This window comes from Osmerus eperlanus, chromosome 16, assembly GCF_963692335.1.
Source record: "Osmerus eperlanus chromosome 16, fOsmEpe2.1, whole genome shotgun sequence".
Classification (NCBI taxonomy): domain Eukaryota; kingdom Metazoa; phylum Chordata; class Actinopteri; order Osmeriformes; family Osmeridae; genus Osmerus; species Osmerus eperlanus.
In genome coordinates, this window is record NC_085033.1 from 13,472,658 (window position 1) to 13,578,162 (window position 105,505).

Below are 105,505 nucleotides of genomic sequence, written 5' to 3' on the forward strand. Positions count from 1 at the left end.
CTTCATAGTCACCATCTTCATTCAAGTAGGCTATAAGCGAATTGAAGAAGCATTTTAAATCTGATCTTATGGGTAAGGAAAATAAACTGATGTGCCATTCTCCACCATCTCTCACTGAAGTGAATGTCCAGAACCACAGAACCACCATCTCCCTCTACATACAATACTCTCTCTGTTGATAACGGTTCTCACAGAATTCAGTGACTTATGGGTAATGGGTGTGCAGAAATGTAATCACAGCATAATATGAACAGTCCACAAGTTAATGTGTGTGTGTGTGTGTGTGTGTGCAAATCTAAAAATAAGGGAGTCAGGTGGCTGAGCGGTTAGAGAATCGGGCTAGTAATCAGAAGATCGCCGGTTCGATTCCCAGCCGTGCGAAATGACGTTGTGTCCCTGGGCAAGGCACTTCACCCTACTTGCCTCGGTGGGAATGTCCCTGTACTTACTGTAAGTCGCTCTGGATACGAGCGTCTGCTAAATGACTAAATGTAAATCTACATTTGCATGTCTCCAGTGTGAAAGCTAGGTTTGGGTGTATATCCTAATGTCATTCTGTGAGGACATTCAGCATGTGTGCCCTGTATGAAACATACATGAACGTGCGCACACACACACACACACACGGTTAGTAGTCCTGCCAGTATCTCCACTCATCAAAGCTGCTCTCCGGGTTGAATGAGAAACCAACAACCAAATCCAACAGGTGGTTTGATGCGTTGCCAAGGCCACAGCAGCTGTTGGAAAAATGCCAAAGAGTACACACAATTCACTGAACTTTTTGGGGGGGACTTGTATACCATACAGAAAACAGAACACTTCCTTTTATGTTTTTGTGTTGTAGAACATCCATCATTCCTTTTGATAGAACTTCACAGAAGTTAAACCTCAAGGCCATTTCAACAACTGCACTTTAAGAGATTAAAGACAAACTCAAAAAGCATTTTAATGTCGGGAGTTTCCGAGGGATTCTCTTGGTGCTAGTGAATCTTTCTTTGAGGCTAACATTCAGTTTACAGTGTAAGTATCACAGCTGTCTTCGGGATGTAAACTGTATTTGATCATTAATAAGTGGTCCAGTGAGTTTGTAAACATGTCAAGACATTTTCTTGACGCCACAAACTTTCACTTAATCCTAATGCTAGTTTTAAATTGTTCTGCGCTCTAGGATTTCGTTCCATGTATTTCACCTCATATTCAGTTGTTTTCACATGTTTCCACAGACATGCCTTGATGTCTCCAAAGTTAGATCAACCTTCATTGTTCTCTGTTACTTCAAGACTTAGTTCCACCTTCACGGTTCTCTGTCACTTCAACCTTACCCTGTGGCTTGCAGGGGTTAATAATCATATCTCTCGGCGGTTTTGAGAAGTTGATGTGTCATCATTGGCCTTGGTAATCGTAGGGAGTGGGTGTGACACCCATGAGAGCGAGTAATTACTCTCTCTCTTTCCCTCTCCCTCTTTCTCTCCATCTAATTTTCTTTGAGTTTACCTCACTCATCTCTCCATCCTTTCCACCTCCTCTGGGGGATCTTCCTTTTCCTTTTAAACTAGCCTCTTGTAGCTTTCTTTCTTGTTTTTTAAAAACTTCAGTTTATCTCATCTTTCTCCCTGTGATGAGCTGAGGAAGTCTCTCTTGGCTTCACCACTGACACACGACGGGAACCCGGCTAAGAGGCGGATGAACCCGTTATCTGGCATCTTTGGGAGAAGAAGTCTAAAATGGTTGCAGGAAATGTTTGTCTTCCTCATCCTGTTTGGGAGACGCAGAGTTAGCAAGGGGAGGCTTTAGATGTAGACTAGAGATGCATTCATCCGACGTGCTTCTGAAGTCATTTACTCTAACTATTCCAAGGGCTGAATATGTCTGCTTTGATATATTCTTTCAATTCTTTAATAGTGTCCTACAAGGACACTATTGTTACCATTGATCGTCTAACCTCAGACAGCAACTTGATGAAGTGAAGGTTCATGTAACTATGTGAGGGTATTGATTGGTGATTGGTAAATAAATACATCTGAAGATCTGTATAACTAGCTCTGAATAACTGCATCTGAGTCAGTGATTTGGGATGTGTCATTTTGAATCTGGAAAGCAAGGGTTCAGCACTGAGGTTAAGCACCCGGTTGTAGCACAGTGGTTAGAGACAAGACTGAGAAGTTGATCATTAAGTGTCTCTTCGATGGTGGGCCTCAAGGCCTTTCAGGTGGGCTCTAATCGTAAGCTGACATGCCCTCCCTGTCGACCTTGCTGAGCTTAGACACTGTCATTCATGGGAAGTTGTGTGATTTGACTTGTTGAGAGGAGGAGGGGAAGGTCAGCAGAGAAACATTGTCCAGTTCACTGACCTTTATAAAGTGGTTTTGTGTCTTGGACACCTCGGAGATAGTCCTACCCTAAAGCAAAGCAGTTAAAGTGACACTCCAACAAGGACAGAAAGTGTTTTTGAGGGCAACAAACAAAAGACAACTCAATTCCATCTGGGAACAACCCGAAAAAGGTGTCAATGTCTTCACCATCAACAACCAGGCAACAACCAATTTGCCAAGAGATGTGATTATATTTGGAGAAAAAAAGCTGGAAAGAACATTGTTCAGCCAGCCATTGATTCAAGACATAGACATTCAACAAAACAAACCAGCAGCTAAACATGCCAAACGCATTAGCAGCAATGTGGTCCAATGAACCTCAGGCTATAGTTAAATAATTGTTGCAGGCCATGGGGGGAGTTAACCTTTATTAGAAATGTGGCTCGTGGGTCAAAGGGCTCGAGACAGGCTAACAACTCTCACAGGAGTGAGGCTGGGAAGGTGATGAATGCGTGTGCTCAGTCGGCAGCCTGTGGCTAAAATAGCGGGGGTCCGAGATAGTCTTCTTTATAACAACTTGGAGAAGACGTTAAAGACACCTTGGAGAAATTCAATTAGGCCTAGATAAGACGTTTCGACAAAGTTTCTACTCTTATACTCCGTGGAAAAAAACAACAGGTTTAAGGAGAAGGCTTTGTAAGTGCATGCTATTAACTAATCATTATCTGATTTAACTTGAATGGTGCCCTTCGGGACTGCTCCTCCCCTACCCTGTAATTTGTGAAATACTCATTAGACCTATGGCATCTCATAGGTCGTAAGTGGAAGAATATTCTATTTCGGAGATCGTTTCCCAAAGGAACTCTGAGCTTTAACACCATAGAGGGACTTCTTATAGTAACACTTTTTAATGAGAAAGAAGTGGAAGAAATTCAACTACACATGATTATTAAATATTCGGATAAAAGCATGACTGTCATCAATATCCGAGTAGCCTATGAATTAGCGCGTGCTTATTTCGCTTCTTTTTTTAAAACTGGAACATCAACGTCTATTTAGCTATTTTTAATGAGGTGTTTTCTTTGAGGATGAGACGCCCTGTTGTTTCAGGGATAGGGGTTCAAATTCCTCTCGAGACAGCAGGCGGAGTAAGAGAGGCTGTCCCTGAGATTAGCCTTCCATACCACGTCAAACTGTGCCTGCTGGGTGGAGCTACGGTATCTACCGGTGGAGTCGCTCCAAACTTGGCTCGCCACTTATACTTAACTTGAGCACGTTTGACTATTTACGAACGTGTGCATGACCGGCAGACCAAGTGCCCAGCGCCCAGCAATTGGTGAGAACACAAATTGCTAGAGCGCCACTACAGTCGCGTTTTTTTTAGAGGAGAACCGAAGTCATCGCTCTCTGAAGATTCTATGGACATATGGTGTTTTGCCACAACTGTAATCCATTTAAACAAAAGGCTTGAACAGCACATTCGTCCAGCTCCTTGTCCCGAAACCTCAGCTCTTCTTCAACATGGACTAAAACTATTGTCAATTCCAGCGCTCTGAACACACACATGCATTTGATGCGCTATTTGCATACACCGATCCGTGAGGATTAACATCAAGGGCAATGGACAATTTTTTTACTGAGGTAAGTTGCATCTAAACTTAAGCTCGCAAAACAAAAAAGTAATAGCGTGCATTGTAACTGGTTAATCATTGTCAATTCGATTTTGTGAAGTGTAAAACATGTTCACACACAAACTACCTTCCCTGTTATACTATGCTCTACATTAAAAAATATATATATTTCAATACATTGACCACTGGCCATTGAGATGTGGGAAATGCAGCGGTGTTAGTGCAGTTTGGAGTCGTTCCAAGTAGAACTGTGGCATTTCCGTACCTTTTTTCAAGTTTCCTCTGAGAAGAGGTCCCCTTATATTGCTAAAAATAGCTGCAAAGTATATAGGAAACCTACATAAGTGGGGGAAGCTGTCTATGAACACGGAATTGGCTCACAATGGCAACTTGTTGATGTATAAACACCATACAGGTATATAACTGCACGTACCAAGAAGACAATGTTGATTGAGGAATGTATTATAATGACATTCTCATGTCTTTAACGTTGTAACTTTTAGAATACAGTATGTTTTAATCTAAGTGTGTTTTGTATGTTAAGCAGTACATTTGACCTGTGTTATTACTCCAACAACTGCTTTAGATGCATGTTTTTTTCTTTAAAGCAAAAACTATGACTGAAACTTATCGAAACTATGGTTTTCATCACATATTGCAAAGGAAATGCTGCTGTCTGCAACTAATTGACAAGGAAGGAATGAATGAACCAGGAACGTGAACTGTGTTGAAAGCAGACAGTTTGATCCGTGAAACCTGTATGACGTCCTCTTCCACTCCCTCCCAATGATGCGGGTGCTACACCTGAGAGAGTTGTTCCATGAGTCACACCCCAAGCCTGCCATCTCAGGCCCTGTCAGTTACCGCTTGGCAGTTGGGAAAGACCACTTTTGTCTACTTCTGGTAGCCAACCACAGTATCCTCCAGCCGGCCTGTCTTTGTTGACACAGCCAGAGTCAGACGGTTCATATCTGTCAGTGCTGTCGGTTGAACAGGCTTGTGTTTATTTGAACTAGCTGAGCTAGGGGGTGGTCTCTTCTCAAGGTAACGCAAGTCAAACCCGGCTCCACCTATCAGGAACAAGGCTCCCTGGCTCCACCTATCAGGAGCCAGGCTACCTGGCATGTCTAATCACACTAGTCTCGTTACTCAGTCTGAAGTCTGCCTCTAAACTGCCTAGGGAGTAGGTAGGTTTCACTCTCTGGAGCTGATCAGAGGTCAGTTTGGCTGGAGGACCAAGCACCTTGTCTATCACCTTAAACCACGAGGAAGTACAGAGTGAAGTAGAATTTTTGTTTCCACAAAAATGTTCAGGAGCAAGAACATTCATCCTGTGAAATACTGCATTCTTGAACGCAGCTTTATCGGTTGTTTGCTGTTCCCACAGCCCCCAAACTGTCTGCATTTGTCATTAGTAGCATTGAAAATAACAGCCCAATAATGACCATTCACAGAGATGCCACAACAAATTATGGATTAACCCCACATCATATCCAAACGTGTTTTTATATCACTCTCATAAAGACGACAGCTATTTTGGAGTTTAAGAGTTCCCCTCTTTCTCGCTTTTGGCTCGTTTTAAGAGTGAAACACAATACCTGTGAAACAGCTAGATGGAATTTCTAAACGTTGCAGGTTCGTCGTTTTGAGCTGTTCCGTCCTTGTCCTCTAACCCGCTGAGAGGGGGCAGGCCTGGTCCTGGTTCGAGCTTGCTCAGTCTGCAGTTTCTTTATGCCACGACTTCTTGAATTCATTACAAAAGGCGTAATCAGTTCATAAGAGTTTCCTTTTGTAACGGGTTGAAGGGATTGTGTGTGTGTGTGTGTGTGTGTGTGTGTGTGTGTGTGTGTGTGTGTGTGTGTGTGTGTGTGTGTGTGTGTGTGTGTGTGTGTGTGTGTGTGTGTGTGTGTGTGTGTGTGTGTGTGTGTGTGTGTGTGTGTGTGTGTGTGTGTGTGTGTGTGTGTGTGTGTGTGTGAGTGTGTGAGAGAGAGACACAAAGGGGAAAAGAGAAAGTGTGGATGTGCATGAGTTTAAATGACAGCTCTTGGTGTCGGCCATGTACTTTAGGTGATTGAATGGACAAAAAAAAACTCACTTTATGACGTGTGTATCAGATTTCATCCTTCATTAAAGAGCATGTACTTTGTACCTAAACAAGAAAAAAAGGAAAAACTTCCAGACAGCTTGGCTTCCCATGAAAAATGACTGCTGGCTCATTTAAAACCTTTTTACACCACTCCTGAAATAACACCTACTCAAGGAGGTAGACATATTGGATCTACGCCAGAACAGTCTGCAATGTATCTGAAGCCAGTTTCTTTACACTGAACCCCACAGTATGTAGGGCACCAGAGCAACTATGGCTGTGAACAAAAATTAAACCAGACCCAATCCTGCATTTCCTGTGGACTGATTGAACCGTGACTGTTTACATACCACAGGATTCGGCGCTGACGTTTTCAGATACAGCGACATGTGCTTGACCTGTAGAGACCTGCACATCCCAAACCACAACAATGGTCCTAACATTTCTGAAGTCTTTTATCTTTTTAATTTGTATGGTAATCCCTGATTATGAAATCATGATGTAAGTCTCCCTGTCACCTAGATAACGGCCCCATCACAGCTTTCCGGTGCAGCTTGGTGAACCGTGCTTCTGAGTGGTTTGCCTGTGTGTAACCCTGATTGAATCTGTTTAGGTTTGACCCTGAAAGGTCATCGTTAGGATTTAAGGACGTTAATATGACTCATGTTAGCAGCTTTTATCGAAATGGTCAGTTTCTTGGTGCGCTCTGGGAATGACTGTGGAATACAAACAACTTTCCCTCTGTGAAGAAGAAAACCCTCTTTGAAACCCCAAACTATAGGTTCCTGCCTGGCTGAACTTTAGAGAAACAGTTAGTTCGGTCTCGCTCTCGTTTTCTCCTTCCTCCTTCTGTGGGGCTTTCTGAAAAGACTCTACTTCCTGCCGGATTGCTGTTAACATTCCGCAGGGCTCTGAAACTTCTTAACCTTCTGACACTGTTGGGCTCACATCCACATATGCAGCTATACTGTATAGATTCGGCCTCCACGTCCACTTCATTGGATTGGATGATATTTTTACAGGGGTGAATTCGCATACTGGGTTTCCTTGACCCTGTTTTGCATGTTACGGTCATTGTGAAACAATAGATTACAATCTTGCAGTGTGCATCTTTTTTGTTTTCACTACAGAGGCTAATAATCAAGTCTTACTGAACACACTGGCAACACATCTCTCTATCTATACAGTACACCCGCAGTTTGACAGAAACATGAATCTAGTTGTACGTGATGTCATTTCCTCTTTTAAAACAAAATGTAGGCAATGAATCAAACTCATCAAAGGCAAGAGACGTTAGGACCACCTGACACTAATACCTCAGAGTCCTGCTGGGCTTGAGGCCCACACAGTCTTAACTGGTCAATTAAAAACAGGCATAAAAGCGTCGATCAGATTTATGATCAGTAACATGGTGTCCCCTTAGCAGCAAAGACTTTTGAGCAGAACCATGTTTTAATCTTGGTGTTTTTCTTTTAACCTTGTCTTTATTCTTAGTGGTCTCTGAACAAGTTTTAGTGTTCTTGATGTATTGCGAGGTGTTAAAGGAGAAGTAATAAAACGGTGTCTGATTCGTAGTCGGAATTGAGCTCTCTTCTGGTGCCTTTCATACATGTAGCATGACGTCGGACCCTTTCCTTCTCTTGCTAATGGTGAGTTTCTGAAGGTAGATTTTTTTTTATAGGTTACTGATTTGTTAGCTTAATGACTTTATCGTTTGCTTTTTGTTTTATACCTGTACCAGCTGTGCTAAATCTGTCTTTCAATCATACACACACACACACAAGACATACTAACACACACACACACACAAATACTGGCAGAATAGCAATGCTCTCTCTCTCTCTCTCTCTCTCTCTCTCTCTCTCTCTCTCTCTCTCTCTCACTCTCACTCTCACTCTCACTCTCACTCTCACTCTCACTCTCACTCTCACTCTCACTCTCACTCTCACTCACACTCACACTCACACACACACCTGTAGAGGGATTGTGAGATAACACCTGTTTCCTTCCCTAAGTGCAGCGTGTGAACACAGTCTCTATCCAGAACTCTGTCAGGGCTGCTAGAACCAGAACAGCGGTGTGTAACTGGACAACACTAGGAGGGACGACCCTCACTAAAAACGTTATTTTCTATCGCCGCCCCCAAAATCTAATAGGCAAAATCAATTTGACTTTCAACGTATACAAATATCCGTTGAATAGGCCTCCATCACAGATTGGTTTTGCCGGATCCCCCAGTGAGAAACTGTGCAGACAGTCACTTCCTGATGAACGCAGAGAAACACACACACACACACACACGATGCACAGCCGCACAAAGACACAACACATGTCTCGGTAGGAACAACAGAATGGTCGACAACAAAAACAAACCTCAATTTCCACTAATTATCTCTTCATCCTGTAGTCTCCTATTACTCTGCAGAGAGAGCCACTCAGATAGGAATGATGAAGCAGTGCTTTTGAGAGAAAGGTTTAACCCAGGTCATTAGGACTTATGTTAGAGGATTGGGATTAATGTGGGTACTTATCATCTCTGTTGGCCTGGACCCATGTTGGGTGTAGTTGTCCATTGGATTAAACTGGCGGGTTAGGTGGCATTTTAACTGACAGGCTTTGAGACATAGGCCAAGTGACTTACCAGTGGCTAGTTTATCTCGGAAACACTGTGTTTTCACAGTGTGCTGAGGTAAAACAAACCCACAGTGAATGAGCGATGGGTCTGTCCCCCAAAATAGAGATGGAATCACTGTATGCCTCTGTCACTTCCATGGTCCTGCTTAGGGACAACAGTCTGGGCATTCACTGTGACTTTCTGTCTGGGCACTCACACACAGTCACAGTCTGACTGCTGACTGGTCTGTGTGCTTGATTTTCATAACCGTTTGAAACGATGATGTCACTCAAAGGAAGTCTGGCACAGAAGAAATTAGATGGAAAGCACTTCCTGACTGGTGAAACCCAGTCTCTCTAAACACAAAGTGGTCCCTCAAGCATACAAGAGAGAGAGGAAGAGAAGATTGTTGTTAGATTTGACAGTCTACTTATTCCTGCTCTGATAACGTCGGTTTGAAACAAACGCCGCCAATTAGTCCTCAGTCTCGTTTCCAGGCTGTGTTTTAGCCAGGTGCGGGGATTGTAGATGGAAGAAACAACAGTTATTTTCGTCCGGTTGTTGGTCAAGGGAAATATGCAAACCGTAACCTTAATACAAAACATAGAGTAGTAGTAACTTGAAAGACATTCTGCTTAAGTTTTTGCCATGAGAGCCTGAGTCACAGTATCACTGATTTTAATGAGTTTATAGAGCGTGTCGGTTCAGATTATCTACTCTTTAAAAGGCAACACTCTCTGACATTTGCCCTCCTTGAGGATACTGTACCACAGTATTTCATTTTTATAAGGGACATTTACTAGTTGTGCTGTACTGCAGATAGAATGATGAGTCAGGACTGGTCTGGAAAATAAACCGTTTGAGTTTTTTAGTATTTGTGTGTCAGCTGGGGTAAGTCCTTTAAAATTGCACGCATACCTCTACCCATAGCTCCATTCAGCAGCCAACGTTCAAGTTACTTGACACACTTCCAAAAAAGTCATCAGATGATCTTAAAAGCTGAGAGGATTGGATCCCAGTTTACTCTTTTTCTCATCATCACCGGCACACACACAGACACAAAACAAATATCTTTATCTCTTCAACCTCAAAGCCAGGGATAGTACACCACAGGGATAGTACACCACAGGGATAGTACACCACAGGGGCGATTCTAGGATCAGACCTTTAGGGGTGCTCAGCCCCCAATGAGAATGTGACATGAATACAGTGCCTTGCAAAAGTGTTAAACCCCCTTGCTAATAAATCCCTAATTTCACTGGATAACAATTAATCATCAAAATATTGAATGAATTAAAAAACTAAGGATGTCCCTTTCTTCATGAACTACCAGCATCAAATGATAATAAACAATAATATATATCTTTTTTTTATTATTATTATAATTTGTAGGGGTGCTGAGATGAAATGTAGGGGTGCTTGAGCACCCCTAAAAAGGGTCTAAAAAATCGCCACTGGTACACCAGAAATAAAACGTTGATCAGATGTCCTCAGAGCAACAAAAAAGGTTGTTGAAAAGGTTACAACACCAAATGAACAGAGAGAATGTATATAGCACTTAAGTAGGGAAAGAATATGGAGTTTGTCTCTCCTGGGGTTTTTTTGGCAGAAAGTTTCATCCACAATCCAGTAATGGACTCATCTAAACCTTTGACCACTTAGAAACATCTGAGTATGTTCATCCCATGGTGGACTATCCCTCCCTTTATTGTGTTCTCCCAAACCCTCCTGTTCAGTTTGAGCTCCCGGTGTATAACAACCTTTGTAACAAGGATGTCTGTTGTTTCAGTTCGAAGAAAGCCAGAGAGGGAAGCCAGTATTTACTCTGCTGCCCTCCTCCTCCATTCTCTCCCTCCTCCTCTCCACCCCTCCTCTCCTCCCTCCTCCTCCTCTCCACCCCTCCTCTCCTCCCTCCTCCTCCTCTCCACCCCTCCTCTCCTCCCTCCTCCTCCTCTCCACCCCTCCTCTCCTCCCTCCTCCTCCTGTCCACCCCTCCTCTCCACACCCTCTCCTCTCCCACCCCCTCCTCCCCTCCTCCTGTGTTTGCCCTCTGCTACGGGTTGGCTAACTGTGGGCGTCCACGCCAGGGGACCACAGCTGGGCAGCACATGGTAACCCTGGCCCCAGCTGCCAGTCTGTAACATAGACACACACACACACACACATACATGCTCACAGACAAACAAACCGTACATGCACACACACACACACACACACACATACATGCTCACAGACAAACACACCGTACATGCACACACACACACACTCATACATGCTCACAGACAAACACACCGTACACACACACACACACACATACATGCTCACAGACAAACACACCGTACACACACACACACACACATACATGCTCACAGACAAACAAACCGTACACACACACACACACACATACATGCTCACAGACAAACACACCGTACACACACACACACATACATGCTCACAGACAAACACACCGTACACACACACACACACACATACATGCTCACAGACAAACAAACCGTACATGCACACACACACACACACACACACACACATGCTCACAGACAAACACACCGTACACACACACACACACACATACATGCTCACAGACAAACACACCGTACATGCACACACACACACACTCATACATGCTCACAGACAAACACACCGTACACACACACACACACATACATGCTCACAGACAAACACACTGTACATGCACACACACACACATACATGCTCACAGACAAACACACCGTACACACACACACACACACACACACATGCTCACAGACAAACACACCGTACACACACACACACACATACATGCACACACACATACAAATACTCAATTGTACACACAAATATGCACACACAGACATATCCACATTCATAGACACACACACACACACACACTAATAGACACACATACCGTCACTCGCGGGGAAAAAGTAGGTCAGGTAGCCTTTTGAGTGAGGGGCCACTGTGTTGCTCAGTGAGGGGAGTTTTGTCATCTCCTTCACAGGCTACAATGGTCTTTACTGGTGCGTCCAGACAACACTTTGTGCCGTCCAGTAGTTCACAGGACGACGAGCTACTGTTGTTCACAGGACGGCCATTAGAGACCAAGACCAGACTTTGTAGAGTCTTCGTGAAGTCTCACAAACCCAGATGAAACTCTGGCTGCTAGATTTAAACTGGGATGGGGTTCAGCATTCTTTTTCACTCCAGGGTTTTGATATTCCACACAACTGGGGGGGGGGGAACATTTGTTTCTGTTCTGCTCGACAGAACGTTACAAGGAACCGTCATCCTCTTCTGTATGTAGAACAAGCTTCTAGTTCCCATTGCAATTCTCTCTGTATCTGGAAAATAACAGACCTGGCCTAAGTCGCTTTACAAACAGGGGCAGCAAAGACAAATAGTTTACTGTAGAAACGTGTTTAAAAAACGACTATGAGACTTAAAGGAACCATTAGACGCTGCTTCACCACTTATTAACCCATACAACCATATTCATTAACCATGTATCATTGTGGATGTTGATGGATAGCTCACATGAGATCTCCACTGTGTCAATGCAGACATCCGATTCAGCAGTCTAAGCGTTAGGTAATGGTTAATACATGACTGGTCTGATGGATTATTGATCCGAATCTTAAAGACGAGGGTCAGTTCAGAAGCATACTGTACTGTCAATACAGGTCACAATCAATTGTCTGTAAACTATAAGGAGGCTGTAGAGGTGAGCGCACAATAAGAGGAGGCTCTCTCTGTTACTGCAGTCAAGCAAGAGTTATTTTGACCTTTGGCACGTACACCTACACACCTTATTCAAGATCCTGCTCACACACACACAAACGACACGCACACACCTAACAATGACCCAGACAGTCACTCACCAGTCACTTTCTGTGAACACACCCACTGTCCAAACACGTGTACACACACACACGCGTCAGGTTTAGTCACCCGTTGAAAGTGCACACCCTGGATGGACACACAATCCTACTCTGGTTTCTATGGAGGCTACACGAAGTGGCTGCCAAGAAAAAAACGCCTGACCAAAAGAAAAAAAAAAATTTGCAGAAAAAATGTGTCAGATGTGCTTGCCCCGCAAGCACATCTGAGACTGCAGCCTGGGTTTGTGGTGTTCACTGTTGTTTTGTTCCCAAAACCCCAAAACCAACTGACAACTGCTTCCTGGTTCCAAATAACTAATTGGGATGAGAGAGAAAACCAAGATGGCCACCTCTCCATGAAGGATCTCTTCTGAAGAGCATGGAGGCCATGTCTTGTGACATCAGTAAACAGAAATGCACGCAAGGGTTTTATCCTCACTTCAAAGCCATATTTGATAGGATTATTTTTCAAATCTCTCTCCAAACAAGTTGATCCTTCTCTCTCGTACAGGACGAGCATGTTTATGTTTTAGTTGGGGGTGGTAACCATGGCTGGGAACTTGTTTGTTCCCTTTTGTTTCATGTGGTAGTCAGGAATTATGAAGCCAGAAACTTCTCCACCTCCTCCCAGTGGTCTAGAAGCTTCTTCTCCAGATCAAATGTCGATGTAGAACTGACAGTTAGGAGTATCTGATAAGGTAGTGTAACACATACATTTATTATTTTCTTTGTTTTCCTGCCATAGTCATGTGTTGATCTTACACAGCTGTGAAAAGCTGAGTCATCAATACCTCGTTCAGGTTGATGTTTTGACAGAAAGGTAGCCTTGAGTCAAAACCCTGTGCTCACGCAGTGGTCTGCAGGAGGCTGTAACTGGCCCTGCTGTGAACAGACACGGTGGCACCCTGCCTTGCTCTGTCTCCTCACAGCAAGAAGGCCCTGTGATCATGTGATCAGCCCTGTGATGATGTGATCAGCCATCAGCCCTGTGATCATGTGATCAGCCCTGTGATGATGTGATCAGCCCTGTGATCTTGTGATCAGCCCTGTGATCATGTCATCAGCCATCAGCCCTGTGATCATGTGATCAGCCCAGTGATCATGTGATCAGCCCTGTGATCATGTGATCAGCCCAGTGATCATGTGATCAGCCCTGTGATCATGTGATCAGCCCTGTGATCATGTGATCAGGTAGGCCGTCTCCCTGGCCTTTCTGTGTGTGGAGATTTCAACTTCTCTCCATCCTCACAAGAGTTTCCTCCACAAAGAACCCCCTCAAAAAGCATGCAGAACAGATCGCTCTCCTGCTTATGTCGTTGGCCAGGCGTGAGGTGAGCACTTGGACTTGGCCCACGGTCGATATGCCCGATCACTGCTCCTGGCTTCCCTCGGGGGAAGGAGAACAGGAAGAGAAAGAGTTTTAGCGGTGGAAACTCGAGTGTGTGTGTGTGTGTGTAGCCACTCCCTGCATGCATGTGTGTGGCAAATGAAGGTTTCTCCTTCAAATTGCCAGGGTGTAATGATCCTTCTGAAAGCCCAAGGTTAGAAGCTAGAAGAAGCCTAAACATCTGTTTTCTCCATTACCCCTAATTCTAAAACGAGACTTTTGTCGTCTCCGAACAGTCGGGGGGATTAGCTACATGCACATTCCATGTTGTTTTAAGGACTCGCTCCATTGTTAGTTTGGACCCCTGAGTGGGGTTTTTAACGTTGAGTGTTGCTTGTGAGATTTTGAATTGTGCTTTTAAATGGAGCACTCACAACTTCCTTTCAAAAGGAGGAGGGGGGGGGGGGCGCTGTTTCCTCCATTTCGGACTCTTGAGCAAACAAGAGGAAAACATTCACATTCAACACGCTGGTTTGAACCTAAAGTACCCATAGAACCATGACACATTGAAAGAAAAAACCTCCTCATGCATTTTATAAAGAAAGACTAAATATGACCTCGATAAATCCCAGTACAACTGTGGAAAGGGGAGGCAGACCCCTTCACGTGTGCCCTGTGCAGACCATTAGACGAGAGACCATTCTGATGGTGATGAAGACCTAGGTGCTTCAAGGTCTCTTTTTTCCCCCTCTTTCTTCATGTGTACGGAGAACATGACTGACTCATGAAATCACTATCCAAGGCATTGTGAAAGTCATCAGCATGTTAAACAGTGACAGCCATTCATTCCTTCTATTTTGAATACCGAGTTCTATTGGAGCGTTAGGGATTGAGATTGTGACTCATAGAGACTCATCCTCAAAGCTCCAAACCCCAAAATTCCAGTCTTTCAACGTTCAGCTGATGATCTGGTGTTAGGAAATGTGTCCAGTGACACATTCGTTATTTGTCTCCTGCGTAGGATACAATCAGAAGAGGGACTGTATTTGTTCACTGGAGGGAATATGGTATCTAACTGTCAATAAACGTTAGAAACCACAATTTGAACGGAACGAAAACAGGGGTTTGGTAATTGTTAGGAACCAAACTGCTTTGGTGTTTTGCAGAGCGATACTGTGCCCCCCTCTGGGCAGTGAGTCAGTCACAACACTTTCAAAACCAAGCCTACTGACTGGGAGAGCTGTTCAAGTACGTTTGGACTGAAAATTATTATAAAGAAAGGGATTGCTGATTCAGCGTTTATAATCTGATAGTTGAAAGTAATTAAAAAGGGGCCAATCAAATAACTACAAGGAACCAATGATGCCTGGAGGGGGGGGGGGGGGGGTGCGGGGGGGGGGGGGGGGGGTGGCAAGATAGAAGCACTCGAACATGTTTCAACATCCCCGAAACGTAGTCTGTCCAAGTACACACGTAATTTCTCCCCGACTGGCTAAAATCCACAGTACCTGTGGCATTCCACAACTGGTTTCACACAGGGCCGATAATCGAAAGTGTCTTCGAGGTGCACGTTGACACAAGGGTGAGCCGTTGCCATGGTGTCGTCAGCAGTCGAGCATGACACGTTGGACGGTGTGATTCCAGAACTTGAGAAAGTAAACATTCTGGAAGGGTCATAATAAGGGAGAACAGTCATTCCAACTGGTGTTTGTACAAAGGAGCTGATGCTAATGCTTTTACTTAACATAAATCACATTGGGAACTATTCACTGGAACTGTGAAAACTGTGTTTTATGAGAAAAACATGTGATATAAGCTTTGGAAGCCAGGTTGTTTTCCAGTAAAACAATTATGAGGAATTGTTTTATATATCATTAATAAAAATTGTACGGACAGTTACAAAGTACAACCCCCTTGTTTAGTGCAAACATCCATAATCTCACAAAGAAAGCCTTTAACAACAGTCACAAACACCCGTTTCAGCTTTCAGAGTAGAAGCGGATGAGCATGTGCCTTTTCTCCCACAGTCGCCCTCATAAAGGAGCGAATGTTTGTGTTCCCCGTTTGCACTTTCCCCATCCAACTATCAGATGTTAGAGGTCACAAGGAAAAATCACAAGGAAACACCCTGCAGCTGCACTTCTCTGCACACAACTCCAGCACCACCAGCTCCACACACCCTCCAGCTCCACCACCAGCTCCACACACCCTCCAGCACCACCACCACCTCCACACACCCTCCAGCACCACCACCACCTCCACACACCCTCCAGCTCCACCACCAGCTCCACACACCCTCCAGCCCCACCACCTCCACACACCCTCCAGCCCCACCACCTCCACACACCCTCCAGCCCCACCACCAGCTCCACACACCCTCCAGCACCACCACCACCTCCACACACCCTCCAGCACCACCACCACCTCCACACACCCTCCAGCTCCACCACCAGCTCCACACACCCTCCAGCCCCACCACCTCCACACACCCTCCAGCCCCACCACCTCCACACACCCTCCAGCTCCACCACCAGCTCCACACACACTCCAGCTCCACCACCAGCTCCACACACCCTCCAGCCCCACCACCTCCACACACCCTCCAGCCCCACCACCTCCACACACCCTCCAGCTCCACCAGCTCCACACACCCTCCAGCTCCACCACCTCCACACACCCTCCAGCTCCACCACCAGCTCCACACACCCTCCAGCCCCACCACCTCCACACACCCTCCAGCCCCACCAGCTCCACACACACTCCAGCTCCACCACCAGCTCCACACACACTCCAGCTCCACCACCAGCTCCACACACACTCCAGCCCCACCACCTCCACACACCCTCCAGCCCCACCACCTCCACACACCCTCCAGCTCCACCACCAGCTCCACACACACTCCAGCCCCACCACCTCCACACACCCTCCAGCTCCACCACCAGCTCCACACACACTCCAGCCCCACCACCTCCACACACCCTCCAGCTCCACCACCAGCTCCACACACCCTCCAGCCCCACCACCTCCACACACCCTCCAGCTCCACCACCAGCTCCACACACCCTCCAGCCCCACCACCTCCACACACCCTCCAGCTCCACCACCAGCTCCACACACCCTCCAGCTCCACCACCAGCTCCACACACCCTCCAGCCCCACCACCTCCACACACCCTCCAGCACCACCAGCTCCACACACCCTCCAGCCCCACCACCTCCACACACCCTCCAGCTCCACCACCAGCTCCACACACCCTCCAGCTCCACCACCAGCTCCACACACCCTCCAGCCCCACCACCTCCACACACCCTCCAGCACCACCAGCTCCACACACCCTCCAGCCCCACCAGCTCCACACACCCTCCAGCCCCACCACCAGCTCCACACACCCTCCAGCCCCACCACCTCCACACACCCTCCAGCTCCACCACCAGCTCCACACACACTCCAGCTCCACCACCAGCTCCACACACCCTCCAGCCCCACCACCTCCACACACCCTCCAGCTCCACCACCTCCACACACCCTCCAGCTCCACCAGCTCCACACACCCTCCAGCTCCACCACCTCCACACACCCTCCAGCTCCACCAGCTCCACACACCCTCCAGCTCCACCACCTCCACACACCCTCCAGCCCCACCAGCTCCACACACCCTCCAGCTCCACCAGCTCCACACACCCTCCAGCTCCACCAGCTCCACACACCCTCCAGCCCCACCACCTCCACACACCCTCCAGCTCCACCAGCTCCACACACCCTCCAGCTCCACCAGCTCCACACACCCTCCAGCTCCACCAGCTCCACACACCCTCCAGCTCCACCAGCTCCACACACCCTCCAGCTCCACACACTCTCCAGCTCCACACACATCTCCAGCTTCACCACCTCTGCAACAATCCCTCTGCAAGTAGCCCTGCCACACAGCACTGCTGAGAAGAGGTGGGTGGTCTTTGGTCCTGTGTCTGTATCAAGCCAAAGGGACACACGCATGACTTCAACACCTTTAGGGACTGCTGTTTCCAAAAGGGCGTGAGCTGTTTGGAATGATCTCCTGATCAAAACAACAGAGTTAGGTCATCGGCATCTGCTTCCTGTGTTGTTGGTGGGCGGGGAGCAGAGTAGCTTCTACATGTTCATTTAGTCATTTAGCAGACGCTCTTATCCAGAGCGACTTACAGTAAGTACAGGGACATTCCCCCGAGGCAAGTAGGGTGAAGTGCCTTGCCCAAGGACACAACGTCATTTGGCACAGCCGGGGAATCGAACTGGCAACCTTCAGATTACTAGCCCGCTTCCCTAACCGCTCAGCCACCTGACTCCCTAGCTAGCTACCCCTTCATCCCTCCTCCCCGCCCTCTCTGAAACCGGAGCACGGTGAGTGACGTGACCTTTGCCCTCCCAAACCTTGACTGTGTTAATAATTCTAACTTGGCATGTGTTTCATCTGTGGATGAGCTTAGTACACAGTTCCAAAACATCTGGTACTCAAGAAAGGTTTGTTACAAAACTGTAATTTTAAACCGAGTCAAAATGTCTGTTTGTGCCTTCGCACTCCAACAGTTCAGGGCTCCGAATTATCTGTATTGATCCACTAGGGGAAACTTGTTTTTTGCAGCCAGGTTTCACATAAGGACGGAATACAAAGGATGACATCAGCAACAACTTCAACACAATAAAAATCTCAGGACAAGAGCCGGATAATAGATATTTGTGATCAAGTTGTTCCACAGCTTAAACAGGGACGGCCCTGCTCAAATTCCAGGTCCTCACCTTCTAGATCTCTACAGCCGTGCTGTTTGAGGGACGTACAGCTCCAACATAAACAGGGTTCCTGTTAAACGTTGACCGTTTCAAAGTCAAGTCCCGCGTCTAAATATACTCCGACCACAAGACTTCTGAGCAGACAAATGTAGCTCGCATTGAAGTCATCAGTTTTTAAATAAGGTACCGGATATGATGTCAATGCCAAGAACCCTGTGAACCTTAGGGGAACGGTCCTAAGGTACCCTCCCACGTGTAACATGTCTAAAGTTGTAATTGCAGAACTCTGCATGTGCTAGACACCAAATATAGATTTTAGAACATATAACTTCAACAGCTGCTTTTGTCTACAGAGACAAACAAACAAAACACATAGAAAGTGCAGCAGAAGATCAAGGATCAAAAGTGCTTTGTTCTAACAGTGTTTCGGCAGTGATGCGCATGATAATTAAAAAGGGATTGACGCAAAGTTATGCGTCAATCCCTTTTTAATTGTCTATATATATATATATATATAGCCTTACAGCCCTGACAACTTCCAATATTGGAAGTTGTCAGGGGCTGTAAGGCTTCGCGTAAATCAGGTAACAGCAGTTCCTGTATCGCCAGAAACTGGTTACTAATCCTCCTGACAAGCCTTGGGTTCCCTGAGAACTGAACAGGAGGTTGTCGGGGCAGGTTGTTCATGGTACAGTGATCTGCTGTCTGTTTTGATTTGAATCTGCTATAACCTTTGCTTCACCTCATCCACTTTCTCAATACTCTCCCTCTCTCACCTTGAAAAAAGACACCTTCGCTCTGACTGGAACCTCCCCCCGCCATGAGCCCTTCGGTGAATGTGTAGGCATGCAGCTTTCTGGTTAAACCAGTGCATTCAACTAAATAGATTTGTTATTCCTGCAATGCATAAACATTGTATGGCTCTTCAGGGTATGCATGTTTGTGTGTGTGTGTATGCCTACATCCAAATCTAATATTAAATCACCCTCATCCTTTCCTCCACTATACTCCAGCACCACCAACACTCTCTACAACATTGCCTGTACTGTCAGAAGCACATTCACCCACCACAAAACCTTTAACCAGCAACCTCCTGACTCCCACAATGCACTTCCCGACTTGTCCCCACAATGCCAGGCTGGTCAAGGTATGAAAGCCTTTTTACAGGCAGAAATACAAATATGATATTTTCTGTAGTATGAGAGCCCAAATGTGCCAATTGCCACATTTATGGATTTATTTTTTATTTTTTGGCTGAGCGGTTGGACCCAAGTAACAGAAGTTCTAAAATGCTGACACACTCACACACATGGTTTGAGTTAAAACAGGGTTATGTTCAAACTTCTGAAATACTGGAGTTTTGTGCTTCAACAACAAGCCTAAGGAACATAATTAGGATGTGATCGCCTCATGTTTGGCTTTGCCTGTGGTCTGTTACCACATCAAGGCATAAAAATAAGATTTTTCTTTTGTAAAATCACACTTTTGAGTAATTGACGAGGGTAAACGTTTAATGATTTATGTTTTTGCCACGTTTGTTGTATTTGTAGCTCTTCTTTTGCTTCAAACCAGAAAAAGTAAATTTCCCTCAAGAACACTTTTCCTGTTGTAGGTTACACCTCTGCTGTGATTGGACACTCTCTAGACCAGGACAAGACTCACAGATGTTCAGAATCATAACATATCCCTCAGCATCAAAGGTCTTAATGGTCGACTAGTAAATGCTGACGTAGCATTCTCGTTTGTCCTCGGCGATACTTGGCTCGCATCACCGCACTCCCTCGCTCTCCCTCGCACTCCCTCGCTCTCCCTCGCACTCCCTCGCTCTCCTTCGCACTCTCTCGCACTCCCTCGCTCTCCCTCGCTCTTCCTCGCTCTCCCTCGCTCTCCCTCACTCTCCGTTCATATTTCAAACAGCGATAAGGGGGGAAAAAGCGCCCAAACACTCAAGACTGAGCAAAAACACGTTCTCATAGATGTAAAAATAACCTGAAGCCCTTACTTGTTTGGCCCAGGGTGGTTAAGTGGTATCTAACATCTTATTAGGGGGCATTAGGGACTGGAAACTCCACAAGGGCAAGCGGGCATGATGCAGCAGTTGCTAGGGCAGATGGTTAATATTTATTATTGTTAGTGAGAGTTGTACTTGTGAGAATGCATGAGCTCGGCTAGAGGATGACTTTGGTAAGCTGTGTACCGTCCCTGGCCCTGGAGCCAACAGGCCGTGGAGCCAAGGTGTGGGTGGATGTGGGGAGGGAAGGCAGGTGTGTGTGTGAATGTGGGGAGGAAGGCAGGTGTGTGTGTGAATGTGGGGAGGAAGGCAGGTGTGGGTGTAGGTAGAACATAGGTGGAGTTTTTGTTCTTTCAGTAGGGTGGGGTTAGGGTTAGGACTGTCTGCAGTTACAGTAAATACTCTTGACGTTGCTTGACAAGTAGAAGAATTCAGTCTTTTTGAAGCTTGTCTTGTTTTCTCAGCTTTAGAACAGAAATGTTTTCAGAACCAGAATTCTGTAAATTGAATTTACTGTGAATTCTGTAAATGTTTTAGGATAGTATGGGGTTTTAGAGAGGTGGAAGTGGAAATACCCCATTCTGAAATACCAAATTCATGACAGAAAACGCCAACTAGATTTCTTCATGTGGACATCATGATGCTGACTGTATTATTAGTTTGTCTGTCTGTTTCCAGTGCATCTGGTTAGTATAACGCAGCAACGGGTTCCTGTGGCAGGGGTAGGTGGACTAAAGTCTTTTAAAACTAGTCATTAGCTATTTTTATGTTCCACTGGTTCTTGGTGTACCTCCATCTCCACTCACCACATAATAAGAGTGACTGTGAGAGTGTGTGGGGGATGGGGGGGTCACAGTTGTGGTAGTTCTTGTATGGTTGTGTACATCTGTGTGTGTGTGTATGCAGGCATGTTTTCCCACACATCCCACAGTCAACATACAGAGAGATAAGTTCCCATAAGCTTCAATCCATGCCCTAGTGTGTCCAATCATTCAAGTCCAAACAACCTTTGTGTGTCAGCTCCAGCTTATTGGTGCTCAACACAGGCTGTGAGAGTGGATGGGTTTGTGCTGCATGCTGGCAAAAGGTTCAAGGTCAATTTGCACCAGTATGCAGACATCCTTTAGGCTGGCTTTAGCGGCCTGTTTTTCGCTCCAGGCTTTTTGCCGTCCTGTGTTTCCATCAGACTGCCAGAAGACCATTTCTGTAAACGAACTGTACCCCGAAGGCACAAATTCCTTTGTTACTCGAAAAGTAGGCATGAAATTTGCCCTGAAACAGTTTGAGGTTTGGGGGACAGGGATGGGTGTAAATCTTTTCCTCAGAGTTTGTGAGCTCTTGTAATTTTTACCCTTCAGGGCTGATTTACGGTGCTCTGAACCTCGCACTGTCCTAGCCTCCTTCTACGGGAAGCGCCTCCAGACAAATTAGTAGTCTGTTTTTTTTAGAGGAAAAACGTTAGGAAAAAAAGTTACAAACTGGAGTCATTGGAAATATCTATAATTTGGGTATTGTAAGTAACAAGACTGGGCTTCAAAGTTTTTTAAACGAATACTTCTTCAGTTGTTTATGCGTTCTCAGACACTATTGGCTGTAGTCATCACATTCAAACACAAAGTCAAGCGGCAATCATTTCCAACGAAACCTTATGTTGAACTGTTTACTTTTGAACGCTGTTAAAAAAAAAAACGCTTCCCTTTAAATGTTAATTATTAATCCGCTGAATCTGTGGCGCTGGTCTTATCTTTAGGACGAATAAAAGGGCTCTCAATTACCTTTAATGAATTTCAGGGGGAAATAAAACATGATGAGGAAGACAGAAAGATTGTTAAGATAAATTACACAATAATAGGTAGTAGGAAAACGAATTTAAAGCGCCCGCGCATTTCAAAAGGCAGACGATATTGCGGAGTTTGGGGTGGACGTAAATATAGTTCTCGTTATAGTTCTCGCTATCGTCCTTGGTATGAACGGGTCTTAACTCAGTACTGGGAATATTCTGTCTGACGTTTCTGCTCAGACAGAAGGGCCTGTCATTGCAGTCAGACAACCGTCTGTCTTCGCCTCCATCTACAGGAAATGCTTCCAGACAAATGCTTTCGTCTTTTCGTTTTTTTCGTCCCTTGACAACATGCAAAAAGTAGACCTCTTCAGTGTAAAATACCAGTTTGCTGCTAGACTGTGGTTAAGAGGGGAGTAGGTCTTCTGACAGCATGCTTTGAGTGAGAGGACATGATTAGGTTGTGTATCTTGTACAAACAAGCAGAAGATGATCTGTTCCACACGGTTGACCACGAGGAACGTGTTTTCTGGCCGTGAGGCGAACCGTTGACCACATTTGTACACATAGATAGATGGGAGAGGGGGTATATGTATCAGTTGAAATACGATTGAATCGCCAGTTGGACTCCTATCATGCGGAGAATACTAAACACAATCTATTTTGAATAAAAGCTGACTTGCCAATGTTTTATAGAGACGTTCATTCAAGTGAAAAAGATACGGATGACAACTGAACCTCTGAGTTTTTAAGTGGTGAACAATTTGTCTTTGAAAAAATGTACTCAGAATTAACAGGAAAACGTCTTTAGAGTAAGTCGGCTACAGTAAAAAAAAAACGGTTCTCTGAGCTGCCTTAACATTGCGGTGCTTGTTACAGAGTCTTACTCAGCACTAGTTGTATATTAAATGTTTATTTGAAGACAGTGCCCACACACACACACACGTCACATAAGACACATAGTATAGAATCAAACCCGGCCAACTGGATGACTACTGTTTCAGACATTCTCACACACACACACGCTCACACACTACCAGCTGTGTCGACCAGCTATTCTGCTTAGCACAGACCAATAGCGCCAGTTGTTTCTGCTCACTGTGTTACCCAGGGGCACAGACTTTCCCATTAACTGCTATTCATTTAGACGGAGGAGACGGCCACCGTGGCACACAATACTCTGGTTGTTGCTGGGGAGGAAGTGGCAACTCTCCCCAGGACAGCTGCTCAGATCCAGACAAGGCGATGGAATCACAGCCCGCCGCGCCACCAGCATCCCCTGAAGGAGCGTCAGCCACAGACGTTGTGTGTGTGTTTGTGTATGTGGGTGTTTTTTTTGTGTGTGTGTGTGGTGTTGGGGATTGAGCCTGCAATCCAGGGGAAGGGTCAGTGGCTTGGTTTTGGCTGACTGACATGAAGACTGTGTTCTCAGAGCAGGGGGGGGGGGGGGTTGTGTTGATGTTGTGGTTTCTGACTGGGAGAGAAGTCAGGCTGGGAACAGGTCAATGCTACTCCAGGGAAGCACTCGCACGTGGCTGGACGCCACGGCTAAAGCTGTCTGTACGAGGGGGATGCGCTACAGGCCGGGAGCTGTCTGTGTGTGGCTGTACAGCATCACCGTGCAAGGATCTTAGACCTGGCTTAAAGAAAACTTCAATTGAAGTTACGCCTCTGAATCGTTCTTTTCCCAGATAGGATAACCCTTTACTTCTGCGCAATAGCTGTCTGTTTAGCATGCTGTGGGATGCATGCTGTGAGATGCGGAAAGAGTTGTTCCATTCTGCGAGGGTGGTTTACCCAGACCTTTGTGAGACACTAAGAGGCGCTGATATAGGATCTGGAATATAAGCCTCCACTGGTGCAACAGCTGGTCCTGGATTCTCCAGGACAAGGCTCTTAGTTAGTCTTCTCTCTCTTCCCCTCTCCCTCTCTCGATCCCTCTTTCTCTCTTTCTCGGTGTCTCTCTTTCTCGATCCCTCCCTCCCTCTCCACCTTTCCCTGTCTCTCTTTCTCGATCCCTCCCTCCCTCTCCACCTTTCCCTATCTCCCTTTCTCGATCCTTCTCTCTCTCTCTCTCTCTCTCTCTCTCTCTCTCTCTCTCTCTCTCTCTCTCTCTCTCTCTCTCTCACACTCTCTCTCTCTCCCTCTCTCTCTCTCACACTCTCTCTCTCTCCCTCTCTCTCCCTCTTCCTCCCTCTGTTCCACCTCCCTCTGCTAGAATACAACTCAGCTGTGTACTGATCATATTTAATGGCTTCCTCTCCTGGTCTCTCTGGTAAAACTACCGCTTCACATGGGGATCGTCCTGCTGTTACGGGTGCCGTGAGTGAGGGGAGGGGTGGGGGAGGAGGTGGAGGAAAGGAGGCGATTCGGAGCTGTGGCGTGGAGCCAAAGTTTGAGGAACGGTGGCTGGTGGGCCGTGGGATGAAGGGGTGAGGAAGGATTAAGGAGGGAGAGACAATGAGGTAGTGTGCCACCATGGGATGTGTCCTTCTCTCTCTCTCCCCAGAGTGGAGGGGGGGGGGGGGCAGTCGGCACACGCCCATCACAAAGAAAGAAGAGGGAGGACAAGAGCTAATGTGCTGTAATGGTAGCCTGCAAATGTTGTCGTTTGGACATGACTGACTTTCAAAGGGTGTTCTGGGGCCCCTGGCTCCCTGTAAGGGGGGATGGGAGGGGTGGGGGAGGGGCAAACGCCAACCCCCCACCCCCACCCTAAGACAGGCGTCAAATTATTCTGACTACGCTTTGCACATCAGGAATGCCCATATGGTCTTGGCTGCCCAGCAGCACTCGCAAATCTTTTGTTTCATCACAATAGAACATGTCCCTTTGTGATAAAACATTTATGAACATCATGGTTTTGTGTGACCATGACATCACAATACTTTTTTTTTTTCTTCTTCCTGACATTCTGACTTTGAGTTTCACTCTTTTGTGATGTCACAAAAGCCCCAGCTCCTTTATGACATTTTCAACTCAGTCCTTATTGAATAAAACATGGCATTTCCAATCTATTTTGCTACCGTTTATTATTTACACAAATATACCTTAAAGATAACATCTGGTAATTGAATGAAGCTGTCAGCATAATATTACTAAATTTTTACAAATATATATATTTTTTTCTGCGGGGCCATCTAAACAGAAGTGACATTCACTGGAAAGCAGTTTCTTTGAATGAGACGAGTAAAGGAAACTCTCAGGATTCTCAGGTCAAAAGATGAGTTCCTTTATGAGTTTCCTCTGCGAGTCAGATTGATCTCTCCCCAGGTGATCCCACGTTCTTTTGAACGTGTGTGTTTTCTCTCTTCAGCGGGAGACTGCCCTGGGTTTACAACAACACACTGTTCTCCATTGATGTACTGCTGACAAGGCAGACCTGCCTTTTAGGTGGTGTGTGTGTGTGTGTGTGTCTGTGTGTGCGTGTGTGTGTGTGTGTGTACCCAAGTGCGTATGTGTGTGTAAAAAGAGCCTTACCTTGCGCGTGCACGTCCCTCCCTTACACTGAGGGACGTGCACGCGCGTCCCTCAGTGTAAACTCTCTCTCTTAAGGACTCCCGTTATGTAGGTGCCTGTTTCAGAAAAATCTAATCTGAGTTGCTCATAATGTAGGGCAAATGGTTCAAAGGTCCAATATGTGCTCGGTTCAGAGCCCATATTGGACCCCTCCCCCCCCCCCCCCCCTCCTTACCTTAGCCAGTCCAGCCTTCAAACAGTCAGTATGTTTTCTCCATTAGCATTAGCCTGTCACGCTAATGAACGCGCGCACATATGGCTTTGTATTTAAGAGGCCCTCTTGGTTATATGGATTTGCAGCTTTTCATAGAATAAAAAAAAAAGAGGGGGGGGGGGGATAGTTCACAATTGCCCTCCAGAAGCTACTCTCTTCAAGGGCTGTTGAGATTAGCTGGTCAAGAATGAGGACCTGAGCCAAAAAATCTAGATGAAAGAAAGATATTGTGTGATTCTGACTTCCTTGCTGATAGCAGCTATGTGAGATAAGTGGACCTCCAGTAGGTTGGACTGAGGGCAGTGGACAACTCTGGCATAAGTACTGTGGCTTAGATAGATTAGTGCTCTTGCTGGTAGTATGCATAGTTCTGGCCTGAAGAGAATGTTCTTAAAACCAAATTGAGCGTTATTATTATGTAATATATATATCGTGAACATGATCGACATCGATCAATAGCCTAGTAAAAAATAATAATTCAACAAACATTTTTGGCCATCTCGCCCAGTCCTAACGTAACCCAACTTTGCTTAGCCTGAGCAAACGTGCAGCTGCAGCCAATGGGAAAGTTACAGCAACTTAACAACACTCAAACGTTCAGGTCAAGTGGAAGGATAAAGGGTTTTTCTGGAGAGAAGTTCCGTTCCAATTGTCTACGGGCACTAAAGAAGGAGTCGGGTGGCTGAGCGGTTAGAGGATCGGGCTAGTAATCCGAAGGTCGCTGGTTCGATTCCCGGCTGTGTCAAATGACGTTGTGTCCTTGGGCAAGGCACTTCACCTTACTTGCCTCGGGGGAATGTCCCTGTACTTACTGTAAGACGCTCTGGATAAGAGCGTCTGCTAAATGACTAAATGTAAATGAAGTGTAAAGAACCTCAATAAACATGGTTTACCAGCCCCTTGAGTTTGCTAAGCTAAAGCATGTCCACAGGTAGCAAATCCTTGTAACCCGACGCCGCTATACAATGGACAGCTGTGACCCTATTGGCAGTGGAGAGGTCAACACCATGGCGACACCATGGCAACTGCATGGAGGTTAATGCAGCTGTGTGTCAAAAGCTATTCTTCATCAATGGTTGTCATAGCAATGGAGTTTTAGGACAATGAGCATGGCATGTGAGTGGTTCAAGAGTTCAGGGGAACAAAACTGTCAACAAGCAATAACCTTCTCAGACTTGACTGTACATAAATAAGTATAATCTTACACTAGCTGCTTCTCATGTGATGAGAACAGAAAATACTGGGTGTACGTGACATTCTTTCACAATCTGTTTCACAGTTTGTTTTCGCCATTAGTATGTGTTTTAACCATTGAGTTGTACTTCACCAAATATTCAATTCGGCAGCTCTAATCATAGATAACGCGTTGGTATCGATGAGTTCCATAATACATTTTCAGTTTGTTTCTCCTCACAGCATGTTGAGTAAAGGTGTGTCTGTTTGCAGGGCGCCCGTGTTTGGCTTCGGGAGGATGAGCTGTACCTTCCCAGCACCGTGTCGTCCTGCACCGGAGGGGTGGTGGTGTTTGCCACGGACTACGGACAGGTAAGACTCTTCTTACATTTACATTCAGTCATTTAGCAGACGCTTTTATCCAGAGCGACTTACAGTAAGTACAGGGACATTCCCTCCCGAGGCAAGTAGGGTGAAGTGCCTTGCCCAAGGACACGTCATTTTTCTCGGCCAGGAATCGAACCGGCAACCTTCTGATTAATAGCCCGATTCCCGATACAGTCTTTAAATACGGTGGAAACAGTCAACACGTGCCTCTTCTCAAACAGTAAATAACGAACACAGCAAAACCTCAAAACTGAGAATGTTCTCGTCCCCTTTTTGGTTGTCAGAATCACGTTAGGTGTGATTTGTGATTAAAAATACTGACTTCACTCGGATAGTTCAAGATCGTTGTCCAGTGTCCCTTAGAATCCATCGCTCACTCTTTGTCAAGCCGGCTTTTCACGCTTTCCTTTTTACTGACTGAGGGTTTGGTGTTACCTTATGAAGAGGTGTAATCCTGGACCCAGCTGGTTCTACATCTTTAACACTCTTTAGGGGCATTACCAACACCTCTGTGTTTTGTCGTGTGCTTTTGGTAGCAGGGGACTTTTACACTTTCCCTTTTTCATCCATGAAATAAACACCTTTTGGTGTTTGTTTTTTTTGGAAAGTTGTTGAGCCTGACTGGTTTGAAGTTTTTTTTGTATAATTTTTTTGTTCCTAACTAATCTTGTACCTATCTAAAGTTGAAGAAACACATTTCATCATATAGATATATAGAAATCTCATCACATTACCACAGAAACGTAGCACAGATTCTTGAGACGCATTGTTGGGGGTTGAGCGAGTGACGGTGAGTCAGAGACATGGCCAAAGCCCAGCTTGTGAACACTGTAAGCGTATGAGAGATTATAATGTTTGTCTTGAGCGAGTCATTGTCCAGGAGATCTGCTAACACTCATGCACTGCAGATTAGGGTTAATGCACATTCTTATCTCTTCCTTCCCTTCAGTGTCAGAAACTACCTTTGACCTGCCGGATGCAACATGCGCTGAACCTTCTTCCCTGCTAGCACTGGCAGGACACTTACTCATGCGATGAATTGAATTCGAATTGCGGTTTGCGTTTCCTTGTTAGCTGGGATTTGAGTTCAGACAAGGGTAGAATTATTGAACAGTTTTAAAGGAGATTCTCCAAGGTTTTCTTTTGGCCTCCAGTTAAAGTTTAATTCACGCACATACTAAAATAAACGTTGTCATACGGTTTTACCTTTTAATTCAGCCTTGGATCCAAACTCCATAATAGGGTATCACTGGCTCCACCAATCCGTTGAAGAGCTTTCACTGTCTGACCCTTGTTGACAAGCAGAGAGGTTTAGTTCTTGGCTGTTCAGTAAACAGTGGCTTAAACTAAACAAGTTTACTACAACTCTCAGTTCATCTATATTCTAGTCGGGGGTGGAGGTAGTTTTATGGAGATTTAGTGATCCATATCCCCCCCCCCCCCCCCATCATCCCAGACAACAGAAAGGTGTACAGCCATAGGATCAAAGCAGCTCCCAGACTCTACTGTCAAAACCCATCTAGCCCAAAGAGGCATCAATCACACTAATCGTTCATAAAGGCTAGATTTCCAGACAGGGTGGTATTACTGTGGTAGAAAGGCGATCCAGAAGCTCATTCAGAGCCTGTAATGACATGATTGGAGTGGGGGGGGAGGGTCGAGGGGGGCAAGGGGGGACTACAGGTATTAATCCCACTGTTGTGGAAGGCCTTATCTAATCAGCGAGGGGCGGAGGGAGGAGGGGGGAGTTTAGTTGCCTGGCAGTCGCCTGTTCCTCTTGTGCTCTGCGGGTTATCTGAGAGGCCGAACACCTGTTTGCTGGTCCTGCTGGATGGAAGAAGGGCCGGCAGACAGCAGGTGATGTCCTTTGTGAGGAAAGCTGGCTGCAGTGGGGGAGGTTTGTTGTACCCCAGCACACAACCTCAGCGTGTGTCTGTGTCTTACCTTAACCTGTGGGGGGTTTTAGAGAGATGGGGGGGGCTCCCATTTGCCATGGAAACTGTCAGAGTTTGTCCAATAGCACAGTAGGATAAGTTGGTCGTGGTCTCTGATGGTATTTTGTAAGTGTGCAGCAGGTAGAGTAGACCCTTACCTTTATCAGGTTTCAGGCTCTGACAGAAGAGACGGTCTCCTATGAGGTGAGTTGACTTGTGGACAATGCAGGAGAAGCATGAATGGTAATTCAATGAGCACCTGGTGCTTTTGATCACTGAGAGAGTCAGGGTTACTTACCTGTGCACTTATCTGGCTTCTTAATCAGAAATAGGCCTAGTGAGGGCAGCAAGAACAAGTGAAACGGTGAACAACACACGGCAAAAACATTGAAAAGTTTCTCTGGTTTTCGCTAGTTCATTCAGCCAGTTGTCAGCCCCCACATTTGTCGGCTTAGGTCACAATAAAGTGTTATCTCTTATTTAATAACAAAAAGAGGGATGTTCATACTAGAATACGTCGAAATTCAGAGTAACAGGTGGGTTTTTTACAAAACAAAACTGTCTGTTGTGATCATGACGATCAGGACACAGCCCTCTCCTTTACTATGGTGTCTAATGGCTTTGTCAGAAAGAGATTTACTTACATTAGCATCTGTCGCTAGGCTTAACCCTGAACCTCATGGCTTTGTTTTGACTCAGTGAATGAGCAGGGGATCTTCCTCGTCTCCCAGGAGATGAGAGGCCCAATTAGAAGCCTAATTAAGTCAGTGCCAAGGACGAATCCCTTGCTAAGACGAACTGAGCCAGCCATGTCAGCAGTGGCTAACAATGTTTCACAATGCTAGTGGTAACCTGGAGCAAGGCTCCAGGTCAGCCACTGGTCAGGGCTAAATAGGCCTACTGTTGTCAATTCTTTGGTGAGTTATGGTCTAAGCAAGTGCTAAATCATTGGTCAAGTCAGCTGGTCGTCTAGGTGGTGCAACTGGAAGTCAGGCTAAATACTATATGCTGTAAAGAACTTCAGATCAAAGCCAAGCTTCTTTAATCTTCCTGTTATTGAAGGTTTACTGCAAGTCTCTACACAGTCATTTATGCAAGTGTACATTTTTATAGACTTATTGTGAATCTTATAAAGTATTGGTCCAATACGCTGGCCTGACACAGTTCAAGGGTCATAAAATGTATGTTTCCTACCAAAAAGCTTGACTTAGGCATTGTTTAAGACATTTTAGCGTTTTACCTTGCTATGTTAACTACGACAGAAGTCCCCACTTGTTATCTTAATGGGATATTCACACTTCAAAGACTTTGGGCTCAGCTGGGGACAGAATCATTCATCTTGTCCAAATGTTTTTTTTCCTAGTCACTGACTCAGATCAATGCAGAACTGACCCTTGTAGTTCAACAAATGGCACCAGTTCTTATCTGTAGATAAATAATCAACTGAACCCATTCCAGACATTATCTCCTGCCAGGGTCTTTGATGCCCTGTAACATCAGATAAAAGGTAACTAGAAGGATTTAGGTCGATCCACTTCTAACACTATTATGATCAGTGGGAAATTGAATTAACTTAACATGCGCAAACATAGAAATTGTATTTTCTGTGTACCTCCATCTGAGTTATAACTGTAATTGTTTACTGAAATTCAAAGCAGAAGTATACCAGGGCCACTGACGACAAGATAAGTCTCAACAGATGAGCGTAAAGTGTGTTTACATTTGTGAACCGACCAATTTAGGTACTAACCCCACATGTGTGGCTGTGGACTGGAAACAGTCCCTCAGCGGTGCCACTCTTGCAGAGATCCAGACCTCCCCTCGACAGTTCTCCATTGAAATGAGTAGGTCACCGAAGGACAGGATACACAAATAGAAACCTAAAATACATCACTTAAAAAAAAAGCCCTAAGTTGCAGTTCTGAAGCATTTACATTTAGAAGACGCTCTTATCCAGAGCGACTTACAGTAAGTACAGGGACATTCCCCCCGAGGCAAGTAGGGTGAAGTGCCTTGCCCAAGGACACGTCATATCGCACGGCCAGGAATCGAACCGGCAACCTTCTGATTAATAGCCCGATTCCCTAACCGCTTAGCCATCTGACCCCCGAACCACATACAGAGTAATAGAACTGCGGTCATCTTGGAGTTATAGCACATGACATTACAGTCTGATATAAGAAAACAAATGTGTAGTATAATTTAGTCCTAAAGTAAAGTAAGACTTGAGATGGGCTTGTAATGGGGAGGCCAACCTCAGCTCCTGTGTCGTCTGTGAGGCGCGCCTGTGACGTTCGACCCTTGTCGGAGGAGGCGTCACTAACGCAGGAATGTCAGAAATGGCCCGGACAGCATAATAGGGGTTGCAAAGAGGGGGGGGGGGGGGGGGGAGCATTTGGGGTCACATCTGATTGACTCTTCGAACAGTGGCAAGCTTTCTTCTAGACCTCTGTTGGAAATGTCACCATGAGTTTCAGGGTTACTGGGGTCTCCGACCGGACACCAAGCCCCTCTGGTGTCGGGCAACTCCCCTACTCAAACATGTGTTTGTGAGAGGGAGGGAGGAAGGGAGGGGAAGGGGGAGGAAGGGAGGAAGGAAGGGGGAGAGAGGGAGAGAGGGAGGGAGAGAAAAAGAGGAAGAGAGAGACACACACACACCCCTAGAGTGGTTGCTAGTGGTCATTCACCTTCACACACACACACACACACACATGATCAGGAACATCACAAGGGAGTAGTCCTGTAACAAAGAGGTCCTTGATCTCGTCTAGCACAGCAGACCAGATTGAGGTTAGGTACGCCTTTTATGTGTATCTGTCCTTTGTGGCTTCTGTTGGGCCCTGGATTATCCTCGGCTTTCAACTGAGAGAAACACACCACAATGTATTCTGTTGACTTGGAGGGCTAAAAGCAATGCATGCAGTTTGAAACGCCTCGTTCCCTCAATACCTGCTTTGGATGGTCATGAAGGGAGCTTTGCGTGAGCCACGGCTTTTAACACCTGTCGGCGAGAAACACAATACATCCACGTTGAAGCTGTTTGAATCAAAAGAGTTTCGGGGTCGGCGACACTTTGGCTAAGATTAAGGTGTGAAAAGATGAGCTGACACTAGTTGTATTCCTCTTCTGTTGTCATCGTAGAGCTACCGTCAGACTGGAGATACGGACGATATGAGTTGTACTCAACTGACTAATGCTACTCACGGAGTTGGAGTAACATATTGATGTTGTCTTAATGTGTTTATGTATTGAACTTGTATGTTACTGTATATGTTTTGTCTAGATAATATCCTGCTGTTGTGACAGTTCTGGAGGACAAAGGTGTGAGAGGTGAAGATGTATAATTAGTTATTGATATGGCTTGGTGTTAAACATTCTTCCAGGTCAGAGTTCATAATGACTCAGTCGTATTGACAGGACTCCTATAGTCGTCGTCTTTTCGAAAACAAGTTCTGTAGAGTGGAAAGATTGGCTTGGCCGATGGATGGATTCCTGTGAAGGGTTATGGAGATGTGATGCTTGGATCATTTAGGTGTTGTGGCACCCGCACGCACGGAATCTTTAACCCACATAGAACACACCGTTCCAACCACAGCATCCGTTCTAATCGAGATATGTCTCTGTGACATCATCACCTCTACGTGGACATGGGAAGAAGCACTAACTCTGGGTTTTGTAGCGTGTCTTAAGAAGGACTCAAGTTCCAAATGGAAGCTTTTGAACATTTCCCTGCCCCAACCGAACCTGTGGTTAGATCTGGAAGTCAAATCATCGCGATCACATGTTAGCAGTTAGCACTGCAAACATTTATTTTTTCTTATTTTTTATAGAAAAGGGAAAAGAAGTGACCCCTTTTACGAAACATCGCAAACATCACAATATATTCCAATGAGTGTGAAAACAAACCAAAACGACATATTTTGGTATTGGAAGTCAGGTTGGGAGGGTTGGACTGCAGTGCGGGCAGTGAGAGAGGCAGCTACATGAGCGAGGGAGCTATAAGAGGGCAAGGGTGGCTGCCAGGATTGTGCTTTAATGACAGGGGATGCTCGGGTGCTGGGAGGAGGTGGGGGGAGAGATGGGGGGAGAGATGGGGGGAGGGGGAGGGAGGAGGGGAGCGTCGCATGACCTCAGTGTGTTTTTAATATGAGGGGGTTCAGGCTTCTGGAGCCTATCTGAGTCCTGAGAGGGGAAACGCGAGAAAGGGAATGATTGGAAACAGACCTGTGTGTGTGTGTGTGTGTCCATGAGTATGTAAACTATCACTTGCTATGGAAATATATGATGTGTTTGCAGTCTGATTACGAAGGTGTGTGTGTGTGTGTGTGTGCGTGTGTGTGCGTGCGCACGCGAGTACTTCTGCTTTTACAGCCACGGCCACAAAGCGATGCTCCCCGCCCTGTTTACTTCACCTCCCTTTCATCCATCCATCACTCTCCTCCTTCCAACACCATGCATTCTAGACAGATACTAATCACTCCATACTTTGATCTCCTTCAGTGAAAGCAGACCGTGTTGGGCTCCCTGTTAACCTCCTGCCTGCTGTGTGTGCAGACCCCCCAGTGACAGATTACCAGTCTCTGTAGACTCACCCCACCCCCCCTCCCCCCCATCCCTCCTTGCCTCTGGTGCCTGCCTTTGTCTTGCGGACCCCCCATGTGTTGGGGATACTGTGAGGCCTGTCGTTGATTGCCCCCCCGCTTTAACCGTCTATGAAAGTGCCTGCATATGTGCACGTCGTGCACCCTTAATTAAGATCCTCCCTCCCTCTCTCTCTCTGCCTCTTGGGGTCAACCCGTGACTATAATGACTAGGTCGGTGTGCATGTCTGAGTGGTGTGTTCTCCTCTGGGTTCCAGCCTACACAAGGACGTCTCATATTCACCACATCTTGTCCTCAGTCTGTCCAGGTCTCCTCAGAGGGCGGCTGGACGGTCTGAGCCACATTAGTGTCCCTACGAGCGCACGTCTTTCTAGGACCAGAGTTCCTGTAGAGTCCGTTGTCTGCCTGTCTTTGGTTTGGGAAACGCAGTTGCGTTTTTATGTTAACAAGGCTTGCTTGTTAAAAGTTGAGAAGGAGTGGTTGCCTTTGTGGGTGTATGGTGTACTGTAGAGTACACCATACACCCACATAAAGAAAAGACACGACAAAATAACACATAACACACATAACACAAGTCTCGACAGTGAAAGCAGCAACAGGTAATCACGGACACTCATCGAAATAACGAAATAAATGTGTTATTACGTCTGAAATGTGTCCATATTTTTATCAGTTGAAGCTTTTAATGGGTCAGCTTTACAAGTCCTCAAGTTGCCTTTGTCACAGACTAAAGATATTCATCAGGCTCTGCGTTGTGACCCTGCACCACTCAGAAGGAACGTTGTCTCTGACACACTGTTTGGTCTAGCTCTCAGACAGAGGGGATAAGAATGCTTCTAGAAGCAGACACACACACACACACACACACACCCCCACACACACACACACCCCCCCCACACACACACACACACACACACACACACACACACACACACACACACACCCCCCACACACACACACCCCCCACACACACACACACACACACACACACCCCCCACACACACACACACACACACACACCCCACACACACACACACACACACACACACCCCACACACACACACACACACACACACACACCCCACACACACACACACACACACACACACACACCCCCCACACACACACACACACACACACACAGCACAGCCTATCAACAACACTTGGCAGCTCGGGGGTGTAGTCTAGGAGCTAGAGAAGATATCCACCAGGTGTCCTGACTCCTGGTGCCGACGTTAGATATGGACTGTCTGGTGGGATCTTGGAAACTGATTCGACCCGTTGAGAGGTTTTGCCGGTCACCTGTGGGGAGGTCATGTGCTCAGGTTTATGAACCGATCTGTCAAGACCTCGGTGGCCCTGTGGTAAATCATGCCCCATAGGAAGAATGGCTGGTCAGGGAAGTTTCTCTCTGTGCTTTCCATCTCTCGGTCATATAAAACTATTCAGTTGCAGTGTGACATAATAATGAGTTAAAATAATGATTCCCAGGCTCACAGCAGCTTTTGCTGCAGGACCAGACAGATTTACGTCCCGGCCATATCCTGATATTTGAAGGCGTTAGAGTTGCTTTAACCCCATTCTACAGCACTCAGTGCAACCAAGATGTTTGTATCTACTTAATTAATGTCATACCTGGCTTGAGCTTGTGAGGAACAAAAAGTATGTAAAATCTGTAATCATAAGTGTAGCTGCAAAATTCTGTTTTTCATAACTGATTTTTGTGTCCAAACCGATAAAACAGGGTAGTAACATTAGAGTGAAAACATTTAGTCTTTCTCACTATCCCTTCAAGATACCCCAGAATCATCCCACAATATTTTTGCATCCTACCTAACCCCCCACTCTCTCCCTCTCCTCCCTCCATCTTCATCCTCTTGCTCCAGGTGTACACCCACAAGCAGAGCACCCTGACCAGGCAGAAGGTGCAGCCCATGCACCCCAGCAGCTCCAGAGGAGTGGAGGACATGGCTGCCCTGCAGGACCTCCACGACGGGGCCATCATGCACAACCTGTTCCTGCGCTACCAGCAGAGGAGCATCTATGTGAGTGTTTGCACACACACACACACACACACACACTCAAGCAAACACACAGACACAGACATAAACTCATAAACTCAGACACACACAGACACAAACATGCGTGCGCTCAGACATACACAGATACAAAGACAGACACCGAAAATAATTCTAGTTTGTTTTCGCATTCAGTCTCACAAACAATAAAAGGATAAATGGTAGTCTCCATTTGAAATATATGCTCTAGCATGTGAAGAAACACCATCCTCCACTGGACATTATTAGTTGACAGGCCGAAAGTGCTGAATCGTCTATACACTGTGTTTTTTCTAACAGCTCCATACTCCTATGTAAACATGTTTCTCACTCAGAGGCTGATGATGAATAGTGGGGTCAGTCCACAAAGAGGACACACACATACAGTATTGGTTTTCCCAGGATAGGAATGCAGACGTGTTTTTCATTCATTTATTATGGCCCCCCTGATTGTCCAGGCTTAAGAGCAGAGATATCTCTAAGCCATAAAAGCCTGATTCATTGAGTCATTTCATTTTCTCTCTGGCATCTGGAGAATTTCGAATCCATCCATCCACGTGAAGACCTTTTTAACACGCACTCGCATATTTTTCGGCACCACCCTTTTAACCTCACTTTGAAATGTCAACAAGAGCAACCTTTTACATCATTTGGTACACATTCTGAAAGCCCTTACCCATTTAAAAAAAAATACTCGTCAAGGTACATTGCTGTCTTTTTGAGATACGACGCCACAAAAAGAATGGATACCCTTGTGCGGATTGTGGAGGTTGAGAAATCATTACGCAACCCTGAAGCCAGACGTCTAGCTGGCAGGTAGACAGATAAGAGATGGATATGTTGAGACAGAATTAGTCTCAGAGACAAACATTTTTAAAAGAGGTGGAGTGAGGAATTCACATTCTTCTGTTGGTTTCGAAGAAAGAACTTCATGAACTTTTCACTCTAACCCGTCAGAGAGAAGAGGCATGCGGTTATTAATGAGATGTTCCCCATGGATAGCCTACATTTCGTACACATCAAATATGTCATACATCAATTTGGATGAAAGCATCTGCTAAATGAATAAATGTAATTGTAGATATTCTATCAGAGAATCTGTAGCTTCTTGTCACATCTATAAAAACTTTGAGGATTATGTCAGGTTATTGAAAACTGTCAACATAAGCGATACACTACACAAGATACAATAGTGAAGTAACCTACAGCAATGGAGTTCCAGAAAGTAAACGTAACGTCACAATCAATTGAGGTAAAGCCAAATTCAACTCAAATTAAACCCTAACCCTAAAAACAGGCCCTCAACCATCAGCTTTTGCAATAGTTACGTCACACATTAACGGTACATGTTGCAACACTGTATCCTCAGTGATGATCCTTTGACAATCTGATGTTTGCATTTGAGAAGCATTTCATGATCTTGCATCATGGCTCCGCTTTGTTTCCATGGTTATTTAGGAGAGAATAAGGCCCCTTCGCTGCTATTTTTTGATTTCCTGTCACATGGGGTATAAAATTTTTCTTTGTCTGTGTGGTGGTCAGTTCTTCAGAAACTCAGAAGAAGTGAAATGTAGTCCTTGGCGATACGCATAAGTACTGTACCGCAGAATAGGCTGAACAATAACTATACTATGTGGAAAGGAACAGCGCCAACACCCCCGAGATATGTCGATATTTAGACATCCAAAGTTCTGGATGAGATCCACCTCTTTGCAGCAGGGGGTTTGCCACCCCAGCGTTTCCACGGATACAGGGTTGACGGGGTGACAAAACAACCAAAAGGTGCAACCACCCACCCTTCCCCACCCGCACGCCTCGATGGCAAAGATTCAACCTCCGTCTCGGACGTTCCCATTTTCACACAGATTCCCCCCTCCCCTCCTAAATCAAGCCTTCGACCTGGTCGACTGTGAATGGGCTCCTTGTTTGGCAGCCAAAAGCAATAGATTGCAGAGTGTGAGGGAGAGTGACGAGGGCTTTAGGTTGTTTGGTTTGACACTCGTTTTAAAAGGCTGGTATTCCGGTGGTAGTCTCAGTGGAAGCTTGGCTCGTGCGACGCCATGGTTACGCTAGCCAGGAAGGCTATCATAGTTTTTCCACACCAATGCGGGTTTTTAATTGTGTTTGCTTTGGATCAAACCCATGAGAAGTTTACAAATATGTTCTTTATCCAGGGCCAAATTGATTATTCTGTAGTTTTAGGTTTTAAAGAGAAATGTGTTTATTGTCCAGTTTGCTGTTAGGATTAGATAAATGCTCCGAATCAAGCCAAACAGTGTCGAGGCCTAACTTGCTCCTAAATTGAGACTCAACTTTAGCTTTGATTGTTGTTGTTGGATAGTGACTCTGGCTAGATTGCTATCCCCAGGCCTTCATACTGTACATTAAATAACGTTGATTTCCTCACACCTGAAAACAATTCTTAAACAGTTCTTTAAAAAGAAGTTCTAAATCAGTGAACTATTCCTTTACTTCTTCTATTACAATTTGACTTCTTCTGCCAGAGTGTAATTCCTTCCATCTCCTCTCTGCTCTTGATCCAACCAGGAAAACAAGGTCAGGAAAACAACAATATGTTTATTCATGGTGAAACGCAATGCAGTCGTTTTTGGATTGGAACCATCTCTTGGCTCCAGCAACAAGTTTCACAATTAAGTAATCCCTCGGTTTACCAATACTTTAATTCCTCTTGCCGCTCCTCTCGTTTTCCATATGCCACTTTTCTGGTCAGAAAATGACCCAGACAACATGGGACAACCGTGATGAATTGATTGGATAATTTTGACCATACGGGAGTGTTCAAACATGATTATAGTAACGAGTTGGCATTTGTCATAGGTTAAACGGGCTAGTATGTGGGAATGGTGACACAAGGCTGCCTTTGTCTCGAGGTTGTTTTGCTGGGGAGGGAGGAGGGAACACCAGGTCAGGTTTATTCATTACAGACTCAATCTAAACGGGAGCGGAGCTTACAAATATTTGTACTACATATTTTCTTTGTATTCTCCATACTGTACCCGTTAATTCCATAGGTGGTTAGCATCCTTATAAGGTCTGATGGTGGTGTATTGTCTCTGTAAGCACACAGACTGTACCAGGTCTGCTCATCGCACCAGGGTTGGGGAAATTAGGTAACTTGCAGGATCAATCTCCTCTCAGCTTCTTTATCACATTATCTCAAGTTATCTGACTTGTTATATTTATTACACTTTAACGTTAAGAACCATTTAAAACGAGTGTTCGCTGTCAGAAAGTTGAAGAGTTTATGTTGGAAATCTTCACAGGACAGATTCAGAAGCTTCTGGAAGCAGAGAGCTGTGATTTTTTGTTCAACAGGATGTCAATTCATATTACAGAACAGCAACATCTGTGAATGAAACAAAAATGAGAAAAAAAAAGGTCTGTCAGCAATATAACAAGCCAAACATAAATTCCTGCCAGCTCTTGTCCCTGAGTACTGCTAAACATGAATGTTTACCATCAGGCACAAGAAGACATTTTCCACAATCTTTCATCTGGCTAAAAAGAAATTCTTCTTCTCCATGTGTTGATTTTTCAAAATTAAATGCTCTTCTCAGACTTGACATGTTAATGAGAAAACCATCTCTCAGTCTGCAGATATCTTATGCAGTTCTGCATAGTTTAGCACTAGCACTACCTCGCTAGTAGCTAGTCACTAATATGCATATGCATTATACCTACCTCTGAGTAGCTAAACTGACTGTAGGGTACTTAAAATACTTCGTATAACTGAGCCAAGTAGCCTGTAGACTACAACAGCAGAGGAAATATAATGGACTTAATTGAAGAATGAGGTCTGAGCACTATCTCAATTACTTTTACTAGCTTTTGCTTTGACGACAAACTGGACATGTAGTTTAGGATACGGTTCTTGCGGTTAACTTTGGTGGTAAAAATTGCACTCGGAGGGTGACCCTGAGCGTCGTTTTATTATATGACCTCATGTTTCAAATAAAATGTGTAGTCTCAGTTCTATTTTCTACTTTTATAAAGAGAGGCTCTAGCCTCTGTGCTAATTATCCTTTAGCGCTTCAGAGTTGTTTTGAGAACGTTGCCATCGAGCTAGCTCGCAGAGCTTTGATTGAAGAATGCAGGCCTTTAACTTTCAACCTTTGATTGCAACCAGCTGTGGTGTTGAGTGGTGGCCTCACTCTTCTCCTATGCAGATTCCAGTTCAACCTCTCTTCTCTTCTTCTCCCTTTCCCCTCTTCCTGTCTTTCCCACTGTACACCTCTTTCACCCCGTCCTGTAGTTCGTAGTGTCTCTTTCTCTCCACATTAGGCCTTCCCAGCAGGGAGTTGGTCAAATTGGAGATTCTTGAACTTTTCCCTCATCTTCTCTCATTTTGAAATCAGTGCTTTGAGTGTGTGTTGTTTTTGTGGGTGTGTGTGTAATGTGCAAGGAGGAATATTCTTGTGTATGTGTGTCTTTGTGCTTGTGAGTTGGTAGTTAAGACGTGTGTGTGTGTAGTGAAAGTCATTTTCAGTGTGTTTATGTGTCTGTGAGGGTGGATACAAGATGAAAAGAAAACTGTACTTTATGCGTGCACAAACTGCCTGTATACTTTGCAGTGTTTGCCTACATCAGTTTGCTTAAATGAACTCGGATGACATGAGCATGTAGGTCAGACAAACACACCCCTAAACGCACACACACATTCTTAATCTATTCCTAATCAGACACATGAGAAATTTCTCCACTTCCAGTTTCAAACAGAGACATTCTTCACCATGCTCATTCCCCATAGTCAGAGATTCCTTCTGAGAGAACCTCAGTGTCTCAGTGTTGTGAATGCTCGGCTTATTTTAACAGGTCTGCATGTCTGTGCTGAGGCCCACTGGTAGCTGGGACAGACAGCTGCCACGCCTGTGTCATTTCACAGGCATGTGCCTCTAATGGTGAGAACAAATGTGTGCTACACGACACACTATACATACACGACGCGGTCCCTGATTCTGGACCAGCAGCCGTACACATGGACCAGCACCAGACCAGATTACTGTCAGATCTGGAGAAGTGGCCACTCAACCAAGGGAACGAAAAGTCCACCAAAAGTCTCAATCTTTTTATGTATTTTCCTCTGATACTCACGTGAACATTTTAGTCAATTAGCAGACGCTTTTATCCAGAGCGACTTACAGTGAGTACAGGGACATTCCCCCGAGGCAAGTAAGGGTATAGTGCCTGGCCCAAGGACACAACATAATTTTTGAGGGACAGGAATCGAACCGGCAACCTTCTGTCATGTTGGCGTGGCACAAACAAACTTGTTTTATATCCGTTCCTTTCGGTTCAGAATTGGATTACAAAGACAAGCCATTATCCTAAACTGTAGTGGTTTCTTTTTGTTTTATCCAGTACCCTCCCGCCGTCTAACATTCCCCCCCTCTCCCCCACTCATAACCAGCTCTGCAACCCGCCTCCCTGTTTGAGGCTGGAGCAGAAAATCTGGAGTTAATTTCCTCCTTTGGTAGATTTATCTTGCTCCGTCTCATAAAGCCGATGGCTCTCATTTTACACCCCCCTGTGTTCTTCTGTTACACCAGGAGCCAGGGCTATCACCACCGTAAACAGAGAGGCACTGTTGCCTCAAATCTATGTGGGTGTTTGTCTTAAGCCTACATAAAGGTGAACTTAATGCCCGTCGTCGAACTCCTTTATGGGTGATGTTAATGTTCTATTAACTTCTGATACTTGTATGCAATCGATGCCAGGTCATTGATTCCTTTTGTTGCATTACTATTTAAATTGGATTACGTCGTAAGGGGAGATCGTTGATATGCCACTTTTGTGACTCTCACTTTTTAGCAGACGTCATACCGAAACATATTCACTTTACCTGTGGATTTGATAATTGCCCTGGAATGTCTGGCTGGGCTAATCAAATCAGATCTTCTCGTGGGTCACAGCCAATTAGCTTGCATGCTAGGTGAATACATGGAAACTGTTGCCGGGGTAGGGGGGCTAATTGAGTCCAAATGGCTCTAATTTATTGGGTTAAAGAGAGGTATGACTTTGCCTACATAGGTTTTTCCACAGCCGAGTGCTATCTGTTGCCTGGAATCCCGTTCTACATTTACATTACATTTACATTTAGTCATTTAGCAGACGCTCTTATCCAGAGCGACTTACAGTAAGTACAGGGACATTCCCGCCGAAGCAAGTAGGGTGAAGTGCCTTGCCCAAGGACACAACGTCATTTTGCACGGCTGGGGAATTGAACCAGCAACCTTATGATTACTAGCCCGATTCCCTAACCGCTCAGCCACCTGACTCCGTTCTGTTTAAAAGGAATGTAAAGCAAGTGTGACATGATTCTTTGGTGTTTCTGATCTGAGACATGGTCTGTCGTAGCTAACCCAGTCTGTCTCTTGTGATCAACACATTTTGACACGTCATAATGACCACATCTTTAGTGAATTAGAATAATGACCTAAAAAAACCTAGAATGATTTAGGAAGTGAGATTATTGCTTTAATGTTCTTAAGATACCGGGCAGACGTGAGTCTGAAACTTGGCATTAGGGGAGGACAGGAAAGGAAATATATGGTTTATTGCTGTAGCTGTGCAGAGCAACTTTAACCCATAGGCTTTCATAGGCTCACATGATACACTGAGTGCCATAAGAAGAGGAAGCTATGGCAGAGGTCGGTCGGACACAGAGATTAAAGCTGGAGAAAATTGTTCATGCGTCCCCCTTTTGCGGCACATTTTTGCTTTTATGTGAAATCAAAAACTTACCGTGTCTGAGCAATTAAATACCGGATAAGACCTTAAAGGTCGAACCTCACATGTCAGTTGTCCCCCCCCCTCCAGTGTTTACATATACACTACTGTAATTAAGTAGGGAGTCAGGTGGCTGAGCGGTGAGGGAGTCGGGCTAGTAATCTGAAGGTTGCCAGTTCGATTCCCGGCCGTGCCAAATGACGTTGTGTCCCTGGGCAAGGCACTTCACCCTACTTGCCTTGGAGGGAATGTCCCTGTACTTACTGTAAGTCGCTCTGGATAATGACGAGCGTCTGCTAAATGACTAAATGTAAGTAGCCCCTCATCAAACACACACTCTCAGACACTCGATCTGTCTCACTCCTGCGTGCTCTGTTGTGGTGTAAATCTCCAAATTGGAATGTGCTTCCAAATCATTATTTGTTATGTAAATATTGGCATATCAACTGCCATTCAAATGTCTGTATTTGCATTTGTTTTGTTGTTCGGGGATGAATTGGGTCAGTCTGTTAGTGGACCATTAAAACTGCTTCCTCAGCACAATACAAGAGAATACCGGAGATTAAGGTGACAGAGAGATTTTGGCAATGGTATTGACAGAGAAGTTAAACAGTTTATCTCAAACCATATATCTCGGCGCTTACTAAAGACAGCAGTTTGGAGATAGACGAGCTGAAGTTTAAACTGTCTTTTCGCTGGAGTTGATGGATGTAATGTGGTAGACCTTGTTGTGGTGACCGATCTTACCTACCGATACTCCTCGCTAACTCCTTTTCATCTCATTCACAGTGTGGCAGTTGTTTGCGGAGGGAGTGTGTAGGGAGGGAGGTGGCTGAGCGGTTAGGGAATCGGGCTAGTAATCAGAAGGTCGCCGGTTTGATTCCCGGCCGTGCAAAATGACTGTTGTGTCCTTGGGCAAGGCACTTCACCCTACTTGCCTCGGGGGGAATGTCCCTGTACTTACTGTAAGTCGCTCTGGATAAGAGCGTCTGCTAAATGACTAAATGTAAATGTTTACAAAGTAGAGAAATTGCTTCTGAATACTCTCTACCTTGATCACTTTGATGCTTCAACCTCTGATTGAAATACACACACACACACACACACACACAGTCTCTGTGCAGTTCGGTTCTTGTTTGTAGGGGATACCGCACATCTGTTCTCTGTCAAACAAACGAGACACGTGAGCCTGGGCTGTTTGTCAGCTCTTTAAGGAGCCCTGCCGTCCAGCCATGCTGTGTTTGTATGTCTCTCTGTTCTCCTTCCCTTCGTGTGTAATCTAACATGCTGCAGGCGTGTTTTAGATAGTCGCTAGGTGATGAATGTTGGTGTGTGTGCGTGTGGGGGGGGGGGGGGGGTAGTCTGTGTTTTTATGTAGTGATGGAAAGAGAAGGTGTAGAAAGAGAGAGAAGTGATGTTCAGTAGCTCGTTGTACGGCGCTACATGGCCCAGTCATCACTGTCATGTAATTCATTGGGGTCGTTCATTGGGGCTGACGTCTTGTCAGTTCCGAGGGACATGAAGGCACCCTCAGTTCCGCAGCAGATGGTGAAGTACTCACACAGCTCACCTACTCCCCCCCCCCCCCCCCACACACACACACACAAATCCCTGATCCCCCCAATCACACACACACACATCCTCCTCCCCAACAGCACATGGTACAACCTGGAAACAGGACAGCTACTGTCAGCACTGCCCAGTAAATACATGTGACAGGGTTAGATTTCAGGGCTCTGGTTACTCTCACTGTTTTGTTGCTTTGAATTGACCAGAACAGTGACCAGAACATTGACCAGAACATTCCCAATTCAAATATTTCCATAGTAGATGACTAATAACCGTTTACATAAATAGTATAATTGTCAGTTGTCTTTGAACAAACTGCATCCATCATTAATTCCAGGTGCAGCTACCGTGTTTGATTTATTCATTTAGCAGACGCTTTTATCCAAAGCGACTTCCAAGAGAGAGCTTTATAAAAGTGCATAGGTCACTTTGATCATAACAACGAGATAGCCCCAAACATTGCGGGTAGCCAAAACATGAAGCATACATTGTGAAAAACCAAATAAGTGCCAAAGGCCAAAACCACAAGAGCATGTCGTGGGCTCAGAAGACAGACAAAAAAAGAAAATCCAAATCTTCATCCCTAATATGTGATCTTGATCATTAATGAGCTATTAATTTAGTAAATGAGCTTAACACACTGGACACACATGTTCTCTACTTCGTAAAAAGAAAAAAAAAGGGTTTAGTTTGTCCTGAACAGGCACACGCCAGTTGCCATGACACCTCCTTTATTACCACAACCTGTTTTTGAAAAACAATACGATTGACCTCCTTCTAACCAGGAAAAACAAGATCAGGAATGCGTTTATTTTTTTAAATCCACTTGCTTTTTTCTTTTTTTAACCCAAGAATCGAATACTTTTGAAACGCTTAATACGCTTTCGGAAGAACGGTAAATTCCATTTATGTCACACGGCCACGGCGCCCACAGAGCATCGCGGCCTTAAGAGCGACCGTGCTGGTCCTGCGACCTCCTCATCCTCAGCTCTGTGCCTTGTTCGGGGAGAAAGACAGATAACGTTGTTTGCTCTTAAGATGTTTTCGTTGTGTTTTATGGCTCCGGCGCAGCGAGGCCCCAGCGGAGATTAACTGACGTTGAGAAATGGGGCCTGTGCTCGGCCGCGAGGCCTCAGGGGGGGCGAGAGACAGAGATGCTCTGTAGGACGGAGACGTCTCTCTCTCTCTCTCCCTAATGCATCTCATCTCGCCCTCCAGGCGAGGCCACTTCGGGCTCTGTGGTTGCCTGGAACATCCAGGGGCTCCTGTCTGGGGAGAGATTGGGTTATAGGATATGTTTGGCTGGGGATGACTTCAGAGGCACGTTGTCAGGGTCGGTACAGTCTAGTGTGTATGGCAGTCCCAGTCCAGTTGTTTTGGTATTTACTTGTCATTAGATTTCATTTGTCTCCTTCCCTTCTTCTTTCTCTGCTGTTCGTTGTCCATTAGTCCTGTCCACAAAGCGGATGGAACTGCCAAGGCTTTTCTTGGAGACGTTTCTATTCCAGCAGTTTGGTTTATTTTGCTTTGACTTTGAAATATGAAACAGGACATGGAATATGGGGTGTAAAAAGGTCAAGTAAACTTGACGTGGTGTTGTGTTTCTTCACAGAGAAGCTTTCATAACTGTGTGTTGAGATTCCATGTGTAGGGTGACTGTTGCTGACATTACCTTAAGCTACTTGTTTTTTCGGCAGTGAGGGATTCAGAGGCTATGGCCGATTGTTACCATGCCCTGTCTTGGAATAGAAGCCTAATAAAGTTATCACAGCCTTGTGTTTTGTGTTTTTGTCTTTAAATTGGATTACCTGATGTACGTCTTTTGGGATAATTTAAAGAAAATAACTTCTACTTTGGAACATTGGAAGATGTTTCCACAGGGGAATTTGTCACACAAGATTTCTGTCTCTTTACTGCTGTCTTTCTTTATTCTCTCTTTCTCTCTCCTTCCCTATCTCCTTCTCAGTTCTCCCTGACACACCATTTAATCCCCATGCCTCCCTAACCAGATGTACACTCAACATGCATATTATCTCAACACCTGTCTCTTTCCTTCCCCCCCCCCCTTCCCCCCCCCCCTACCCCTCCTCCCTCCCTCCCCCTCTACCCCTCCCTGTTCATCATGTTTCTCCAGACATACATCGGCTCCATCCTGGCGGCGGTGAACCCGTATCAGCCCATCCCAGACCTGTACGACCGGCCGGCGGTGGAGCGTTACAGCCGCCACCACCTCGGGGAGATCGCCCCGCACATCTACGCCGTAGCCAACGAGTGCTACCGCTCCCTGTGGAAGAGGCTGCAGAACCAGTGTGTGCTCATCAGGTCAGTGGAGACGACTGGTTATGTGGGAGGGGCTAGGGGTGGCGGGGGAGGGGTTAGGGGTGTTGGGAGGAGGGAATGGTGGTTTATGTTTATTAAGGATTCGGGGAACTGGGGGAGGGGCTAGTGTGAGAGGGAGGAGTCAAGAGTTTTGGGGGAGGGGACACCTTTGTCAGTGACAGAAGATCAAAAGCTTGTTCTCCCATCAAATCAAAATGTATTTGTATAGCCCTTTTTACACGCAAGAATGTCACAGATGCCTTCACATACGCCCATAGAACTGCCCCTCAACCAACCTAAACCCTCAAGGACCTCTCTAGTCATCTACTGGTTTCAAATCGAATGATTTGTCCTGATTGGCTGTGTGGGAGGATTCTATTGTCCCGTCTTTACCAGTGTATGACACAACAGTCTCCTTCTTCCACGGTGTCGGGATTCACTCAGTAACTGTGGAAGTTTACTGGTTCTCCCAGAAGCCGGCCCACATTCCTGAACCCCATCTCCATTCTTTTCTAGTTCCTCCGGTTCCTTCCTCTGGCGTAACTTTCTCCTTCGATGTCCCACCATTGTGTTCAGACAGAACCGCACGGTTCCCTTCTCTGTCATCAAACACCCTGAGTTATTTTCGGACCCACTGGAATGATAATATCCAGTCTGCATTGATCTGATAGAAGTGCTGTTTTTGCAGCGGTAACAGCTGTATTCTCAGCTTGTGTGGAGGGAAACGAGAGACAGCAGGAAATGCTGACTGAGAAGATAAACAGGCAGAAAAGCGAGACGATGCAATATTTAAGAACTTGGGTCCAAAATAGATGCACCAGAACTGGACATGGAGCACTGGCACAAAGTCATGTAATAATAATAATGATGTGTTCATTTAGCAGACGCGTTTATCTTTTTAAAAGAGACTTACAGGGGAAGGGGGGGGGGGGGGGGGTCAAACGAACATTTAACCTCTTGATTTGCAGTCAAGTCCACCTCTCAGCCATCCCCAAACTGCACTCACACAACCAAACCCTTCTACGTCATAAGATCGACAGACGACAAACAACAAGCCTGATCCTGCTTTAGTCATCGGAGACGGTCACAGTCGTAACTGGCCACAGACCGGCCTGTAGCCTGCGTCATTAGTATGAGGCAGCAGCTCAGATGACAGGCGGGCAGAGTGATGGAGGCTTGCCTGTCTTGTGGCCCCAGGCAGGCAGAGTGATGGAGGCTTGCCTGTCTTGTGGCCCCAGGCAGGCAGAGTGATGGAGGCTTGCCTGTCTTGTGGCCCCAGGCAGGCAGAGTGATGGAGGCTTGCCTGTCTTGTGGCCCCAGGCAGGCAGAGTGATGGAGGCTTGCCTGTCTTGTGGCCCCAGGCGGGCAGAGTGATGGAGGCTTGCCTGTCTTGTGGCCCCAGGCAGGCAGAGTGATGGAGGCTTGCCTGTCTTGTGGCCCCAGGCGGGCAGAGTGATGGAGGCTTGCCTGTCTTGTGGCCCCAGGCGGGCAGCACCACGCTGGTTTAGATACAGCAGTCCTCCCAGCAATTAGCTGTCATTAACTTACAGCCCAGTTTTAGGGCCACTTAAGGAACCCTTCATCATTGGGGGGGGGGGGGGGTTAGGGATAATGAGACACATATGTTCTCTTTTAAAACGTCCCTATTTAGAGGCCACGCCCACTTGGGAAACGATGAAATCATTGTCTGGGGAACCGTAAAAAAAAAAAGGTGACGGTAAATCGGTTTCCATCTCTGCCGCAGTCACATGGGTCTCAGAGCTAGCGTGTCAGACGTGTGTATGAACATGATTGTGTGCGTCCGCGAGTGAATTCACACCACCTGAATAGCAGACACTAACCCATCTCAGCTCGCTGCAGCGACCGAGGTTGTTGGAAATCGACGCTACCGCAACCACGTCTTAACCTGAAACCATCACAGTGTAGCTGTTTAGACTTACATTTACATTTAGTCATTTAGCAGACGCTCTTATCCAGAGCGACTTACAGTAAGTACAGGGACATTCTCCCCGAGGCAAGTAGGGTGAAGTGCCTTGCCCAAGGACAGAACGTCATTTGCATGGCCAGGAATCGAACCAACAACCTTCTGATTAACAGCCCGACTCCCTAACCGCTCAGCCATCTGACCTCCGGACTTTCACCTCACAGGAGATCGCACCACATGCACAGCAGCTGGGATGAGGTCTGTCGGGCCTGTATTGCTTTGGGACCTCACTTGCTGTGTGCGTGTGTGCATGTGTGTGTGTGTGTGTGCGCGCGTGTGTGTGTGCGCGTGTGTGTGTGCGCGTGTGTGTGTGCGTGTGTGTGTGCGCGTGCGTGCGTGCGTGTGTATGCGATTGTCTGCAGGGCAGTTTACTCGCCTCAGTCCCAGTGTTTAGAATAGCAGCCCCTGTTGTGTGTGAGGACGGACAGGAGGTGGGAGTCAGGTGGCTGAGCGGTTAGGGAATCGGGCTAGTAATCTGAAGGTTGCCAGTTCGATTCCCGGCCGTGCAAAATTACGTTGTGTCCTTGGGCAAGGCACTTCACCTTACTTGCCTCGGGGGGAATGTCCCTGTACTTACTGTAAGTCGCTCTGGATAAGAGGGTCTGCTAAATGACTAAATGTAACCGAGGTGGGAGGCGTGTGAAGTGGGCCATGCGAGCACAAACACGATCACAGGACCAGGAGGGCTGGAGGAAGAGACAATGGTGCTATTCTGTCCAGGAGTGCTGAGTGAGGCTGGCGCGTGTGGAGCGGGGAGGGCAGCGGGCCAAACCACTGTTGTCGGAAAACCAAACACTTCCATGCTAAACACTCGCTCGCTGAATGCTTCCATACTGCACACTTCTATACAATACATACTTCCATGCTAAACACTTCCATGCTAAACACTTCCATGCTAAACATTTCCATGCTAAACACATTCATGCTAAACACTTCCATGCTAAACACATTCATGCTAAACATTTCCATGCCAAACACTTCCATGCTAAACACATTCATGCTAAACACTTCCATGCTAAACACTTCCATGCTAAACACATTCATGCCAAACACTTCCATGGTAAACACTTCCATGCTAAACACTTTCATGGTAAACACTTCCATGCTAAACACTTTCATGCCAAACACTTTTATATTTAACACTTGTTGAAAGTGGAAATCTCCTATATATATAACAAAATATATAAGCCTCATAACAAGTCCAAGTGTAATAGTTCACATTGTATCTTAATAACATCTACAGAGCTTGAACCGGGGGCATCATCTCCATTGAATTCTCTTGATCAAGCTCAGTAAGTTTCCTGTTTGGTGTCTCTTGGCGGTCCTCCTCTCCTGTGTTCTTCAGCCAGGATCTGGATCTGGTTCTCCTCTCAGGCGCTTGTTCCTGGGGGGGTGTGAGCTTGTTAATAATTGAGTAGTTCAACGGTAGAGCACGGTGGTAATTCGTCTAAGTGTTTGTCCTGAGGGCGGCCATATTGCTTAGTGCTAAGTGGACAGCCAGGGGGGGGGGGGGGGGGGGGGCATATGGCTGGCTGTTGGGTGCTAAGTGCTGGCTTGTTGTTAGTGACATCCATGGGGTTCTGGGAAGGAACGATCCAGAACGGCTCCCAATACTAACATAACGCAGTCAGATCGTCCTGGTAGGCAGAAAACAATGCATGTTTAATGGGTTTAAATGCATGAGTTTGGATGTTTCTCTTTTGTTTCAGAGAACCTCTTCTTCAAATCTCTTTCTAAAAAGCAGAGTCAGAGAACACAAAGTACTCTTCGCCACGCTCTCTGCATGAACTATCCGTACGTCGCTTAAGGGAGAAAAACCTTTTATAAACGAATAAAATGTCAAGTGGAACAGTAAAGCGAGTCTTCTCCGGTGTTCCGACATGCTGAGCAGGTCTCAGGTGATCCAGGAGCCAGCACTGGGAGGTCACATCATAGCCTGAGGGTCCCCCCATCCTGGTGTCTAATGATTAATGCTGTGTGACAGCCAAGCTGTCTGTGGTTGGCTGACTGACAGGGATTCACCCCCCGAGCTACTCCACAGGTGTGACCATCCCCCTCATTAAGTCTGTCAGCTCGGGAATACAGCATCTGTGCTTGCGTAACGGACGTCAAGATTCTCCTCACTGAGGATGTCTTAGTTTGTGTCTGCGATAGTTATGCTTTGTTCAGTTTCTGATACAAGGGAAATTAATTTATAATATTTAAACGCCTCAGTCTGACAGTTATCATTTCATTTAAGTGTGAATCATTCATTGGTCTGTTTATAGGACCGTACAAGGCGGCAGTGCACCAAGCCTAATAGGAAAAAGGGAAGGTTTCTCCTTAAGAGTGCGGTACTGCAGGACTACATATGGTCGTTTCCCTCCAGGTGCTCTGGCTTTCCCTCTCTCAGTGGTGTTTTAATTGAGCCTTTGTTGTCCTCCAATGGGATTTATTGCCCAGAACTACAGACTGCAGTGCTGCCAAAGCCCAAACATATGTACCTCCCGCCCACATCCACCTCCTACCTCCCTCCCTCCCTCCACCAGACCCCGCCAGTCCCCCTCCACCAGGCCCCTCTCTCCTTGTGTTCCTCAAACCCCCCTCCTTCACAGTATCACCTTATAATCAAACCTAACTAGACGCCTCCCAGGCCGTGTCTGGCTTGTGTTGTTAAACAGATCAGATGCCATCCTCTCTGGCCCCCACACTGAGCTGAGAGCTCTCTGTGGGCGGGTTGGGGGTGGGGTGGGGGGGGTAGACGGGTGGAGAGGGGCATTAAATCACCAGAGTGGCACTTTTAAGGCGAAGCAGGAAGCTTTCTCCTCGGATTTAAGGATTGTGGGTAATCAGATCCAGGCTGGGAGGAGCGGAGGAGGAAGGCGGAGGGGTGATGGAGGTCAGGCGGATCAGAACGGGGGGGTGGGTGGAGGAGAGTTGGACGGAGGAGAAGGGAAACATAACTTGCTGCTACGGCTTTTATAAAACACACCTGGTCATTAATGGTCGTTAATGCCATTTAGCATTTACACCGATGCCTACTCCTCCTGTACATCAGACCTCTGTGATTTTTAAAAGCAAAACCAACCCCTGTTGCTTTCTTCCATACACAATTGAGAAACACTTTATTTGAAGCAGACTCTCATAAAAGTAATTTTTTAAACGAAGTCTCGTAAATCTTTGCTCCGTCCATAGGATCTTACATTTGAAGCTACTGTAATGCCGTTTTACACTGTAATAACCCTACAGAGCACAAACTCAGTCCACATTTTTTTCTACCCCAGATAGTCACCTAATTCCTGGCTTCTGGAAGAATTCTGCTTGTCAGGAGTTGTTGTCAATCCCTCCCTGACCTGGGCTGTTATGAGGTCAAACTCAAGGATGCCTAGCGTCCTTCATTACGTAGGCATCTTGGGGTCAGAGGTCACGTAGCACTGAAGCACCTCACATACCTGAGACCAGGATGGATTAGGTCGTCTTGGATTAGGCTGGTGTTGAGGAATCCAGCATGACTTTGTGTAAACACGCTCTGAGGAGAGCGTGGGGGGTGTCTGAACACTGTCCGGTCCAGGGGGGGGGGGGGGGGGGCGGAGGGGGATAGCAAACTGCGTCACATCCGTTTGACACGGTGCACGTTGCAGTTTGGGGAGTTCGATTCGGTTTAAGGTCAGTTTTCATACATAAAAGAAAATATTTTACAAGGACTTGGAAAACTTTGTTTCGTTTAGGGAACCATTAGTTTTTTTTGGAGAGAACGTTTATTTTATTTTTCGGAGTAAACAAAGTATTTTGTTTCTTTCCCATGGCAGCACAGTAGGTCAGCAGTCAATAGCACACTGTGAAGACAAGACTTTGTACTGAAATCCAGACAGTCATCTCCCAATGCTTCCATTCCACCGCTTAAAGCAAATGAAACGCAGATCTGCTGTTTCCCTCCGAATTGCTTTCTCGTGTTTGGTTGCACGGTAACACAGTAGGAAACGGGCATTCCTCTCAAATCAACCTCTCTCACAACCCATGTTCGTGCGTGTCTCCAAATCATGTCGACGTGGCTGGGAGCTGGCTCAGATGTCGACTCTTAGTGAATCATGTTAGCCAGTCCTTCTCACAGCTCCTATCCAGGGCAGCCAGACACTAACTGGAGTGAGAGCTGGTTACCTCCTCGTCTCCAGCAGTAACACAAAGCAGTACAGCTAGCTACCCTGAGTACACAACAGCAGTATACTGCACACCACATGTAGTATGTAATACACATCACAACATCATTTAGTATGTAGGATACAGCACACCATGTGTAATATGTAATACACAGCACAACAGCATTTAGTATGTAGGATACAGCACACAACATGTAGTATGTAATACACAGCACAATAGCATTTAGTATGTAGGATACAGCACACCACATGTAGTATGTAATACACAGCACAACAGCATTTAGTATGTAGGATAGAGCACACCAGCTTTCATATGTAGTGTACAGAACATTAGCTTTAGTATGTAGGATAGAGCACACCAGCTTTCATATGTAGTGTACAGAACATTAGCTTTAGTATGTAGTATACGTAGGTCCTAAGTGCTTGGCTCCATGTCTCCCTCAGGGACGTGTGGCAGAGGGGGAGCAGGGGCAGTGCCAGCAGGGTCCGGCTCGCCCAGCGGCAGGCCCGAGTCCGAGGCCTCTCTCGGGCCCGCCAGGGTGTGCAATAGACTGGGAGCTGGAGAAAGGCTTCTCCCATGTGTGACAGAGTGGGTCGCAGTGCCTTGGGGCCTGGGCCAGGTCTGAACACAAAGGCGGGGTTTCTCCTAAGCCGTGTGTGTGTGTGTGTGCCCGGTCCTGGCAGCCTGGCGTACTGCCACCTCTACTGGTTACAGTTTACAACTCCCCCTCGTTCCCACCCCCTCGCTCGCCCCCTTTTAGGCATCTTGGACGGTGGTCTGAGTTGACTCTATTGAGATGTTCTCACTAGCGCTTTGAAACCCAGAGCATGCTCCTGTAAAGAGTTAAACTGAAGTTTTTTTAATCTAATTTTTTAATGAGTCTGTTGAAATTAAGTTTCGGCTTTTGTGATTATGCACCATACAAAGGTGTAAGTGCAATTGATGTACTTCATCTCTATGAAACAAAACGTTCTCTTAGTGTCAGTACCGGACTTGTATATTGGTGGTCGACATTATCTTTACTGTTCTGTGTGAATGCCCGGCATGACAATGTCTCCTGTAATGATGTGGTTACAGACATAACCCCACGGCAGCTTGTGAACCACGGCATTAAGCCGTCAGCCTACAGGGTTTTTTCTCAGCCCATCCCAGCTGCACGCCCCAAACTGTAAACCGACATGTCATAATACATGTCTACACAGACGTGCACATGCACGGTTACCAAGACACCGTGAGAAAGAACAGATTTCATATCTGCTCTCTGTCACTCTCTGTCACACACATACATGAGTTGGTGTACACATAGAGTTCCAGACACATACACACACACACACACACACTGACTCCCAGCCCACACACACACATACATGAGTTGGTGTACACATAGAGTTCCAGACACATACACACACACTGACTCCCAGCCCACATGCACACACACACACTCTTGCCGCCATGCTGTTAAGGATGTTCGACCCCTGCCTTGTTCGTGACTCAGGGTTATGAATGTTAGGGGCTTCGTGTGTGACTGCACGGTTATTACATTTGACCTCCTTCTCTGGTAAATATTTCTGTTAAAGAACATTCCAGATGTTCCCGGTGAACCCCCTTCACACGCCTCAGGAGGCGGAGCCTAGAAGAGGAGGAGTGACGAAGGGTGACAGCACACCTCTGAGGTCGTAACAGGACATATGTTAAGCTACTGTAGTGTCCCGTGTGTGTGACTTCACAGCATTCAGATACACACAAAATAATTTATAGCTGTAGTAAGATTATGATGGTTTCTTAAACTTAGAATAGAAAATAATTGTGTGGCTGCTTTTATTAGGAGAAAGTATTATTTTGGTTATTCAATCAATTAACTGTTACTATTAATTTTATTCAACCCCAATTATTCTAGAAATGTAACTTGTGGTGTTTTTTTGTGGTTGGCGTGAATGTAGAGATTTCAAGTATCTATGGACTGTAGCTCAGAATTTAGTTATGTCTACACAGCAGCATTCACCCTTGGCATTGTCAGTTTCCGAGGTCTTGCCATCACATTAGAAATATTTCATATTTCAAACCAGGTTTAGCATCCACACAAACAGATGTTACTTTTCCCTCGGCGCTTTCATGTCCGCTTCAAAACACCCTCATGGTTTCATGTGGTGATATCCCTTCTTTCAACTCTGTGCTGGGAGACATTTCAGACCTCACTCACATGCTACGTATTTATAGTCATTAAATCAGCTCGATCTCACTCTGGATCGGTCTCTCTCAAACCCCAGTTGTCTTTTGTATGCTTCTTCTTGAACTCTGTGTCTCTCCGTTGACCCCGACACTGCCCCAGGGGCTTCTGGGAGGAGGCCGGCAGAAAGCGGCTGTTGTCGGCGGTTACGGCCCCTGCCCCGATGTCACCAGTGAGGTCACTTCCTGTGTGGGGTTCTGGCATGTTCCCTGTAACGTTGGGCCTGAATCTGAGGAAAACTAGTTAGCTTTAAAGCTTTTTAGCTTTTTTGGGGTGGGTGGGTGGGGGGGGGGGCATGTTGCATGCTTTATTAGACATCTTTAAGTGCAGTGTGACAGGAAATGCAGGGAGAGAGTGAGAGGGGAAGACTTACATTTACATTTAGTCATTTAGCAGATGCTCTTATCCAGAGCGACTTACAGTAAGTACAGGGACATTCTCCCCGAAGCAAGTAGGGTGAAGTGCCTTGCCCAAGGACACAACGTCAGTTGGCATGACCGGGAATCGAACTGGCAACCTTTGGATTACTAGCCCGATTCCCTCACCGCTCAGCCACCTGACTCCCTGAAAAAGGATTGAAGAAAAGGGCCCAGGCTGGTTTCGAACCGAGGCGGCTGCAGTAAGGCTTCAGTCTACATGGTACGCAAACTTATCTGGTGAACTCCCGGGACCAACAAGTTCACTCTTAACTCTCCTGGAGGCTGCCAGAGTTCTCTGGCTGCGGGTTGCCAGGTTCTTTATTTGTCTGTGACATCATCTGACACCATTTATACTGATGTTGAGGGCTTCTTTTTGTCTGTGTGTTGCCAGGTTCAGTTTATGGAGAGCTTAATCTTCCTGAAGCTCTCTATTGTTCAGACACTGGTAGTCAGGAGTGTCTTGCCCAGGAGGGGTTTTTGGGGAGCGAGTGCAGCTGTAGTTTTCAGTGGTTTTGAATGGTTCAGTGTTTTCCTCTGCATGAAAGTGTGTCAATATTGTAGGCAAGGGAAGTTCCCCATGTTGATTATTAACCTGGGTGCCCATAGTGTCTCTGAGTTGCCAGGTTCTCATTAAACACAAAGGAGAGTGTTGGAGTGGCTCTATTAGGGTTGCCGGGGTCATGAGTCATCAGAAATTCAGCCTCGTCTTTCAAATTAGCCTTTGTCTTGTCTGTGGTGTCTGGCTTCGAAGGCAGTTCGGCTTGTTAACTCTTGAAAATTCTTAGCCTACGTTTAATGCAGTGCAGGATTTTCAGTCACTTGCAATTGAACTCATTCACAGTGCTTTTGTACACGATCACATGATTGTTGTGCAATGTTCATCTATGCTGAAAGAGGGAAACATTGTTTATCCACAATCTGTGGTTTAGCGAAGGGAAGATCAAGGCTACTTGACCTGAAGTTTCCAGGTAAAACCAGCTCTCTGTTCGTGGAATGTAGCGGGTATCCCCAATATCATAAAAAGGAAAGGTTGATCTTATAAAACATTTATATAATATTATAGTTGTTTTCCCTTTAGTTTATGACTGAAATTATTAAATGAAACCATGCGAGAAGATAAAGGGTGTTTTGAATGTGTAACAGTCCTCTGTGTAGTATATTGTGTGAGTATTCAAAATGTGAGATATGAGAGAGAGGAGAGAGAGAGAGAGAGAGAGAGAGAGAGGAGAGAGAGAGAGAGAGAGAGAGAGAGAGAGAGAGAGAGAGAGAGAGAGAGAGAGAGAGAGAGAGAGAGAGAGAGAGAGAGAGAGAGAGAGAGAGAGAGAGAGAGAGATGAGAGAGAGAGAGAGAGAGAGAGAGAGAGAGAGATGAGAGAGAGAGAGGAGAGAGAGAGAGAGAGAGAGAGAGAGAGAGAGAGAGAGAGTGAGAGAGAGAGAGAGAGAGAGAGAGAGAGAGAGAAGAGAGAGAGAGAGAGAGAGAGAGAGAGACGCACTCATACAGTATTCCAGTTTAACAACCAGGGTTTTGCAGCGAGCAATACACCCCCTAGTGGTTTGCCAAAGCTATTGCCGATCCTCACACAGGATGGGCGGGATGCCAAGTCCAATCAGTCAGAAGCAATTCACTCACAGGCTGTTCCCCTTTGGCCTGAGTTTGGGGTGTGACACAAGTGTAATATTTACTAACAAACCCCCGTTTCGAGATGTAAACCGGGCGGGTCCCGATGACCTCTGACCCCTGTCTCCCGCCCGGTGTTCCTAGTGGAGAGAGCGGAGCAGGGAAGACGGAGAGCACCAAGCTCATCCTCAAGTTCCTGTCGGCCATGAGCCAGCACTCCCTGGAGCTGTCGTCCAGGGACAGGACGTCCCACGTGGAGGAGGCCCTTCTGGAGAGCAGGTACCTCACACAGTCACGTATGCACAACACATGCACACGCACACGTAGGAGCATACGTGCGTACACACACACACACAGCTACACACACACACACAGCTATGTACGCAAACCCACACGTAAAAGCCGGAATTGGATGCAAGTTGAACCTCATATCACGTTTGAAGGACGGACTGGTTCTCTGCTTTTATATAATCATACCCACCAACCCCCTCTCTTCCTCCCTCCCCTCCCCCTTCTCTCCCCCTCCCTCCCCCTTCTCTCCCCCCCCCCCCCTCCCCAGCCCGATCATGGAGGCCTTCGGTAACGCCAAGACCGTCTACAATAACAACTCAAGTCGCTTCGGGAAGTTTGTCCAGCTGCACTTCTGTCATAAAGGAAACATCCAGGGTGGCAGAATCGTGGATTGTATCCTTTTGCCGAAAGCTTCTGCCCACGGTGTTGACAGAACGAGTCTTCCTGGGAACTTCCTGGTCAGGTTCCTATACAGGAAACAGGAAGTGCTTCACAGGATACAGGAAGTGCTTCAAACGTCTGCCAAGCGTTTGTAGTCAGTCGTGCTGTTGGCTGATTGACTGGATAGGAGGGCTTTGTATCATGGTTTATTGCTTTTATCTTGGATTTTTTCATACAGAACACAGTTCTGGGAGAAGGTGAATAGAGCCTGTGTTGTAGAAGCATCGAAGTAAATATTATTATTGTTTTTTGTTAGTGTAGCAGGTTTGGACTTGGCTTAGTAGTGAAGGATAAGGATGTCCCCTCTCTCCCTCCATCTTCCTTTTTTCCTCACATTATTTAGCATGTACTTATCTGACTCCATTGTTGGCCTTAACTGTCACCTCTCTGCACAAAGACCTCCTAGAGAAGGTAATTTCTTCCCCTTGTCTTTGTGTGTGTTTCTGTGTGTGGGTTGGTGTGTGACGTCTTTGTAATAACTGGACCGTGTGTGTTTGTGTCTGTCTCTGTATGTGTGTGTCTGGTGCCTTTGTGATGCATGAACAGTGTGTGTGGGTAATTATCAGCAGGTGTGTGTTTGTATGTGTGTAAGTGTCTGTGGGGGTAATTATCAGCAGGTTTGTGTGTGTGTGTGCAATTCTCAGTGTGCATGTGTGTGTGTAATTCTCAGCAGGTGTGTGTGTGTGTGTAATTCTCAGCAGGTGTGTGTGTGTGTGTGTGTGTAATTCTCAGCAGGTGTGTGTGTGTGTGTGTGCAATTCTCAGTGTGTATGTGTGTGTGTAATTCTCAGCAGGTGTGTGTGTGTGTGTAATTCTCAGCAGGTGTGTGTGTGTGTGTGTAATTCTCAGCAGGTGTGTGTTGACCGTTATGTCCTTTCTCTGCCAGAACCGTGTTGTCAGACAAAACCCAGGGGAGAGGAACTACCACATCTTCTATGCTCTTCTGGCCGGGACCACTGCAGAACAGAGGGGTGAGGGACACAATGACATTGGAGCAAACCAAAACTGAACAGCGGGGGGGGGGGGGGGGGATTCGTGGATGATGAAAAAGATGTCTGGGAAAGTTCAACACAGACTTCAATACTTAGTACAAACATTAAGTATTAATGGATGAAACCAACCATGCATGCAATGTAACTTAAAGACTTAAAGAAAAATCTAATGCTTTAACTTCACAGTAAATATCTCTAGTATCTAGTTTTTCACTTTAACAAAACGTCCATTTTTTTTTTCCCTCAGAGGCCTTCAACTTGTCTCATCCTGACAGCTACTACTACCTGAAACAGTCCGGATGTGTAGCGGACAAGACAATCAACGACAAGGGCGCTTTTCAGGATGTACTGGTGAGCAGCTCAACGACTTTCTGTTCTGTTTCTGGATTTTGAGGACCAATTTAAGGACTAGATTTTGGGGTGTGGAAACATTGAAACTCTTCTGAGACCCAAAGCAGGACACCTCATGTCAGGACACCTCATGTCACCGTGTCTGTGTCTTGTTACGACGTCAAGTCAGCAAATCAGCAGGTTTCACTTATGGAAACTTATGTTTCACGGTCTGGCCTCTGGATTAGGCTTTATTCGACCAGGGTTAAGATAATTACAACTAATCTGCGTCAGTATAAATTGACTGTAGATGATACCGTTAAAGCCAAAGGGGCACAGCTGGCCTGTGCTGTAGATCCAGGAGGGAAATCTGTCTCACGCGCCATCATCTAAATGATCAACAACGCAGTCAGTTTCCTGGGGGTGTTATGGTTTCATCTGATTCATGTAGCATTATTAATCTCGTTTCGATGTCCCTCTCTCCCTTCCCAGAATGCCATGCGGACGATGCAGTTCTCTGAGGAGAACATCCGTGAGATCATGCGTCTGCTAGCAGGGATCCTTCACGCGGGGAACATTGAGTTCATGACTGCAGGAGGGGCGCAGGTCTACTCCAAATCAGGTTAGTTCTCCCAGGTCTCCCTCTCTTTCTGTCCTCTCTACCCTCCCCCTCTCTCCTTTGTTTCTCCCCCACTCTCTCTCCCCTTCTCTCTCTCCTTCCTCTCTCTCTCCTTCCTCTCTCTCTCCTTCCACTCTCTCTCCTTCCTCTCTCTGTCCTCTCTTCGTTCCTCCCTCTCTCCACCCTCTCTTCCATCCACCCCTCCAGGCTCTGCTTTGAAAACAAAACAAGCATCACTCCAGGCAGAATCACGTCTCTCACACTTGGTATATCCCCCGACAGAGGATGTAAAGTGATTTTCGCAACAGCAACGAGATTTTGTGTCGACATTGTAAGGCTTTGCACACGAGTTGTGATCTCCTCCTCGCCTCGGGCACCACACCGGCTGCCAGATATGTAGACGAACATGTCTGTGTTGAGTTAGCTTCAACCTTGGGTCTGTCAGTGTACAGATCGACTGTACACGCCAGCCAAGGACACTCTCTGTCCTGAAACCCCCTGGGACAGGGCTACAGGAAGTCACTGGGGGGAGGAGAGGGGGGGGGGGTGTAGACGGAGGCAGCGCCCGTCTCCCCTCTGGATGTTATTATGTTTGTTTGTTTGTGTGAGTGGGTACGTGTGTGTGTGTGTGTGGTTGTGTGTGCGTGCGTGCATGCATGCATGTGAGTGAGTGTGTGCATGTGTGTGTGTATGTGGTTGTGTGTGCGTGTGGGGTTGTGCGTGTGTGTAGAGGGGGCTGGTGTGTATGTGGTTGTGTGCGTGTGTGCAGAGGGGGGCTGGTGTGTATGTGGTTGCGTGCGTGTGTGTAGCTGGTGTGAGGTCGTTGGCAGCATTTGGCAGCCTGAGAAAAGTCTCTTCCGGCTTGAGGTCGCTGTTATCACCACAGTGGACATTCCAGTGGTATCCATTCAGCAGGGGTCAAAGGGCACCGTTCCTGTGAGGCTGCGCCACTATAATTGGCTAGGGGGCAAGGTCAGGGGCACTGTAGGAGGAAACGAACATCATGTTTTCAGACATGGAACCACTCCACCTGATGTTAGCCTTGACAGTTCTGCTTGGATAAAGAATTAGCTCTGTCGGTGTATTTGAAAGTAGTGTTTGACGTGTGTTCATTTGTATCATGGAATATATCGATTTCTACGTTCATGCATGCGTACCCCCCCCCCCTCCCCCCCAAGATCATTTTTATTTCATCCATACGAATAATTTGCAGGCTATCCTTAGACTGAACTGAGGTGGGAGCAGTGTGGATGACGGGTGTGTTTACGTCCACAGCTCTGAGCAGGACGTCTGACCTCCTGGGGCTGAACCCTGAACAGCTGGCCGAGGTCCTGACCCACCGCTCCATGATCCTCAGGGGAGAGGAGATCTGCACACCCCTCACCGTGGAGCAGGTAACCAGCCAGGGAGGTCACGACCCCCGGGTCAACACTGTTTAAACCACTCGCGATGGTTAGGGCTTGCAGTGTAGCTGAGTCTTGGAACGGTCAGAACAGCAAAAGCTGATTCGCTGATTATCCTTCCTGTTTGGAGGAGGGCGTGGGGAGCACACAGGAGCGGGAACACTTATGTGGTTACAATGAAAGAGAGGGCGAACACAAGCAGAAACTGTCCTCACACGCAGGTTAGGCCTGATAGCATCAGCCCTCTGGAGTGGACCCTGAGCGCAACAGAAAGAAAAACAGAAACAAAGAAAAATAAACAAAACATTCTTTGTCCCTTTCCTGTTATCGCTGCTTGTTGTCGTGAGCAACAAGGTTCTGAACGCCAGCTCGATTCGCCCGAGACCCTGACCTCCTCCGTTTCCTCCTGCCTGACTTGTATCGTGTGTCTGAATGTTGCTGACTTAGTTTGGAAGCTCGGAGCATAGCTAGCTGGGGCTAATCAGGTCTCTCTTTGATGTCATTTCCTGTGCACCAGGCGGTGGATTCCAGGGATTCCATGGCCATGGCGCTTTACTCTCAGTGTTTCACCTGGATCATACGCAAACTCAACAACCGCATCCGGGGCAAGGAGGACTTCAAGTCCATCTGCATCCTCGACATCTTCGGATTTGAGAATTTTGAGGCAGGTGTTCCAAACATTCCAAATGCTATTGTTGCGTGTGAGAATTTGTAGCTGGGAATTCCAAATTCCTTCATCAGGATTTTGGAATCAGTAATCAATTCATCAATACATGTAATCTATGCAACCCATGGATTGGGTGAATTGAACGTATGTAGGGTTGATTCTGTATTGATACCCCAGTCTCAACAATTGTTGAATCTGTCCAACAGGTCAACCGCTTCGAGCAGTTCAACATCAACTATGCAAACGAGAAACTTCAGGAATACTTCAACAAGCACATCTTTTCGTTGGAGCAACTCGAATACAACAAGTACATTGCATAGATATCGTTCACACAACTCCTAGTGTATTGATTCATGAAGGTATTGATGACCTGTGTGTTTCCTGGGTTTGCTCTTATAGGGAAGGGTTGGTATGGGAAGATATCAACTGGATGGACAACGGTGAATGTCTGGACCTTATTGAGAAGGTAAGTCATGATGACACCACTGAGTTACTTCCCGAGTGTTTACAGTCCTCAACCTCAGGACGTCATGAAAAGCATGAGGATGACATCTTAACCAAGTGAAGCTGAAAGATGTCAAATGAAAAATCGAAGAAGTGAAATTGAAATCCTGGTGGTTGTCGTCCTGCTTGCAGAAACTAGGACTCCTGGCCCTGGTCAACGAGGAGAGCCACTTCCCCAAAGCCACCGATGACACGCTCCTGGAGAAACTCCACTGCCAGCACTCTGTAAGTCAGCTCGCATGCATTAGCATGCGGGGCTAGGTCTTCTATTACAAAGGTTGTAAAACACAAAGTGAAATGTTATGAAAAGTAATAGTCTGGTGGGGGGTTTTTTTATGATCTTTTTAAATGTACTTGGCTGATGTGAGAGGATATGCGTGTCGGCAGGATTGTGGGTCGACGTTGCTTTTACTGTGCAGCTATGCTGCCGTCGTCAGTCTTGTCTTCAGACATGTTTTACAGATGGAACACAGAAGTAGCACTTGACTAGAATATTTAGTCAAACAAGAATTTATCTAGAAACCCTTACATGGTCTGGTTGTTGAGCAGATTTCTATTCTAAATTAATGCTTCCAAGAGTAAGAGATGCTGTTTCGTTTCACCTTTTCCCTTTTCTGTGGGTTCCCTTTGTTAATTCAGGCTATTTCGCTAGCAAAATCAGGAACCAATTAACTTTTTCCTTTTCATAGCGTTCACATTAAAAGATGGTATTTGCTGAGGCCAGACAATGTCTGCACCTTTAATGCTCTTAACATCTGGTTTGACTCTGTGTTTGATATCTTGGCAAAATTAACTCCAGTCCTCTTTTTGCGAAGGAATAAAATCCATTCATGTAAAAACAAAGCTCTTTTCTATTGATTGGAAGCGAAGGGAAATGGCAGAATAACAGTGAGAATGTGTGTTTTCTACCTGTCAGAAAAACTCCTTTTACGTGAAGCCCCGAGTTGCTGTCCACTACTTTGGAGTAAGACACTATGCAGGAGAGGTAAGGCCCCTCAAACTGAATAGGTATCATCCCACACTGTTTATAAAGGCTGAAAAAGTATGATTCCACAGTGTTTATTAAAAAGGCTGCCAGCCTTTTAATGTATTCCAAAAACAAGTTCATAAATAAACTACTACTAACTGTATTTTCGAATGCGATGCATCAACCCCCAAGTGAATGAATGCATCCGCCCATGAGGAGACAGGGTGTCCTCAGTATTCACACTGTGCGCCTCATTAGTCTGCTGTCTCTCCGGCGCCCCCCTGTGGCCGTGTGTAGGTGGTGTACGACGTGAGAGGGATGCTGGAGAAGAACAGGGACACCTTCAGGGATGATGTCCTCAATCTGCTGAGAGAGAGCAGGTGAGGGGGAGGGTCCAAGCGCACACACATACTTTTTTAATATAGTCCCGTTTTTTTTAAATTCACAACCATTTTCGTTTGTTTTCTTTCTCAACTGCACCTTGTCGGGAGCGATAACCGTGACAAATCGATTCATCAACAGGGTTGTTTTCTATGTAAATGCTCCTTTGCCAACATATCAGTGCTGTTTATATCAGTGAGGATATTTCACCTGTTTTCTTTCCTCTTCTCCTCCTCGTATCCCCTTATCCCCTCGTCCACTCGTCCCCTCCCCACCTTATGTCCTTCTCCCCTCGTGTCCTTTGCGTGGTGGCAGGCTGGACTTTGTGTACGACCTCTTTGAGCACGTGTCCAGTCGCAACAACCAGGACACTCTCAAATCCAGCTCCAAGCACAAGAAACCCACAGTCAGCTCTCAGTTCAAGGTGAGAACTCAGTCTTCTCAGATATGGAGGAATATTCTGGAATAAAAAGTAGTGTATAAATAAGGTACTCTCAAAGTGTAACTGTATATTCATGGTTGTTTTTTTTCTTTCTTCTAGAACTCTCTGCACTCTCTCATGGCTACACTCAGCACTTCAAACCCCTTTTTCGTGCGATGCATCAAGCCCAACACTCACAAGGTAAGGGTTTCACTCACACTCACACACACTCAGACAACTCATTCACACACACACACACATTACTATTATATCGGGCCAATAAACGGCACCCGTTGTATAATGTAAAAAGGTTGAGACCTCAAGTGGAAAAACAGATGAGGATTCCTGGATCCCAGATAGGATGATTCCACTCTTCAGTGAGAAGCCAAACACCCTCCCTCTCTTGCCACACACACTCTCTCATTCTCTCTCTTTCTCACACACACACACACATACACACACTCTCTCTCACACACATACACACACTCTCTCTCACAGACACACACACACACACACACACTTGTAGGACAGGAACGAGAAAGAGGCTAGCATTTTGCTACCCTCTGATCCCTGGTTGCCATGCAACAGGCTGATGTGAAGGGGATTGTGGGAGGTTGGGGAGCAGGGGGGAAAGAGGGGGGATCAGGGGGGGGTGAGCTGGGGGGTGAGGTGGTGGGGGTCAGTCAGAACACTGGAAAGCTGCTAACTGCTGAACAGACAGATGATAAACATCTCTTTTATGAGGTGCTGTGAGCTTGTAGTGGATGCATTGATACTCATAGACGCTGTAGATATATAGTCTTCTGTCTAAAGAAACAGAGGTTGCAAGTGTGTCTGTTTACCAGTGGCAAGGACAGTGTGTGTGTGTATGCCCCCCAATACAGTACATATATTTTCATGTGTGATTGTAAATTGATTTGTTCCACCAATTGTGGAATGAGTCAATCAAAACCACCAATTGTGTCTTCTGGTAGATACGGGCATTGCTCAGTAACTTTAATCCACTTCATCACAGCGTGGTTGGATAACCACAGACAGGGTCAAGTCCTCTGGCTAGTATTGAGTGATTTATTGACAGAACTATACTTAGCTCACCCCCTCATCCATGGCATGTCTACCTCAATGAGTCAGAGTCAGATCACAGTCAAACTGACACACATATGTAAAAACTTGAAAAATAAAGAATCAAATTTAACTTCTAAAACGACAAACCTGGGGTTTCCTGCTGGCTCACAGGAACCCAGCTCAGGGGTTTGAACCCAGCTCAGGGGTTTGAACCCAGCTCAGGGGTTTGAACCCAGCTCAGGCGAGTGTCTGGTCTCTGTGAGGCCTCGGAGCGTTGGGAAGGTTCCGCTTCTGTAGCCCCGGACACAGATGAACACTGTCTCGTATGCTGTGGCGTGTGCTCTGTTAGAGAGAGGGTGTGTGTGTGAAAGAGAGTGAGAGAGAGGATATCTCATTGTGATACGTGTGTCTGTGTGTGAGATGTGTATTTCTTTAGAAATTTTCTTGAGAGGCAGAGGGAGAGGGGGAGAAAGAGGGAGAGAGGGAGAGGGAGAGGGGGAGGGAGAGAGAGGGAGAGAGAGGGAGAGAGGGAGAGAGGGAGAGAGAGGGAGAGAGGGGGGAGAGGGAGAGAGGGAGAGAGGGAGAGAGAGGGAGAGAGGGAGAGAGAGGGAGAGAGGGAGAGAGAGGGAGAGAGGGAGAGAGGGGGGAGAGGGAGAGAGGGAGAGAGGGAGAGAGAGGGAGAGAGGGGGGAGAGGGAGAGAGGGAGAGAGAGGGAGAGAGGGAGAGAGAGGGAGAGAGGGAGAGAGGGAGAGAGGGAGAGAGAGGGAGAGAGAGGGAGAGAGGGAGAGAGGGAGAGAGGGAGAGAGAGGGGGGAGAGAGGGGGGAGAGAGGGGGGAGAGAGGGAGAGGGGGGAGAGAGGGGGGAGAGAGGGGGGAGAGAGGGAGAGGGAGAGGGAGAGGGAGAGGGAGAGGGAGAGGGAGAGGGAGAGGGAGAGGGAGAGGGAGAGAGGGAGACAGAGAGCGCTCACACCAGGCTTCCCCAGGCTGCAGGTGGTGACGGTTTAACCTCGTCTATTGTGAGAGACTCGTGTCTTGGATGGACACATGCCCCCCACACAAAACAATGATCTCTCGCCCCCCTCTCTCTGTCCCTGTTACCACCCCTACACGCTATGCCCTCCCATACACACACACACACTACACCACACACACACCCCATCACACTTTATAACCTCTTTACCCACACACACACTACCGCACACACACACACACTGCCCCCCCGGGCCGGGGTTTGGGTCTGTGGGTCTTGTCGTAGCGGGGGGGGGGGGGACAGCTGGGCAGCAAGCATGTTTTTATGAGGCGAAACATCTCCGTCTGTCTGGACGGCACGTCTGATCGATGCCTAAGTAGAGGGGGACGTGGGGGGAGATGACTCCTGAATGGGCTTTAATTTAGTAAAGCGGGGAGGGGGGCTTGACTCGTGTGAACTGTAGTGTGGAGGGGATGTGCATGGAGCTTTCCCCAGGGGACATGAGACGGCTGCAGCCCAACTGGGGAAGCCCTGGAGCCCCCAGAGGCATCCAGGGAGGTGCCTGTTGGAGAGGCATCTGTGGAGGGGAGAGAGGGAGACGGGAGGTGAGAGGCTGTGAAGAGGGTTAGTGTTCGCTGCCTCGGGAAACACACTGGCGTGGATTCTCTTAAAACGACACACGCACACATGCGGAAACCCTCCACACACACACACACACACACACAGACGCTCCACCTTCTCACACACACACACAGACGCTCTACCTTCTCACACACACACACACAGACGCTCCACCTTCTCTCACACACACACACACAGACGCTCTACCTTCTCACACACACACACAGACGCTCCACCTTCTCACACACACACACACACACACAGACGCTCCACCTTCTCACACACACACACAGACGCTCCACCTTCTCACACACACACACACACACACACACACAGACGCTCCACCTTCTCACACACACACACACACAGACGCTCTACCTTCTCACACACACACACAGACGCTCCACCTTCTCACACACACACACACACACAGACGCTCCACCTTCTCACACACACACACACACAGACGCTCCACCTTCTCACACACACACACACACAGACGCTCCACCTTCTCACACACACACAGACGCTCCACCTTCTCACACACACACACAGACGCTCCACCTTCTCACACACACACACACAGAGACGCTCCACCTTCACACACACACAGGCACACAGGTGCTTACACACACTTAAACTCCCACACACTTCAACACACACTTCCTGATAGGGCCCCAAGAAGTAGTTCTTCTCAATCAGCTCTTAAGTCTGTCAGTGTTAATATCTGAGAGCTGGATTTAAAAAGCACCAGGTTGTGTAATATCACTGGACTACCTCATCACCAAGTTGTTCTCCATGAGCTGGAAAGTGGTCATGTGACCTAGTCTGTGGTCATGTGACCTAGTCTGTGGTCCAAAATGGGCTCTTATAACATTAGATTGCAGGTTCAGAAAGTATTCATTCTGCTTCATCTATTCAGCTTTCCTCTTCTTTATTGTGTCCTTACTTTATCTGAATGACATCAGAATGAGCATCGTTGTCTTTGTGTCTGCAAGACACACTGTCTCACACACACACACACACTTAGACACACTGTCACGCACACACACTTATACACACTGTCACACGCACACACTTAGACACACTGTCACGCACACACACTTATACACACTGTCACACACACACACTCTCTTTCTTTCACACAGACGCTCGTACACACTGCCTCTCTCTGTCTCATAAAAGCTGTCACACCCATCATCCATGCCCATCAATTGCTTCGCCGGTTTCCACGACAACCGTATCCCCCCGCAGTGTGCAATATGGTGTGTATGTGTGTGTGCGTACACACACACGTGTGTGTTTGTAAGTAACACAAGACCCGGGGCTGCTGTGACCTTGGTGTTACAGGGACAGCTCACTCTCTTCAGTTCCAGTGTTTCTGGAAATGATTTACCTGATGATCTCCTGTTCTGTCTCCTGTTCTGTCTCCTGTTCTGTCTCCTGTTGTATCTCTTGTTCTACCTCCGGTTCTATTTCAAGTTATATATGCGGTTCTATCTCTTGTTCTAGTCCTTGTTCTCCCATTCTGTTTCAAGTTCCATTTTCTGTTCTGTCTCCTGTTCCAGCCTCGGTGGCAGTTATCAGAGCTGAACCCAGTGTCACCTCACGTTTGAAAGTAAACAGCTTCCCCCTGGATGTGAGCTGTCCCTCTGCACCCTCCCTTTGTCCAAGTGTAATTCAGCCCTCCACACACACACACACACGGGCACGCACACACACACAAGCACGCACAGATGCAGAGGGCACGTGTTTGTGTTCAATGCCAGCAACACCTTCTCTTTCATACAGACATACACACTTTGTATATTTGCCTCATCCTAACACACACACACCGCACACACACACAAACACACCCTCCCCTCTGCATTAGGGCCCTACAAGTGGCCTGCACAAATTAGCCCCAGCATGAGACGCATCACCATGGTAACTCCCCCCCCAGCCCCTCTCCATACATAAATGGGAGAGGAGCTGGGGAAAGGGCTTTGTTCACGTTGTAGTGCTGCTGTGTGTTCTCGCGTAGTGTGTGTGTGTGTGTGTGTGTGAGGGAGACTGAGAGAGAGGGAGAGAGAGACCGGGAAAACAAACCAAGGAACTTCTCTGTCATTTACTTTATTTCTGACTGGACCCAGAGAGCTTGGCTCTGTTTGATACAATGAGAAGCTACGCTACTTTGCATGGTAAGATCGAATGCGTTTTGAATGGGGAAGTGTTAGCTGGATGCTAAGTGCGCTGTGTGCTTGTTGCTCAGTGCATTCGTTTGCTACTTTAGGGACTGTGTTTTGGAATGGCCGGATGCGGTTTGTGGAAGGTGATTATGAGAGACAGGAGCACGTGGCTTCTTGTTATCGGTATGGATACAGAGATAGTCGATTGTCGTTTGAATTTCCTGTCTGCTTTTCCTTTTCTTTTTACTCCAGATGTATTGTCAGGTTTGGAATTGTTTTGTGGTGTGATTCCACAGTGTGTTAGCTACAGTGGAGACTGATTAGAAGGGTGGCAGGAGTGTTTCTGATTTCTGGGTGTTTCTTAACTATTTAGTGTTTTGTGGTGCTGCTAATTGATCTGTCACTCCAAACAATACCTAATTATATTGTTTTTAACTAAATGAAAGTTCAAACCAAATGAACGCAAGGATATCAGTGCAGTGTACATGGCATGCCTAGGAATTGCCTGGGGAGGGAACATTTTTTTATTACTATTGATATATTTGTATAATGTGAGACCAATCTCACTCACCATCAGAAGGAAATATTATTACAACACTGTCCTCCTGCTGATGTTATATTGATTTATTGATTTGCTGTGGCTTTGAATCCCGCTGTGATTATTACTGTTGTGTCCGTTTCGAAATGTATCCCCTTGAATACTCAAATGTATTTTATATTTTCAATTTATTTATTTAAACACGGGTTCCAAAACAGTTTTTCAATATATTTTACAAATCCATCCAGCATTGTCCAAGTGATTGCCCAGTGGTGCGTAACAACCTATTTATTAAAAGTTACATTTCCATTTCCCGAGCACTCAAAACACATCATCATCCATCAACTGAGACATAGACACACCAGACATATCCATGCCCTCAAATACCCAACATTCAGCATCAAAACATATCCTACTCTGTTTCCATTTCTCCCTCCAACCCCTGTGAGAATGTTTCCTCTTTGCTAAGAATGATGGACACCTTGAATAAGGTTGCCTTTTCCTATGTTTGACTTTTCGTTCTTGGTTCCCCGCCCCTATCACACCCACCATCGACACCCCCTTTTGTCTGTCTGAAAGGGCTGACCTCTGACCTTTAGTTCAGACTTGGGCTGGGAGAGACACACAGGGGTTCCCTCAGGCTATTGTGACGAGCGGTTTTTAGATCACCCAATGCGTCTATCAATATTATATGTTCCTAACTGCCCGTTCTGTGTGGCTAAGGGTTTCTGTGTATATATGCATTTTTGAGTAGCCTGATTGAGAAGATCTATGGAGAAACTACGTCGCCGTGAGAAAGAAAGGGAGAGATGACAGTCCTGGAACTCCAGTTGTGCGTTTTTGTTCTCAAGCAAAAAGGAAGGGAGTGGCTGTTAGCAGACTCTCCTCACTGTTTCGCCTCACGTCACATCTACAAGCAGACATATCTGATGCACAGACAAAACCAGCTCTTTGGCCACCAAGCAGTTTCTTAAATGTCAAATTGTGGATTACATTTACATGTAGTCATTTAGCAGACGCTCTTATCCAGAGCGACTTACAGTGAAGTGCCTTGCCCAAGGACACAACGTAATTTTTTTTGGCACGGCTGGGAATCGAACTGGCAACCTTCAGATTACTAGCCTGATTCCCTAACCGCTCAGCCACCTGACTCCCTGATTGAGAGAGAGAGGGGGGGGGGGGGGGAGCAGATGACAGGAGAGGGAGGGAGGATGGGAGTGGAAGGGGAGGAGGGAGAGAGAAGCCCAAGGAAGGAGACAGGGCTCGTCTGGGACAACCACTATAAATCTACAAGAGAATTAGAAGGAGAAGAGCAGAGAATGAGAGAGAAGAAAAGAATGAAGAGAGTGAGATAAAGAGACAGGCAGGGAGAGAGAATTATTCAAAATAAGGCAGGCCAAAATCAGGCAGGCCTTTGGACTAAAAGGAGATAAATGAGAGAGAGGGGGGGGGGGGAGAGAGAGAGGGGCAGAGGGCATTTTCCTGTCACAGAAATGGCTTGGCGACTGACACTCAGTCCCCAGATCATCATGCTAATGACCGGTATGCTTATGAGACGTCTCTGTGGCAGAGAGGACATTAAAGGCCACTATTCAGCCCCAGCCTCCGACGACCAGTGAATCACTTCACTTCATCTCTCCAGTGAACCAGGGCTATCAATGGGCTATCAGGAGAGATGCCCTTTCAATAAAAGAGGCATTACTTGGGGGGTATCAATGCCGTCTCTTATTCGGGGGCCTCTTCTCCTGCCGGGGTTAGGGGTGAGGGGCAGCCCCGGTCAATGGGTCTGGGGTTGAATGGGGTTCTTTAAGTAGTAAGAGATCCTCTTGGCCTTCTCCTTCCTGTTGCTTCTCTGCGTCGTGCCCCTGGGTGGACATTTGGGGTCATTTGAAAGCCCGTCCGAACCAAAATGGCGTCCGTCCCCCAGTTTCCTAACCCCACACCTCTGTTTGCTGTGCACAGATGCCCGAGCAGTTTGATCCGACGGTGGTGCTGAACCAGCTGAGATACTCCGGGATGCTGGAGACTGTGAAGATACGACGCTCAGGATTCCCCGTACGGAGACCCATCCAGGACTTCTGCACCAGGTGAACCACAACACAACCACAACCACAACACAACTCACAACAGAACCCACAACATTTGCTTTGTTAGTGTGGTATGCTAACCCCGCCCCCTGCCCCCCCCCCCTCCCTGCCCCGCCCCCCCAGGTACCAGGTGCTGATGAGGAGCGTGGAGGTGCAGGAGGAGGACCCCAGGGGGCGCTGCACACAGCTGCTCCGCTGCTACGACAGTACCTGCTCAGAGTGGCAGCTGGGCAAGACAAAGGTGAGCAGGAGGGTGGAGGGGGGGAGAGAGATTGTCACATCAACAGTTATGTTTACACTTGATCACCATTGTGAGGGTTGTTCAAAAAAAAATATATATATAATATATATGTATTATAATTTTGGGGGAAAAAACTGAAACATTTCATCTTTCTAGGAACATTATATGAAGCTATGCTCTTTTTTTTATTGTATATATATTTTTTACATTTGTAACGATTTACAGTTCAGCTACTATAGTGATAGGGCACCGACATGACATCCTCGTATATCGGTCCACCAAATGAACAGTGTCTGCTCCTGGGTCTGGCTTAGATACCAAGGTTATCTCTCCAGGTCTCAGAGTGACATGACTGCACATCGGCTGGCTTCCATGGAGATGTAATACAATTGCATTTGTGACCACTCTCTTGCCCTCAGGTCCTAATAAAAAGACATATATTCCTAGACTATGCCATCTATACGCCTGTCACCTGAGGGACTGTGTGTGTGTGTGTGTGTGTGTGTGTGTGTGTGTGTGTGGATGCGTGTGTGTGTGCATGCGTGCGTGTGTGATTCTGACTGATGGAACAGCAGAGCTCTCTGAGCGTTCCATCCTGGTGTTATCGGACTGAGTTTCCATCCCTGCAGGCCACGGTCTATCACACTCCCTGCTCTATCACACACTGTGTTAGATAGAGGACGGGACTGTTAGTGTGTGTGTGTCAGCGTTCGTGTGAATGCTTGTCTCTGAATGTCCTTTTGTGCTTGTGTGTCTGTGTGTATGTACATGTGTCCATATGTGTGTATGTGTGCATATGCACGTGTTTTTGTATGTGAGGATGCGTGCGTGCGTGTGTGTGTGAGGATGTGTGTGTGTGTGTGTGTGTCTAATGGGAGATGACAGATGGACAAACAGATCACAGTCCGCAGCGTGACCATGTGGCACAGCTGGAGGTGACAGCAGTGAGGGAGTGTGTGTGTGTGATCGCCTTGGCCGGGTGTGTGTGTACTGTTACTGTATAGTCTGCAAGATCTGCTTGGTGACCTTGTCTGTCCATATCTGAAAATCCTGTATATGTGTGCGTCTATATGCACGATAATGTTTGTGTCCACGCTTTGTGAGACTTGCTTGTTTGTGTGTGTATCCGTCTTTTCGTTGTGAAGGAAATCATGTTTATCTCTCTCTGGGGGGGGGGGGGGGGGGGGCTTGCATCGATAGCGCCGCTCAGTGCTCGCTGGTGAGATTTATGTTTGACTCTCGCACAGTGCATGGAGCATGCTAGGGCCATTGCCTGAGTTTTATGGCCTCCAACTTAATTTCCTGCGGGGAACCGTGGGGTCACCCTGTGTTCCCCCTTCTCCAGGGGTCTCCTCCCTCCCCACGCCCCTGTTCGCACAATCAAATCCAGGCTCAGTTTCAGCCTGTAATTACCCACACTCATTTACATGGTAATGAATGGAAAGGATTAGATTTATAGATCCACGTGTGTGTGTGTGTGTACAGAATACATATTGTGTGTTGCACACATCACAAGTATGTGTGTTGTCGACTAATTACACTACTAATAAGGTCTCAGACTAAAGAAAGCGCATTTTCTCATCAGAGGTACCAACTGAAACCTCATTATGGTTTCTCTTATTGAGGATAGAAGGTTGTCCACCCACCTATCAGAACGTGCCCCCTGGTTTGTGACTGAGCTGGATAAAGCCAGTCTGTTCACCAATACCCCTGTGACACAGTGACATTTCCCCACAGCCCAGCCAGCCAGAGACCCCATCATCTAATCTCTAATCAGCTTAACCCCCAGGCCCAACAATGAGGCTTGTTTCCCTATCAATGGAAGACAGCTTGGGTCCTAAAGCAGGTGTCCGTACTAAGTGCCGGTAGATGAGTCTATTCAGAATGTGATCTGCTAAATGACTTGCCAGGGTCATTCATTCAACAGTCTTCATTAGAGTCTCTGATGTGTGAACAAAGGAACGGGGGGGGGCTGGTTTGATTAACATTCATGTTTTATTGGGCATTGTAGTTTTTTTGCGATTGGAGATGAATCTTGAATGAATCTTGAACGAATCTTTAACAGTGCTACGTACTGTATATAATTTTCATATTTTTTCTTTAATTCATAGACGCGAATAAGGGTTATGGTATATACTTTTTAATGTATTTGTTGCATCACAGTACACATGATATCAACTGTGAGCCGTATTTACTTAAGGCATTTTCTGAAGGCATTTTCTGTTTACACAACTGCTGCTTTGGGAAATGCTTTTGGTATCCTGCAAATATGGATTTTACATCCTGGATTACCGAAAGGCCCTGGAGACCTCACGAATTCAGTTTGTTTAGCTGAATCTATTTTCTACACCACTGTGTAAATATGTCCAGGTGCTCTGATGTTTATTCTGAACCATCCCCCTTTCCTTTTCCCTTTATCCACCCGCTTTCCTCCCTCCCTCTTTCTCTCCCTTCATCTCTGTTCCCCCCTTCCTCTCTACTCATCCTTACCTCCTTCTCTTCCTCCCTCTCTCTGTTTCCCCTCCACACTCCCTCCCTTTCGTTCTTTCTAACTCCCTCTCCTTCACCCTATCTCCCTCCCTCACTCTCCCTCTTCCTCTCCACCTCCCTCCCTCCGTCCTGCAGGTCTTCATGCGGGAGCCTTTGGAGCACAGACTGGAGAAACAAAGGGAGGTGGAGGTTCTGAAAGCTGCCATGGTCATCCAGGCCCACGTCATGGGCTACATGGCTAGGTAATACACAAGGCAACATGCATGTAGACTGTCTGCAATCTATCTATATCGTGCAATCCATCTAAATCGTCTTGCGTGTCCTTTCTATTAATCAGTTCATTTATCTTAACAGGAAGCAGTACAGGAGGTTACTGCAGTGCATTGTGGTTATTCAGAAGAACTACCGGGCGTTCTACTGGCGCAGGAAGTTCCTGCTGCTGCGCTGGGCGACGCTCACCTTCCAGAAACGTCTGAGGGGCCAGCAGGCTCGCAAGGTCTTCTGCCTGCTGCTGGAGGAGAGGAGGAGGAGGGAGGAGGAGGAGGAGGAGAGGAGGAGGGCGGAGGAGCAGCTGGAGAGGTGGGACGGCGTTTAGTGCTCTCTCCGTGTTGGTGGGGTTGGGTTTGGAGTCGGGGTTTTAGCTGGGGTGTGTAGCATTTCATATGTTAAAAATTGCCGTTGTTTGTTTTGATATCTTTCCTGATTTCCTTTCTACAAATACGTGAGGTGTTTCTTTATGTTTTTGGGGTGTTATTTGTTATTTGTGGTTGTTGAATGTGTTTCTCTTGACTTCCAGAGAGAGGCAGAGACAGGAAGCAGTAGAGCTCGCTCGACAGGTATGACTGTTATCACTCTGCATGCAGTGCATTTTAATATAGCTAGTTTGATAGCTACATTAATCAGTTTAGCATTACAAAAACACTAAAAGACAGTTCCTCTTCCTTGTGAGTCACACTCTGTGTTTCTAATGTACAGCACTTCGGTCGGCACTTGGTTGTTTTGAAATGTGTTTATTCAATAAACTGTTCTATAGTCTATTCTATATGAAAACAATGATTGGTTGACGGATTGATTGACGAACGCCTTCCTGTTGGCTGCGTGTAGGTGGAGGAGGCCCGGAGGATAGAGGAGCTGCAGAGAGCCAGAGAGCTAGCCTCCCAGGCCCTGGCCCAGGCCCAGCAGGTCTCCCAGGCCCAGCAGGTCTCCCAGGCCCAGCAGGCCTCTCTGGCCCTGGGCTCGGAGGAGTCATCGGAGGGGTCGACGGTTGCTCTGGACGAGTTGGAGGTAGCTGAAGCTATTTTACACACCACTGAGTGAATGTCGCCAGGTGCTCTGATATAAACTGAACCCGTTCCTTTTCCCCTCTGCTAACCCTCTTCCCTCCTCCTTTCTCTCCCTTCATCTCTCTTTCCTCCTTCCTCTTTACTCCTGCTTACCACCTTCTCTTCCTCCATCCCTCCCTCCCTCCTTTTCACCTCCCCCTTCCCTTCCTCCCTCCCGCCTTTACACCCTCGATACATCCAAGGAGGTGGAGGAGGAGGATGCATCGTCCCGCCCCCAGGAGGCGTCCCAGGTGGAGGAGATCCTGCGTCTGGAGCGGGAGATCCAGGCCCTGCAGAGGCAGAAGGAGCAGCAGGAGCTGTCCCTGACAGAGGCCTCGCTGGGCCGGCTGCAGCTGCTCCGCGACCAGGAGCTCCGCAGGCTGGAGGACGAGGCCTGCAAGGCGGCGCAGCACTTCCTCGACTCGCTCAACTTCGACGAGATCGACGAGTGCGTGCGCAACATCGAGAGCTCCCTGGGCGTGGCCGAGGAGGGGGGGGAGGAGGAGGAGGAGGAGAAGGGAGGCGGGGAGAGGGGGGAGGAAGAGGAGGTGGACGAGGGCTTCGGGGCGGACGACGAGGGCTTCAAGGACTCGCCCAACCCGAGCGAACACGGCCACTCGGACGGACAGCGCACCAGCGGCATCCGCACCAGCGACGACTCGTCCGAGGAGGACCCGTACGCCAACGACGGGGTCATCCCACCGCCCCTGCCTCTCTTCCACCAGCCCCTGCCTCTCCCGCCCGTACCCCAGGCCTGCCACAGTGCCTCCTCCAGCGGGGACTCGGCCTACTGCCGGCCCCAGGCTTCATCCGAGGCCCAGTCGGAGGACCTGGTTGAGCTCATCCCTCCGAACGAGGACTCGGACTACGACCAGGACGACTACGACGAAGGGGCCATCGTGTCCAGCGGGAGCGTGGCGTTCTCCAACTCTCTCAGTGGCCAGTGGTCACCTGACTACCGCGTCTCCATGGGAACCTACAACAGTTCTGGGGCGTACCGCTTCAGCTCGGAGGGGCAACAGTCCTCGGTGAGTATCAGGGGTACAGCAGCGTACACTGACTGGTGGTATTACTGCCCCCATCAGGGTGAAAGAATTGGATACTTCAGGGTGGCAACACTATCTTGACTACACTTTAATCAAAGACTTCTATGTATGTCATTGATCAATTACTATAATGATGATATCACTTGTTAGAATGTTTTTTTTATATATTTATATATACCTAAATGTGATGTACAGTCCTGGAGGTGGCTGAGGTAGGTCTCTTGACCGTCACTAACGTCCGTCCCCTTCCTGTGTGTCCAGTTCGAGGACAGCGAGGATGACTTTGACAGGTTTGACACAGACGACGAGCTGTCCTACCGTCGTGATTCTGTCTACAGCTGTGTCACACTGCCCTACTTCCACAGCTTCCTGCACATCAAAGGTAGACGTCACGCCCTCCTGCAGTTACTGTTGTGTAGAATTTGTGAGGGGAGATTTGCTTCTCTCGACAGGACTAAAGGGCAGTGTACTGCTTCACCACTAGATGGCACTGCAGTCATTCAGAACGGACAGATCCAACCATACTCACCATCTCTTCCTCACTCTCTTTTTCTTTGTCTGTATTCCTCTCATTCTCTTCCTCCGTCTCTCTTCCTCTCTTACCTTCTTTTCTGTCTTTCTCTCTTGTTCCCCTCCCTCCCCCGTCTCTATCTCTCTCTCTCTCCCTCCCCTCTGTCTCTCCCTCTCCCCCCCCTCTCTCTCTCTCCCTCCCTCCCCTCCCTCTCTGTCTCTCCCCCCTCTCTCTCTCTCTCTCTCTCTCTCTCTCTCCCTCCTCTCTCTCTGTCTCTCCCCCCTCTCTCTCTCCAGGTGGGCTGATGAACACATGGAAGCGTCGCTGGTGCGTCCTGAAGGACGAGACATTCCTGTGGTTCCGGGCCAAGCAGGAAGCTCTGAAGCAGGGCTGGCTCAACAAGAAGGGCGGAGGCTCGTCCACGCTGTCGCGGCGCAACTGGAAGCGCCGCTGGTTCGTTCTGCGGCAGAGCAAGCTCATGTACTTTGAGAACGACGGGGAGGAGAAGATGAAGGGCATGCTGGACATGCACACGGCCAAGTAAGGAAACGGGGCTAGGAAGCAGGGGGCTAGGAAACAGGGGGCTAGGAAGCAGGGGGCTAGGAAGCAGGGGGCTAGGAAGCAGGGGGCTAGGAAACAGGGGGCTAGGAAGCAGGGGGCTAGGAAGCAGGGGCTAGGAAGCAGGGGGCTAGGAAGCAGGGGGCTAGGAAACAGGAGACCAGCTGTAGGGGTCGTCAGTATATCTACTCCTCTGTGTTCGCAGTGTGATTCATGTGAGTCTGTGTTGCAGAGAAATCGTGGACAACACAGGCAAGGAGAACGGCATTGACATTGTGATGCCCGAGCGCACCTACCACCTGATAGCAGAGTCTGCTGAGGACGCCAGGCAAGTACCCACATAGGGAGGGAATAGGGGGTAGGAGATAGGGGGTAGGAGGTAGGAGATGGAGGGTAGGGGGTAAGAGATGGGGGTAGGAGATGGAGGGTAGGATATTGGATATAGGTGGTTAGTTTAAGGGGCTTGAATGTACAGTAGTGCAGAGATTATGTGTGAGTGCTTTTGTACGTGTGTTTGCACTCGTGGTTGTTCACAATGACCATGTTACATGATTGGCTGACACCGTCTTCCTGTCTCTGTGTGATTGGCTACAGTCAGTGGTTCAGCGTTCTGAGCCAGGTGCACGGCTCCACGGAGCAGGAGATCAGAGAGATGCACGACGAGCAGGCCAACCCCCAGAACGCTGTGGTGAGTCACTAAGTCATGTTCATGAACACAGTGGTGAGTCACTAAGTCATGTTCATGAACACAGTGGTGAGTCACTAAGTCATGTTCATGAACACAGTGGTGAGTCACTAAGTCATGTTCATGAACACAGTGGTGAGTCACTGAGTCATGATTTTATTGGTCGGATAAACCAAACAAAAGTCGGTCAACCCTCTTCCTCTCTTTCTCTCAGGGCACCCTGGATGTGGGGATGATAGATTCAGTGTGTGCCTCAGACAACCCTGAGCGGTAAGCACACACAGACACCCCACCCTGTCAACCCTGCCCTCTGACCCCACCCGTCACACACATTTGAGGTGTTGAGTGTTAACGTTGCTTGCATCCCCCCACCCCACACCCCCGCAGGCCCAACGCGTTTGTGATGATCACGGCCAACAGGGTGCTGCACTGCAACGCAGACACGCCGGAGGAGATGCACCACTGGATCACCCTGCTGCAGCGCTCCAAGGGAGACACACGCGTCGAGGGCCAGGAGTTCATCGTACGAGGTCAGGGGAACACACACACACACACACACTGATGCCGTTTTTTGAGGGGGGGATTGTTATTGGTTGGTAGTTGTTAGCCAGCAATATTTCCTTTATATTAATTTTATTATTTTAATTCATTACTTTGATAGGTGAGGTTGTGTGTTTGACTGACTCTGTCTTCTTCTGTGGCTTCTCTCTCAGGCTGGCTCCACAAGGAGATGAGGAACAGCAGCCGGGCCGCCCTGAAGCTGAAGAAGCGCTGGTTCCTGCTTACCCACAATTCCCTGGACTACTACAAGAGCTCGGAACGCAGCGCCCTGAAGCTGGGCACCCTGGTGCTGAACAGCCTGTGCTCTGTGGTGCAGCCAGATGAGAAGATCTTCAAGGAGACAGGTGAGAAGGAGCTCCACGCTACGAGCGAGCTACTGAAACGCTACACGCTAAGCACACTCTGTGGCACTCTACCGCATGCTCTTCATGCTTTGCCGCGCATGCAGCACGCTGAACGCAGCCACGGAGAACAGTAGGATCACCTAGCAACCTTTCTATGACACACACTTACAGTACACACACCTCTGATTGGACGCTGAACACCCTTGACCGTGCGTGATGCCCTCTCCCCCCCCCCTCCCGCAGGTTACTGGAACGTGACAGTGTACGGTCGTAAGCACGCCTACCACCTCTACACAAAACTGCTGACGGAGGCCACCAGGTGGGCCAGCGCCGTGCAGAACGTCATCGACACCAAGGCCCCCATCGACACGCCCACACAGCAGCTCATCCACGACATCAAGGTGAGTACAGGGCTCTAGTACAGTACTACAGGACAGGATTCTAGTACAGGACTCTAGTACAGGACTCTAGTACAGTACTACAGGACAGGACTCTAGTACAGGACTCTAGTACAGGACTCTAGTACAGGACGGGTACAGGACTCTAGTACAGGATTCTAGTACATGACTCTAGTACAGGACTGGTACAGGACTCTAGTACTAGAGACGACAGTGCAGGACTATAGAATCGCTCTCTAGTATAGCACTAGGAGCTAGGCTGAGCGGAGTGTGTGAGCCCAGGTTGAGCGTTGTGTGTGTGTGTGTGTGTGTCCCCGCAGGAGAACTGTCTGAACAGTGAGGTGGTGGAGCAGATCTACAAGAGGAACCCCATCCTGCGATACAGCCACCACCCGCTCCACTCCCCCCTGCTCCCCCTCCCCTACGGAGACATCCACACCTGCTGTGAGGAACTAACCTAACCAACCCTATTACTGGATTCCCCTTTTTTATTCAGACTGCAGTATAATTTAAAGTTACGCAGTGGCTCATATAAAACAATCCACGTGTGTCACGGTAGCATTTCAGTCATCAGTGACTAACAACCCTCACCCCAACCCTCTCCCCCTCTCGCCTCCACCCCCAGCCGTGAGGACCAAGGGCTACACCACCCTCCAGGAGGAGGCCCTGAAGGTGTTCGGCTCCCTGCAGCAGCTGGAGGGCGTGTCGGACGCCGTGCCCATCATCCAGGGCGTACTGCAGACGGGCCTGGAGCTGAGGCCCCTGAGGGACGAGCTGTACTGCCAGCTGGTGAAGCAGACCACCCGGCCTCCTCAGCCCGGCGACCAAGGGAACCTGCGCAGCTGGAGGATCCTCACCTGCATGTGCTGCAGCTTCCTGCCCTCCCGGAGCATCCTCAAGTACCTCAAGTTCCACTTCAAGAGGTGAGGGGTCTTGTCGAGGTTGGAAGGGCAGTTAGGTTGGAGGTTTTTTTTAGGAGGATTTGTTCTGTGACTTGACGGGGTGTACGCCTGTTAACATTCGATCTCCATCACCCTTACCTTTACCCTCACCCCAACCCTCCCACCCTCACCCCAACCCTCCCACCCTCACCCCAACCCTCCCACCCTCACCCCAACCCTCCCACCCTCACCCCAACCCTCTCCCCCTCACCCCAACCCTCCCACCCTCACCCCAACCCTCTCCCCCTCACCCCAACCCTCCCACCCTCACCCCAACCCTCTCCCCCTCACCCCAACCCTCTCCCCCTCACCCCAACCCTCCCACCCTCACCCCAACCCTCTCCCCCTCACCCCAACCCTCCCACCCTCACCCCAACCCTCCCACCCTCACCCCAACCCTCTCCCCATCACCCCAACCCTCCCACCCTCACCCCAACCCTCCCACCCTCACCCCAACCCTCTCCCCATCACCCCAACCCTCTCCCCCTCACCCCAACCCTCTCCCCCTCACCCCAACCCTCTCCCCCTCACCCCAACCCTCCCACCCTCACCCCAACCCTCTCCCCCTCACCCCAACCCTCCCACCCTCACCCCAACCCTCTCCCCATCACCCCAACCCTCCCACCCTCACCCCAACCCTCTCCCCATCACCCCAACCCTCCCACCCTCACCCCAACCCTCTCCCCATCACCCCAACCCTCCCACCCTCACCCCAACCCTCTCCCCATCACCCCAACCCTCTCCCCCTCACCCCAACCCTCTCCCCCTCACCCCAACCCTCTCCCCCTCACCCCAACCCTCTCCCCCTCACCCCAACCCTCTCACCCTCACCCCAACCCTCTCCCCCTCCCAGGACCCGGGAGCTGTTCCCGGGCACGGAGATGGAGCGCTGTGCGTCCTTCGCCCAGGAGTCCCTGAGGAAGACGCGATGCCGGGAGTACGTGCCGTCCCAGGAGGAGATCCGGGCTGTGGTGGCGCGCCAGGACATGACCACCACGGTGCACTGCCACGGGGGAGGCTCCTGCAAGATCACCATCAACTCCCACACCACCGCCGGGGAGGTGAGGGGGACAGGGGTGGGGTGGGAGTTGTGATTGGCATTGGGATGGAGTACGGGTGGAGGTTGGGATGGGGTGGCAACTTGTTGGTTTGGCTGTCCAGTAGCTCATACCTCTTTGTACTTCCTTGTGTGTCTGTGTGTGTGTCTATGTGTGTGTGTGTGTGTGTGTGTCCAGGTGGTTGAGAAGCTGACCCGAGGCCTGGCCATGGAGGACAGCATGAACATGTTCGCCCTGTTTGAACACAACGACTCCACTGACAAGGCCATCGAGAGTCGCACTGTGGTGGCCGATGTGCTGGCCAAGTTTGAAAAGTAAGTCTGCCGGCGACTGTGTGTGTGTGTGTACTTGTTTGTGTGAGATACGGAAAGATCACGCAGGAAGAGAGTGAGAGTGATGACGCCTTCGCTTGATGTAGTGGGGGAGGTGTGTAGCTGTGTGTGTAGCTGTGGGGGTGTGTGTGTTTAGCTGTGTGTGTGTGTGTGTGTGTGTGTGTGTGTGTGTGTGTGTGTGTGTGTGTGTGTGTGTGTGTGTGTGTGTGTAGCTGTGGGGGTGTGTGTGTTTAGCTGTGGGTATGCGTGTGTGTGTGTGTGTGTGTGTGTGTGTGTAGCTGTGGGGGTGGTTGCTAGTGGAGGTGAGAAACGTTTCTGTGAACTGTCACGGTGCATCAAAATCACAGTAAAGTGTGTGTGTGTGTGTGCACGCTTGTCACTCAGTAGGCTTGTGTGTTTGGACGCGCTCGTTCTAACAGTGTGTGTGTCTTCCAGGCTGTCTGCCAGTCAGGATGAGAACAACACAGGATGGAAGTTCTACTTCAAACTCTACTGCTTCCTGGACACCACCAGTGTCCCCAGGGACAGCGTCGAGTTCGCCTTCATGTTCGAACAGGTACCAAATTAACACTCTTTCATTTGACGCCACTCGTTTCTTTCACAGTCATTTGAAAGATAGCCAATTCACATATTGTAAATGGTACATGAGTCACAGATGACGGCTATTCTAACATCTTTCTTGTTTTTATGATCAGTTGAAATATGGATATCCATCTGTTCGCCTCCTTCACTCTCTCTCCCATTCCTCTCTCCCCTGCTCTTCTCCTCCCCTTTCCCCCCCTCTCCTCCTCTCCTCCCCTCTCGCCTCCTCCCCTCCCCTCTCGCCTCCTCCCCTCTCTCCTCCCCTCTCACCTCCTCCCCTCCCCTCTCGCCTCCTCCCCTCTCTCCTCCCCTCTCACCTCCTCCCTTCTCACCTCCTCCCCTCTCTCCTCGCCTCCTCCCCTCTCTCCTCACCTCCTCCCCTCTCTCCTTGCCTCCTCCCTCTCTCCTCCTCTCGTCCCCTCTCTCCTCCCCTCTCGCCTCCTCCCCTCTCTCCTCCCCTCTCTCCTCCCCTCTCGCCTCCTCCCCTCTCGCCTCCTCCCCTCTCGCCTCCTCCCATCTCGCCTCCTCCCTCGCCTCCTCCCCTCTCGCCTCCTCCCCTCTCTCCTCCCCTCTCGCCTCCTCCCCTCTCACCTCCTCTCCTCCCCTCTCACCTCCTCCCCTATCTCCTCACCTCCTCCCCTCTCTCCTCGCCTCCTCCCCTCTCTCCTCCTCTCGTCCCCTCTGTCCTCCCCTCTCGCCTCCTCCCCTCTCTGCTCCCCTCTCACCTCCTCCCCTCTCGCCTCCTCCCCTCTCTCCTCCCCTCTCGCCTCCTCCCCTCTCACCTCCTCTCCTCCCCTCTCACCTCCTCCCCTCTCTCCTCACCTCCTCCCCTCTCTCCTCGCCTCCTCCCCTCTCTCCTCCTCTCGTCCCCTCTCTCGTCCCCTCTCGCCTCCTCTCCTCCAGGCTCATGAGGCGGTCATCAGAGGCCAGTACCCAGCCCCTGAGGACACTCTCCAGTTCCTGGCCGCCCTGAGACTACAATACCTCCTGGGGGACTACAACTCCCAGGCTGCCGTCCCCGACACGTCCCAGCTGCTCCCCATGGCCAGGCTCCGAGCCCGCATCCAGAACTCAGCGAAGACCTTCGCCCCGGGTGCTGCCGCCGCCGCCTCCATGTCAGAGCGTTCCGGGACGGTGGACAGGAAGCGGTCGAGCTTCCTGGAGGGGACGCTGAGGCGGAGCTTCCGGAGCGGCTCGATGAGTCGGCAGAAGCTGGAGGAGGAGAACATGCTGGAGGTGTGGGCCAGGGAGGAGATCGCTGCGGCCCGCGCCAGCCTGCTGGAGAAGTGGAGGAAACTGCAGGGCATGACCCAGGAGCAGGCCATGGTCAAGTACATGGCCCTGGTCAAGGAGTGGCCTGGGTACGGGTCCACTCTCTTCAACGTGGAGGTGAGTGGTTCCCTCGGTCCTCGTGCCCTGATGTGACACCATGGTCCGAATGTAGATCAGAGATCAGGTGATTCTCCGTTCTGCGTACGTGCTCACGATCGCGTCCTCTTCCTGTTTTCCCGCCGCAGTCTCGTGACGGGGTGTTCCCCGTGGAGCTGTGGCTGGGGGTGAGCAGGGAAGCCATCTCCGTCTACAAGCGCGGAGAGCCCTGGCCGTTGGAGGTCTTCCCCTACGAGCTCATCCTCTCCTTCGGCGCCCCGCTGCCCAACACCTACAAGATTGCCGTGGAGGGACGGGAGTTGATGTTCGAGACCAGTCTGGTAGGTTTCGCGCTGAGCGGCCGGGACACTGGGGGGCGAGGCGGCTTTCTGAGGCCGTTCAGTCCTGAGTTGGAGGTTTACATCCTCTGGTGACACGCATAAAAGTGTTTGATAGTTTTGAGCAGAGATTTACATTTACATTTAGTCATTTAGCAGTAACAACGTCATTTTGCACGCCCGGGAATTGAACCAGCAACCTTCTGATTACTAGCCTGATTCCCTAACCAGTCAGGTGGCTGAGATGCAGAGATGCAGTGTGTAAAGAGCAGGTTGTGAGTGGACTGTATGTGGTTGAATGCCAATTCCCATACAGAGAAAGTGAGTGAAAGATTTTACAGCTTCTTTCAGTGGAAACGTTTCCTAACCCAGGTTCTCTCCTGTCGGCTCCAGGTCATGGACATCGCCAAGCTGATGAAAGCTTACATCAGCATGATCGTCAAAAAGCGCTACAGCAACTCTCAGTCTGTCAGCAGCCAGGACAGTAGCCATGGCAGCGCCTGGTGAGACCTCGACCCCTGACCCTTGACCCTTCAAATACAACCTTTAAACTTCCCCGGCCGGAGAGGTCAGATGTAGTGACCCTGCCAGGCCGCTCCTCCTCTCCGCTGGAGGGAAGCGTTTCGACTCTCTGGGCTACAGACAAGCAAAAACACAATCAGCACCCGTCAGCTCTAACCGCTAACCAGCTAGCATCATCTTTCTGATGCCGCCATGGTAACGTTCAAGGGCTTTGTTGTCGCTAGGTGAAGGGCACCGGATTTAAATGTTACTGAGACGGTTTCTGCGAGTGTTCAGAGGGTGTGTGTCAGCTGACTGAATGTAAGGAGGGTGGTAGAGAGACTATGAGGTGTTGGGTATTTGAATGGAGGTTCGTTTTACATGTATTCTCTGGGAATGCCTTGCTTTGGAATGCTTACTGATCTTTGGTGTTATCGAAATATGTAAATATGAGACTTGGTTGTCGAAAGCATTTCAAGTTGTGTCTGTGAATGTTACGGAGCGTGTTGGTTTGAAGGGGATTTTGCCTGTGATGTCGTGTTCACTAAAGTGGCAAATTCCCCCCCCCCCCCCCCAAAAAAAAAAAGATATACAAAACCTTTATATCGTACTGTACTTAAAACAAATCAAACAAATACAAACCAGTACAGACTCTCAAAATATCACTGTTTGCCAGAGTCACAGACGATTCTAGAAGGTGCTACATGCAGTACGGTGTACGTGTTTCCCAACCGACGTTTTTGCGATGTAACTGCAACTCAGTATCCCACGGCAACAACCCACAACATTTCCCTGGATCTCCGCTGGCGGAAGTTCCACCCAAAGATAGAGCTAGATACTTCTCACTCAGTGCCTTGTTGTATATTGTGTACACTTGCTCTTTTTTCAGTTTCTTAAATGTGCAATGTTTTATATATATATATATATATGCATGCCATCTATGTCTACAGGAGATGGCACCAATATATATGTACAATCAACTGGCTGTATATTTTATAAATCTTTGCCTTCTCTTTCAAGAATTATGACCACAAGCAGTTTTGTCGAGATATATTTGTTTATTATCCAAAATCAGTTTGGAAGCTTGCTTTGAATTAACAGCAGCGATAAACAATACTGCTCTTGAAGCGATGTATCTTTGTATTACATTTTTGTATTGACTTATGTATTAAAATGTTTCTAACAATATATGTATACATATTTACGGGGTAGCTTAAATTACTGACAGTATCTTTGTTGCGTTAGTCCAAGACACAAATGGACATTTACATTAGCAGACGCTTTAGTTTTACCCAAAGCGACGCACAACTAGTGCATATACAGTGCCTGTCAACATTTTGGAAACACCACTTTATCATTTGAGAGACACATGCACTAACTGCTTTTCATCGTTTTTAAATACATTCATTAAATCACTGTCTGTAAGGCATTTAACCCACGTACAATGAGTTAGCACGTTCTCCAAATATTGCCTAAGGTGACAGTTTGATGAAATGTAAGTTTTTAGTACCAATATTTGTACATTTGGTCAAAGTAAATCTTCATATCATCAAATTACTTACTTTGTTTCATATAAAAAACACGAACAGACGTGTCTCTAAAGCGATGAAAGACTAGGTTTTACCAAACTTTTGACAGGCACTGTAGGTCAAGGATCACAAATGCATAGTTCTACGTACTAGAGAGATCCCCTTGTACTTGGAACACAGACTCCTTCCTTTAGATGGGGTTCATGGCCTGTTCTCAAACCATTCAAGATGAGGTTCAAACTACAGCAGAGAAACACACACAGATAGTGTAGCCTATATAAGAGATCATTGTTGCCTGCGGCTCTGCTTTTAGGAAATTAGATTTCTCTCTCCCTGCCAGTCTGGCTAGTCGCAGTGAGTATGTGACCATGACGACAATGAAAATAATAGGTTATCTCACTGTAGGCGACCTGTATGTGTGGTGTGTGCTGGAGAAATCCAGTCCACCTCTTATCTCTTATCGTTTTATTTGTATTTCAATTTTTATTAAAAAGATATATTTTGTATTGATTATTTAGATAACCATTTTTTGTTATTACCACCATTACTAACAAATCATGCGTTATTTCATTATATTGCCTACCTTTGGCAGGATTTCGCTGGACAACCTCCAACTCAACTGTGACGGTCCGCCGAAGCGATATACTAATCGAACAGGTGGTGGCGCTCTAAGTCCACTCCACTCGACCAATGAAGTTCTGACGCCTACTCTTTTTCTCACTGACACATCATTAATTTTCAAAAGAAGCACCAGTTCAAAGAAAAGCAAATTACTTTTAGAAAGTACTGCCAAATACGGTTTTATATACCTACACTTCATTTATCTTACCCAGTGCAATTAAACTAATGGATCGTGTGTTTGAGAGCCGGTTTTGAGGGTGAATCAATTGTGATGATTATGTTTTGGTCATGGCCGAGGGACACAGTAGCATACCCCGGTGAAGTTCTTTTTTTGCATACAAACGTCTAAAAATAGAGCACTAATGCTAGCCTCTGGATGTTCAATAGTGCCTCCGTGTACGTGTGCTATAAACAAACAAGGTATTACCCCTGGCCTTGCCCTACCCCTGGCCTTCCACCAACACTAACTGGGGTAATTTCTGAAAAAGAGGAAGTGGCAACCGGAAGAGGGAAAAAAGTAAGTAAAAGTATCTCGAGTTACTGCTCTCTTCTACCTCAGGCCAGAGCAGTGAGTGAATTATTTATTAACCAGGGATAGGGATACGACAAAAGTGTCGGTTAAGCTTACTCGCCTGGACGCGCAGGTATGGTAGCTAGTGTTTAAAGCACAAGCAAGTCACCTGCGATCTCCAGACCAATTCACAAATACGTGTTGTTTATGCTTATCAAATAAAACATGAGCTCGACTAAAACAACAGGTTTACAAGGGGATGTTGACTGAAAGTGGTTTAGTTAACACTGAAGAAACACCTCAGGGAGACTGGTGATTAACATAGGCCTACGGCTCAGCATTAAAACAAAACCTCACACTCCATCTATAATCAGCAGTTTTCCATTGCGTTGTTGGTAAACGCCACGTCAACACATGTCAACAATGTTATGCAGTAGTTTGTCTCGCTACGATCTAATCGACTGTATTTGTTTAGCAAACTGTTTACCACTTAGCCTACAGCTAAATCAGAGCCAATGCCGTTGTTCAATTCAGACAAGTGCATTATCTGTGTCTGACAGTGCCTTGACAAGTTGTACGATATGAAATAAAAACATAGGCTACACGAAATTAATGCGTGTTCGATTTGAACATGTAGGCCTTTAATTACAATCTATCTCTCACGAGCAAACACTGGACCGCTCGGTCTCCGTCAATGAGACCCTGGTGGATAAATTGGATGATTACTGCATACTGCCTAGGAGCAGATAGGGGTGCTAATTGCAGTTCAGTGGGGCATCTCCTGGTTAACATTTAAACGAGAGGGTTGCTTGAATCTACAAGCGATTACTTTGTCATTTTTGTTGGTTGTTTTTCCGCACACACAGCGGTATGTAGATTGATCCAGATACTTCAGTTTACGTTCAACATTGAGTTGTTCGATACCTTAAGTGAACTCTAGATGGCATACTTCTGAGAAGATTTATCATAATCATCGGCTAGCACTTATCCTTAGAAGAATCATCATTCGCGTGTAAGACTGACAGTTGAGGAGGTGAACCGAAATGGTGGGGAGAGGGGAGGACAAGAAGAAAGAGGTTATGAAGATTCAGGAGTCAGGTGGCTGAGCGGTGAGGGAACCGGGTCAGTAATCAGAAGGTTGCCAGTTCGATTCCCAGCTGTGCCAAAATGACGTTGTGTCCTTGGGAAGCCACTTAACCCTACTTGCCTCAGGGGGAATGTCCCTGTACTTACTGTAAGTCGCTCTGGATAAGAGTGTCTGCTAAATGACTAAATGTAAATGTAGGAGAAAGGGAGGAGATATTTGTTTAGAAAGACAACGAAGGCTCGCTGGTGGGGTTGTAGTTATAGTAACTGTTCCGTACGAGATTCTTGTTCCCCTCATTGACGAGCCTCCTCTTTCAAACAGAAACAAGGGAAGCTTTCAGGTTTGACTTCAAAGTCAAAGATGACATTGTTTTTTTTAATCTTCTCACCCCTATAGCAGTTCCTTTTGGAGCCAATCAAACAGGGAAGGATTGAGAAAAAAGGCTTGTGGTTTAGCTTTGACAGGGATGTCTAAAGGAATATCATTTACCTGGTGCAAACTTAGTACAGTCATTTTGACAAGTTCTTTCAATTTAATTGCCCCCCCCAAAAAATACCATACCAAATACCTAATATTGTTTTCATAAGTCCTTCTTCTAAGAAGTCTAACAGAACAATTCTGTGAGGAGGCTTACAGGAAACAAAGGAGTTTCTAGAAATGACTAAGTTCACCGTTGTTTTGTATGCCACGGACAGGGACAAGCGTTTTTAGGTCGGTATTTAATCCATTGTTCGCAAGCTTAAGCGGTCCTCATCGGAAAGGGGCTTTTGAAAGTCAGTACCCTGCTTTTTACGCTCTGTGTCAAAACTCCTCAATCCCTGGAGATGCCGCAGAGTCGAACAATTATCCTCTCAGTGGGTCTTTGTCTATCCTCACGTTGTCTAGGAGACACTAATGCTAGAGAATGTGATAAATGACGTTAAGGAAACTGAACAGACGTCAAGGTCGTACAGTACCAACTGTCTGGTGGCAGTATGTTTGAATAAAACATTGTGCTTTCACTGATCACTTACTGTATCCATCATCCTTTCAATAAGATGCTTTCCTGAGTACACTTTCAGTAGTGGAGACCTTCTTTATAGGAAGCAATGGGTTTTCCTCTCCGTGTATGTTAATCACTGCCTGTAGATGAGCTATTGCCTTATCAAAAGGCTATCATATATTCTATCATATATTCTGTCTTATTATCCATTCATATATCTGTGTTTCTGCTGTAACCTAAACTGTGTTCTGACGTGATCCTCCAGCCTTTAATAACAAACACCTACATGTGGTGCAACATACAATGATTCAATAGTTCAATTTTTTCTCTCCGTAGAATGTCAAATTTCTATATAATGTGAAATCCGCATGTCAGCCTCCTGACCGCTGTGCATCCACCGTGATGGGAAGCTCATCTGTCCGTACAGAGTCGTTCAGCCAGGGATTGATGAAGGTAGTGAGCTTTGTGTACCAGATCACTGCTCTGCTGGACCTCACATGACTTTAAACACTCACACATCACAGGAGGAAAACCATCTGACCAGGCTGAGTATACTTTGTGTGTGTGTGCGTGTGTGTTTATATGTGTGTGTGTCTCTTTATATATGTGTGTGTCTCTGTGTGTGTGTTTTCATGTGTGTGGGTGTCAACCCTCTGATTGAGCGTCCCTCTCAGGTCTGCAAGCTTAGGGTCACTGAGGTTGACCTGGTGGCCCCTTGACATCTCGCTCTGTGTGTGTGTCTGTGTGTGTGTGTTTGTGTGTGTGTGTAAGGCCAGGGGCGCTGACCTGTGGTCAGCCATGTGGATTACATCTGGACCCACAGGCTGATGAGGTACTCAGAAGCACCAGCCTCAGGTAAAAGGTCAAAGATTGAGGGGAAGTTTCAAACTGTTTTTATTGCTTTGTCACTGCTGCTTTGACAATGAATACTTCAGGGGGAAATCTACATTTCCATTTGACATTTCACTCATTCAGCAGATGCTTTTGTTCAAAGAGACGTAGGAATGATCAATCAAATGAGGAGAGTCCACAGTCTGCCTGGGTTTAGTCAGCATCTGTTTTCACCCCCTGTCTGCTGTGCTCTTTCCCTCTCTCTCTCCCTCTAGCTCTCTCTCTCATCCCTCATCCGTGCACAGGCTACACACACACACACACACATCCTCCATTAAGACCCATTTGGCTGCTGCCAAAATCCTTCCCCAGTCCACCATCTTTCATTTATCTCCACTCCCCCCCACACCCCTCTCTATCTCTCACCCTCCCTCTCAACCTCCCTCTCTCACCCACCCTCTCTATCACTCTCAGTTGGCACGGTTACGAGCAGCAGAGTGGATCGATGGTGCTCTCCTGCACACGGCCATTCATTATTTACCTGAGGGCCTCAGCCTTGCATCACCACACAGGGCTGTCTGAGGTGACCGTGCGGTAAGCACAGCAGGCCTGGCACCTCACCTGGTTGATCTAGTACCATCGCCTGGTAAAGTGTGTTCCATACGGGCCGAGGCCCTAACTCAGCGGCCCAGGGTTCGATTCCTGCCCGGGCCAGTTCTGCGTGTCCTCCCCTCTCTCTCCGACACACTTCATGTCTGTCTCTGTAACTATCTCGGTCTAATAAAGCTGTAAAAGTTCAAAAATACATATCTTAAAAAGGGAACACAGGTGAGGAGGGTGAGAGTGAGGGGACCGTGCATAAACACCAGCTAGCTCGCTGACTGGACGAGACCAGACCTAATCACACCAGACCAGAAGGGTTTAGCTACCTTGTCTCCCACATTCCAGATTAGCTGTAGCCTCCGAGGTCTAAGGAGTGGATGTAGAGAAACGCTACAGTCTGCTCCTCTTACTTTTCTGTTACCGCTCGGTAATCTCTCCTCTCTCTCTCTCTCTCTCTCTCTCTCTCTCTCTCTCTCTCTCTCTCTCTCTCTCTCTCTGTCTCCTCTCTCTATTTTTCTCTCTCTCTTTTAGTCTCCTCTCTCTCTCTCTCTGTCTCCTCTCTATTCCTCTCTCTCTGTCTCCTCTCTATTCCTCTCTCTCTTTTAGTCTCCTCTCTCTGTCTCTCTTTCTCTCTCTCTCTCTTAGACTCCTCTCTCTCTCTCTCTCTCTCTCTCTCTGTCTCTCTCTCATCATCTCTATTTAGTTAATTCTGTCTGAAAGGCTCTTGATCCCCTCTCCCCAGCAGCTCCAGGAGTAGACCCGCCCGCATGCGCTACATCCCTGCTGTCTCGAAAGGTTGCGTAACCTGCTCTGGTGAAAACGACGTTTCACTGGAGACACCTAAGACTGGAGAAGACAGGAGTTAAGATTCCTTTACTCTTCTCTTACCACCACTAGATGTGTTTCTAACACAGTGGCACTAGGGTGTGTGCGCGTGTGTGTGTGTGTGTCACATCAGATATACTTTCTGTTGGCTTTCATGACCCCAATTTCTTCCAGGGAATGTTAATCATAGAAAACAGTATATTGGCATCTTTAACCCTTGTGTTATCTTCGGGTCATTCTGACCCATCAGCCGTGTGACCCACCGTCGTATTGCGACAAATTTACCTCATACAAAAACAAAGTGAAGCATTTTCTTTTAACCGTTGGGCTGTCGCAGACCCCCCACATTGCAAAGGTTAAAAGAAAATTATTTTTATTTGTTTTTGTATTGGGTAAAACTGGGTAAACACAACGATGGTTCGTTATGAACCTTTGGGTCATGTGACCCGAAGGCAGCACAAGGGTTAAGGGAATGGCTTTGCCTGACATTCTTTGAGAGTAGTGTTTGTGCCGGCAGCATCCAGTGGTGTGTTTGTATAGACTGGAGTGAACAATGACAAGCACTGTAAATGTATAAATTCATGGCAGTCTGAGAAAGGGACAAACTTTTGTCTGCAAGCCCTGACCGATAGAAAGGAAGAACGAAAGAATGAAAGAGAAAATGAATGGCAAAAAGGAAAGGTAGAAAGAGGAGAGACACAGAGAGAGAGAGGGAGGGAGAGAGAGCAGCTGTCAGTTGTGTCTGATGGATCCCCTGAAGGTGCACGGTGTCACTTCTTTAATCCAATCTCTGTCCCTCTGTTCGTCCTGTCTAATAAAACAGAGGAGTTGACCTTCAGCTTGCCAGTTCACTGGACGCTGCACACACACAAACACACACATAAACACACACACAGCCCCACGAGCAGGCACAGGCAGTAAACACACACATATGCACCCACATTCACTGAAACGCGCCAGGATCCACAGTCCTTTACTCAACTCATCAATCTTCATCCCCCCCCTCTTCATTATTTGGAACTCTGGAGTCCTCCTGTTCCAGTGTTTTCCATCCGAGGAGCATTCGTCTTAGTCGGAGAGGTGCATCGTGGGTCACGGAACCTCGACGTGGATCTGTCATAGACCCAGTGACATCATGTGCTGTTATGCTGAGTACAGTGTGTGTGTCTGTCTGTGTGTGTGTATAGCGGGAGGTGAGCTAGCCCCACTCACCGTAAGTGAGACTGATGACTGCGTCTCAGGGAGGAAGGCCCTGATAGTTCTACCTTAGCAAAGAGCCAACTGTCTGCTGTGCGGACCCCTTAACACTGCCACCAAGACGTCTTATTATCGACGATACGTGTGGAATCTGTACTTCTATGATCAACGCTTCAACGCAGGTACCAAGTGCTTGTGGGATAGCGTTGTCGGGTTCCAAGGCGTACGTCATGGTTATGGTTTGTGAAGCTGTTGTTGTTGTTTTCTATCAAGCAGCTTTGCCTTTCTCCGTAAGACTTGCCTGGAATGTCCGACAGACACAACGCATTGATTTGACACTCAAGAGGCAGGAAGAACCCTGCGCTCGAAGGAACACTCCGGAACACTCCGGAACACTCCGGAACATTCCGGAACACTGGTAAATGATGTCTGGTATCACATGATGAACGAGCTCCAATGGAGTGGAAGCACAGACAGGTGTGGAATGTCTAGATGCCAAGGCTTTGGTGAGAGATAGTGGAGTGTGGGCTGTCTGGAGTGATCAATAAGCTTAGCCTGTGTGTGTGTGTGTGTGTGTGTGTGTGTGTGTGTGTGTGTGTGTGTGTGTGTGTGTGTGTGTGTGTGTGTGTGTGTGTGTGTGTGTGTGTGTGTGTGTGTGTGAGACAGTTACAGTGTGGTCTTACTGCTTGATATTTAAGTTATCTAACATTTAAATGCCTTGGCTAGATGTTATTATACACACTATATTATCAGTAGATAGGCAGTACGTTATCATTATAATAAAGAGTACAGTATAATTATAACCTACTGGATATAATCGCGTTTGCATGAGCATCCCTTTTCTAAACACTGCTCTCTAGTGGACAAACGTAGAATAACATTCTGGCTCAGAACCACAACTGCAAAACACAGGGTGGTTAGTACCTTACATTTACATTTATTCATTTAGCAGACGCTCTTATCCAGAGCGACTTACAGTAAGTACGGGGACATTCTCCCAGAGGCAAGTAGGGTGAAGTGCCTTGCCCAAGGACACAACGTCATTTGGCATGGCCGGGAATCGAACCAACAACCTTCTGATTAATAGTCCGACTCCCTAACCGTTGAAAGTTGTTCAACAATTTTTTAAGATTTTATGTAATACGATTAAAGCCCAAATTCAACCAGACTTTTGCCTCTGAAGTCTACCGAACACAACAGCTGTTTGGTTTGACTTCAGCAAATGTCCTCCCCATGTCCTCCTACTGGCTGCTGTACTCAGCGTTCCACAATGAGTCATCAAAGCATCATCGTCTGCTTAGCATCAGTGACTCAGTCTCTCTGTCTGATACTCGCTAATGGGATTCTGAATTCAACTTCATGAAACCACAACATGTAACTGTTGTTCCAGTTTCTCTTGTCATTTGCGAGCTTCAAATGAACTCCTTCTCTGGTCCATCTGACAGAATCCTTACCTTCTCATCTTCTCCCTCGTAACACACAACACACACGCACACACATTTTCACATTTACACACACATACACACTACCCTCTCACCTTCCTCTTGCATCAGTCACACGCCTTTATCTCTCAATCTCACTCTCTTTCTTTCTCTCTATCTCTCTCTCTCACACACACACACCACTTCTCCAGTGATATAAAGGACATCAGATAAAAGAGCATGGGACTCTGTTCCTAACAGGCAGCGTGTCTGCATCATCACTGCAGCCTCATCTCCATGTGACAGACACGGGAGAAGGAGACATGACAGAGGGAGAGAGAGAGAGGTAGAGAGAGAGGAGGGAGAGAGAGAAAGAGAGGGGTGGGAGAGGGAGAGAGAGAGGAGGGAGAGAGAGGGGGAGAGAGAGAAAGAGGGGTGGGAGAGGAAGAGAGAGGGGGGGAGAGGGAGAGAGAGAGGAGGGAAAGAGAGAGGGATGGGAGAGGGAGAGAGAGAGGGGGGAGAGGGAGAGAGAGAGGGGGGAGAGGGAGAGAGAGAGGGGTGAGAGAGGGAGGGAGAGAGGGAGAGAGAAGTAGAGAGAGGGAGGGGGGAGAGAGGTAGAGAGAGAGGGGGGAGAAAGAGAGCGGGAAATTGAAGGAAGGGAGGAGAAGGAGAGAAATGGGGAGAAGAAGATGAAGAGTGAAAAACAGAAAGGTCAGGACTAGGGTGAATTCTATTCTTTTCCTCAACCCCAGCCATCCCTGACTCGGGACAGTACAGAATTTTTTGTAATGTTGTTTTCAATGAAGTGTAGTGCTTTGGGTAGAAAATCCTTGTCTCTGGGCTCTGACCATAGAATCTGAGTTCTTATCGTTGGTGTGGATGAGAGATAAATGCTTTCATAAACCCACTATCAGTCAGAGTGTGTGTGGTGTGTGTTTGTACATGGATGTGTGTTTGAAGCATGTGTGTGTGTCTGTCTGACTGCTCAGATGCAGACACACACACAGATAAAACACTGTGGAGGTCAGTCAGTTGTTGATAAACTGCGGGGCACAGCGGGGTCAAGGAATAGATCTGTGAAGGCGAAACTCCCACACACACACACACACACACGGCACTCCGTATTGATCAATAACATTTGTGAAGCGAGTCTGCAATAAATAAACCTGCACCTTCTACAGTTATTGTATTATTGGATGCCCTCGCTGGCTGCGGTTATAAGAAAATTCCAGCGTGTGATATCATCTCACCATTACCACAACAATACCTGGCCGCGTTGCACCCAGCACAGAGCGCACACCATGGCTGGACAGCCAGGGCATTGGTATTCAAGGTGTGTTGCGTTAGCTTTCAGCGCTATCTGATCATGCTCAGAGGACTTCCTGGCCTGCGTGAGCCGCTGCAGCAGCTACTTCCTGTGTCCCTGGGCGTCAGGTACACAACGTCCTGTCCATGCCAGAGACCGATCTGAGGAGGACAGGAAGGAGACACGACCTCCGAGCCCTGGAACATTCCAGAAGCACCCTTTTGACCTACCTCCCAATGTACCATGACTGTTAACACATGTGGTTGTGACTGGAGGTCTTGGGAAGAATTTTAATAGCATACAATTATCGATCGAACTCTTTTCGATTTTCGTTTTTCATTTGTCTCGAACCCCTCTCTTCTTCATCCTCTGTTATTTTCTTTCCTCCTCCCCCGCTCTGCTCTGTCCTCCATTCGTGTTTCCTTCTACCTTGACAAGACCAGAACAAACGCTCATTGCTCTCTCTCCCTGCCTCTAGTGTCTCCTGCTATTTCGCTCTCCCACTCCTGCTCTCTCTCTCTCTCTCTCACCTGCTCTCTATCTCTCTCTCTCCCACTCCTGCTCTCTCTCTCTCTCACCTGCTCTCTCTCTCCCACTCTTGCTCTCTCTCTCACCTGCTCTCTCTCTCACCTGCTCTCTCTCTCTCACTCTCTCTTTCTTACCTGCTCTCTCTATCTCTCTCTCTCTCTCACCTGCTCTCTCTATCTCTCTCTCCCACTCCTGCTCTCTCTCTCTCTCACCTGCTCTCTCTCTCTCTCTCTCTCTCGTGCTGAGGTCAGCATTAACTGTGTGTGTGGGTGTTGGTGTGTGTGTTTGTAACACTCTCAACTAAAGGTTTGTTGACAGGTTGGATAAAAGGCAGCCTTACACCCCCACCCGCCACCTACGGTCTTCTTCAGACAACCGCCTGGTGGTCCCACTGCTCAAGACCGCCCGGTCCCAACACAAGCTCTTCTCCTGTCTGGCCCACCAGTGGTGGAACCAACTCCCCACCTCCATCAGAGACACTGACTGTCTCCCCACCTTCAAGAAAAGGCTCAAGATGCACTTGTTCCGGGAGTACAACGGTACTTAGGAATGGTTTGTTGGACCCCATGTTAGTTTCCTCAAGGATCACAATGACTCTTGCTTAGAGCCTTGCTGCTCTTATTGGTTAGTGGTAACTGATTTAAATTGTTGAAATATTTTTTACTGTGGCTTGCTTTTCTACAGGTACACTTGCACTTATAGCGATTCATGTTGTTTAATTGTAACTTGTTTAACTACATGCTCTTGTGGTTCTTCCCTTTGGCACTTATTTTGGTTGTTCACAATGTGTGCTTCATGTTTTGGCTACCCGCAATGTTTTTTTTTTGGCTATCTTGTTGTTATCAGTGACCTATGCACTTTGTAAAGCTCTCTCTTGAAAGTCGCTTTGGATAAAAGCGTCTGCTAAATGAATAAATGTAAATGTAAAGAAGTGCCATAAGAAACTTCAAAGACATGCAGATGTTGGCTGCTCGTCTTCTCTGTGAGGCACAAACAGTCAGTGATCTGGACAGAGAGCAGACTGTGGTGTTGTTGTCCTAAAGAAGACCGTCTGGTTCCAGGTAAAGAGAGGTGTGTGTGTGTGTGTTCCTGTGTGTTTGTCTGAGCATGTGATTGTTTGGTCTGAACCTTCCCCCTCAAACATGAAAAAGCGATCAGGTCAAACGTGAAACAGCGGTCAGGAAAGTCAAACAGGAAATGATGGCTGTTGGCATGGCAGCTGTGTCAGGAAAGGGACTTTTCTCAGGAACACCTGGGACGTCACATCTCAAATCACTCAGACTTTCTTCTAAACCACTGTGGAAATATGTTAGGACAAATCCATATTGGGGCACTGTTTACAACTTGTTCAACTGTGTGTGGAAAAAATGTGAAATGTGAAAAAACTGGAGTGAAAAGGTGTAGTCAGTACATAAACTTTGACCAGTCTTTTTAAACATGAGTATCTGTACTTCTACTTGAGTGAAGGATGTGTGTACTTTTGCCATCTCTGGTGTTAGCTTGTTCCTCGAGACATCTATTGATAGCCTGTGTACCACCAAATTCAGAGTCATGGTCAAAATAAACAGTAAATAAATCCCTACAAACAGCAGTTAAAGATCGCAATGCTCAAAATCACCATGTTTTCCACTGCAACATAAATCACATTGTGTACAGTAAATGCCTTTCGCAATCTCAGAACAACCTTGTTAGCCTGATCTCTGAAAAGAAATTGCAAAAGGGAGCAGAACAAGAGAGAACAAGAGATACAAAAAAAAAATATATATATGAAAAGAGGTGTACCTCCTTCATCCTCTCATGGAAACTATCGCTCCATCGTCTTCAGTCTCTTTGACTTGTCAGGCGCTGAGGAGAGATAACACACTTCAATAATTCCATTGTTCCTCTCAGACACCGTCGTATGGAAACTTGTGCTCTGATAGCGCAATCAAAACCAGGATCTAGATTCTACAGTGTTTCTCAACTGGTCTAACCTCAGGACCCACTTTTGTCTTCGGTCATTAAGTCACGACCGGGGAGAGGCGGGGTGGGGTCCTGATTGGCTGGTTGGTGGCTTGTAAACTCTATATAACTCGAGACGGCCATCAACTCGGTTTTTCACGGTGAATGCGTCAGACTTGAGCACCTTCGTTGCTTGAGCAAGTTTGTTAACTTTGAGGCAGCAGAAGCAAGCCGCATCGTGTATAAGCCGCAGGTCATGTAGTCAACATGTTTTCAAAAGATAACCAGATGCACCTCATTGTGGAAACTATGAAAAATTGTAAAAGTATAAAATGCTAATTTCTGCAGACGAGCTTAGCATCCAGAAAATAGATGTGCCAGGAAGTGCCAAAAAATAAAAAAATAAAGGCCTTCGCGAAAGGAACATCAAAAGCTTTGATGTTTCCTGTAAGGCAGTGTATTCCCTTTACAGAAGCCGTCTCCGTGAACTACATAGCAGTCAGTGTTAATGAGGAGAACCTAAATCCGCACTACCCAGAACTCCCTTGCGCTAATGAGATCATTGGTGGTGATGGAGAATTCTTTGCATACTACCACCTCAAGGATTCCTGATCCTGTCTGTCTGTGTGAGAGAGAGAGACAGCGAGAGAGACAGCGAGAGAGAGAGAGACAGCGAGAGATAGAGAGAGAGAGAGAGAGAGAGAGAGAGAGACAGCGAGAGAGAGAGAGAGAGAGAGAGAGAGAGCCTCTCCACTCCACAAGCAGCAGTTTCTCATTCAGCTGTCTATTTGCAGTAAATACTGTACTGATGGAAATTGTCATTTTTAATCAAACTTCCTCCTCAAACACTTTCAGAAGCCAGAGACCAGCCTTCTGCCTCGCCACTTCAACACAGTGCATCACAGTTCTCCATAGCATGAATACCATATATACTGTACCATGACAGAACTGATCGTTTTGGGTGTGCTGTGCTGCAATACAAAATTAGCTTTTGGAATCTTTCCGTTCTGAACGTAACGCCTTTGCCTCCTCAGTGAAAACCTCTGTCAGAACACCAGAAAACCAACGTGGCGTCTGCGTTCTTGGTTCCATCTTCGAGGTTGTGCCAGGCTGAGGAAAACACTCCTACATTAACGAGAAGAACACTGAAACGACAAGCAGGTAGTGACACCGCGCCTCAGACGAGCGAAACCTAAACGACACTGCAGAGCAAACATCTCGGGGCCGGTGTAGCCTTGATGTATCGTTCAGTCCTCCAGCAATGTTGTGAAAGCCTTTTTACAGGTAGCCAGGTTTTAAGAGAGAGAGACGATAGCTATCTAATGCGGAGCTATTTTAAAACTGTGTCCTTTTTCCTGGCTGTACAAGGACTGGGGATCAGGGCTGACATTCATAATTCCATATCGTGGCCAACGTTCCCTTACCTCACTTTAACCTGGAGGGTGAAAAATTATCTTTCTCTCTTTCTCTCTTTCTCTTTCATTCGCTTGCTATTTCTTCCTCTCTCGCTCTCTGTCCGTAGCCTAACCAAATACTTGTGCAGTAACCAACCGGGCAAGCGAAGAAACAGAAAACAAAATGAGATGTTGTGTTGCAGGAGAGGGAGGAGAGACAGAAACAGAGATAAAGATAGAGAGGAGATTGAAAGAGAGCGAGAGAGAGCGAGAAAGAGACCAAGAAAACAAAATGAGATGTTGTGTTGCAGGAGAGGGAGGAGAGACAGAAACAGAGATAAAGATAGAGAGGAGATTGAAAGAGAGCGAGAGAGAGCGAGAAAGAGACCAAGGAGAGAGAGAGAGAGAGAGAGAGAGAGAGAGAGAGAGAGAGAGAGAGAGAGAGAGAGAGAGAGAGAGAGAGAGAGAGAGAGAGAGAGAGAGAGAGAGAGAGAGAGAGAGAGAGAGAGAGAGAGAGAGAGAGAGAGAGAGAGAGAGAGAGAGAGAGAGAGAGAGAGAGAGAGAGAGAGAGAGAGAAGGGTGTGTTCAGACACACAGCTGTGTTGGAGTCAGAGGGAGTTCTGCGCCACATGGAGTGACATCAAGCTTTATTCTAGATGGAGAGAAGGAGGTTAAATGAAATTAACAGTCTCCGCACCACCCCTCTCTGCTAATGAGCTGCAATTAGCTCACCATGCTGATGTCATGAACTGAAGGGGACCGGGCTTGAACAGACCCTCATCTGGTCCACATTTAGACTCGACATCACACACCCAAAAGTGTGTGTGTGTCTCATCGCTGTCAGGGCCTGTTGCTTGCTCAGTAATTATTGTTTGAGAAAGACTCTGTGACAAAGGTGTGACACAGCGTTGGCGAGACACACACACGGTGAAAACCATAGACTACACAGACATGTCTTACTTAATAATGTGGTATCATGATATCTGGATCCCACCAGGACTAGCGGCAGGAAGAACTTCCTCCCTGTGCTGAACTGTCACCTAACTCCCGCCCCCGTGAGTCACATTCACTTTGTTGAATAATGCATCCTTCCATCCCCCTCCTCGTCAAGAGCCTACCTGTAAGCTTGTCCTGATTCTGGGCCTGGTCCTGGCTTTAGTCCTTGTCCTGGTCCTTGTCCTGGTCCTGATTCTAGTCCTGATTCTGGTCCTGGTCCTGGCTTTAGTCCTTGTCCTGGTCCTTGTCCTGGTCCTGATTCTAGTCCTGATTCTGGTCCTGGTCCTGGCTTTAGTCCTTGTCCTGGTCCTTGTCCTGGTCCTGATTCTAGTCCTGATTCTGGTCCTGGTCCTGGCTTTAGTCCTTGTCCTTGTCCTTGTCCTGGTCCTGGTCCTGGCTTTAGTCCTGGTCCTGGTCCTTGTCCTGGTCCTGATTCTAGTCCTGATTCTGGTCCTGGCTGCCTGGCTTTAGTCCTTGTCCTGGTCCTTGTCCTGGTCCTGATTCTAGTCCTGATTCTGGTCCTGGTCCTGGCTTTAGTCCTTGTCCTGGTCCTTGTCCTGGTCCTGATTCTAGTCCTGATTCTGGTCCTGGTCCTGGCTTTAGTCCTTGTCCTTGTCCTTGTCCTGGTCCTGGTCCTGGCTTTAGTCCTGGTCCTGGGTTTAGTCCTGGCCCTGGTCCTGGTACCCCCTCAAGGGGCCTAGCCCCTGGCCCTACCCCCTCAGTACCCAGGGCAGAGAGAGGCACTCCAGTCCCAGTCTGGCCCAGTCAGAGTCCTCCCTTGGGGCTCCGCCCAGACAAGCTCAGCTTTGAACACAGAGGATCAAAAACATGCATCTTCCCGGTGAATAGATGCTGTCAGATCAGTGTGGCTTCTCTCCTGGGGACGCCCGGTTAAACGACTGCCTGGGAGACCCAACACCCCCCCCGGTCTGTGCTGCAGACGGAAGTGGTGTTCCACTGCCATGACAGCTAGACGGAGGGGTAGATGAGTAGAGGGAGAGGTGAATCAGAAAGAGAGACAGAGGGATAGAATAGGAAAGAGAGAGACAGACAGAGTAGAGAGAGAAAGACGAGTCACACAGAATAGAGAGGAGAGGAGGAGTGAAATAGAGAATTTCAGATTGAGTGTGTGTGTGTGTCTGTGTGTGTGTGTGTGAGAGAGAATGATTTGTGACTTGATGTCCTCTATCCGTCCTCTCTGGTGTTGAAGCGTTTGAAGGCGGGTGCTCTAATGTAGAGTGGCAGGTGGCCTGAGGCTTTTGGGTTGAGTCACAATTAGCCACAGGTGTCTCTCTCACCTGCTCTCTCTATCTCTCTCTCTCTGTCTCTCTCTTGTCTGTCTCTCTCTGTCTGTCTCTCTCTGTCTGTCTCTCTCTCTCTGTCTCTCTCTGTCTGTCTCTGTCTGTCTCTCTCGCGCTGTCTCTCTCTCTTTATGTCTCTCTCTGTCTCTCTCTCTGTTTCTCTCTCTATGTCTCTCTCTCACTTGTCTGACCCCCCCCTCCCCCCGCCCCCCCCGCCGCCTCTCTCTCCCCGACACAGGAAGCATCTTATTAGGACTAATTGATTTCCTCCTGGTACAAACTCATCACTCCAGACACATTTTCTCTTGGTTCAGCCAGGCAGACAGGAGTGAACAGGAGAGGTGTCCGTCTCCATTTCTCAACCGGCAGAAGGGAATGGAAGTTGTGTGTATGTGTGTGTGTGTGTGTGAATAAGTGTTTGTGTGAAGCCAGCGTGTGTGTGTGCACAAACCTGTGTGTGTCTACGTGTACGCACGCCTGTGTGAATAGGCGTGCGTGTTTGTGAAAGCGCGCGCGCGTGTAAGAAGGTGCATGTGCTCATTAGAATCAGCGCTGTGAGAGCTAAATCGATGTGTTATTCAGAAGAGGCCAGCCCCGCTACTGACAGCCAGGGGACAGACAGCACAAAGGGAATGGGAATGGATAGATTGCGCTGAGTATGAGAGAGGGAGGAAAGAAGAGAGTCAGGTGGCTGAGCGGTTAAAGAATCGGGCTAGTAATCAGAAGGTCGCTGGTTCGATTCCTGGCCGTGCCAAAAAAATGACGTTGTGTCCCTGGGCAAGGCACTTCACCCTACCTGCCTTGGGGGAATGTCCCTGTACTTACTGTAAGTTGCTCTGGATAAGAGCGTCTGCTAAATGACTAAAATGTCAATGTAAATGTAAAGGGAGGGAAAGAGAGCGGGGAAAGACTGAAAGAAAGACGGACTACGGATGAACGACAGACGATGGACGGAGGAGGAAAAAGATAAAGGGTGTTGCATTGTGGGACGGCGCTGAGGGCGACTGTGGCATTCAAACAGAAACCAAAAAGAAAGACAGAGTTTCTCTCATGGGGTTTGGAGAGAGTGTCATCTCTGTGTTCAAAATGTACAATAATAATCATTTGAATTCATCAATGGTCCTACAAAAATTTAGCTGAGTACAGAACAGCAACCACAAATGCCATTAAGTCAGTTTATCAGTTTAACTGAACCGTGTGTAGTTAACCTATGCACCACTTTCCTGTTCCAAACATCCACACAGCTCTGGATACATGCTGCAGTATCAGAGTCATATGATTCCCATTCAGCACTCCAGACCAGCCCGTCTCACACACACACACACACACACACACACACACACAGACGCTCTCTCTTTCTCTCTCTCTATCTGTTTCTCTCTGAAACACTTACACTCTTTCTCTGTCTCTCTCGCACACACACATCCGCAGACTCTCTCTCACACACACACACACACACACTTAACTGATGCAACATTTCCTCTGCAGTGTTCCAGGAGGGAGCCACAAAGATGCTCCTGTAGGGAAGGAATGAGCATGTCCCTAATGGACACACACACACACACACACCGAAGACAGGATGAAGAGACATAGTGGGCGGAGTGACGTAGACAAGCGGAGAGAGGAACAGATAGAGAAAGAGACTGCAAGAGAAAAGAGGGAAAATGATACACCTTATGAACCTTGGGGCTGTCTATGCATGTGTGTGTGCATGTGTGTGTGCATGTGTGTGTGCATGTGCGTGTGTGTGTGCATGCATATGTGTGTGTCTGCATGTGTGTGTGTCTGGAGTGGTTAATTCTGACTCTAGAGCAGGTAGCCAATCTGTGTGGATTTCCAACCATATACTACTCATATAGGTGTTCACTGAATAAAAAATAGGTCATTTTTCTCTTTTAAGTTCCCCTCTCAGATCAGGAAACGGGCTTAGAACAGCAAAGCCATCTTCAAAGCCTACTTATTCACATGCTCGAGATATTTGTCATTTTGAAGGAGATAAAAAAAAAAAATCTTTCTCATCTTTAAATAAGTAATAGCAGATCTTTTTTGCTCTTGCTTTGTTCTCAAAGTTTTTATACTTCTGGACGGTCCAAATAAGAGGTCTGGAAATGATGACGACTTCCAATCATCTTTTATCTCAAAGGTGAATAGTGAAGGACTGTGAATCACTTGAATGTGCCCCTATAGATCCTTGCTCTCACTTTGTTTCCAACATATCACCTCCCTACAAAACAGACAGTACAATGGACCAAGGACTTGCGAAAGAAATGTTCAAAAAAATTGCTTAATAGGCAACATTTAGAGAACAATGCATGTCTCCTTCTAGAGTGTGTTCCAACTCTTCTCTCCTTTCCAGACTTTGGAAAACCTCCGAGTGTTTCTGTTCCTCCGGGACAGAGCCAGGGGACCACAGTCCAGGTCTGGTCTGGTGGAAAGATGTCCCTGTCCCCCTGTTGGAGCCCTGGGCCCCGGGGAATGTGTTTGGCTGCAGCTATGGCAGGCCTAGCACACCCACAATCTTATCTCCACATGCCACTCACAGCTGGGTTGGGGCTGGAGCTGGAGGTGGAGCCTAAGGTGAGGGTGAAGCTGGGGTTGGGGCTGGGCTGGGGCTAGGGCTGAAGGTGGAGGTGGAGCCTAAGGTGAGGGTGAGGCTGGGGTTGGGGCTGGGGCTGAGGTTGGGGCTGGGGTTGGGGCTGGGGTTGGGGCTGGGGTTGGGGCTGGGGTTGGGGCTGGGGCTGAGGCCAACAACCTACCATCTTGCTCTCTCTTCCCTCCCTGTAACGGGTTGACGGGGACTACAAACACATAAACACACAGACACACACTGTCATGCCCCTGCCAGCAGCAGTGACTTTAGGATCTCTGGAAACACTCCAGCTTGTGCAGCTTTGTTTTTCTGTGTGTATGTGGGTCAGATGTCTATGTGTGTGTGAATGTGTCTCTGTATGCGTGTGTGTGTGTGTGTGTGTGTGTGTGTGTGTGTGTGTGTGTGTGTGTGGACGGACGGAGAGGTCTGGAAATGATTAAGATAAGGGCCTGGGGGACAGGGGAGAGTGGAGGAGGGGCCTGAACAGGAGGATGAACACAGTGCATCACATGTCTAAATTTAGCCAGGCTGAGGAAGTGTGGTATTCTGGGGGCTGGTCCGGTCCTTGTTGTCACATTCCTTACTCTCTGACTCTCTCTCTCTCCTTCTCTTTCTGGCCGTGTTCCAGCCTCCATATCAAAGGGGTCACTGACAATGCACGGCTACCCAGTTGTTGCTCTCTCCGAGTCTCTGGCCCAGGATCCTACTTCACCCTTTCCACCAGTCACCTTTATTTCCGCTCGTTCAGTGGGGGGGGGGGGAATGGTCTTTTTCGGG

At 47.5% G+C, this 105,505-nt stretch overlaps 1 protein-coding gene across 1 annotated transcript; it reads left to right on the forward strand.

Moving 5' to 3' along the window:
• The first annotated feature begins 3,570 nt into the window (after positions 1 to 3,570).
• On the forward strand, positions 3,571 to 85,633 carry myo10 (myosin X). The gene is made up of 42 exons (XM_062480506.1): positions 3,571 to 3,953; positions 27,601 to 27,699; positions 36,137 to 36,295; positions 46,758 to 46,945; positions 57,471 to 57,605; positions 57,886 to 58,010; positions 58,456 to 58,469; positions 58,944 to 59,028; positions 59,297 to 59,400; positions 59,872 to 60,001; positions 61,274 to 61,392; positions 61,919 to 62,065; positions 62,275 to 62,375; positions 62,468 to 62,534; positions 62,705 to 62,797; positions 63,489 to 63,557; positions 63,837 to 63,919; positions 64,236 to 64,344; positions 64,462 to 64,542; positions 71,665 to 71,789; positions 71,913 to 72,030; positions 74,656 to 74,762; positions 74,875 to 75,099; positions 75,317 to 75,356; positions 75,625 to 75,804; positions 76,046 to 76,870; positions 77,150 to 77,270; positions 77,696 to 77,939; positions 78,190 to 78,289; positions 78,556 to 78,645; positions 78,857 to 78,912; positions 79,030 to 79,172; positions 79,356 to 79,547; positions 79,791 to 79,948; positions 80,266 to 80,389; positions 80,571 to 80,868; positions 81,740 to 81,947; positions 82,122 to 82,258; positions 82,712 to 82,832; positions 83,762 to 84,247; positions 84,376 to 84,567; positions 84,958 to 85,633. The coding sequence occupies exons 1-42, from the start codon at positions 3,933 to 3,935 to the stop codon at positions 85,069 to 85,071; spliced, it is 6,333 nt and encodes a 2,110-aa protein (XP_062336490.1). The 5' UTR covers positions 3,571 to 3,932; the 3' UTR covers positions 85,072 to 85,633.
• The last annotated feature ends 19,872 nt before the right edge of the window (positions 85,634 to 105,505 follow it).

Bases quoted from the DNA above. Each gene is read 5' to 3' on its own strand.
- myo10 (XM_062480506.1), top strand. From the start codon at position 3,933: ATGGACAATTTTTTTACTGAG. The intron at 76,871-77,149 runs GTGAGTATCAGG...CTGTGTGTCCAG, and splicing joins CGGAGGGGCAACAGTCCTCG to TTCGAGGACAGCGAGGATGA. The intron at 78,913-79,029 runs GTAAGCACACAC...ACACCCCCGCAG, and splicing joins GCCTCAGACAACCCTGAGCG to GCCCAACGCGTTTGTGATGA.